The 144,179-nt window shown below is 42.0% G+C and overlaps 3 protein-coding genes across 7 annotated transcripts in view; 1 reads left to right on the forward strand and 2 right to left on the reverse strand.

The window, feature by feature from the left end:
* Window positions 1–5,360: 5,360 nt before the first annotated feature.
* Window positions 5,361–85,280, forward strand: EFR3A (EFR3 homolog A). Of its 5 annotated transcripts, XM_043483156.1 has the most exons (24): window positions 5,361–5,593; window positions 6,592–6,615; window positions 32,489–32,565; window positions 34,703–34,830; window positions 36,083–36,233; window positions 38,780–38,901; window positions 44,358–44,507; window positions 46,139–46,276; window positions 48,529–48,607; window positions 50,916–51,051; window positions 52,700–52,867; window positions 54,637–54,751; window positions 55,506–55,557; window positions 56,890–57,062; window positions 57,595–57,670; window positions 58,888–59,049; window positions 59,696–59,827; window positions 60,937–61,004; window positions 61,960–62,087; window positions 69,030–69,121; window positions 73,866–73,914; window positions 77,867–77,970; window positions 78,474–78,523; window positions 82,890–85,280. In XM_043483156.1, exons 1-24 carry the CDS (start codon window positions 5,584–5,586, stop codon window positions 82,993–82,995), a joined length of 2,490 nt encoding a protein of 829 aa, XP_043339091.1. In that variant the 5' UTR covers window positions 5,361–5,583; the 3' UTR covers window positions 82,996–85,280. The 5 variants fall into 5 exon arrangements, with proteins under 5 accessions (XP_043339091.1, XP_043339094.1, XP_043339092.1 ...); XM_043483159.1 differs by lacking the exon at window positions 6,592–6,615 and having other exon boundaries at window positions 32,489–32,635; XM_043483157.1 differs by lacking the exon at window positions 6,592–6,615.
* A 2,408-nt stretch (window positions 85,281–87,688) lies between these two features.
* Window positions 87,689–111,893, reverse strand: OC90 (otoconin 90). Its single transcript, XM_043484461.1, has 14 exons — window positions 111,848–111,893; window positions 110,001–110,066; window positions 108,444–108,500; window positions 105,897–106,071; window positions 103,391–103,503; window positions 101,130–101,258; window positions 100,937–100,978; window positions 99,094–99,144; window positions 96,926–96,973; window positions 96,107–96,160; window positions 93,355–93,471; window positions 92,599–92,770; window positions 90,814–90,920; window positions 87,689–88,177 (listed from the first exon to the last, which is right to left on the reverse strand). The coding sequence occupies exons 1-14, from the start codon at window positions 111,891–111,893 to the stop codon at window positions 87,903–87,905; spliced, it is 1,452 nt and encodes a 483-aa protein (XP_043340396.1). The 3' UTR covers window positions 87,689–87,902.
* A 12,984-nt stretch (window positions 111,894–124,877) lies between these two features.
* Window positions 124,878–144,179, reverse strand: part of HHLA1 (HERV-H LTR-associating 1) — a 24,246-nt gene continuing 4,944 nt past the window's right edge. The window contains exons 4-16 of the mRNA XM_043483819.1: window positions 143,359–143,439; window positions 142,778–142,861; window positions 142,318–142,401; window positions 138,991–139,074; window positions 138,727–138,783; window positions 138,529–138,621; window positions 135,379–135,642; window positions 133,264–133,509; window positions 132,049–132,117; window positions 131,643–131,717; window positions 128,388–128,544; window positions 126,102–126,184; window positions 124,878–124,921 (exon numbers count right to left, since the gene is read on the reverse strand). Of these exons, the coding sequence (XP_043339754.1) occupies window positions 124,878–124,921; window positions 126,102–126,184; window positions 128,388–128,544; window positions 131,643–131,717; window positions 132,049–132,117; window positions 133,264–133,509; window positions 135,379–135,642; window positions 138,529–138,621; window positions 138,727–138,783; window positions 138,991–139,074; window positions 142,318–142,401; window positions 142,778–142,861; window positions 143,359–143,439 (1,421 nt within the window). The remainder of the gene's footprint in view (window positions 124,922–126,101; window positions 126,185–128,387; window positions 128,545–131,642; window positions 131,718–132,048; window positions 132,118–133,263; window positions 133,510–135,378; window positions 135,643–138,528; window positions 138,622–138,726; window positions 138,784–138,990; window positions 139,075–142,317; window positions 142,402–142,777; window positions 142,862–143,358; window positions 143,440–144,179) is intronic.

Consider the following 144,179-nt stretch of genomic DNA (forward strand, 5'->3'; position numbering starts at 1 on the left):
GGACTGATTTCCTTTAGGATGGACTGGTTGGATCTCCTTGCAGTCCAAGGGATGCTCAAGAGTCTTCTCCAACACCACAGTTCAAAAGCATCAATTCTTTGGCGCTCAGCTTTCTTTCTTTTATATGCTAACTAATGCTAGCTAAATGCTAGCTAGTAATAGGGGTTATGGGGCAGATAACTAACCGACCTCAAATTTGCTGGCTTAAAATAAGGAGTTATTTAGCTCATGTCTCTCTGTGTTGACAATTTGGGGTGGTCTCAGCTAGGTTCTTATGCTGGTCTTGGCAAGGCTCACTTCTGACTCTTTGTGGAGTTGGAGGGTCAGTTGGGGCAGGCTGACTTACAGTGGGTTCATCTGGAATTGTTGGGATCACTGTGGCCTCTCTCCTCCAACGGAGCCCAGGCTCCATCACATTTTCTAAGTCTCTGCTTGCACAGTGTTTGTCTCGGTCACATTGGCCAAAGCAAGCTGCAAAGCCAGTCCAGAGTCAGGACTGGGGAAACAGAGTCCCAAAGCCAACTGCAAGAGTGTGCACACAGTCAGAGAAAGGAAGAAACTCAGGACTTTTCTCCAAGACACCTCAAAGAGCCTCTTCTAATACTTTTATTTATCTGTGTTTGCTTCTTGTCTTTATGTCCTTCATGTTTATTATCCTCCCCACTTCTTCCTCTCTGTCTTCCTCTTTCTCCCTCTCTTCTTCAAATATTTATTAAGCATCTAGTGTGTTTCATGTAGAGAGAATACACCAATATATACTGTCTAATTCGAGTTGTCTTATAAAGGATCTCATTGCCTACAGTGCCTCTATGTTTAAAAGAAGCTTTTTTTCTCTGTCTCCTTGTAGCAGCCCCACTCTAACACCCTGTGTTAAACGCTAAAGCTAGCTAGCATTTTAGTAAATAACAATGAGAGATAATGCTTTTCTCTAATTGTTTAAAATGATAGTGTTTCTAAGGAAGGGTTACCAGCTGTTTTGTCTGTTCTAATCAAGAACTCAACCTTATTATCTCAGGATTTTGCTCCCTATCCATTTGCAGTTCTCTTTATAAAGCACAGATGATGGTGACATTTGGCTCGAGGAGCGCGTGCCTCACACGCCGTCCTAGTTGGCGCAGAGAGGGGTTGTGAATGGCCTTCTGGATTAGAGGCTCATCCTTCATTTGTTCTCATGTGTTTTCCAACCTCTTTGGCAACGACGGAAGTGAGAAAATTACTCTGGCATTCAGGGTGCTGTGTTCTTAAAGGCATGAGCTTAAATGGCAACAGAAATAGCCTGATGACATGTGTGGCATGCATGGGTAGAGCCTCACTGTACTTCAAGTCTTTGCTTTCTTTTTTTCTTTTTGATGTGGACCATTTTAAAGTCTTTATTGAATTTGTTATAATACTGCTTCTATTTTGTTTTGGTCTTTGACCTCGAGGCATGTGGGGTCTTAGCTCCCTGACCAGAGACTGAGCCTGCACTCCCTTCATTGGAAGGTAAAGTCTTAACCACTGGACCATCAGGGAAGTCCCTCACCTCTTTCCTAAGAGAATGGATCTCCACCTTGGTTGCACATAAAAACATCTGGGGAGCTTTCAAATTAGGCCCACACCCAGGCTACGCTGCAGACCAAACTACATCAGAATCTGAGAAGTGGGATCTGGGTGTGGCTAGTTTTTAAAAGCTCCCCTGGTAATTCCAAAGTTGGGTCAAGGTTGAGAACTACTGCCTTGAGGGGACTCATAAAATGTTACAACACAGAAATCTCTCTTGATTTTGAAATTGAGGAAAATTACATCCAAAGAGGTCAAAAATCCTCAAAAGGCCAGGTAAAAGGGAAGGCAGGATTCAAACCCAGGTTTTCCAAGTCCAAAGTCTGTGTTTTGATGCCTCATAAGAACGGGAAAACCCTGAGTCACTATTAGGCAATAGTAGAAATAGAATGGAATGAAACAAAACAAGAAGGGTATATTCCTGATATAAATATTTAGTGATAAAGAAAACTAAGCAATGAGAGCATCAAATTGCATCATTATGACCTTTTGGGAACAAACTTTTGGGAGAAGTAAATAACTTAACATCTATTTCCTATAAACTGTAAATATGCTGGCAAATACCTTTGAATATGCAAGTGCATGCTAATTAAAAGTGAATCATCTCAGTGCCTGATTTAGAAATTGGAACAAATACTGGACTAAACCTAAAGCGGAACTATTTTGAGCAATTCGGGCTATAAGCAAATATTCTGATAGGATGTCGACAATGGTATTTTTAATACCATTTGGATGGATATTATTCTTTCTGGAAGAGCGATCTACGCAGAGGCTCATCTTTGTGTTGGCCCCACACAGTGTGTAAGAATCAGAGCTGGGAGGTGTGGGGACACAGAGATCGATAAATCCCAGTTCTTACCACTCCAAATTCGGCTTTAAGAGAGAAGCACTGGCACAGAGGGGATACAGAGGGTATTCACGAGAGGTTCAGGACAGGAAAACACCCTTAGCTCAAGTACTAAAGAAGGTGGTGGCAGAATCAGTCCTCTAGAAATTGAGGATGAGGGGAGGGGTGATACACAGGCAGAAGCCCACCCAGAAGATTTGATAGGGAAAGAAGGTCTGTTCAGTAACACTGTTACTGGAAGCCCACCTGTACTAACTTGGAAAACACTTCGGCAAACACTCAGGCATAACACTCAGGTTATGTGATCCGATATCCGTGATATCATTATTCCTGACTTTCAGCTGTCCCTTCCTTAGGATCTTTGGCTGCTGACTTTATTTCTGGCACTGATACAAAACCAAAAGACCAAGAGGGAGTTTTTTAAAAAACCAAAAAAACCAAACTCATTATGGGTCAAACGATTCAGGGCCTCTGGGATTTGTATCTTTTTTTGCACAATGTAAGCAGAGATGTCTGTCATTCAGCAGCGTATCCTCCTTTGCCTTCTGGGGCACTGTGCCCTCTGGATCTCCTCCATCTCTGTCATTCTGGCTCCACTCTCCCTCGGCAGGCTTTCTCTGACTCCTGCCTTCGGCTTCTGTCCCTGGGCCAAAGATTTCCAAATTTCTCTGAGATCCCTCTGCCTGCCTTCCACCTGGTATGTCAGCTGCCTTCAGATCTATTCGCTCGGATGTTTCTCTTGGACATCATCTCAAGCTTAATACGTAAAAGAGAAACTCACATCCTCTCTTCACACCCCCTCCCTAAAGCAGCTTTCCTTCCCAAGTTGTCTCCTGCTCTTCCAGCCCCATCCGTTTCCTTACTCCAACCTTTGAGTTACATAACTAACAGATGCCTCCCTTTTGCTCTCAAGTCAGCAGCCAGCAAATGCCAGGGAGTCTGCTTCTGCAGTAAGATTCAGCCCTTTCCTTTTCCACAGCCACCAATACTTCCTTCTGTATAAAAATTGAGGTCTCCCCTCCATGGTTCCTCTGCCATGCTGTCTGGTCCATAGAAAGCTGTTCCTGATCATGTAATGCTATTGTCCTTATAAAGAACCTAGATTCTTAAAGGACAAGTTCCATGTTTGCATGTAAAGTTGTTCATTAACTAGTTCTATTGTACTTGCTTCATTTTTATATCTGTTGAATAAATATGCATTTTATTTACATAGTTATTAAATTAAAATGCTTTAGATGCTTTCGAACTGAGGTGTTGAAAAAGACTCTTGAAAGTCCCTTGGACTGCAAGGAGATAATCCAGTCAATCCTAAAGGAAATCAATCCTGAATATTCATTGGAAGATTGATAGTGAAGCTGAAGCTCCAATACTTTGGCCACCTGATGTGACAAGTGAACTTACTGGAAAGGACCCTGATGCTGGGAAAGATTGAAGGCGGGAGGAGAAGGGGATGACAGAGGACGAGATGGTTGGATGGGATCACTGACTCAATGGACATGAGTTTGAGCAAGCTCCAGGAGATGGTGAAGGACAGAGAAGCCTGGGTGCTGCAGTCCATGGGGTTGCAAAGAGTTGGACAGGACTGAGCGACTGAACAACAACAAGCCCCCCTACTGCACGCCAGGCTGGAATACAGACATAGAAACCAAGTATGATTTTTGCCATTTTCTGAAATGTGTACAGTCCAGAGGTGGAATATAAGCATGTATAAAAGTTTAATTAGGATTCAGTGAATAAACTGCTACAGTAAAGGTGTCCTGGAAGTCTGGGCAAGGTATCTGGGAGCAGGAAAGATGTTACAGATGATAAAAATATGCAGCAAGACATTGAAAGAAAACCAAGTACTTGGTAACTTGGCCTTTACTGTTAGCAAGAAACAGTCTCCTACATACGGATTGTACACTCTCCTCTCATCCACTTCCCTGACTCACTTTAAATTGCCCTCTACCCTGCCCCAGTCTCTTTAAGAGCTGTCCAGGTCTTTGCTAATTCGATGTTTTTTGCTAATTCTGCTTTTTCACAAGTCCACCTCAAGACAAACTTCCCTCAAGCCCTGCCCGCTCTTAGCTTCACCTTCTTTCTCCTTTCCGTACTGCACAACATCATTTCTTAACCAGAATGTTGGCACTACCCTCAAAGACAAAGAATTTCAAAGTTAAATATGTACTTGAATCACTCTCATGTGTGATTCATCGGGTTTAGGTAGGAAGGCAGGAATTCGATTTTTAACAGATTCCCAGGTGATTCAGGCAGAAGAAACAATCCTGAGTCACTTTGAGAAACACCGTTTCAGACCGCTGTGGGCCTCCTATTTCTTTCTCCACATAGGCTGTCCGCAGCTTATGAGGACTAGCAAAGCCAAAGAAGGCTCTGGGCTCCAAGTACCAGCTCAGGCCGTTGACTATTAGATACATCAATTACCAGTGACATTCAGAGAGTCAGGAAAAATGACTCAGTCGAGTGGACAGAACCTCTGTCTCTGGAGGAAAGTAACTCCGGAGGCAAGAAATCTCTGTGAAAGTCATCCGAGGAGCAAGAGGAAATTATATTTTCTGTCCTCTCAAAACAGACGCAGCCATCGCCCCAGAGGACCTCCGGGCGTCTCAAATAAATCACGCTTCCAGAGAATAAAGGACGCACTGCAAGTTCAAGGGCTTAGAAGAGAAAAACCCTAAGGATACTAGATGCATTCATTCAAGGCCATCCTGCTTAGCCTCACAACCTCATAAACAGGTGCAACTGTTAAGAAAAAAAAACGATGCTAATGCACCTCGAGTAAGGGTTCGTGAAAACGAATGTGACACAAACCACTCCTTTTCAACAATAAAACGAAGTCCGAGGATGCCCAACGCGCTGCGCAGTCCTGCCGCGCGTCCCCAAGTCAGCCCAAGCCGCCCCTCCCACCTCCGAGTGCCACCGCCCTGCGGGGGGGGCGGGGCCGGGACGGCGGCGACGTGCTGACGTCAGGGCGTGGGGACGCCCCGGCGTCGTCCGGCGCGGGGAAGCGGCGGCGGGGCCCGCTGCTGCCCGTTCAGTCTGCGTGGTAGCGGAGGTCCGCGTCGGCTTCCTCGGCCTTTCGCCCTTCCCCTTGTCCCGGCCTCCGTGGCCCGGGCGGCTGGCCCGTCGTGATGTGGTCGGCGCGCCCGGCGCGGCCCCGCTGAAGCTCGGCGAGGCGGCGAGCGCGGCCCGGGGTCACCATGCCTACCCGTGAGTGGCCGTCCGAGGGCCGGGCCGAGCCGGGTCGGGCGGGGAGCGTTGGGCGCGCACTCCGAGTGTCGCTGGGCCGGGGAGTGCCCGCTACCGGCCGAGTTCGTTTCGTTTGGGCTTAGGGTTCCCCGGGAGTGGGCGGGCGGAGGTGGCGGCGGCGCGGGAGGCCGTTGCACGGAGCAGGAGACCGCGGTTCGAGCGCGGAGGGCGCCCGGCTCGGAAGCGGCAGAGCTGCCAGAAGCCAGCCTCACGGGACTTAAGCGCCCAGCTGTTCCTCCAGCAAAGCGCAGGGACTTCCTGCAAAGGCGGAGAAGAGCTCAGCCCCCATCGCCATGGCCTCCTCACTTCCTCAAGGACGGGCGTCGCCGGTGGGGACGCCCCGACCTGGCCCGGAGCGCTTCCCCGCGACGCCCCAGCCCCGGCAAGCCTGGGCTTTTCCTCTGAGACACGTCCCGGTGGTTGAAATAGGCGCGCTCCTTGGGGAACTTTGTCAGGCTCGGGTGCCCCGTGGTGTTGGACCATCGGGCTTAAGATCCACTGGGCAGCAGGTTGGAAAAGGAGGGTTTAAGGTCCCCTTCCCTAGACACGTTGAATAAGACTCCCGGAGCTGGGGCCCCGGAATCTCTGTGTCCTGCGTGTTAAACGGAGGGATTCTGAAGTTTGAAAATCGCTGGACAGTTGGAGGCATTTTGGGCAAACAGGGTGTATATACTACAACACTGCCAAAGACCAATTTTTCAACGACCCCAGAGACTCACCAAGTAGTGATTCTTTAAGCCCAGCGGCCTGGCTTAGGTATGTGCCGACTAGGGTAGTTACAGGTTTAGGACGCAGAGGAAAAGCATTGATGATGATTGATTTGAGAATTTTTTTCGGGTAGGGCTCTTGTGAGCAAGGTGTTTCATAGTGTGGAATCCTGAAACACTTGCCAGCATGTTTCCAGTTATCTCGTATTTCTTAGAATTCATAACGTTTCCTAATTGTCTTTATTTTTGTAGATACATGGAACACTGGATTTCCAGGTCAGCCTCAAATGCTTATTTTGTCCAGTGGTGGGTAAAGAGGTGTTATCTCCTGATACTAGAAAGGTTTATATATTGCTGTTGCAGATGTTTAAACAGTCTTGATGTAAAGATGACTAACAACTTCTCCTGTATGTGTGGGTAAGGTGGGTCTTGTTCTCTTTAACACAGATTTCCTAACCTTGATCTTCTTGGGTTTTGTATCCAGTATGTATGTCAACAGGCTTCCCTGGTGGCTCAGTGATAAAGAATTTGCCTGCCAGTGCAGGAGAGGTGGGTGCCAACCCTGGATGGGGATGATCCCCTGGAGGAGGAAATGGCAACCCACTCCGGTATTCTTGCTAGGATAATCGTGTGGACAGAGGAGCCTGGTGGGCTGCTGTCCATAGGGTCGCACAGAGTTGGACACGACTGAAGCGACTTAGCATGCATGCATGCATTGGGAAAGGAAATGGCAGCCTGCTCCAGTATTCTTGCTAGGATAATCCTGTGGACAGAGGAGCCTGGCAGGCTGCAGTCTATGGGGGGTTGAAGAGTTGGACACGGCTGAGCATGCACAAGTTCCTATGTCAGCAGTTTATATTTTAGTTTTATTCGTCTGGACTGGAGGAATATCCTCATCACTGTTATTGTCAGTTTATTGTTCCTTAAATTCATGTTCATGTTATTCAGTGAATTAGCACTATGCTAATCTACACTCCAGTATTCTTGCCTGGAAGATCCCATGGACAGAGGAGCCTGGTGAGCTGTAGTCCATGGGGTGGAAAGAGTGGGACATGACTGAACAACTCAACCACCACTATGAATCTACTTTCTTAGAAAGCAAAGGGTGGGGAGGGGACACCTTTCTTGAAAGTTAGGGCTTCAAGTGGAATTTATTGGTAAAGTGGCAGTTACTTTTTTTTATTATGTTTTGGGGTTACCTAGCCTCATAGAATGGACATAGGAAACGTTTGTTTGTTTCCTTAGTCGTGTGCTTTACAGTGCAGAACGACACAAGGATGAGCCACGGTGTACTTTGCATAGTTAAGAATACAATATTCATGACCTGATTGGAAGTAAGTGAACTACTTGAGTTGCCTGTCATTGTTAATATTTATTATGGTACGGTTTCTGTGATTGCTTCAAAGTATGATACTGATTGGTGGTACCCAAGTGAAGTCAGTTGTGTTTGTAATTGCCTTTGTCTCTCTCTCTGTGACCAGAACCACCAAAATCACTGGGGTAGTGCAGTGGACATTAGTACCTCTCAGAAATTCTGCATGTAGAATAAGTAATTTCTGCAAAATCATTATCTTGTTTAGGGATTTTTTTTAGGGAGGAACACCTACCCACCCCAATAAACGAAAGTTTTTCTTTTTGGTGTCAGGCAAGTTAAGAGGCTCATGTATATGCTCAGCTAGTTAATTCTTAAGGGTTTAGTGGGCTTCGCTGATGGATCAGAGGTTAAAGCGTCTGCCTCCAATGCGGGAGACCTGGGTTCGATCCCTGGGTCGGGAAGATCCCGTGGAGAAGGAAATGGCAACCCGCTCCAGTATTCTTGCCTGGAGAATCCCATGGACGGAGGAGCCTGGTAGGCTACAATCCACGGGGTCACAAAGAGTCGGACATGACTGAGCGACTTCACTCACTCAGTGAAATGTAATGCTTTTCTGTAAAATGAAAAGTGTTGGAGATGATCACTAGGGTCTTTTCAGACTCTATAATTCTGTCATAGAATTTTTCTATTCCTGCTATTTTGTTGCTTACTTGGCATGTTGATTCTCTCAGTCATTGAAACCGGAATTGGTGAGTAGAATCTAGTGGAGCATGGCACACCCATGAAGGCACAGTGACAGCCTGTCTCATGAATGTTAGCAGTCATGTCATTGCGGTTACTTAGATCCAAAAGGGTCTTTTTCAGAAAGCGGCTACCTGGAAGGATGTCTGACAGGAAGTGACTGCAGCACAGGAACAATTCTGTGGTCATGTCACTGTAGTGAGACAGTAGTGTGCAACAGTCACTAAGCACAGATTTCAGGACTATCTCACTAAGCGATCTTTTCAAACCTACAACCCTGTAATTTGTCATGTCATTTTTCTAAAGGCCTTTATTTCATCCTCCTCTGATCCAAGGACCATTAAGAAACATTTTGATTGTGAGGATTCTCCAAATTCTGAATCAGAGTTTGAGTGGAAGACATGTTAAAGCTTCTTAATTCCAGTCGTTTTATTTATTTTATTTTGTGTATTAGGAGACTGAGACTCAGTGAGTTTCAGTAACTTGCCTAGAGTCAGAGGTAGAGTAAAACCAGGACTTGAACACAGATCTGGGGGTTGGGTTGAGTTTCAGTAACTTGCCTAGAGTCAGAGGGAGAGTAAAACCAGAACTTGAACACAGATCTGGGGGTTGGGTTGAGGTTAGGGTTCCTATACATAATCACAATGAGCATAGATACTGTTTATTTTTCTGTAGCTAAGCTGATAATAGTTTATCTTTTCAAAAAATGTTCCCTGGAGTTACACTAAGGCAAAAATGGTCTTGGCCAAAATTTGCATCAGATATGTGAACTTATAAAAATATTTAACAGTTTTGTCTTTGCTTCTGTCTTGTCACCGGAATCTGAGGGAAGAATACTGGGGATCCCAGGGGTATGTTAGGTAGATTCGTGGTTATTTAAGTATAGACATAAAGTTTTTAGTAAACTACTTATATGAAAGGGACCCCTCAGCTGACAGATAACTTGTCTTGAAACAGTTCAATAAAATGTCCAATTGAATGTGCTCTTTTTTTATATATGAAAACCTGTTGTATATTGGCTAAGGGAAATTGCAGTCTTAATCATTCTTTGCTGTTAACTGTACTTTCAGTGATTATTTGTGGTTAATGTGTTCTTTTCTCATTTAGATTGGCTTTGATATTTGGCTGCATATGTTAGGCTGTGGTAATGTGGTCCATCAATGTTTGGTTTTTTTCTATTGATGAGGTTAATTATATTTGACTTATTTTTCAATCCGTTCTTATGAAATAACTGCAGAATATAGATGAATTGTGACGTGAGGGATGAATGCCGTTTGAAGTGTTTTTGTTTAGAAACGTAAGCAGACTTGACCTGCCCCTGGAGTGTGGGCATTCTGTCTGTTCCTTCTGTCTCCCTCCCTGCCCCTCACCCCCTCCTCTCTCTCCCACCCAGCACCTGGATATCCTGCCGGAGTTACAGCTGAAGCGTTCTCTCTCTCACAGCAACCTCTGGCCTGACACTGTGCGGCTTACTACCAGAAGTCATCTGTCCCCACTCCTGGGGACGTGGGGCTGCGCTGAAAATGAAATAGATGGTGGGAGATGAGACTGGACAGGGAGGAAGGAGCCAGAATTTGCAAGATTTAATATGCTGTGCAACTAACGTGACTAAAATTGTCTTCCAGCTGTCACACTCACAGGTAGTGGCTGTTTTGTAGGCATGTTAGCAGTTTCCATCTTACTGGCTACTTTACAAAAACTTAAAATTTGCTCTTAGTAATAGAAGTTATTTATGGAGTGTTGATTGTATACCAGACAGTATACTTTGTGCTTTACAGGAATGATCTTATTTAACTGTCTCCCACATTGAGGAAGGTCCTATGTGACCAGTTACAGAAACTAAGAGATTGGTTCAGGGAAGTCAAGTAACAGCCTGATGGCAGTAGTGTGGAGCTGGGCTTGGAGCCGGATGCCTGTGACTTTGCAGCGCTCTGCTCCAGCGCAGCAGGGGTGGAACCTGCCGTCAGAGCCTGTCAGTTTCTTTTAACATGGTCTCCTCTGCTTAGCACTCTGCCTGATCACGTCACAGGTACCTGGTCGGTATTGACTAAAAGAAGGAATTTGAACTGGAGTCAGAGAAGTGCTTCTTTAGATATAATAACTTGAAATAACTTTTTTCCCTATAAAAACTGTTCTGAAAGGTTTTATAGCTTATGATTAGATTCTTAGCAGACCTGTCTGAAATATTTGCCAGGCCTGAGACAAAGAGTACCAGTGGAGGCCTGCAGACATAACCTAAGTTGGGGTTTCTCAGTTTCTGCTCTGTTGACGCCTTGGGCTGGATCATACTTTGTGGGGCAGTCTCGGTCTGTCCTTGCACTGTGGTTTGTGTAGCCGTGTCTCTGGCCTCTCCCCACTAAAAGCTAGTTGTAGTCCCGCTGTCCTGAAGGGTGACAGCCAGAAATGTCCTCACACACTGCCACGTGTCCCCCAGTGTACAGGGGCTCTGTCCCCGGGTTGAAAACCTCCGGTCTAAATACTGAGTGTCACTGACGACGCTGTGCCCGCAGCCTGGCCTGCTTTCCCATCCAGGGCCCTGCAGCCTGCTCCCCAGAGGTGACCTCAGGCTGCAGGCCCAGGCGGCCTACAGGCCCGATCCAGGCAGCTGTGACCTCTTGGGTTAGGGCAGGCTCTTTCCTGACCCTGAAGTGAGACTGGCATGTCACACTTTCTGGGGAGCCAGAGTGAGCAGATTCCCTCTGCCCCAGCCCACCCTGCCCCACCCCTCACGGTTCATCTCAGGAGTTTGGTCCAGTTCTGAGCCCCTCCCAAAGCTAACCCACCAGAGTAGGGGGCAGGTAGGAGGAGGAAGCCCAGCTTCCTGGGGAGACTTGATCTGCCTAGACTCCCACTTGGGGTGATTTGGAAGGGACAACTTGACAGAAAAACAGCTGCTGCCATCTCTCTGGTTTTTTAGGATGTGATTTTCAGTATAGTCTCTGTCCCCTCTGCTGCCCACATGTGCTTCTCTGAAAGAAAAGAATGCTCTGTCTTTTGGGAAGCAGAGGTCCTTGATCCCTGAGTCAAATGAAGGCACTAATTCTTAGGAGAAAGCACCTTTTACCTATTGTATAGCCCAACTTTGGTACGGAATGATCTGAATACTGGGTGGGTGTTGACAACTACATAAGTTCATGCTGTCTTTATGGGGGATGGAGAGATACAGGATAGAAGTATTATAAAAATCTGGCTAAAGATTTGAAGAAGGATTCAAAGTTAATATCAATTAGAAGAGATCAGTATTTGCAGTATTTACACAAATCAGAGAGCAAAATATCACCAGCCTTCCATGGTTAAGGCACACACCTATGCTTGTCAATGTCTGAGTAGAAATGATTGATCAAGGCTTGGGGAAAGACGATTCATTTTCACTTATAAAGAAATGCTAATTAAAAACTGAAATCATTTGGAGTTTATCACATTACCAAAGATAAAAGTTTAATCACTTCTTTGGCAATAATAGGCAAAGGTGGTGGTGAGGTACAATAGAAAAGGCAGAACTTTAAATTAGTACAACTCTTGAAAAGTAATTTGTCAGTATTTTATCAAGTGCTCTGATAATGCATTTACTCATTGACCCAGTAATTTCACTGTTGGGAATCTATCCTTAAGAAATGATGAAAAACGTAAACTGCACCAGGATTTCTGCACTGAGATGTCTATCACAGTAATATTGGTAAAATAGTAAAAACCCAGAAACTTTAATATTCAATAATAGGGAAGTGGTACAAATTGAATATAGAACATCCTTGCAAAAAAATTACCATACAGCCATTAAAAATGATACTTGTAGAAGCACTGGGTTTATAAATTGTTTTTATTTTGTGTAATTTATGTTTTCCAGATTTTCCACAGTTGGCATATAATCCACAACCAGAAAAAAGAATGCTTAAGATTTTTATAACTTTAGCATAATTTTTTCAAATTTTTCATAATTTTTTACAAAACCTAAATGAAACAAAATATTGCCATGAACTGGTTCTTCCTTTAGCCCATAGAAAAGAATTTGGGTAACTGATGAGATAGTGTCCATTGTGTGTGTATGTACATTTATGGCTTAGAAAATAGCATGTTTACTGTCTGATTGCTCTTGCTGTCAGGTGATAGCAAATGCTTGTCATGCTGTTTTATTCTGAAAGGAAGAAAAATTAATTTCTGATCTATTAGGTGGTGTTTTCAGTTGTGAAAACCTGAAAGGTTGAGATGAACCACTTTGTATGACTTCAGTTTATCAGCAATTTGTAGGTTTTTTTTTTTTTTTTTCCCCCTCTGAATGATGTGTGTTGTAGAATGAACACAGTCCTGGGGAAGTATCATCACAGAATGAATGTTGGCAATCCCTCCTATGATTAATATGTCAGATCTGTCAAAATTCTTTCGTCATTTCTATCTGCCAGGTTCACTCCACTCTTGAAATGAGCCTGTTCTCACATATTCTTGAAATTCAGCAGGAGCTACTGTCAGTACTAATACTCCTCTTTCTGTGTAGGCTGTCATATTCTCCCTTCTGCATATTATTAGACAGCATGATTCTAATTTCTATTAAAGAAGGAATCACTACTCAGGTGTTTTTCATTGTACCTCTGTATGAAGAGTTTGCTCTGTTCTAAAAATAAGCATTAAGTCTTTGCTCTGTAGTCTTCAGGAGGACTTTCATTCTCCCCAATGCTATTATTTTGGGTTTTTTTCTTAGTTGGTGAGTTACTCAGCTATATCTTTTTGTTTTCATTACCTGAGCTCCAGGGTATTTTTGCTGCACTAGTTTGCTGGCTAATTCTAAGTGTTCTTCACACCCCTGCTATTTAATTGGCTTTTTGAACAGCTGTCTTGGCTATTCCGCTACAAAGTTTTCTGTGCTGTGGTTGCACTGAACTTTAAATGGATCTCACTCCTGCCAGGCAGAGAAAATGAAATGTAAGCTGTTCAAGTTTGCCATAGTCAGTTCCTGGGGCCTTATAAACTTTGCAGCAGGTGCCGGCGTGGAAGCCAAAAGGAGTAGTCTGTTTATGACATCTGACATACATTGATTTATAAACTTAGTTATAATAAGTATTTTTATTAACTCTTTGATCCATTAAATGGGACAGGATAATTCCTCTCAGGGAGATTTAGATGCAGTTGAATTTATGTCATTGTGCTTTAGAGGTCGAAATGCCTTATGACCATGTGATTGGAATCAGAATCAGAATTGCTACTTGGATTGTCAGCCTTTATTGCACTTGATTCCAGAAGGGCATCTGCAGTGGAGGGTGCTCCAGGCACATGTGTAATAACTGAAATTTGGGGTCTGAGTCCCTGTGGATTTTTCCCATTCTCTTAGCTGGCTGCATTGCGTGAGCTTCAGGGGCCCACTTTCCTTTTCAGTTCACAGCCCGGAACAGAAACAGACTTAAAGGATCTGTTCCCTGCTACCTTTTCCCTTGGTTCTGTCCTGCTGCTTTGCGTGCTCTTCCGAGGATGGGAGTGCCTTTGGCAAACTGCCACAGGTTTGTCTTAGAGCACCGTCTTTTTGAAATGGAAGAACTCAGGTCCAGGAGTCTGGGGGAAGAAACATGGACGTCTGCCCCAGGTGGGTTCTGTCTGTATTCCCTTTACTACAGCGCCATCCCCGGCACAGGATTCCCGTGTTAGCTCCTGAGCGTTACGTGTTGCTCTTGATCTGTATTGGAGGCTGGCGCAGGGGAAGTTTGAGCTACCATAAGAGCTAGTCTCCCCAGTGTCTTCCATGGAAGCATAAGAGGGCCTGTTGTGTGGAGCGGGTGCAGAGGGAACTCAGCAGGTGGCCTCGCTACCTGACCCCACCTCAGCTGGACCAGCTCCATTTTTGTCTTGTTGGTGAAATTCTGCATTCTGTTTCAGGAGGTAAATAATACTGCTTACTTTTTTAAAAGTTTGGAATTTATGGTCTTAGATATTAGAATATGTCCTCTGACAAGAACGTGAGATATTTTAGAATCAAAAGCTTAGGAACCTAGAAGCAAAAACAGAGGCATTGAGTGATGATGTCTGACCCGCTTTTGCTCTCATGCACTCCAGGAGTGGAGCTGTCTCATCTCTCCTTGTAGTCACTTCAGTCATAGGCACTGTCAGTATACTCTTAAGAGTCACAAATGTTCTCTTTCAACCTTTCTTATTTTCCTGTTGGATTTCTCTTAGGGGTTGATTCATTCAGCAGATTATTGTAGTGCCTACATGTGCGAGGCTTGGGGAACACAGAGGTGAATAAAGCAGCCCCTAGCTGTAAAAAGTTGATCCAGTTTATAGAACCTTGTGTAAATGGCTCTGACACAAAGAAGGAAATGACAAGCTCCCTGAGAACAGTGCTGTGGAGTTCAGAGAGCCCGAAAGAAGGTGAGTGGCAGATGGCGTCCTTGTCCTGAGTCATTTCAGAGGAGTGTGGGTTTGGGGAAGACATTTGGGTTGAGTCACACAGTTGGAAACAACCAGCAGCCAGTTGGAGTAAGTCATTGGTGCTGGGGATGTGACAGCTTTGAGGCCATCTATATAATTGGTAATTTTGTCTTTTAAGTAACACCTGCTTATCAACACCTGATGTGTGTCGGTTACTGTGGGCACCAAGGACATAGCAGCACCTCTCTCTAGACACCAGGGCATCTTCCTGGACATTATCTCTGTCCTCGTGAAGCTCAGTCTGGTGGGGAAGACAAGTGCTGAGCGGACAGAGAGCTTTACAGGCACTGAATCCTGGTTTTCTTTGACACTGTACATGTAGTTTTTGGTATAGCCGGTGGCTCATGGTACACCTCCAGTGTATATTCATAGAGTGACTCAAATTACTGAAAGCAGCAGAGGTTGCTATGGGAACATGAGTGCGGTAGCAGGGAGAGCAGCTAGAGGTTATTAACGTACAGCGGACGGAGTGGGGGGTTTGAACTTGGGTCATAGGCTCACCTGGCAGTGCAGTGGTGAAGAAGCCGCCTGCCAGTGCAGGAGACGCAGGAGACACGGGTTCCATCCCTGGGTCAGGAAGGTCCCCTGGAGGAGGAAATGGCCACCCAGTCCAGTATTCTTGCCTGGAGAGTCCCAGGGACAGAGGAGCCTGGCGGGCTGTAGTCTGTGGTGTCGGAACGAGTAGGACGCACCTGAGCACACACACAGTAGGCTGAATTGCAGTATAAAATCTGAATATTGTTGAGAAAGTGCAATTCACAGGATTAGTTGGGTGAGGGGTGGAGGGAGGAGTCGGGATTGATGCCCACATTTCAGGCTTGGCCACTTGGGTGAAGTGCTCCGGTGTGATACGGGACTTTTTGGAGGACGAGCAGTTTGGGAGGATCGAGATGGAAGGTGAGTCCTTTTTAGGGTATGATAGGTGTGGTGCCGTACAGGACTTTCGGGGTACATTTGTAGAAATAACTGTGGATGAAATTACTAAAGGATAGGTTGTAAAGAGTAAAAACAAAATGCCATTGAACAAATACTTGCATGCAAGAACTGGGTAAAACTCAGGACAGTCCATCTGGTTGTAGAAGCATTGGAAACATTTCAGTGTAGCAAGAAAAAGAAGCTAGACCGCCTCTTACTGTTTGATCTGCTGCTTTGACAATGATAATTTATGGAATGTTAGGAAAAAAATCTTACTTTAAAGCTTTGGGCCTTAAAGATGATCCTATGTCTTAACCATGGTATGTACTACCTATCCTGTACTTATGCCATTCACTTGCCTTGTCACTGCTTCCTAGCTAGGGGAAGAAATTGTCAAATTATACTAGGCTGAGAGTATGTAAACTGTTCTGTAATTCCTGGGCAGACAAGCTAAATTGTGCAATTTAAGAGTAGAAATTAGGGAAGCCCCACATGTGTAACCTAAAAATTTCATCTCGATCTCTAATATCAGTAGCTTCTCATCCCATTCTGTTTTGTTCGAGTCTCACTGTCATGTGAATTTATGCAAGAGCTGAATTTGCTTGCGGCAGATACAATGCTCGTGTAAACTTGCTGAGGAACTGCTTTATTTCAAAGAAGAAAAAGAAGTGAGGGGGCATTTGGTTTGGAGACGAGCAGAGCGCCTCAGACAGCTCTTGAGTGTGGATCACCACCTTCTCCTCCACACAAATGGTGCTCCTCTTTGTTCCCTTCCCTGCCCATTGCTCTCTGCACATTTACTCAGCGTCTTGGAGTAAACAGCTCTGTTCTCTTTTCAGCAACAAAGAAATACTGCAGCTCTTTTTGTTGCCTACCCTGATAGGGAATACAGCAACTCACTGCTTAAGGGCTGAACAATTGTAAAAGCTTTGTATCCAGGGATTTCAAGAACATGAGGGAAGGGTGATTGTAATTAAATGTGGTTTGGCTGCTGCACTTTTGCTGGAACAATAGTTGATTCCACCAGTTCTTTATGTTTTTCCTTCTAAAATTGCACTGGATTCAACTTTGATAAAGAATGAGTATTTCCATCAAAGTGGGATGATTTTCTGTTGTTCCCTTTTAATTTTCAGGGGCTTCCCAGGTGGCTCAGCTGGTAAAGAATCTCCCTGCAATGTGGGAGACCTGGGTTTGATCCCTGGGTTGGGAGGATCCCCTGGAGAAGGGAAAGGCTACCCACTCCAGTATTCTGGCCTGGAGAATTCCATGGACTGTAGTGGCTTTCACTTTTAGTTTTCAAGAGTGAATAGTTTCTGTTTGTAGTTGCAGTAATAAAATGAATACTCCAAGTGTGTACAGATTTCCAGATTCTCCCTTTGTGTCTGATGCCACAGAAAGTTGCTGTATTTTTTATTTCTTCCATGCACTCATTGTTACAAGTCTTACCTTTGAACTCGAGGAAAATATGATAATAGATTGAAATCTTGGGTAGCATCAAATTTTGGTTTATGAGTCATTAAAAAAATTATTAGAAAAGATTAGATGGCCTTCTTAGAGTTTGGATTAACATAAATCAAAACATGTAACCATTGCATGTATAATAAAGTATAAGAATACCTAAGTTAAAGAAGTTTAGGCTTTTGATGTTGTGTTACCAAAGTCTCGCCTGGAGTAAATGCAAAATGTTTAGAGTCTCAGTGGTTTCTTTGGCAGTTTTGAGGAGACTCTGTCAAGCGCTGAACCTTGAAGGTTTAACTTAGTAGCTTAGTTTTTTGAAAATTAACTTTGTGCTTGGCTCAGCCCCGCCAGCAAATCCTGTTACGTTTTGCTGTCTTCAGACTTCAGATAGTGTGTATATTCTGTTCAGGTATATAACTAGAGTGCTCGCAGTTTTTTCCTTTACTGTTTAATCAAAAAAACTAATCATCTCAATTGGAATGAAAATCTTCAGCATATGGCATAGACACTGTGGGTGTTGTGAACTCTGTAAGAAGAATCAAGGCTGTTGGTATATTGAATGTATTTGTTCTAAAAATAATTTTGGAAGCTACAAACAGCACCTCGCCCTCCCGCTGCACGCAGCCAGATTTAACACTTCTGTTACTCTCTGACTAATGAGGAAATAAAAATATGTTAATATTTAAGCAGTTGAGGAATTTTAATGCTGTTTTGGATTTTGCCTGAAATAACTCATATCCTACTTTTGAAATATTCAGAGGATTTTTAATTAAAAATAACTCAAATGAATGTGGTCCACTGAGAAAGATCCTAGTCATTGCCTATGGTGGATTCTTTGTATTTGTAATGGTGACAAGCGAATATCTTTTTGATTTAGGATTTGAGGGTTTGTTTTCCTGGACTACAGTGCCTTATCTCAGTTAGGTGGAAATTGGATTTGGTGGTTTGTGTATGTGTGTTTAAGAGCTTAGCTAAAAATCTGCAGAAAGCCCTACCTTTATCTTTTTTTTTTTTTTTTTAATATCCAGGTTTTTGTTGTGGACAGTAGTATAGCAAATATTTATTAAGGTCACAGTAAGTATACTGATGGGAATAACTGACTTTTTAAAAAAGCTTTATTAAGATATATAATTTGCATACCATTAAATTTACCTATATTAAATATATGGTAAGACTTGATTTTTATGTGAAACAAAAATGATACAGATTACCCAAGCAGTGATTATGAATGTCAACTCCTGGATGCCCAACCTTTCTTTTCTCCCAGGTTTTGATTCAGTAGGACTCATAATTTGATAAATTGCACTGTGTTAGGAGACATGCTAAAATTAAAGATATTGAGTGGCAAGATTCTGAAATTCTAGTTCTTTTTAACCTCTTTATTTTAGGTCAGAAATTAAAGCTTACACATATATTTTAAGTTTAAAAGTCTGAACTCATCTAGTATCAGATTGCCATAATCCCAAAATGAATGCTTTAATCTGTCGAGGGGAGAATTAACTGGACTTTCCCCTCTGTATACCCACATTGTAATAAAGCAAAGGATTCCCACCTTATTTTTATAAAATAAAAATGGGCTGTAGCTTCAAAACTGGGACTTAGTTTACATATAGATTTGCTGCTGGAATTTTGTGAAAGTTTATATATAAATGTTTTTATTATTTTCTTTGGTAATTTTGGGAGTATTTTGTTGTCACAGTAGGTAAGAAAACTTTAAGACAGTGATTGGTTGTGATTTTGTAAAGTGATGAGGTTCTGTCTCCCTTTTTCCAGTGGCTGAGCTCCATATAGCTCTTGTTCACTCTCTGGCATGCTGGGAACTCACCAGTAACTTCTCGTGGGGGCAATCTAATAGCCTAATAAAAGTTTCTCATTCTTCCTTTCATGATGTTCTTGTACCCTTAGGGACATTTTAGAGCTCAGAGTAACCTATAATAGAAAAAGAAGATAATTTCTGGAAGTGGGAAAAATGAAAGTGAAAGTCGCTCAGTTATGTCCGACTCTTTGCAACCCCATGGACTAAACAGTTCATGGGATTCTCCAGGCCGTGATACTGGAGTGGGTAGCCGTTCCCTTCTCCAGGGGATCTTCCTGACCCAGGGATCAAACCCAGGTCTCCCACATTGCAGGCACATTCTGTCCCAGCTGAGCCACCAGGGAAGCCCATATGTGGGAATATGACATTTTGTAATAGGACAGGTTCTCAGGCAGGATGTCTCTTCTCCATTCTCTACTACCTGACTTGGTTTTTATACCCTTGGAGAGCTGTGGTGACAGTAGTGTCATCTTTGGGTAGCTGCATAATATAGTCAATATTAAACAGTGCATATTATTTAAAAAATTAAAGAGAAAGCCATCTCAGGAAGACAGTACAGTTTAGAAACTGTCAAGAGCACAGACTCTTAAGGGGGTCCACCACTTCTAGTTGTGTGACCTCGGACAGATTGCTTTATCTTTGTGATTTCCTATTTGTAACCTGTAAATGTTGATGCCTACCTCATACAGTTATAAGCATTAAGGAAGATAAAATTTGGAATGTAGTAGATGAATATTTGTTGAGTGTGTTCTGAAGGAATCAGACTGACAGATAGGGAGTAAATAAGAACAGCATATTCCTGAGCTGGCTTGGGTTGGGTCTTTGGGTTTTCTACTGCGTTTTGCACTGTATCCCTGCAGCCAGAATTTGTGCCCTAGGGAACATGCATTTTGTGTTTGATGTTCTATTAGTTGACCAGGACTGCTGATTACAGTGGTAATTTTATTAAAATACCACAAACTGAGTGACTTTGAACAGAGAATTTATTAGCGTACAGTTCTGGAGGTCAGCAGTCTGAAATCAAGGTTGGTTCCTTCTGAGGGCTGTGAGGGAAGGTGTGTTCCAGGTCTCTTTACCTGGCTTGTGTTAATAGATGGCCAATTTCACGTGCATGTGGAACTCCCCCTGCATGCACGTCTGTCTAAAATTTCCCCTTTTATGAGGATACCAGGTATGTTGGATTAGGGCCTCCACTAATGACGTCATCCTAACTGAATTACCTCTTATTCTAAATAAGGTCCCATTCTGAGGCCCTGAGAGAACTTCAGCATATGAGTTTTGCAGGGGATACAGTGCAATTTGTAATAGCTATATAAGACTTGAAGGTGAAGTGATTTCTTTTACTTACAGTATTTTCATGTTTTAAAGCATGCTTATTTATTAAACTTTGATGTAAACTGATGGCATAGTCACTTTTTCTTCTACTGAAGCCAAATATTCATTTACTTAAAGAGAAGTATATCTAGTGCAAGAAGAAAATTGGTAGAAATGAATAAAAATTCTTTTCATGCTTCGGTTATCTGGTATGCTACCAAGTCTCTTGGAGAAGGAAAATGGCAACCCACTCCTATATTCTTGTGTAGGAAATCACGTGGACAGAGGAACCTGGCAGACTACGGTCCATGGGGTCGCAAGAGTTGGACACAACTTAGTGACTAAACCACCACCGCCACTAAATTCTCTGGAGCCTGACTTCACGTCATTTTAGCATTTGAACTGATTTCAGGAATGGTACATACCTAATATTTAAGCACATACAGAATTTACTGATCTACACATTCTGTGAAATTTTATTTGTTTTAGTTTCTCTAAGCTGCAATAACAAGATACCATAACCTGAATGGCTTAAGGCAGCAAAGTATTGTTACAGTTCCTGGCAGCTAGAAGTCTGAAATCAAGGTGTGGGCAGGGCCACGCTCCCCACAAGGTTCTAGGGAAGGAGCCTTGCTTGCCTCTTCCGGCACTAGTAGTGCTGGCAAGCCTTAGAGTGCCTTGGTTTGTAGCAGCAGAACTTGTCTTTCTTATCTTCATGTGGCCTTCTTCCTTTTGTCTCCCATATCTTTCTCTTTTGAGGGACCAGTCTCTGGATTAAGGGTCCACCCTAATCGAGGATGAGCTCCTTTTAATTTGATGCCATGTGCAAAAACTCTGTTTCCAAGTAAGGCCACCATCACAGGTACTGAGGCTAGGACTTCAGCACATCTTTTTGGGGGACACAATTCAACCTGCAGCATTTGTCTGTTGCTTTCAAAAATTAGCTTCATTTAATTTCTCTAATCTTCCAAGTATTCCTGACTAGCAAATGGACAACTTTGTTATCTTAAATTAATATACTTGAGCCTCATTATTCTGAACCCTCCGACTGTCTTGTCAGGCCACTGCGTTGGTTTTGCAGGTACAGAATTCTGCTCCACTGTCAACTCTGTCCTGTTTCTGTAGTTAGTTGCAAAGATGCCTTTCTTTCTTTCTTCTCATACTTTCTTGACCATCTCAGTGTTATGAGTTATGTTTGAAATTGTTGAACCTACTATTTTAGAATTTACAGTGGATTCCAAGTCCAGGAGCCTTTTGTAGTTGGAACATCTATTATCTTACTACTGAATGCATCTGATCTGTACTACTTTTTGTGAAGGTAGGATATTCTGTATAGATAGAATGGTATAAGCAAATGCGTGGAAATGAAGTTTGGGCCTTGATTTTAAGAACTGTAAATAGTCACAGTTTTTATTTGCGAAACAAGGCTGAAAAGGTAGAGATTGTATCCAGGTTCACCTCCAAGACTAGCCTGTCAATGAAGTATAAGTAAATTGGGGAGATGTTTATTTTGGTAAAGTAACTGATTTCACTTTTTAAATCTTTAAATAAATGTGTGTGTGTAGCTAAAATAAACTATTAGATTTATCGTATATATTTTGTAAAATAAGTAATTTGGGTTTTTGTAGGTATGCTCTGAAATGAACTATCTTATAATTGGCCTAATGTGGAAAAGTTTATTTCCATTATATTCTCAATATGTTTCTGACATACAATGAAATGTCTTGTAGTCATATTCTTGCTGTGTTAATTTTGCTTTATATGAGCTGCACAGCCTTTCAAAGGCATCTGGAAATGTCAGGTTTTTTTTTTTTTTTTTTTTTTAAACTTTCACAAATTGGAAATGTCACATTCAGACAGCTTCTGAGGAGAAATAAAAGGCTTTTACTGTGAGTCAAGGTTCGAACTTTAAACATTGATCTGGTTTTGGTTCATGGTGTTTTGTTGACCACAACTTCAGTAGACTTTCTTGTTACCTGCATGGCACGTTAATTTGGAAGGGAAGTATCAAAGCATATGTATCCTTGTTAAATAATAGTTTACATTGCTGGTCTTTTCTATACCTTCCACAATACCTTGTATAGTACTTTCCACATAATTAGTATTCATAAATATTTGTTTTGCAGTTGAGTTGGAATGTCATGTGCTTTTAGAATCAGAAGGAATCTTTGGTTACTTAGTGAAGTCGCTCAGTCGTGTCCAACTCTTTGCAACCCCATGGACTGTAGCCTGCCAGGCTCTTCCATCCATGGGATTTTCCAGGCAACAATGCTGAAGTGGGTTGCCATTTCCTTCTCCAGGGGATCTTCCTGACCCAGGGATCGAACCTGGATCTCCCACATTGCAGGCAGACTCTTTACCATCTGAGCCACCTAATCTAACCTCTAGTTTGAATCTGGACAGCAGCTGACAGATAATCCTATCTGAAAGCGCTCAGGGAGTTCTAAAGTATTTTGACTACTTCTGTCCAACTTCTGTCCTCTGAGGGCATCACAGACCAGTCCTTTTTTACATGATGTCCTTTAAATATTTGGGTAATGCCTGACACTTTGACATTTACTACCAGATACATTCTGTCTTAGACATTTTTTTAAACTAAAAGAATGAAGATTGTTAAGCATTATGAGTTGCATTTAGTAGCCTTCAAACATACCATATTACAATCTGTCTACAGTTAAGTCAAATCCAACAGCACTTCTTTTTTTTGCAGAATCCATGAAATAGGACAGAATTCCTTTTGGTTAACAGTTAGATACTTAGCTCTTGTAGACTGAGGATGTACTATACTCCACTTCTGACCACTGATACGTGATGAAGAGCATCCAGAGAATTATATAGAAGTGATTTGCTTTCAAAGGATATTAAATATGAAAGCAGCAAATAAAAATGATACAAATTTATACAAATACAGTGTGACAACTAGAATTTTTGAATTGTATCTTTCTCTGGAAAACACACATCTTGTATTTCTGGCACTTAACATATAGTAGAGGCTTTATAAATCTCTTTTGATTGGTTGACTAGACATGAAACAGTTACAGTGTTTTTTGAATGTCTATCTTGGAAGACTTCCTTAATGTGAAACTTCTGTTAAATTGTATCTATTACTAGAATAAAACCAGTGCTCAATTGATGATTTTTTAGAAGAAATCTTGCTTTTTTATCCTATTTTCAATACCACATGCCAAACGAAGTTTGGGTTTTCTTCAGTAATAGTTTTTTTCTTCCAATCTTTAGTAGAATTTTCATTTTGCCATTATTTCACTCTAATCAATTATTTTTATCCTTCATTATTTACTCAACATTGTAGAACATAGTCTAGTTACGTATTTCAGATAGAAGACTTGTATCTTACTAAAAACTAATTAAGATAGTAATGAAATGTATTACTAGGTCCTTTTAAGGGATATTTCATATTATCCATCATTTTATTTTTAAGAAGAACCTTTAATCTTTGTAAACTATGTGATTAGTCTCTATTTTTTCCCACATCAAATGTAGAGTCTGTAGAATAGTGTTTTTCATTCTGGATATTCTGAAACTGCCACTGCTTTGATTTATTTTTGGTTAAAATATTTAACACGTCTTGAAATTTTAGTTTATATTACTGTAAAATACGAAAATTTTCACTTTCATGTGTTTTTTAAAAATACTCTTAATTTCTTTTTCTGCTCTTCCTTAGTTCTTAGAGTATTTCTTTTTTTCCTGTTTTTTTGGAGTTCTTATTTATCTATGTAAATTGGTACTTTTATAGAAGGCATACAGTTTGGAAAACTCTCTTTTGTTTTCTCTATCACTATTCTTTTTATAGTTTTCTTCCTATCTCTTTAAATGTCTCCCTTTCACTTCCTTCTCTGCTAGTCATTCCTTAAATGCTTGCTTTCCCCAGAATTCTCTTAATTCCATCCTATGTTTCTTTGTTGACTTCAGCTAGTTAAACTAGTTGCTTTTGCTATCATTTATATGCTTTTGGCTCTTAAATTTTTCTTTCTGGTCTAAATCATTTGCCTACTACAAGATGTCTCACTTTTAGGTTTGTAACCTCAAATTTAACATGTGCAGAATAAAATTTATTCTCTTTCTGATACCCTCCTCCCACCGCCAAATTTATCTTCCTCTGTTCCTTATTGGACACCACCATCCAGTCACTTGTTCAGACTATCCTGTCTGTTACTTTTGACTCCTCTCTCTCTGTACCTTCTACTTTGAGTTGGTTTCCACGTCAGCTTCCTACAAGTTTGTCTAGCCATTTCTCTCATGCTGCAGAACTTTATGATTTGTTTGGAAATTAAAACTACACTCTTGTTCTTGTCATGTGGCTCTCCCCACCTGGAATGATCCTCCCTTTTTTGCTGAATTTTTGCTGCTTCCTTAAGACTTAGTTTAGTCATTACTTCTTGCAGGAAGGTTAGGGTTGCACTGCTGTTCTCCGATAGCAGTCTCTTCTGTCATGTCTGTTACCCCATCGAGTTACAGTTCTTTTTGTATATGATTATCTTGTCCTGTCAGACTGTGAGCTACTGAAAGCCAGGGAGAGAGAATTTATCTTTGACCATTACATAATTCTCTCTTCCCCCAAAGCATGTTAGTTGTGCAGAGTAATTGCCACCATAATTAGTCAAGAACATGGTGTGGATTCAAGAGGAAAGTTATTTCTCACATGCTTTTTTTTTTTTAATTACACGTGGAGAAAAGGTGATTCCTTTTGTAATTCTTAACAGTACTACTGGCATTATCACAGAGGACATTTAGTTAGTATTCTGTCTGTTAAACAAAAGGAAAATCACCTACTATTTCAGTTTCAGTTCTGCCTCATCTAGTTTCTTACCTCGGGAGACCAGGACACTGGAGTGCTGTGTGCTCCCGCCCGGGACCACCGCGGGTGCGCTGAAGGAAGGTCTGTGGCTCGCAGAGTCCAGTCATGCAGTCTGGTCCTGGAAGCAGACGTGAGCCCGGGTTGTGTCCTGATGGTGGAGACAGAGGTGTCAGGACTTTGCTTTCCTGCCTCAGCTCTAGTTTCTGTGTCACCCAGTGGATCCTTTCTTGTTTGCTTTGCCAACTAAACCAATGTCAGATGAAATGAGTAGAGCATTATATTTCCTTATTTTAATTTTTGTGGAGTTTTTTTCCCCCTGTATGATGATTCCAAAAGATTTTCAAATGCAGTCTTAACAGAATTACATTTTCTTAAAACCATATCTATTGTATATTTTATTTTTCAGGTTAACTCTGCTGAGTAATATTTTTTTTTCAGTTAAGTATGGTAGAATACAGTAAAATCTAGGTATAAATCTATAAATTGACTATTTGTAAGTAAACAGTACCTTTTTTTTTTCTTTAAAATTGTGATAGTGGGGAAAAATATGTTAAGTATAGACTGATCGATCACGAGTTGACTCAGAAGAAAAGCTGTTTTTTTTTTTTTCCTACAGACAGTATTTCAGAATAGTTTTGTGATAACAGACTTTTGTCTATGTTATGCCTTTTGCAGAGGCAAGTATTGCAATGCAGTGGAAAGACCATCTTTTAAAAAAGAATTGGAGCTTTAATTCCAGTTAATGCCTTTGTTGTCCTTTTCCATGAAGTTTATGTGCCTGGGAATAAAAAACAAGTAGTGAAATCGAGAATGAGAAGAAAGATGGTATAGAATTACTTACGGAAAGAGTCATGTAATAAAATACTCCTCTAATGGATTAGAAACCTTTTAAAAGGAACACTTTCCTGAAGATAAGAGTGTTTTGTCCCCATTTTTCTTTGACTCCTGTCTAATTATTCAGCAGACCTTTTCGATGCTTCCTTTGTGCCATCTCCTAGGTTCCTTCCTTTCTGAGCTCTGAGTCATTGGAACACACATTTGGGGTTTTCCATGTGCCGTCGCCCATAGGGAAACTTGCACTGTTCCATCTGCCTGTAATTGTCCTCGGTGTCTCCAGTTTCCTTATAGTTCTACTCGTTCTTCAGGGGGAGCCCTCAGCTCAGCTCCCGTGTCCTTCATAAAACCTTTCACGTGAGCTAGGAGTGCTTTCTCTCTTCTCTCAACTTCTGTGGCCCTGTAGCCATGTGGTCCATTTGACATTAGATTGCTCTTGTCCTCCAGTATTGTCCAAATCTTGTTTTCAATTTCAATTTTTATTTATTTTCTAATTGGAGGAAAATCGCTTTACAATATTGTGCTGGTTTCTGCCGTACAGCGACGTGAATCAGTCATAATTATATACGGGACCCCTCCCTCTTGAGCCTCTCTAAACTTCAACTTTTAAATCTTTGTCTCTTCAAGTAGTTAGTTACCTTTTGGACTCTATAGTTCTTACCACGATACCTTGTACCCAAGTTGAAGTGCAGGAGTAACACCCATATTACAGGCTTTATAAGTAGTGTATGTGTGTGTGAATGGTAAATGTAAATCTACATGTTAAGTGTTAGTTACTTGGGAGGGATGTGTGAGTATGACTGTATGTTACTAAAGTCTTTTAATGGTATGAAGTAAGTGTCTTGTTCTGACATTAACTGAATGAGTAGTTTTTAATTTCAACCTTGAAGAGAATATATGTGATGCAGAGTCTTTTGCGTTTTGGATACTACAGAGCTAGAGGTCTTGAAGTAATGAATTTTTAAAATCTTCTAATAGAAAAACATGCTCTCTCTTTTCAACTTGATTACTGATAGCTTCTGCCAGGTCTAAAAAGAAAACATGAATTGTTTAAAGTGATTCAGTTGACATTGTCAGCTATTCATTGGAGAAATTATATGATTCTGGCATTTATTTACTATTTTGTGATGGACAGTTTTCTTATCATTTTGATTTGTGTAGTACATATCAACAGATAACTAAATTTGTTTTATCAGTGAACCTTGGGTCCACATTCATTAAGTGAAGGAGCGTTTTTTGTGAATGTCTGTTATATTCCAGACATACAACAATGAACAAAATATATGGACTTTATATTGATGTGACTCATTCTGGTGGGAAAGACAAATGTGTGTATAACTAAGTACAATAATTTGTTTTAGGTGCAATGATAGAAATATCATAAGGACCAGAATCCAGTAATCATAGCTATTCCCATTTAAAAATATGAGATTTAGTAAGCCCTAAGTATACCAGCAAATTCCTAATGTATTACACATAAGAATTATAAACCAAGGTAATATAACTGCTGTCTAGAAGGTATAGATACTGTGATTTTTTTCCTTTAATAAAGCGCAAGACAAACCTAATACAGTTGGTTTCCACCAGAAGATCTAAGCGTTCTTCAACTTCAGTGACAGTGATAGTAACTTACTATTTTTGTTTTAGAGGGTAGCTTTATCCCAGGTATCCAGTGCTATGGTGATGTTTAATAATAAACACTAATTGTTTAATTATTAGTAATTTAGTAATGGAGACATTAATAATTCCAGTTAGATTTAAATTATCATTGGGTAATATGGTTAGTTGAAAGTATAGCTTATTTTAAAAGGAGTCTTAGTTATCTAAACCCCCAGACTTACAGAGCTGCATTAGGAAAGCGGATGTCATTACAAAACAGCAGTATTCAGTGCTGGACAACCACGTGGAATGTTGGCCCATGAAGCAGAATTCTCCCAGCACCCCAGAGTGCTCCTGCACCTGGTCCATGCTTCTGTCAGCTCAGCTGTGAGGCTTTCTTTTTTTTTTTTTTTTTTTCTGTGAGGCTTTCTGTGCAGTTGCTGAAGGCCTGTTGGCTCAGAATGGGTTAGAAATTATTCATAACACCTCACCATCAGAGGAGGAGGATTCTAGAGGCCAATATATCTCACACCTGTCCGCAGGGAGAACTAGGAGACTCTGATGAATTCACGTGTCTTGGGTGTCTCTAAAGAAGAAGTGGTTAATTTAGGAGTATGCAAATTTTACTAAAATAAATGTGTGGGTGTAGTGCTTTTAAAGTGGCTTCTACATTCCAGGCATTTTTTGTTGTTGTTGTTAGTACTCCTAACCCTGAGAGATTGGTAGAAGGACTTTTCTGTTCCCTGACTAAGGCTCAGAGAGCATTATTGAACAGATTGCCCCATGGGCCTGCCTGCACACCACTATAATACACAGCTTGGCACCCTTCTTGGTCATAATTTTTCCTTCCAGCTATGCCCCAATTCAATTTTTCCATAGTTCAGTTACCCACTTGAGATTTCCTATTTCTCCTACTGTATCGTAAGTCAGGTTCTGAATTCCGTATGCTACAGGAGGAGAATAGTGGATTACCTTCTCCTTTGTGTGTTAGAATTAAATTTAAAGGAAGTGATTGCTCACACTTGCCAGTTGCTTGAGCCTCTCTATGCTACGCTTAGCCCCCTTTTTTCCTTTGGAAAAGAGAAAGTTGGGACCAGTTGAGAAGTGAGGAGTTTGTTGGACGGGATCGGAAGCTAGGATGAGGAAGAATTAAAGGGAAAAAATAGAAAATAGGTTTATTTTCTTATTCGAACTGTATAAAAATCTATCTTTAGTAAACTAGCAGTGCAGTGTTTTAATCATATCTGTTTAAGCTGTTTGGCCTCGCTAGCAGAATTCGATACGGATATTATCAGGTTCTTGATAGCTTTATGTTTGATGTCAACAAGTAGATACTTTACAGTATACTAGTACCCTCCGCTAATTAATTACAAGTAAAGTGAACTAGGCACTTCCTGAACAGGAGGTAAAAGGATCTAAGAGCTGAAAGAGCGACTAGAAACTCGCCTCTTAGAACATGAAGGACTATGTTCAGGTACCTGCAGCTGAATTCGAAAAGCCTTATGAACTGACGTCGACGGGGGAGTCCCCCACACTTCTATGCCTGAGTAGGTCCAATGCTTTCATTTTGCTTGTTCTTGTGATGTTGATAAGCACAGTATTCTCTTATCTAAAATAGCCGATGGAGTTCTCTCTTTTGTGGTTACAATTACCACTCACTTCACCTTCAGCGTTATCATTTTCTAGAAACCCGAGTATATTGAAGCTTTTAAACCTCGTTTCAGCTGTCTCTCTTGATTGGTCGGTTTCCATGTACAGTAAGAGGTCAGGAAGTTGTTTTGTTTGGACTTCCTGGAGAAACGCGCGGTGGCCGTGTATTCCCTCCATGGCAGGGCACTCCTCATCTCAGACTCGTTCCTGCGGTCGTGTCCATTGGGCAAGGTTTGTGGAGAGCTCAAATGTTTCAAGGGGTTCAGAAAGCGTCCAGGCCTTGCGTTCTGCTGTTGTTGTTTAGCCGCTCAGTCGTGTCTGACTCTCTGTGACCCCATGGGCTGCAGGTTAGCGTGGCAGTCACCCTTGAAAGTCATCATGTCTGTTGGAGTCTCTGCTCCTCTGTGTGGACCAGCTGTGCCATACGGGATATGGGGCAAACGAGCCTCCCGTAGCTCCTTAGCCAAACAGAGCCACTCCTGGCCCTCTCAGAGTTGCTGTGGGAGCGCGTGGATAATGCGGCCAAGTGCTTGGTATAGTGCTACGCACAGCATGTCAGAAAAAAGCAGTCATCCCCTTGGACTCGGGTCTTGTTATTGAAAGCTTGTTGTGAACCACGTAGAGAATTTGTTGGATGTTTAGATGATTAATTCTCAGCAAAGGTTTTCACACTGTCGGGAATACTGTCTCAAGGACCCTCACGCATCTCGGTTACTCTGATTGTAGTTCTTATCTTATTTGTTTTTGTTTAGTCACTCAGTCTTGTCCGACTCTTTTGCAACCCCGTGGGCTATAATTTGCCAAGTTCCTCTGTCCTCCACTTACATATAGCATTAGTAATAGTAACTACCAATCTGTTGGATGCTTACCAAATGTTACACCCTTAATAAGAACTTCACGTATAATTTTATTTCATTTTCCCAATAAATATGAAGAAGGTGTTACTACACTGATGAGGAAACAGGTAAGATAAGAGAAAATAATGTGCCTGCCTCACTGGACAGTAAAAGATACTGGGTTCACCTCAGATCTGTCTGACTCCAGAGCTTCTGCCCTTAACCCCCTATTGGGCATTTTGTCGTTTTTCTCATCTGTCTCTTCCAGTAGACCCTATGCTTCTTCAAAGTGAGAACTGGGTATTATGTGTATTCCGAAGTCCACATTTTTTGGAAGCTTTTTTAAAACTAAAAGCAGTGTATAATATCAGAAAGTGTCAATGTAAATGAGACTTAATACCTTATTAAGAATTCTTAGCCTTTTGAACATTACATAATTTATCCTTCTAACAGGAAGGATATCCTTCTAACCCTAACAGGAAACTTGAAGCTTGGGGAGTTTTTCAGTTGCATTGCTAGTCTCTTTGCCATAATAGCAATTTGAATTTTCTATATTTGGCTTTGCATTAGTGTAGCAAAGTATTCCTCCTAATCTTCTTATCAGGTTATAAGCTTCTTTCATCATTGCAATACCCAGCTCAGTGCCCTGTGTAAGTTAATCACTTGATACATATTTGATTTTAATTTATTTCTGTGTATTAATATTCATCTGAAGTATTTTTGTATTAGGTATAATTGACACAGGAATGTGACTTTCGCTTACTTTGCTTTTACCCTTGCTCTTCTTTCTAATAATCAGGCCTGTGTTTTGCTTTTGGGCTTTAAAAATAGTTCAGGTATATTGGAGTTAGTCTGAAAAAAAAATCCCCTAATGGACTCTGGAATTTTTTTCTCCTTTTGACGTAGAAAACATCCTGAACAGTAGGCAGCATTTTATATTATCTACATGTGGTGCCTAAATATATGCTGTTGAATTATTCACTATTTTTATGACAGTTTATAAACTCAAGGGCAGAGATCTTGACTCTTATACTTTCCTGTGTCTGTGGCATCTGATGTGGTGTTCGGGAAGTAGTATGTGCAAATAAACATCTGTATGTTAATTGATTTGACCTCTGGTATCAGTGGTTCCGTGGAAAGAGCATGAGGTTTCAGAGTCAGGCGTTGGATACTCACCTAGACGTTGCTGCTGAGTAAATTACTTGGTCGGTTCTTCTACAGTTTCTTGTAAAGTGGTAGTGATAACAACATCTCACTAATTTGCTGGAAATTTTAAATAATGTATGTCCATTACTTTATAATCACCAAAATTGCTGTACATGTCTTAATTCTGTCTTGTTTTTATCAGCATAATGACTCCATTCTACTGCAAATCTGGACTCAGTCTTACATGTTTTGGCATGTTGGGCACTCACTTGACATGTTACTGCTGCCTGCATGAATTATGTATGCTTCATGAGCAAAATGAGACCCGGAGTTGTCTGTTGAATAACATTCCTCGATGAGATGGTAGACGTCTGCTTAGGTCTGAGCTCCCTTGGCTTCTGGCTGGTGTTCTCTCATGCCATCATTTGGTTTCTAAGCACATACACACGCACACTTAGCCACAGACACACATACCCCAGTTTCATAAATCATGGGAATGCTTGTATAGTGGCTCAAGACCAACATTCCCACTAAGTTATTAGTTTGTAGGACAAGAAAACGGATCCCTCCTCCTCCTCACAGTTCTTTCCAGTGAGATGATGTGCTTTCCCTCAAGGGCATGCGACCCCTTAAGTGAAAGAATTGGAGTGAACCTAGGTCTTCTCATCCAAATGCATGACGGAAAATGTACAGAGCAGTCTTTGAGCAGTTTTTGAAATTCCTGGACTTACCCTTGAGGTTGATTCTCTCTGTATTGCAGCTTCTTTATATAATTCATCATGTAGATAGAGGTGTTAACTGTTTTCACCAGCTATACTTCCTAGTGTAGCGAACTACCATTTTGAGACCATTGTAGCTGGAACTGAGTGGATTGGGCCAGGCAGAAGTGGGGTTTGGGGGGAGGTAAGTAGGGGATGATGCAGAGAATAGTAGAAGATGAGATCAGAAAGGAAATGAGGTGGGGGTACCAAGTACATATATACTTTATAGGGTGAATTTGGTAGTCATGCGTGCATGTATACACACCCACACCATGCTCCAGAGCAGTTTGGATCGAAACTCTGGAATAATTCATTAGCATGTTCATTTTGGCCTGGTGTCTTTGGGGAGGGGAGGAGAAATTTGACTTTTTCATTTCTTACTTAATAACTGAATTTGCATACCCATTTCTGTTTCTGGCTGTTTGAACTTTTCCTCTTTATTTTTAATAACCCATAAATACTCAGAACTTGAACTTTTAGATCAGTTTACAATATGATTAATTGCCGTACTTTGTGATTTTGTTCTTTTTTGAACAGGAGTGTGTTGCTGCTGTTCTGCTCTGCGTCCTCGCTACAAACGCCTGGTGGACAACATATTCCCTGAAGATCCAAAAGTAATTTGATCTACATCTACTGATCCTTCTCTTTGCTGACCCATCCTTCCCCCCTGCTGATCTCCCTAAGGTTTCCCTAATTTCATTTCTCTACTTTTACTCCCAAATCTCATCATGTACACTACTATTTTTATACTTCCCTTTTTTTTAACCTTTAAATGATCCATGCTTGCTTGCCTGGTTTTCAGATTCTTTTCTTAGATTAGGCATGTATTCAGAATGATGGATAGGTGATGTTCTTAAGTGTGTACAGTTCCTAGATTTATGAACTAGTCTCAGATTATTTACAAAATGCCAAGAACACAGCTGTGAATACAGACACAGTCTTCTGCTCCCACCAAGCTCATAGACAAGTAAATTGGCAACTGCAATATTAGTGAAAGAATGCTGTGATAGAGAAGTGAAGTACAGCGTACTGCTGGAGTAGGTGGGAATGATACCCGATTTGGACTTGGAAGAAGGAATACCTGAAGGAATGAAATCCAGGCTAAGAGCCAGAGAATAAATAGGGCTGGCCACACAGTTTTCAGAAGATAATTGAAAAGTAAAGGGAGAATATTCCAGGCAGCGTTTGTTCTCTTTTTACTTAAGTGCTTTTTAATTTTGTATAAAAATTACTTTTTTATGGAAGACTGCTGGCTTCAAAGCAGCTGTGTTTGATTGATTTTATTTAACACTGTCTTTCTAAGACTCCTTTAATCTAGTGTTAAATAGATAGGAACAAAAAAATGTTACACGGGTTTGAGTTCCAGAGGTTGCTTTATTTTAAACGGTGGCCAACTGTAGAAACTTTTCGGTTATCTTAACATTAATTTATGAGCTATATTTTGTTTTTAATTTAATCTGATTTAAGGAACTGTATAAAGGCTAATCTGTTTAACTGAGGCTAATCAGTTAAATATATTGGCTACCAGCTATCCTAGATAATTCATAACATATAAGTAACTCCGAGATACGGTACCTGGCTTAAGCTTTCCATCCATTGATATAAAGTGAAAGCGTACTAAATATTAAATCACAGTGCATAAATCAGAAAGTAAAATGTTAGGTAAAACAGGGGTAAAGTTTCTGCCTTTAAATCAGGAAGGTATCACTCACTCTGAGTTGGCAATCTCTGCGAAGATTCACAGAAGAAATGAACTTGGAAGGATATATACCATCTGGAGAAGCAGAGATTAGTTTCTTTGTACCTAAGAGAAAAGGCGTGATAAAGTAAGAGGTAACATTTGGGACAAGGGCCTTCAAGTGGAGGTTCTTGTAACCTAATCGTAGTATAGTGAGTGGTAATAGTGCACAATTCCTGAATTCCTGATTGGAAATTTCAAAAGTATCATTTAATAGACTGCATATTCAGATCATTTCTTTAAGGAATCTGAAACATGCAGCTAATGAAGATAAGGTGGAGGCAAGATTATGGAGGAATGTGTAACAGATAAGAAATCTGCTTATCTTACTGGCAGTGAGGGAGCTTTGAACACTTTTGATATGGGAGTGGTGGCAGGTCAATTGGAGAATGGCTACAGAAAGAATCTTTATTTGTGCCAAGCATTTAGAAAAAATCTACTTGAAGAGAAATCTGTAAAATAAGATGTAAGAAAAAGAAAAGATTTACATGAACCTTGCATATATATGGCAACCATAAACCCAGCTGACAACATTTCTTATCTTTAATTTGTTAAACAAAAATATCTCCTATGTCCAAAATGCACCCAGCAGAAGGTGCCCAGAGTGCAGATGTCTGCCTGCCATAGTCCCTGCCTTCAAAGGGTACTGTAATGAGGAGAGCAAATAACAACCTTTTCTGATAAGTACTACAGTATACTGTATAATTGAGCTGTGTTTTTGGTTTTTTTTTTTATTTTACTATATAAAGGAAGGTGTTAGAATAATCCGTTGCTTGTGAAGGTGTATGCTTTCCTAAATGGGGCAGTGCTTTAACTTTCTGAAAGCTCTACGTATCCAGAATGGTGATTAGCACTCAAGAGACTCTCTCAGGCAGGCTCAGGGTAAATATGGATTAATTTCCAATCCATAAAGGGGGGATGAGGAGCAAGCAGCACTTAGAAATACAAACACTAAGCATGGAAATACAGGCATAAGTAGAACCTATTTCTCTCATTGTTGTTTTTATTTTTAGGATGGTCTCGTTAAAGCCGATATGGAGAAATTGACATTTTATGCTGTATCTGCTCCAGAGAAACTGGATCGAATTGGTTCTTACCTGGCAGAAAGGTTGAGCAGGGATGTTGTCAGACATCGTACTGGGTAAGGAAACTAATGTAGTATCTTTGGAAAATTCTTCCTAGGCTAAATCATCCTATAAATTATTTTGCCATCTAGGCAGGCAAAGATAATGGATGGAGAATAAAGTGTTGTAATGTATGAGGATATGTATATACCAAATAGATGCTGTGGCTTTTATTACTTTCCTCGTGGTCAGGTTTAAGAATAAACTCATGTTAGTTAACAGAGTTGTTTGTTTAAGCATCCACTGATTTTTAAACTTCCCTAATGGGAATAGTAGAAATTGATTCCCTTAAAGGTTTGTCAGTGCAGTACTGTAATTTAAAAATCAGTTTCAAAATTGAAAACTTATCAAAAATTGTGTTAGCAAACTAATTTTTAGCACAGCTCCAGTTTTGCCTGTCAGAGGAATAATAAAAGAGAACTACGTTTAGGCTTAGATATTATAATAGGTTCAGAATATGTAAATTCTGAACAAGCGTGCTGATGTGAACTATGCTAGCTATACATTGACCTGTAAATAAAGGACTACCATCTTAATCCATTCTCTGTGCTTGAACAGTAATTACTTTGCAATTTGGTATATAAATACTTTTCCATATTATCATTTTGTGATCCTAGTTTCTTAGTGTATTCCATTTTCCACATGATATGCTGGCTTTCTCTACTTTTACACTGTTACCATTTAGAGCATTTGCTACAATTGTGAGTCTTGATACAAATAGTTCTTATGGTCATTTGTTCAAGCAAAGTTATCTAAATTCTGAATTTTAACTTTTAGTACAAGCTTTAAAATCTGATGAATTGGAAGGTAAAATTTATACCTTTCCTTATAATACTGCTGATACTGTTTTATATACTCATATTAACAAATACAAATAGATTGTGTTAGAAATTTAAGCTCATTTCTTATAATAACTGTTTTGGGTCAGATGCAGAGAAATATGGTTAAAAAGCTGGAAAATGGAGAATATTTGTGTTTATAAAAACATTCACAGGAAGTTAACATGGAAGCAGCTTTGGGAGAGGTTTTGCTGAGGAGAAGAGTTGGAGGAGTGCAGTCTGGTCTCTGCGTCCTCCCACCTGAAGGTCATTTTAGGACCCCAACATCCTTAGTGTTATGAGAAGATTAGGCTCTCACTCAGATGCTGCTAAATTAGCCTTTCTGTGTTCTATGCATTTAAATAAATTTATTCTAATTATTCCTGTGAGTGCGCTGAGGAGAATCTGGAGAGCTAGAGATGCTTTGATATTATTTTTCTCTTATGTTTAGGTATGTTTTAATTGCTATGGAGGCATTAGACCAACTTCTTATGGCCTGCCATTCTCAAAGCATCAAGCCATTTGTAGAAAGCTTTCTTCATATGGTAGCAAAACTGCTGGAATCAGGGGAACCAAAGCTTCAAGTTCTCGGAACAAATTCTGTAAGTAAACGATTCTAATTTTAAGAGTAATTAGCGTAACTTGGATTAAGTCTTCTTCGAGTGTCCTTATCTGGTAAAGGCAGATACTCTGGTCGGGGTATTTGGGCAACCAGTAGAGTTGTAGATTAGAACATTTTGTCTCAAAGTTTTATTGTTGTTCTGTGTGAAATCCAGGACATTAACGAATCATAAGAAGTGGTAGAAACTCAGCTGGCCATAAGTGGAAGGTGTCCGTGTCCCCTCACAACCTCCTCCTGCCCCTACCCCTGGCCTTCTAACACTGCTTCTAAACTGTTTCTGCTAACGACATTCATTTTCTTTTATCTGGAACTAGTTGATGAAACGTGTGTAGTTGGGGAAGGCATATCTAATGAAGAAAATAAAATACAGTGATAACCTTTCTCCTCATCTTTAGTTTCATTGTATTGCCTTCAGCCTCAGTCTCTCAGTTCCAGCTTCATCTCTGAGGAAGCTTTTAGGCATTCAACCAATCGGCATGTTCCCATCCAGATTCTTATCAACAAAAGAGTCATCTGTTACCTGCTGTTGCTTGCAGACAGCTGTTGGACGGTTAGGAACCGTGGGTGCTGACGGACAGCACGGCCTCTAGGGCTTGACCGCCTTGCTCTGAATCAGGCCCACAGCACTTCCTGGCTGTGTGTCTTGGGCAGGTTCCTTAGCTGCTCCCTGCCTCAGTTTCTCACCTGTGAAGCGAGGATGACACCAGTGCCAGTCTTACAGGGTTGTTGAGTGGCGTGAGCTAATGTAAAGTTCTTACAGCATGTAAGTGTATGGCCCTGTTATTTTTGTTGGTAGTAATACAGTATTCTCCTTTTTTTCACCAAGATTATGTAAATAAAATCCTCATTTGAAAACCTTTAATATGATTTTGTCCGTTAGTTTCAGAGGGAAAATATTGGATATTTCCAAATACAGTCAGGTGGTGTGACAGCCTCCATTTCAGTGAGTGTAGCTACTTAGGCTTCTCCTACTTCCTTTACAGTTAGGTGAGGAAAGTCTAGAATTTTTTTTAATTTATTGAAGTATAATTGGTTTACAACATTGTGTTAATTTCTGCTGCACAGCAGACTGACTCAGTTATATATACATGTATACTTTTTCATTTTCTCCTCTGTTACAGTAGGTCACAGCACACTGAATGTAGTTCCCCGTACCGCCGTACAGTAGGACCTGCTCATTCATCCATCCTGTATAATTAGGGGAAATGTGTTAATGGCTGTGGGGCAAAGGAGTTTTAGTGTAAATCTCCAGAAGTTTCTTTACTGAAAGTCAGCCATGCCATTAGAATTCCTTTAATGACTTATTTGAGAAAAAGACAAACATCTCCAGGTACCTACTTTTGATTTGAGTGAATTGTATTCAGTGAAATGCTATATTATCTTGACCAACATTATTTATGTAGTATTTCCTGGAAGTCTGATTTTAACTTCTTTGGGGTGCTAAGCCGTCAGACGTGACTGATTCAGTACTTTGTGTTTATCAGCCGTCTTTGTGCACTTTTTTGGTTGTGCTGGGTTTCTGTTGCTGCCTGGGGCTTCTCTGCTTGCTGAAGTGGGGACTTCTAGCTGCTCTGCGGGCTTCTCCTTGCTGTGGCTTCTCACTGCGGGGCACAGACTCTGGAGTGCGCAGGCTCAGTAGTTGGGTGCACGGACTTAGTTGCCCTGCCGCAAGTGGAATCTTCCCAGACCTGGGATGGAACCCAGGTGTGGTATTTGTGGCCTTTTTCTAGATCATCTAAGTCATATGAAATTATTTAAAACAGATAACTTGGCTCTGGCTGAATTAATTTAAAATACTTTTAGTATCATAATTTTATTTTTTCAAGTTTATGCGTACTTTAGTTTTGTTCCCAGGACATCTTTAGGTTATTTTAGAAGCAATAAGCCACCAAATAAATGAGAAAGCAAATAAGAAAAAAAGGATGCATATTAATGGATCATATGGTTGGGTTTGTGAATCATGTAGGATATTTAAATTTCCTAAACATATGCATATCTCTCTCTCTCTTTTTTTTAATCTTTTAAAAAGAGTAGAATAAATTTTACTGTCTGAGTCTTTTTCTTCTCTACTGTGTTGGTGATGTTTTCTTCATCTTAGTGCCCTTTTTCTTGTCCCGTCTCGTTTGTATAAATATTCATTCATGTGTTATACAACAGCTGTCAAGATTTCCTACCTATGATTTAAGAAATAGAACTCCCTGAAGGTTTGGGCCTGACTGCGGTTATCACGAAAACATTGCCAGCATCCGGGAAATGCAGAGGAGCGTCAGAGCAAGCACTCACTCACTCCAAAGAAACTACGTCAGAAAGTTATAGTTAACACTTACAATGCTGTATTCTTGATTTTGTGAAGTTTGTTATTAAAAAATTCCTTTCGTATATATGTGACATTTATGATATTTCATATTTCATTTGCTTTTTTATTTGGATATTTCTTGTCAATGTAACAAATAATGAATGAAAATAAATGTATTTTTTCTACACTTTGAAAAAGGTGATAATACACTTTATTGTTATTCTTTTTAGTTTGTCAAATTTGCAAATATTGAAGAAGACACACCATCGTATCATAGACGTTACGATTTTTTTGTATCTCGCTTCAGTGCCATGTGTCACTCCTATCATAGTGATCCAGAAACACGAACAGAGTATGTATTGTTTTATAATTTATAGTCATGGAGTAATTTATTCAATATTGTGTTTGTATCTTACATAATGATTACCAAAGAAGATGGGAAATGTATGCTTTATTCCTAAAATGCAGCTTCTCATTGCTGTTAGAGGAACTGACTGAAGAAGCAAAATTGAGAGTGGTTTCCTAACTGGATCAGAATAAAATGCAGTCTCCACTGTAGCCCAGAATGCCCCTTTAATGCTCCCCTCATCGATGTTAGATCCTGTCATCCTGTCATTTCTTCCCCCTTCCACGCTGATCCAGCGCGTAGGTCTCCTCGCTTGTGTGAGCACCTCAGGGGCAGTTCCCCCCGGGGCCTCTGGACTGAGTGGTCTCCTGGCTTAGAACCTGCCTTATGGCATCTTCCCTCACTTTGTTCAGATTTCTGCTCAGGTGTCATTTTACCATGAGAATCCTCCCTTGGCCACCTTTTATTTATTAAATATCAACGCCTGCATTCCACCCCCAGTCAAGCTTTATTTTCTTCTCATATCTCATTCCCTGGTGGCTCAGATGGTAAAGAATCTGCCTGCAGTGCAGGAGGCCTGGGTTCAATCCCTGGGCCAGGAAAATCCTCTGGAAAAGGAAATGGCTACCCACTCCAGTATTCTTTCCTGGAGAATTCCGTGGTCAGAGGAGCCCCACAGGCTATAGTCCATGGGGTCACAAAGAGTTGGACACAGCTGAGCGGCTGGCACTTTCTCTTTCACTTTTCATGGAATATGTTCATGGCTTTGTTTTATTATTAGAAATCCCTTTTTCTTTTAGCAGTACACTGTCAAATAAAATTAGAGGTCATGGCCAGTAGGAAATGCGACTGATAACTTTAAGATTTTCTTAAAATACTTGACTTGGCACATACTAACTTTGTAGTAAAGTTAGGCTTATCCCTTTGTGATTGCAGAAGAATCTCTCAGGACTTTAAGAGAACTGCATGAAACAGATCCAGCTTTGTACGAGAGGCAGAATTTGTCTTGTCTCCATGTTCACTTCCTCACCTGTTCAGTGCAATATTACTGCCACATCCCATTCTCCACCCGCTACTCCTGTAGGCGTGTGTTATTTCCCCATGGGCTTGTAAGGCAACATCACCCACTTCCCCCTCATCCTCCAGTCTCTAAACCTATTTTATAGCTTTTGGACACAGTCCTGGATAAGCTGAGTAAACTTCTAATGATGAATATTTCAGGTAGTAGCTAAGTGAAAGTGAAGTCGCTCAGTTGTGTCCGACTCTTTGCGACCCCATGGACTGTAGCCTACCAGGCTCCTCTGTCCATGGAATTTTCCAGGCAAGAATACTGGAGTGGGTTGCCATTTCCTTCCTCGGGATCTTCCCAACCCAGGGATCGAACCCGGGTCTCCTGCATTGTAGGCAGACGCCTTTACCATCTGAGCCACCAGGGAAGTCTAGTAGCTAAAAAGGAGGGTAAGTAATAGTCACATTTGGTCAGAATGAAGGTGTTTCAGGGAAGGTGGGCTACCAGCTTAGCTCTGCTTGCGAGCTTATTCCCCAGATTTTATATGCTGTTTTCTGGTTACCTTTCTTCTTATCCTTGAACCAATAGATTAGATTTTATTTTTTTTTTTTTTTTAGCCTTTAAAAAAATGTTTACTGGAGTATAATTGATTTATTACAATGCTGTGTTAGTTTCAGGTGTATAGCAAAGTGATTCATTTATATCTATGTATCTTCATCTATGTCTCCATTCTTTTTCAGGTTCTTTTTGCATATGCAATGTGCGACGTGTGTGCATGTTCAGTCTTTTTTTTTTTTTTTTTTATTAGTTGGAGGCTAATTACTTCACAACATTGCAGTGGGTTTTGTCATACATTGATATGAATCAGCCATAGATTTACACGTATTCCCCATCCCGATCCCCGCTTCCCACCTTCCTGTCCACCCGATTCCTCTGGGTCTTCCCAGTGCACCAGGCCCGAGCACTTGTCTCATGCATCCCACCTGGGCTGGTGATCTGTTTCACCATAGATAATATACATGCTGTTCTTTCGAAACAGCCCACCCTCACCTTCTCCCACAGAGTTCAAAAGTCTGTTCTGTATTTCTGTGTCTCTTTTTCCGTTTTGCATATAGGGTTATCGTTATCACCTTTCTAAATTCCATATATATGTGTTAGTATGCTGTAATGTTCTTTATCTTTCTGGCTTACTTCACTCTGTATAAGGGGCTCCAGTTTCATCCATCTCATTAGGACTGATTCAAATGAATTCTTTTTGACGGCTGAGTAATATTCCATGGTGTATATGTACCACAGCTTCCTTATCCATTCATCTGCTGATGGGCATCTAGGTTGCTTCCATGTCCTGGCTATTATAAACAGTGCTGCGATGAACATTGGGGTGCACGTGTCTCTTTCAGATCTGGTTTCCTCAGTGTGTATGCCCAGAAGTGGGATTGCTGGGTCATATGGCAGTTCTATTTCCAGTTTTTTAAGGAAATCTCCACACTGTTTTCCATAGTGGCTGTACTAGTTTGCATTCCCACCAACAGTGTAAGAGGGTTCCCTTTTCTCCACACCCTCTCCAGCATTTATTGCTTGTAAGACTTTTGGATAGCAGCCATCCTGACTGGCGTGTAATGGTACCTCATTGTGGTTTTGATTTGCATTTCTCTAATAATGAGTGATGTTGAGCATCTTTTCATGTGTTTGTTAGCCATCTGTATGTCTTCTTTGGAGAAATGTCTGTTTAGTTCTTTGGCCCATTTTTTGATTGGGTCATTTATTTTTCTGGAATTGAGCTGCAGGAGTTGCTTGTATATTTTTGAGATTAATCCTTTGTCTGTTTCTTCATTTGCTATTATTTTCTCCCAATCTGAGGGCTGTCTTTTCACCTTACTTATAGTTTCCTTTGTAGTGCAAAAGCTTTTAAGTTTCATTAGATCCCATTTGTTTAGTTTTGCTCTTATTTCCAATATTCTGGGAGGTGGGTCATAGAGATCTTGCTGTGATTTATGTCGGAGAGTGTTTTGCCTATGTTCTCCTCTAGGAGTTTTATAGTTTCTGGTCTTACATTTAGATCTTTAATCCATTTTGAGTTTATTTTTGTGTATGGTGTTAGAAAGTGTTCTAGTTTCATTCTTTTACAAGTGGTTGACCAGTTTTCCCAGCACCACTTGTTAAAGAGGTTGTCTTTTTTCCATTGTATATTCTTGCCTCCTTTGTCAAAGATAAGGTGTCCATAGGTTCGTGGATTTATCTCTGGGCTTTCTATTCTGTTCCATTGATCTATATTTCTGTCTTTGTGCCAGTACCATACTGTCTTGATGACTGTGGCTTTGTAGTAGAGTCTGAAGTCAGGCAGGTTGATTCCTCCAGTTTCATTCTTCTTTCTCAAGATTACTTTGGCTATTCGAGGTTTTTTGTATTTCCATACAAATTGTGAAATTCTTTGGTCTAGTTCTGTGAAAAATACCGTTGGTAGCTTGATAGGGATTGCATTTACATTTTATTTTTAAAGAAGAATGCGGAAAGAGCTGGAGGAACTTGAGGCCTATGAATTGAGAAGGGATGAGAGGGCAGCTTTCTCTCAAAATGTTACCTGTGTAAATACAGTAATGTGTATGTGTCAGGACACACAGACATGTAGTGTGTACATGGCTTGGATCATCCACACTCCATTTTGTTAGTTCACATTTGTCATTCCTCTAAAGGAACCAGCAGTGTTCCATCTAGGTGGACTCGGAGGGGAGAGGTTCTAGGGAGAAGCCACGAAGGGACCGTCTGAGGACACATTAAGGGTGTTCAGGACGGTAAAATCCTGTTCTCACTCAGCTGCTGAGACTTCTGGGCAAGAACTGGGAGAGAATCTGATCCTCATTAGTTTGAATTATTATCATCCTTTCAGAAAATTAATTCTCTTTTAAACTTTATTGAAGTATAGTTGATTTACAGTGTTGTATTAATTTCTGCAATATATCACAGTGATTTAGTTACACATATATAATTTTTCATATTCTTTTCTGTGATGGTTTATTACAGGTTATTGACTATAGTTCCCTGTGCTATATAGAAGGACCTTGTTTATTCATTCTGTGTATAATGGTTTGCATCTGCTAATCCCAGACTCACAATCCATTCTACCCCCATCCCTCTTGGCAGTCACAAATTCTGTTCTTTATACCTATGAGTTTGTTTCTGTTTCATAGATGAGTTCATTTATGTCATATTTTAGATTCCTCTTGTGAGTGATATATGGTATTTGTCTTTCTCTTTCTGACTTACTTAGTATGATAATCTCTAGGTCTAGCCATGTTGCTGCAAATACTGTTATTTCATTCTTCTTTATGGCTGAGTAACATTCCAGTGTTGGTGTGTGTGTGTGTGTGTGTGTGTGTTTTATATATGTGTATATGTATGTAATATATATCTATATATCTCACATCTTTTATCTGTTCATCTGTCAGTGAACACCTAAACAGCATTTAGATTGTTTCCATGTCTTGGCTATTGTACATACTGCTGCAGTGAACATCAGGGTACATGTATCTTTTCAAATTCTATTTTTCTCTAGATATATGCTCAGAAGTAGGGTTGCTGGATCATGTGGCAACCCTGTTTTTGGTGTTTTGAGGAGCCTCCATAGAGTTTTCCATAGCTGCCACACCAATTCACATTCCCACCAACAACATTAGGAGGCTTCTCTTTCCTTCACACCCTCTCCAACATTTGTTATTTGTGTACTTTTTAATGATGGCCATTCTGGCTGATGTGAGGTGGTATCTTGCAGTTTTGATTTGCATTTCTCTAATAATTAGTGATGATGAGCATCTTGTCATGTGCCTGTTGACCATTTGTATGTCTTCTTTGAAGGAGAGTCTATTTCGGTCTGCTCATCTTTTGATTGAGTTGTTTGTTTTTTCGTTATTGAGTTGTATAAGCTGTTAGTATGTTTTGGGAATTAAGCCCTTGTCAGTTACATCATTTGCAAATATTTCCTCCCAGTCTGTAGGTTGTCTTTTTGTTTTATTTATGGTTTCCTTTGCTGTGCAAAAGCTTACAAGTTTGATTAGTTCCCATTTGTTTATCTTTGTTTTTATTTCTTTTGCCTTGGGAGACCTGAGAAAACTTTGGTACGCTTTATGTGAGAGAATATAGGAGAATCTATTTCTTTTGATTAGGTTATTTTTATCGAAAACTGACACATAGACTAACCCTATATTTTACAGCCCTTTTTAACTTTAAATGCTGATTACAAAAAGATGATATTAAAAGTCAGTTTCTTTTGGAACTGCCATATCTGTCCATCTTAGATTTTTGAGATTTTAATTTCTTAGACTTATTGTGTATTATTTTTGTTTTATTGACTTGAGATAATAGTATTTATTTTAACATCCATTCCCTTAACTAAGCTAGCAAACTTATTTAAATAACTTTTTTCATGACTGAATTTTTTTTTTTTCTTTTTTTATAGAATCCGAATTGCTGGAATCAGAGGTATTCAAGGTGTGGTTCGTAAAACAGTAAATGATGAACTTCGGGCTACCATTTGGGAGCCTCAGCATATGGATAAAATTGTTCCATCCCTGCTGTTCAACATGCAAAAGATAGAAGAGGTTGACAGGTATTGAATAAAGATGGTAGGGTGGGGCTGTGTTATTTTGTATGGGTGTATGTGTGCTTGCTTGTTGGATAAGAATGTTTTCTCTTTAGTATTGTGTATATAGTAGTCTCCTAAACTTGAGTGAGTTTCAATATATGTCCTTTCCGAAAAAATTATCATCTTCAGTAGGCTGAGTAGACCACAGATTCTTACAAACTTCAGGCTTTATTTCTTTTAGAATAAATTATTACTTGCTGCTTATTATTAGACAATCTAGATTGCTATTTGAATTAGTCCTATTTAAACTGCAAGTGTAAGAAATAGAAATTATAAACCAAACTTCTATTATTTAGAGATCCAAGGTGCTTTTTCATAGGGAATTACTGCTACTAATAATAATAGCAGCTACTATTCACTCTATATGCTTTTTCAACATAAATACTAGACTGTTTATTTCTTGTTTATTCTTCTAAGATATTTTGGCATGGAATATTGTTTGGGGGCATATGCTGACCCCTCCACTCCCTGCACACCAATATCCTGTTGAACTTAGAATTCTGTACTTCATTCTCCTTTTTCAAATGCCACGAGCATGCTTTCCTGGCAGATTTCTGTTGCCTTACACAGAGGTACTATACAACCAAGTTTTAGAAGCAGTGTTTTCCAGTTCGGCTTATTTCCTGATCTCCCTTTTCTTGTAGTTTAAAGAGGGAAGGTCTGAATCAAATTTAAAAGATGTTTAACTCTGTAGTTCTAGAAGTTTAACTTTATTTTGTAGTTTTGATGATTATGTGTGCAGTGCCAAAATAAACATGGTCTAGAAGTGAAAAGATGAAATTGGTAACTCTGTAAGCACTTAATATGTTTATCGAAATTTATGGCAATTACAGAAAGTATTTACACTAGATTTCTTAGGTGTGACTGTCTGCAGCTTTAGAAACCTAAAGTGTGAAACGTGATATATTTTAACACCTTCTTTATTTTTCCTAGTCTTGGCATTGTAGCTGAGGTTAGTTTTTCTGAAGGTACCTAGCTGGTTGAGAACTGATTCCCCATGATTGTGGCTCTTGAGGTACAGGATTAAATTTAATTGGTTGACAGATTTTAAGAAGTTGTATTTTCTCATGGCTTTATCCCAGTGCCACAGATACGCTTTTTTTGGTTGTTATTGTACATGAAATAAAGTGTTAAAATATGAACAAGTAGTGTCCACTGAGGAGATTTACAGGTGTTGTAATTAGCTTTTATTTATACTGGGTCATAGTTTTCTGCTTGATTTTACTTTTGCTCTCTTACAGTTAATCTGGATGATCTTTGGGCACTTTTTTCTTACTGAGACTGTGCCCTAAATGTACAGAAGTTGTAGAAATTTTACAAAATTGCAACTGTTGAGTATTTTGTCTTTGGAAAATATATTCTGTTAGAAACAAACTAATACAATTGAATTTAGTTCTCCAGTCTTGAGAGATTATATGATCAGCTTCAGGGTGTTGAATTCATGAAGTAAAATTAAGCTCTAAAGTTACTTTGAGATAAAAAGAAAATGTCATGCTAGAAATTCCGAGAAGTCAAATCTCTTCTGTTTAATTGTTAGAACTGGTGTCAGAAGTCTTGCATTTGTTTGGTTGTCTTCATTTCTCTTTCTTTTCCAGTCGCATAGGCCCTCCTCCTTCTCCTTCAGCAGCAGACAAAGAAGAGAATCCCGCTGTGCTGGCTGAAAACTGCTTCAGAGAACTGCTGGGCCGGGCGAGCTTTGGGAATATGAATAACGCTGTGAGACCAGTTTTTGCGTAAGTCGGTGTGCTGTATGCATTCTGTTTGAGTTTATTTGAAATCCTCTTACCTGTATGAGAGAGTTATTCATGGAGCCAGTGGAGCCGGTGTGGGAAGAGTACGGGATTGAGTCAGACAATGTCCCTTTGAGCACTGGTTCAACCACCTCACCGCTTTGCCCCTTTAAGTAGGAAATGCAGTCATGTTCTTGGTATCATGTGCGTTGTTCCACTAGAATTTCTGCTAACACCTTGGAATGCATATATCCGTTAAAATATCAAAGCAGAGTGTCGAAGTATGATGTATCTTGTTTTATTAACTTCTGGTCAGTTCCTCATATTTGGCTTCTCTTTCTTTGCTTTCTTTTTTGTGTGACTGGGCTGCCTTAGATTACATTCTCTTTTCTGAGTAAATTTTATTGTATACCGAGTAACTAATCGCAGGAATATTAAATATCTTGTTGGTACTTATATGCTGCCCTCCAAGCAAAATACATTTGTAAGCTTTGAGTTTCTCCACATAGACGTGGAGGCTCTTGTCAAACCTCTAACTCAGTTGTCAGATATAGACCTATATAATATTCTGTGTAATTTCTGGATATTTTTGCTAGTCTTTCTTTTTAATCATTTGCCTTATTCTTTCCCCTTCCTTATTCCATCTTTATAGCATGTGTAAAGTAGCCTAAATGTAATATCCAGAAGTCTTTTTTTTAGGGAAAATATTTTGGTGCAAAGTTGATCTTTAGTTACAAGAATCTATAAACCACAAATTAAAAATCAGAGAGTTTTTATATTTTCAGAGACATTCCCCCTTATTGCTACCACCACCAAAAAATGATGTTTATTATTTAAAGATTTTCTGGGCTTATGAAGATGCTGCTAAAAGCTAATCAAATAATGTCAGATATAACTAAGGGCAGATTTATTTTTTAATGTCTAGACCTGCTGATTTAATATCAGAATTCTAGTTTTTATCTTGTGCTTGTGTTTGGTCATTCAGTTGTGTCCAACTCTTTGCGACCCCATGGACTGTAGCCCACCAGGCTCCTCTGTCCATGGGGATTCTCCAGGCAAGACTACTGGAGTGGGTTGCCATGCCCTTCTCCAAGTTTTTATCTTAATGCTGTTATTAACTAAGAGGTAGTCTGTAACGCCTTAAAAATCTAGAGAGCTGGTGTAGAAGAAAGAAGTTACCATGTTAACTATAAGAGATTGCTTGAGTAACTTGAAAGTGGGCTCTATTTTTCTCTATGTATAACTTAATGGACTTACATCCTGATCATGTGTTAGTTAATTAATCTAATTAAATGTTAAATTGTTAATTACATATTGGCTAGATAATTAGTTATTTAAATGTTAAATGCCCTCTGCAAATAAGATACCAGGCATTTAGGGGGAATATAGTCATGAATAAAAGTCCTTAAAAACTTGTCCTAGTCCCTTAAAAACTTGAGAGATCATTGACATTCATAGTGGCTTTTTACCTTGTGTGTTCTGTGACTTTGAATTTTGAGCTCATACTCATTGTCATTTTCTTTGGATATGAGGCTTGGATTAATGATGTGCAGTCCATAAAAGGCTTTATTTTGCTTCTGCTGAAGACATGGGTGCAGTGTTATCCAGGAACCACTTTGAACTACAACCTTAGGTTCTGTGTTTTTCAACCACACAGATACTTATGAATTCTGTCAAACTACTCTCTGGGTGCTGGGAAGGACTTTCCAGAGAGACTTTGATTTTTTATGGTTCCTCTCAGAGTCAAGGCCAACACAGACAAACTTCTACATGAAACATTTCTACACATTCACTGAAGGTGTCTTGGATTGATTTGATGGTCTTTGATTGATGCATATATTTCTGATCTGATAGCCATCTTTCTCAGGTGGACCCTCAGCTTTGTCTCCAGTTTTCTGTGTATCCCATTAAACCACTAGCTGTCAACTACTGTAAATCTGAAGATATACCTAAGATAGCTAGCTGCTGGCTTCAGTGTATACTTACTTCTTCAGATTCCACCTTCTTATGGAGTCTAGACTGAGGGACTTTTCTTTCGTGCCAGCTCATGTAGGTATTAAAAATCTTTTATTGTTGTTTTATGAAAAGATCTGCCAATGAAGGGAAATAAATATCATAGTTCTTGAAATGGAAACCTTGTTTCTCTTTTAGATAATATTCTTTTGATTGTTTAAGCTTTGCATATTGTTGAGAGTTCTAGAGGAGAAAGTATAATAAAAATAAGGAACTCTTAATTTTCTTACTGTTAATTACAGGCATTTGGATCATCACAAGCTATGGGATCCCAATGAGTTTGCAGTTCACTGCTTTAAAATTATAATGTATTCCATTCAGGTAAGGATTGGATATATTATATAAGTATATATAAGGATTATGTAAGTATATATATAAGGATTATATATTATATAAGTAATTTTGGTTCTCTGTCAGTAAGGATGTCCTCAGAGATAGAAGACACTATAGGAGATAAGACATGTTCTTAATTTAGTTCTTTGGCTCATTTATTTTTATTTATACTTATATTCTTATTTGCCAAGATGAGAAGATACCTAATAAAAAGAACTAAATGATTTTATGATGATAACCTTTATTGTGCATTTATTAAATACGTTATTGTGTACTTGTGTTTAACTGATAAACTATATTAGAATTGATTATTATAGCAGCATGTGACTGATACATTTATATTGTATTTGCTATGTGATAGTGCATGTATTAATGTATTAACTCCTCTGGTCTTGATAGAACCTTGATGAGGCACTGTCATTTACTGCAGAAGACAACCTTGGTTTTCTAAAATCTTGGGTAGACCCAGCTAGCTCTTAATTCAGTTGGAATTTTAGGCCTTTTTTTAAGCATCGTCTACATTTTTAATACCCTAAAAAGTCATCATTAATTTAAAGGAGATAAGGTTGTAAGAAGCAACACAGCTTTTAGTACCGGTCATAACAGGATTTGCAACCTCAATGGGCTGTTTCCCAGTTGCATAGAACTTAGGCAAATTATTTAGCCTCTCTGAGCTTTAGTTTCCTCATTTCTGAAAAGAAAATTTTAGTGCATGCACTGAATGCTTCATTTTTATACTAAAATAGAAGCTGACATTTATCAAGTGCTGGCTATGCCTCTGACTATGCTAATAACCTTACATGCTTTATTTCATTTGATCCTCCTTATTTTATGAAGTGAAAGTGAAGTGTGAAAGTATTAGTTGCTCAGTTGTGTCCGACTTTTTGCGACCACATGGACTGTATCCTGCCAGGCTCTTCTGTACATGGAATTTTGCAGGCAAGAATTCTGGATTGGGTTGCCATTTCCTTTTCCATGAAGTAGATGTTGTTATCCCCCTGTTATAAATCAGAAAACTGACCTTTAGAGAGATCAGGTACCTCACTCAGGGGCACACAGGTAGAAAGTCAGGATTTGAATTCTGTTCATCCTATTCTAAAACTTTTTGTCTAAATAAAATACTAATTATAGATTAGCATAATGTAGGTTTTCAATACTTGGTAGCTAGTATAAAGCTGGTTTATATGTGGAAGGATAATTTTTTTTTTAGTTTTCCCAGTTTATTGAAATATAATTGACATATAATGTTATATAAGTTTAAGGTGTACAATGTGATTGGTACATGTATGTGTTGCAAAATGATTCTGATAGTAAGTTTTCTCAAGATCCATCACTTCACATAGCTACACATTTTTTTTCTTCTGATGAGAACTTTTTAAGATCTTTTAATGTTAGTTTAGTAGGTGAGAAGTTGATCTGGCAATCTGTAGACATAATTAAGGCTCTTCCCCTACTCTTCATAGACTTGTATTTCTTTGTTTGCCCTCCTCATTCAGATTCAGTTACTAGATGAAATTATTTTTTGCAAGAAGTAAGTGCTAAAGTTGAATAAACTGAAGGAATCAATAAATATTTGTTGATTAAATGTTTAAGAAGTTATTCTGGTCCACAGCATTGCTTTAGAAGAAGCTTTAAGTGCACTATAAGTTTTATGAAGTCCATTCATTAAAAATTGTATGTTAGTACCCATCAGGATGGGAATTTCTATTTAATAAGGCTGTGCTAATACAATCAGGATAATGTTTATTATGAGAATAAAATTTTCTAATAAATCTCCTTCTCAGAGATGGCCAGTGTTAATATTTAGACATACCTAATTCTAGTTTTATATGCTTTTTTAAAAAAACAGATTAAATTTTATTTAACATAGTATTTTACAACTGGGCTTCCCTGGTGGCTCAGATGGTAAAGAATCCGCCTCCAGTGCGGGAGACCTGGGTTTGATCTCTGGGTTGGGAAGATCCCCTGGAGTAGGGCATGGCAACCCACTGCGGTATTCCTGCCTGGAGAATCCCCACAGACAGTCCATGGGATTGCAAAGAGTTGGACAGGACTGAGCAGGTTAGCACAGCACACATTTTACAACTTGCTTTTTTTCACTCAGTATATCATGAGTATTTCCCATTATCCTTGTTATTCTTAAAAAGAATGGTTTTTAATGGCTATATATTGTTCCATGACTTAAGTACCAGTCTCCTATAATTGGATGTTTTAAAGTCATGTGATTTATCATTCTTATGAATTCCAGGATGTATATAATTGTTCATATATTTTTACACCACTCTGTTTCTCTTAGGCTCAGTATTCTCACCATGTAATCCAGGAGATTCTCGGACACCTTGATGCTTGTAAAAAAGATTCGCCACGAGTTCGAGCAGGTATTATTCAGGTTCTATTAGAGGCTGTTGCCATTGCTGCTAAAGGTTCCATAGGTAAGTGCCAGCCAAAAAAAACAAACCATTAATCTGTTACAGAGTGTTTTTTCCAGCAGGTATCGCACTGTGTGGGACACTTTGAAAATATTTCTGACATTTCTGAATGTGCTATAATTTCTCTTGGAATTTTGGATTGCATGACTGTTGTCAGGCCCCTTTAATGTACAGTCAGACGTTTTCTCCAAATCAGCCCCTCCTTCCCTTCCTCTTTTCCAGTAAAGATTTTTGAGGCCAGTTATATGCTGAACATTTGGGAGGGCTACAGATAAACAAGAAACTTACAGTGTACTGAGTTAGACAACTCTCCCTGATGCCATAACATAAGGCAGAGTTTGATCAAGTATCATAAGAAAGCAAGGTCCAGAGAAGGGGGAAAATGGATTAGTAGGAGCAGAGTATTATGTAGCCCATTTGACTGGGACATGTGGTGGTGGTGTGGAGGAAGCTAGGGAGGTGGCTTCAGGTTCAAGTTGTGGCCAGATCATGGGTGTAATTCTTCAGTTGACTGACAACGCTTTGAAGATTTAGTATAATCTTCATCAGAGATAATGTTATATGATGCTGACCTTGATGGCAGCAGTAAAAGTGGGAATGTGCAGTCAGCAGGATTTGATTGACTGACTGACTGTGGGGGTAACACAGAGAAGGGACAGGTCAGACATCATGATTCTTCACTCGTGTGATTAGAAGGATGAAAGGGTCCCTCATAAAATTTCTGAAGTTAGGAAAATCTAGTTCTGTTTTCTTTGCTTCAGAATCAAAGTGGAACTATGTATTACCTACTGAAATATTGTAATGCTCTCTCAGTGTCAAATGAGAGTGGACATTTTGTATATGGACTTATCATTACTCATAATTTACCTCAAAGAGATGGAAACAGGTTATTTTTTGGAGAGTTACTTCATTTGATGTATTAATATGAAGTGAATCACAGATGATGCATTGATTGAGTCATCTCACTACTGATGTCTCTTACGTGTGAGGAACTGTGTGTTAGGTTCTGTACATTCAGAGAAAGGATTTACACAAGGCTGCCTGTCCTGGAGAAGGTTATAATCTAGAGTAGAAGGCAGAAGTAAAAAGCACTGATTAGACTGTACTGTGATGAATGCACTGACAGAAACACACAGTGTTCACAGAATTAAAAGCAGAGAGTAAATGTAGTTTATCCAAATTGGGGAAATTGGCTAGCTTCATTCTAATAATTGAGGCAAAATTCTTTCTTCTTCAGCCTTAAAAGATGCAAAATAAATTTCCTGTGCCACAGCGGACTGTATTATCATAATTCTGTGGATTCTGACCCAGCAGGTTGCCACAATATGCTTTCTTTTGAGTAGACAAGATTAAACAGATGGGAAGTTTTTGGTAACTTTTATAAGAATATGCATGTTTTGTGTGTTTGTACCAAAGATTCCAACAGCGAGTTGTTCCAAGATGCCCAGTACATGTTTACTGGAATAACCAGGAGACTTTCTTACTTACGGATTTCTCATTTACTTTTTCAATGAATGGTTGGTTCATAAATTATGAAGTATTGCCAGCTACTTAGCAAATATCTAGAAGTCTCTGTTGCGAAACATGAGTATTGGCTTTGAGTCTGTGATGCTACAAGAATGCACTCGCTCACACCGGGGCTCGTTTGCAGGACCCACAGTGCTGGAAGTCTTCAACACCCTGTTGAAGCATCTGCGTCTCAGTGTTGAATTTGAAGCAGATGATTTACAGGGAGGCTCTGTAGGCAGTGCCAGCTTAAACACAGGTCCCAGAGACAGCGATGAGAAGATTGTGCAGAACGCCATCATCCAAACAATAGGTGAGCACACTTCCCTTCTCAGATTGTTGTGGAGAACAGTGATTCAGAAAGCCCTCATGGAGGGTACTTGACTGTTACGCTGCATTAGTTAAAGGTGAATGATAGGTTAGACTTTTAAAAAAATTTTTGTGTTTGAAAACTAAGCAAACATGAGAATACAGCAAATTGCCATCAAGAATACTGTATGTACCTTTCACCTAGATTCATCTCTTAATATCTTATGCGTTTATTATATCATTTCCTTTCTCTCTGTCTGCCTCTCTCCCTCCCTTTCTGCATTTCTCTGGTGCGTGTGCATGTGTGTATATATCTGTATATCTACATATATGTGCATATATAAATCTATACATACAGAGAGATGCATGCTTGTGTCCATCTACCTTTCTTTCCTAACCACTGCATATTAAGTGCATATATATCATGGATCTTTACTACAGAGTATTTTTTCCAAAGAATAAAGATATTTTCTTACATACCCAGAATACAGTTATCAACATCAGTAAATTTAACTTGATATAGTACTTTAATCAAACTTGCATGTTTCAGTTTTGTCATTTGACCTGATAATGTCCTTTATAGCATGTTTTCCATTAGGTCCAGGATCCAGTCTAGGATCGTATATTGTGTTTAGTTGTGATGTTTCTTTGGTTCCTGTAGTTTGGAACATTTCTTTTATGACCCGGACATTTTGTAAGAGCATAGGTCCCCCTTGCTGCTGCTGGCAAGTCACTTCAGTCGTGTCTGACTCTTTGTGACTGTAGCCTGCCAGGCTCCTCTGTCCATGGGATTCTCCAGGCAAGAATATTGGAGTGGGCTGCCATTCCCCTGTCCAGGATAGGTCCCCCTTACCCCTCACTTAAAAAAAATATCCTTACATGGGTTTGTCTGATGTTTCCTCATGATTAGATTCAGCTTATGCATTTCTGGCTGAATACTATTTAAGTGATAATGTTCTTCTCAGATTATCACAAACACAGGTACACAGTGTATATCCGCTTTTTGCTGGTAATGTTAGTTTTGATCACTCAAAGTGTTGTTCTACTCTGCTGCACAGTTTCCATTTTCCCCCTCGTAAATAATAAGCAGTCTCTGAGAAGATACTTTTAAGACCATGCAGATCCTCTGCTCTCCCTACATCTAGCAAACATTCAAAAGACATTAGAGATCAGGATCTGGATACAGATACTTAGGGTTTAAAATCACATGCTTCCCTGCTACTCCACTCCACACACACACATGCACGTGTGCACAAAGGGTACAAGGATAAAGAGCGTGGTGTAATGTTGATTGTTCTCAATTAATGTCTTGATTTGGTCTCTGTCAACTTTCAAGTGGTCAGTCTGACTGTGGAGTATTATCCAGCGAGAAATCTGCAGCATAAAATTTACAAACCACTTTTGATACATTCATTCAGTCACAGCACCTTCTCGATACATTGTACAAATCGTTTTTTGCATTTCAGTTGCATTTTTACCTTTCTTGAAATAATAAAACATAACATGCTGTAAATGTTGCTTTTTTTTCCATCTTCAGTATTAAAATGGCTGTACAAAAATTCGACTTTGGTAAGTGTTTTTTCTTAATGCACTGCTGATATGACAGCTGTCACAATACAGTCTAACAAAATTGTTTCAAATGACGTTAAAGACAACTGAGCACTACTAGAGCCATCGTATTGAAAAAAACCAAAGGAACCTGTTGACCAACCTAATATTACGATTTTTTTATTGTATGGAAAAATAAGGTTTCCTATCTTGATATTTTTATAGGATTTTTTGGAAGTAACCTACCAGATTATCAGAGGTCAGAAATCATGATGTTCATTATGGGGAAAGTACCTGTTTTTGGAACATCTACACATACTTTGGATATCAGTCAATTAGGGTATGTTTTTGTGGTTGTCTTGTGTTCTCAAACTGAAAATTTGTCAAACTGTAAAGTTGAATACTCCAGGCCAGAATACCGGAGTGGGTAGCCGTTCCCTTCTCCAGGGAATCTTCCCAACCCAGGGATCAAACCCAGGTCTCCCACATTGCAGGCAAATTCTTTACCAGCTGCGCCTCCAGGGAAGCCCTAATTTGATTGTACAACATGCTGATGTTTTAGTTTGTAAGTCATTTAATAAGGAAATGATAGTCTTATTTAAGATATTTATTTGTTTCACCATTAGTAACCATTTTTTCATTTGTTAATTCTTTTTTGAAAGAATTATTTATATAAGAATTATTTAGGCACAGCCTTGCCTTCTTATTAATATATATTACATAGATATTGTGTTTGTCAACTATATTTGCATTAGATATATTCTCAAGTTTATAGTATCTCTTAATTATTCTGGATCTTTTGTTGTGATTTCATACAATTGTCTTTTCATGTTGTTACATGCATAGGTCTGTTTCCTTTGCGAATCAGTAGCTTTTTACTTTTTTTTGTTTGAATTTGATTTTTTTGCATATAACCCTGTAATTCATTTGAAGTTTACTTTATAAAATTAAAGTATAAAATGAGCCATGACTTTAGCTAGTATGAAAGCAAAATCTGTTTGGCTAATATGAATAGAGTTTTAAAATCAAAAATAATAATTTAAATAAGGTTAATTACTTTTAATGAGATAATGCCACTATTTTGTGTATTTTAGGGATTTGGGAACCAGGCGGATTCAAATAATGTTGTTGAGATCTTTGCTTATGGTAAGGAATTTAAGACAGATAAAGAACACCCTTAACCTTAAATTATTAAAGAGGTTAAAAGAATAGCTTCACATTATCAGCTTCTTTTTCTTATAAGATAATATTTATGGTAGGTTTTCTTTCTGTGGTTTATATACTATACTTGAATGTACTGGAATTTTGCTTTTACTGTTTATGCCTCACTTTCCCATCATCTTAATTTGGTTTTCATAATGATGAAAGATACAGAAGGCAGAAAGCATTACCATTTTATAGAAGATGATGCCTGGGTCCAGCTATCGCCAGATTTCTCAGTTCTTTCCTATATGTTTTTTGCTTTTTTATTTGTATATTGTTTAAGAGCTGTTTGCCTACTCTGATGATATAAACACATTTGTTTATATCTTTTTCCAAAAGGTTTATAGTTTGGCTTTCCACATCTAGAACTTTGATCTGAAGTTTTATCTATTTTTGTATGTGGTATAAAATATAGATAAATTTTTAGTTTTTTTAGGTAAGTAGTAATTGTCCCACCAATTTCTACTCACTTATAAAATCACCTTTATCCTATAATGAATGCCCAAATATAAATGGTAGATGTTCCCTATATGCTTGTAATCCTGAATATAAATAGAGATTACCCACCTGAAATTTCATTTGGTCCTAAGCTTTTTTTATTAAATAAATTCCCTGAGCAAATAACCTTGTCTCTAATCCTAATTGTACTACATACTCTACTGAATGAATGTCGGTGTATTATGGTTAAACTGTTTAATAGCATTTATGTGTAGGCTGATTAAAAGCTCCAACTTTAGATATAGGGATATACTCAGAAATGTCACATCAAATAATGAAAACAGCTTTCCAAAATGAAAATGCATTCCTATTAAACTGAACTGCTTAACTTAAAATAATTATTTGCCAGTTTAAAATTTTCAAATCTTACTTGTGTTATTTGTTACCTAATCTCCTTATATCCATTTAGTACTGACTTCCTGCCCCATATATTCTTAACCTCTCTGAGCCTCGGTTTTCTTTTACAAAATGGGGAAGCAGTAATAATTCCTAGCCTCACAGGAACATGGTAATGATGACGTTAGTACACATATACTGCTTAGAGTCATGCCTGGTATATGGTAAATGTGTGCTGATACTGATTTTATTAACTTTATGAATGATGTTTTTGTAAAATCCTCATCTCACAAATTTTCTTTTAATTTTTCCTTCAGACTTATATTTGTACTTCCTGTTTTCCCTAAGCTTATGATTCTTAGAAAACAACTTGAGAGTTTTACCAAAGAAGTAAGGACTCATGACAAAGGTTTTCTGTTTGTTTTTCCTCCCTGTAATCAGGTAACTTCTGGATACAAAGCAAAGACAATAGTTACTGCACTGCCAGGGTCTTTTCTGGATCCCTTACTATCACCGTCACTTATGGAAGACTATGAACTGAGACAGTTAGTCTTGGAAGTAATGCATAATCTCATGGATCGCCATGACAACAGGGCAAAGCTTCGAGGGATCAGGTATGTGCTGTTTGAAAATAGGCTTAATGATGAAATTTTCAGGTTTCTACGTTAATGATTTTAAGTACAGTATTTTTTTTTTTTACCCTTTTAAAGTATTTAATTCAATGGTTTTCAGTACATTCACAGTTACAGAACCATCACCATTACCATTGTGCAGTATTGTACTTTTTTTCATCTAGGATTTTTAGGTTTTATTAATCCAGAATTTTATTTAATTTGTTTAACAATTACTAATGTATTTTAAGTTAGTAAATGTTAAAGGTCTTTTAATGTACTTTCAGAGATCTCATCTACTATTAATCATTAGTTACATAGATTTTGTTTTGGTTTTGCCTCAAGGACTACTTTGTGTAGTGTTACTTAATTAAACTTGTTTATTCAGTAGAATCATTACATATAAGCTTATTTAAAATGCTCATTGAAATGAGTGGTAAATAGCTGAGATTTCTAAGTATAGCTATGATTTGTCATATAAGATATGATATAATAACTGTCATTCCTTAAAAAATGATGCATTGGTTCTCTCTAGAATAATACCAGATGTGGCTGACCTAAAAATAAAAAGAGAAAAAATTTGTAGACAAGACACAAGTTTCATGAAAAAGGTAAGATCATCTCTGAAAAACAGTGCATGACTTAAGTTATTGCCATTTGAATTCTCTGGTAGGTTTGTATTGATCTGTAACCTTAAAATGAAATGAAGGGGAATCTATTAGAAGAGCATACACAGTTCTGTATCTGTAGCCAGAAAACCCCCACTTACTAGCACTGAACCTCAGACCTGCACAGGCTTAACCAGTCAGGCATTGGCACAGCGGGACGGGCCCCTCTTACCTACATGGGTCCATGTGCATGTTAAATAGATTACAGAGCAAAATGCACAACCTTACAGACAGACTGGCTTCAGAAGACTGCTGTTGTGGCCTGTGACCCTGGCCACACACTACAATCACCTGGGGAGCTTTGTGCTTTTAAAAACACTGATGCTCACGCTTCCTCACTGATGAGTTAAATCCTATCTGGGGTGGGCAGTGGGGCCTAGTGGAGAGGAAGCGTGGTGGTCATTCAGTTTCCCAGTTGTAACTTACAGTTTTGTGTTGCAAACCAGTGTAACATGTTGAGTTAATTTCCACATGGTACTTTGAAATGGGAAAAACTCTTATTTCTGTTTGTTGTCACTTGACAATTGGACCTGTACTCTAGGATGCTTTAGACGACAGACTTTTCTGTTCTTGACGAACATGTTAGATCAGTTTGTTTTTAGAGGGAAACCTCTTACAGTCCCGGGGGTGTACCTGTGACCTCTCCTCGTGGGTGGGCTTTAGACGTGCCTGTGTCACTTCAGACCAAAGTGTGGCAGAGCCTGGAGATGCTCTTCCCTGGACTGCTCCTAACCCACCTCTCAGGAGGTTGTTCCCTCAGGCAAGAAAACCTGAGTTCATTTCTCCTCAGCCAGGTGTTGCTTATCATTGCCAAGGCTCCCATAATTCTGCCAATCGTTTCAGGTTTTCTCAAATCTGTGTATAATTTGCTTGTCTTTTCAGATTACTACTAAAGACATTTTCATTCTTTACACTGGAACTATTTCTGACTTGCTCTTTTTATTTAATTTTGTCTTCAACTCCAATGTTAGTGTGTAGTTATATATCGATATATTTATTGATGTTAATTATTGGAATACAATTTGACCCTCCAATTATTAGTTTAAATCTCTCCCATGTTATGTGATAAGATAGCTACTTTGTAAGAGGTTATACAGGCCTGTGAAATCTGCATTGCTACATTTTAAGCAAGACTTTTTCTGTATCATTTCCCTTTTCAGAATGGGCAGCAGCTATATCGGCACATATATTTGGGCTGTAAAGAGGAAGACAATGTTCAGAAAAACTATGAGCTGCTTTATACTTCTCTTGCTCTTATAACTATTGAATTGGCCAACGAAGAAGTAGTTATTGATCTCATTCGATTAGCCATTGCTTTACAGGTATGCTTTCATAACCTTTCATTGACAAAAACATTTTTTTATGAATTAGACACCATCTTTAAAGTATTATCATCTTTATTCATTTTTTAAGTGAACTGTCTAGTTTTAAATCTAAAGTACTCAAACCATGATCACATTCATTTATTCTTTTTACAAATGTTGAGTAAGTATTGACCATGTGCTAAATATTGTTCAAGGCCATAGGATTACCATGATGAAAAAGACAGCATGGGCCCTGCGCCCATCCTTTCAGTGGGGAGGATAGTTGTTAAGTAATAAAAATAACATAGATGGAGTTGTTTAATTAGAGTTTAAATATTATGTAATAATAGAACTGAGTGCAATGAGAACACATGCATTTATTTTTATATATCTGATATACATTTCACCAGTCCCTGAGTACCCCTGTCTTTAGGAAAGGCTTTCCTAAAGAAGACCTATTTGAATTGAGAGTTTTAAGTCTCTTATAAATGGGCATTTATTCTCCTTTTAGAATTTTTTTTTAAAAGAAAGCTTCTTCTAAGGTGACATTTTTGTTGTCATTCCAGCCTACCTGCAGTTTTTTTAGTATAATCATAGAAAAAACACTAATGGAGCATGAGACCTTGATCTATCAGTGTTTGTTTGTTTGTTTATTTAATTAAAGGACAGTGCAATTATCAATGAAGATAATTTGTCAATGTTCCATCGTTGTGGAATCATGGCGCTGGTTGCTGCATACCTCAACTTTGTAAGTCAGATGATAGCTGTTCCTGCGTTTTGCCAGCATGTTAGCAAGGTAATATATTTAGCTAAGTCCTTGCATTTGAACTGTACGAAAATGGCAGATTTTCTACCATTGATAATTATTTTTAATTTTGATGATTATGTATCAAATTATTACGATAATGTTATGTTCATATTTTCTTTGATGCCTGTTGTTGTATTAGAATTTTTCTGTGTTACGGTTTTCTTCTAGAATACTTCATGCAATTTCTTATACAATTGTTTTCCTTTTAAAACATTATGAATCTTAGTATCTCATATTTCCTTAATTATACTGTTTTTATTGTCGTTATGTTTTAAACTAGTCTCCTTGAGTTACATCTCAAAAGTTAAATAAATAATACATCTCTCAGAGATTTGTCCTATGTCATTTAACTGTATTTAGCTTTTTCAGCAGTAACTCATTAAATAGTTACTGCATGGTTTAGCATACATTTCAGAGCCCCTGACTTACCTGAAGAGAAAGTCCACTGTAATTTTTATTCTTTAAAGACATCTTTGAAGGAGAGCCTCATTTTTATGAAACTGGAAGCACATTTCTCAGTCCTTCCTAAAATTTAGGGGTTTTTTAGTGCTTTCTAAGAAATAAAACTCATTCATTCATTCAGCAAACGTTTGAGTGACTGTTTGACATCTGCTGTTAAAGATCCAAGTTCTGTGAAAGCAGGGTTCCCCTTTAGGTGGCTCCCAGGTGAGAGGGGGAGCTAGACCTCAGAAGAGCGCAGAGACCACAGACGTGGGTGGCAGAAGGCCCCGTGGAGCAGGGGCCCCGCGCGGGCCTGCTGTCTGTGGGGGCGGTCCCCACACAGGGTGTTTGAGAAAGTTCAGGTTCTGACTGCCTCTGTGCCAGGTTTGATCGGATGTGATGTAGCATCTTTTTTCACAGCTTGTATTATTTTATCACTGTGATTTTGTTACCTGCTGAGTTCATAAACGTGAAAACAAAACGAACTCTTCATTTGGGTTCTAAACTGTAGCTTAAATTCCAAAATAAAGTGATGATATTTCTTATAAATGTTTAGTTTTTGTTTCTGTGTTTTTAGTTTTCCAAATTTTTGTGGCAGCATCCTGAAGGGTAAGGCTTTTGATCTTTACTTTATTTTGTTTTTGGATATTTTTCAGGTTATTGAAATTCGAACTATGGAAGCCCCTTATTTTCTACCAGAGCATATTTTCAGAGATAAGTGCATGTATGTCAATGCTTTACATTTCAAGGAAGGGGCATTGACTTGAGAAACCAGTAAATGATTGCAAGGGAGTGAACTAGTGTTAGAATAATTTTCTGATGTTTTATAATTCTCATTGTTTTATGTTTCTGTCACTTAACTCATCTAACTTGTTTCTCTTGTTATAAAAGTTCTTGTGAATTATAAATGTGGACTCATACACGCATGGATTCAGTCTTTGATGAAAAAAATTTTAGCTTACCTTTTTTTAAACATGAAGATGCAACTCTTAAATGTAGCGTGTTCTGATATATAGGTGAATACTCCTTGAAGAGACCGTAATATCTTGTTCAAGACTTTGGATAATAGATAAGAATATTAATAAAACTATGGGAGGAAGAATGTTTTCCAAAAAACGATGGTTATACCCTGAATTTTTTTCTTGCTGTCCAAACAAAAAAATATATATATGAAAAATACTTCATTCAAACTTTTGGACTCTAAAGCAGTTTGATACTGAAAGCATCAGCATAGTGTAATACCAAGCAGTTTGAAAGGACAGTGAAGCTGTGTGTCTTGGGCGAGAGCTTCCTTTCTCTTAGTTGGCTAGTGTATTCTTGATTAATAGTCAGTGAGCTTCATTTTTATTTTCTTCTCACAGTAGATTTTTAATTAGCATCATAGTTAAAGCTGAATTTAGTCCTCTTCATCATTTAATGTGTGAATACCAGCAGGATAAGATAAGGCTGACCTCACCCTTGGGACGTTACTGGGAAAGAATAACAACAGAATGCTTCCTAACTGGGTCCACGCTCCATACGTTTTTAAAGAGCTCAAATTAGTCACCTAAAATATACTGATTTTCCTGTGACTAATTACAGTTTAAGTTGCATTTATATTTAGACCTTGATCTAGAATGTTTATATGTTAATTTATTTTAAATAATACTAAATGACTTTTGTTTTGATCAACTTGACAGGCTTCCAAAATCTTTAGAGAAGCATGACAAAAATCTGTACTTTTTGACCAACAAGATTGCAGAGTCACTAGGGGGCAGTGGCTATAGTGTTGAGAGGTTGTCAGTCCCATACGTACCGCAGGTGACAGGTAAGGGGGGTGATTAAAACTTCCTCTATCGAGTACGTTATCAGCAATTGTTCTGCGGGTTCAGTTAGCAATGAGAATTAATTCTGTTTGTGTACTTACTATATCACAGCTGTTTCAGATTTAAGAAAGCTTCTATTTTAAAATTTTGTTCTTGAAAACCTTTAGTAAAAGACATATACATGATTTTATCATGAGCAAATTGAATCTTCAAGTGATAACTATTATACTTTATGTATTATTATACTGAATAATATTATTCTTTAAACAGAGAAGCAAGGTAAGATCTTTGCTCTTTAAGCAATATTGTGTTTAACTTCAGGAAATTGGTAAAAATCATTTGGTTAGTAATTTGTGACTGTTGAGCTTAATGAATTAGGTAATTTTTGTCATTTGAAAGAGTACAGACTATTTGCTATGTAAAGAAACCTGCAAACTTTTTAAGTTAAGAATATGTTTTCCTCTGTGTATAATGTATCTTCTTCTGTTCTTTTCATTGCCTGAGATAATTGTTGTGTTTCAAAGCAAAACTGCATCATATCTTGCATTCACTTTTTACTTTGAAAACGAAAATCAAAGATTTTTATCTTAGGACACCTTCATTTTCTTTTGATGATTGTATAAATGTTAAATTTGTTAGAAAAACTACTTCTTCCTTCAGGGATGCATCTGTTCTATAAGAGAGCTGTTTGATTTCATTTAGGTAGTTTTCCGAATTAATCGCTAGAAGTAGCATGATCTTTGGAAATAACTTTTTTATAATATGGATCCAAAATATGTATATTTATTACAGATAGTTGTTCATAATAGTCTGAGATGTTAATGAAAGCTTTTGCATTTTCTTTTAAATTCCATAGTATAGAAAATTCTGTTCCTCAGGAATTCCTTGGGAAAATAAAAGTGCTAAAAATAAAACATTAGTAGAGCTTTGTAATTTAAAAGAATTTTTTAAATAGGTTTTTAAAATATTTCATTCTTATAATTTGGATTTAGCTCTCTTTCCTTCAGGCAAAAAACCTCATAAACCCAGGCACAAGTGCAAAGGTAAATCCAGTGTCAGCTGGCCTGCCCTTTCCCTCCCCCATCCCTCCCCTAGCTTAATACAACTGCCTTCTAGAAAATGAAGACAGTGGCCTGTGTATTTTATGTAGTTGTAAATTCAGTTATTGTTTTGCTCTACCTTCCCCATAGCTGTAGTTTACTTTCCATCCCTTGTTATTTCCTTCTACCCTGTTCCTTTAACTCTAAACAGTTCTTAATGAAAATTATGGTACATTTATTTTTTTTAACAAATGGTTTGTATTTCCCATTTCTTCCCACCCCTGAAAAGGATGTATTCTCTTTTTTAATGCCAGTCTATCACTGACTAGAAGAATTCTGAGCATTTCAGCATATACTTAGTTATGTAACTGCACAGAAATCCCTCAGTATGAATAAGGTTTTTCTGATTTATAAAGATTTTGGCAGTTTAGAACTAGTCGGTGGCATGTGTGTCCTGCCTTAATGCAGAGAGAGTCAGAAGACATAGTAAGATTTTGTGGCATAATCAATCAATCATTAAATTTTCCTTTTGCTGTATAACCATCAGATATTCATTTTTTTAAAAAATAAGGGATTTAAGATTTAAGGTATCTTTCTTCTTAAAAGAAAAAAGTTTAAATATTTAGGTTGTGTATCATGCATGTATATCCTTCATCATCAAAATAGTAGCTACCATTTATTATGTACTGAGTGTTTGCCAGTCACAGTGATACTCTGTATTCGTGTTCTCAGCTAATCTGAGAATGTAGTTTGGTGAGGAAAGTAGCATTAATTTTGTTTACAAATGAGGATAGTGAGGCTGAAATTAAATAATTTGATTAGGTAAGGCCACTAGAATTAACTGCCTTGCCTGTTCAGTTAGGTGCTTAATAAATTGATTTTGCCAACTGTGTGCTCAAAGATTGTTCAGTCATCCGTATTGATCCAGATTTATTTTTTCTTGTATTCCACAAACCTTTACTGAATGTCTCCTATATCAAATATTCTTCTGACATTCGGGGTAGAAAGATGTTAAGATTCAGTCCCTATCCTCAAGGATTAAAGTTTTGTGGAGAAGACAGACAGACAGTTGAAATATAATGGTAACTGGTTCTAAAGAAAGAAGAATGGTCTGCCTAAAGCTTACTGAACAGTTAATGACTGGCATAAAGTAAGTGATCAATAAATGTTAGCTAATTATTGCAAATCAGCCTAGAATTTGAGTTAATAGTGTATGTCTAGGTGTGTGTTATATGCTCCTCTATGAAGGGGTAATGAGTATTTAATGAGTTTTTACAGTGTGGCAGCCGCTGTGCAGACAAAAGCAAGAATAAGCAAGACAGGTAGAGGTTCTTGCTTTAACAAAGCATACAGTCTTTCCTAATGGGATTCCTCATCTGGACCAAGAAACACAGAAGATGATTTTGAATGACATTTTTCTCAGTTCTCCCGAGATGGCACATCAGCAGTTTTATTCTAGATGCATAGGAAAGAAGTTAATTCATTATACAGTTTGTCTAACAAGACAATTAACTAGATGATTGCAGTACGCCTTAAAGACTATCATCAGAGGAGATGATGATAGCACCTGGAAGAGTCTTCTGTCCAGGTTTTGTGAAACCAGGGGTGTTTTCCCCTAAGCTGAGCCTAAAGCAAGTTAGGCTAATGAGCCAAAGTAACAGCATGTGTGGAAGAATGGAGGCGAGCAAGAAGATGATTTTTCAAGGAACTGCTATAAAGTTAGTCTACTTTGGAGTGACTTGGAAGAGTAGGATTGGGAATTGTAAAACCGGATTAAATAGTTCGAACTGTTCTGAAAGCAACGGGGGTCATTAAATGATTTTAAATAGGGAATGGCTTGATAAGAATTGATAGAACCTAAAAAAAACAGTGTCACTATAAATAAACATGCGTTAGCTCTAGGTGGAATTTTGTGTTTTTCTATAAAACCAAAAAAGTCTATCTGTATAAGTACTATCAGTGTTAAAATGAAGTTTTGTATAGATAAGTTACCTCTGAGATTTCATTTTGCCAGTTAGCTTTTTAATTGAATCGGAGCAGCATTGTGGCCCTAATTATATTTCATGATTTATTAATACACAGTTAAGTAAGTTCTTCTGCCTTTTTTTATACAACCATAGGCAATTATATTGAGTAATTTGATGTAGTTCTGTGTTATACTTGTGTTCAGAGTATTGTGTATACTTGTGTTTCTTTATTCTTTAGCCGTCTGAATGCAGTTCCATACATTATACACCGACACTCCAGGTGGCAGCAGAATATCACTGAAGGAAGTTAGGCCTCACTGTCTCCAAGTATTGCTCTAAAACCCAGGTTGCAATTAAAAACAGAAAGAAGAAACAGTGATTACCATAGCAAACAGCAGATTATAGGAAGTGGAGAGGGAGGTGGGGTGGGAAAACGGAGGGGGCGTAGAAAGTAGCGTCTGAGACTGCCTAGGCCAGCCTGAGGAAGGGAAGCAAGGGTCTGCCCCGGGGGTGCACACACGAGGCTCTGAGACTCTGACAGGCAGTTCTCGAGCCGGCAGGACAGGGCCGTCCACAGCGGCTGCAGTGATGTTGCGTCTCAGCCGACCTTGAAGGGCAGGTCAGGAGCAGACGTGAACGGCCCATGAAAACAGGGGCATTATCTTCTGTAAGCTGTGTTGTGAAGAGCTTACTCATGTGTAGATGTGCACGATACTTAGTTGTGACTGGGCTTTTTCTATCACCTTCAAGCAGGTTACTCTATTGATGAAAAGAAAGAACTTTCTGAGAATAGAGTGTTAAGAGTTTCCCATTGAGTTTCATGTTCTTCCTTTGAACAATTCCTTTTCTGTCTTAAATCTCTGCCCCTATATGTCCCTCCCGTTCTGACTCATTTTTGCCACTCAGTGATCCCTCTCCTGCCTCTGTACTTCTCCTTTCCTTTTTATTTTTATCTTAAGCTTCAATTTGTCTCTTTTCTGCAACCCATCAGGTTTCATATATTAACCTAGAAATTCTTGTATGGGTTTTTTTGAGAAGCAGGCTGTTACTTATTCCTCATTTTGAGTTCTGGTAAAGCCTTGAAAGTTGAAAAGCAAGTCAGCAGTGATGACCATACTGTTTTGTAGCAGTTCCATTGATGTTGATTTTTATGTTTGGTGATTTATATTAGCATATGATCATGAGGAAAAATTAGAAAAAGTACAGTGTCTTGGTTACCTCAGTAATAATCATATGCAGGAGATAAGATATTTTCAACCTGAAAACTGTAGTGAAACTATATGTAGTAACTTGTCACAGATGGGTATGTATTCATTCTGTACCTCCAGCCTTTATACAGCGGAACCTGAGTAACAGCTAGATGATAGATGCAAAACACAGTCTGCCACTAAATTCTTGTACAGTTGCGGAGAAAAGGCACTGATTTACATGTTGGTAGTTCAAGGCCCAGTTAGTGACTTACCGGTGAGAATGATTGAATAGTGATAAGGAAAGATCAGTCATAACCGGTAGGAAATTTCTGTAGCTAGAAGAAAGACAAGTAAGTAAAAACAATTAAGTAATATTTACGATTTAAAGGATGCGATGCAGTGTGTAAGTAGAGCTTGAAAGGTAAGAGTCTTTATGGTGGAGGGGACATAAGAAAGGGCAGGTAACAGGTGTTTCCCGAAGGAGTTCCTGTTTGTAGAAAAGCATGTGAGGCAGATGCTCAGAGACTGGAGAATAGGCGCATCTGCCTTAATACATCAGGAACAGCCGATGTTCCTGTTTGTAGGATCTGACTGGAGAATGCAGATTGCCTTTTTACTTCCTCAGGCAGTGGGTAGAATTGCTTGGAGGAGTGATGTGGTTAGTGTTCAAGAAACTTATAATAAGATGGTGGCATACAGGGAAAATTCTCGAAAGGTCTATTATCAGGATGGGATGGGTCAGTGGTCCTCAACTGTGAGTGATTTTTCACACTCTAGGAACCATATGTCAACCCTAGAGACATTCTTAGTTATCGCCAGTGGGGCAGGCCTATTGGTGTCTAGCAGGCAGAAATTAGGGATGCTGCTAATATTCTGCAGTACACAGAATAGCTCCCACGGCAAGAATTATCTGGCCCAAAATGCCGGTAGTGCCAAGGTTAAGAACCCTGGCTAAGTTGTGCTGTGAGAAGAAACAGACACAGATTCTTAGTAATTTAAAACTGTAAAGACTTATTCGTTGCTCCAGCTAGCCGTGCATAACTTTACATCCTCCATGTTCTGGAGCCCAAGCTGATGGAATAGCCATAGTCTAGAACGTTGCTCACTCTTCATTGGCCAGAACTAGTTACAGAGTCCCTCCTAACCACCGAGAGGCCAGGAATTGCAATCCTTCTGTGTCCCAGAAAGCAAATTGCCATGTTTGATTAACAGCATTAATTTATTGCCATGGAAGGCTACCTTGGAGTAGAGGAGTAGTCAGTAAGAAAGAAACCAATGGTTTTCTTAGGCCGTGCCACACAGCTTTTGGGATCTTAGTTCCCCAACCAGGGAGCAAGCCCACGCCCAGAGCACAGAGTCTTAACCACTGGACCACCAGGAAAGTCCCAAGAAACCAGTTTCTTTATGTTTGCCCTCTTTTAGTTCATTCTTCACCCCTTCGGAAGAATAAAATCACAGTACAGTTGACCCTTGAACAACACTGGTTTGAACTGCATAGTTCCACTTAAAATGCAGATACTTTTCAATAAACATGTACCACGGTATTATGTGGTCTCCAGTTGGTTGAATCTGCAGGTGCAGAACCATGGATCTGGAGGGCCAGTTAAAGTTGTAATGCAGATTTTTGACTGCAGAGGAGTCTGCCCCGAACTCCCAGGTTGTTCACGAGGTGAAGTTGCTCAGTCGTGTCCTACTCTTTGCAACCCCATTGACTGACAGTAGCCTACCAGCCTCCTCCGTCCATGGCATTTTCTAGGCAGGAATACTGGAGTGGGTTGCCATTTCCTTTGGTCAACTGCATATACAAAGTGAAATTAGAAAGAGAGAGTGTTGCCAGATTATGACGTGACTGACTGTGCCGTTAGGCTAATTCTAGGCCTGAGCTCCCTGTTATTGGGAACCTTACAGGTGTGTCTGAATACTGATCTCCTTAGCTCTTCAGCTAGCTGGGTCTGGTCTTGGGCAGTCAGCTTACAGTGCAGGCAGCCTCTTCCATTGAGCTCCGTGTGCCTTACATGTACTATAATTTTGTGTATGCTTCGATGTGCAAAATCTTGGGAAGCTCAGCATTAGTCAGTAGGCTGGATTTGTTTTAAAATTGTAAGTTAGTCTGAAAAAGATTCATTTTAGAAGCAGCTCTACTGGCGGTATAAGAGGGAGTGCTGTTTTAGACCACTTCAGAAGCCATCCTCAAGTCTACATAAGACAAGATAAAAAATTCTGAAGGATGGCTCTCTTGAAAAATAAATGTGACAGTGTACAGATGAGGAAGGTTTTCTTAGAGACATTAAAATTGAGTTTAGAACATTTTTTTTAATTAATTGATATTTTAATTGAAGCATAATTGCTTTACAGAATTGTGTTGTTTTCTGTCAAACCTCAACATGATAGAACATATTGAATAGAATTGATTAATACAAAATTGGAAAATTTCGACTGGAAATGGAACTGGGGGTATGGAGGGCCAACTTTGAAGTTCTGTACTGATTTTTGGCTCTTCAGGTGTCAGCGCCCCTACCTCCATGTCATTCAGGGGTCAACTGCATGAAACTGAGTCCATCAATTTTATTTTTTAAATCTGTTAAAGTCTGAGAGCACACTGCTTTATATATTTAGTAAAAGCAAAAAAAGACAAACTCTCTTAATTTTCTGAAATTTTTTGAAATCTGAAATAACTGGAATTTATACATGGTACACCATTTCTAACTAGGAAATAATGGGGGAATTTTTTTTTTTTTTTATTGTAGATGAAGATCGACTTTCTAGAAGGAAGAGTATTGTGGACACCGTATCCATTCAGGTGGATATTTTACCCAACAGCATTCCTTCTGATGATGTGGTAAGTTGCTGAAAGTTTATGACCAAGTACTGTCTTGAGATAGACATCAGTCAATTTGAAAGAGCTTTTTGCCCCTCTGCACTTTTAGGAGCAAATACAACTCTGAATTATTCCTAAATAAGCAAAATTGTTAGTAGATGTTAATTTGATTTAGCTTTGAACTTGTAATTTACAATTTATTTTGCTGAATTCATTTCAGACACTTACAAAGATACATAAATTTAATATTAAGTGTTATGGTGTCACTCACATTGTAGTAAAAGAAACCATAGAACTAAGCTTTTTTAATAAGTAAGAACTTATATAAGGCCTTTTATTAAATAAATAGGCCCTCTAATCCTATTTATTTTAAAAGATTTATAAAACATAAGTTGTGAGAATAAATGGGATTATACACTCTCAAGTGAAGCCAAATACCCACTACTTTTAGAAAGTTTAAAAATTTCACCTATGAGAGAATTTTTTTAATCATTTTGGAAAGTAAATATAACATTTAATGTAGGTTAAACTGTATCAGTGACCTGTATACTCTTGAAGGAGTTATTTGAAATATCATAGATTTAATGTTCTCCTCCTGTTTCAATAGAGCACAAGAGTGTACCCTCCTGAGTTATAGGAAGAAAAAGCAGCCAGTATTCTCTAGGACTTATCCACACAAATCAGCAGAGAATTTTTTGATAGTCAAGTAAAAGTGCCGATGTGCCAGCATGTCAAGTCAGCCTCCTCCTTGTGGTTTATCCATTGTTTGCTTCCTAGGTATTTCATTATTTCTCTTGGTACAGTATAAATGATTAAAAGAATATCCATATAAGAAAAGGGGAAGGAAATTGTCTGACTTTGTGCTTTCTCAGCCTCCTCTCTCCCTCCTGCTTCCATTCCCTGTCAGTTAATTTGTCTGCAGGAATTAAAACTATTTGGTGGCCAGGGTACAGCCAATTAATTTATATCTTTCAAGCTTTTTAGCTCCCTCTTACGTAGAATTAATCAGTTTTATAAAGAAATTAACTTCAGAATATTGGAGTAGTTTGAATAAGCTGTTGGTGTTCATTTTGGAACTTGGGGCCTCAAGGTTGGTTTAAGTTTTCTTACCAGTTTAAGACTCAAGAAAAATCATCTTCCCTAAATTTCACCTCTCCAAAGACATTTTAATTTTTACACGTTATTAGCAAGGAAGATGCCTTGCTAAGTCTATCTTTAATGATTATGAATTTGCTGATAATACCTTTTGAGGGAAGAAATTCATCCAAAGCCTTAATTTATATGTGTCAAGAGTGCAGTCTGTTTTATTGACTGTAATTTTTCCCTTTGCCCTTTGTTAACCATCTTTATTTCTCCTAAAAATACATATTTAGCACTTGAAACTGTTGCAGAGAGTCAGTTTATTTTAGTAAAATGAATTGAAAAGACATTTGCATGAAGACTTAGTATAGGAGGAAGATTCTTGAGCATGAATTTTACATTAAAAGTTCATTAATACATATGTTAAATTACCAAAGATCCTTTTGTTTTATCTTTGCTCTAAGTATAAATCCTAAGTCAAATACACCTCACCCTGAGTATTTGAAAAATTAAGTATAGTTTTTAGTTGAGCACATTGGAGTTTCAAACTCATTTACCGTTGTGGTACCTAATTTTGTGTGTTAGGAATGGTGGTTCAGATACCAGAAGACAGAATAACGGTACCTTTTAGGCTAAAACCAAGTAATTTCATTGTGTGGACGGGAGAGATTTTCATCAGTTAGGTATTCTCCAGTTAATGGTGTAACAAAATATCAAGCTGAGAATACATATATTTGCTAACAGTGAATCAAATTAAAAACTGCTCATTTGAAAAATCATTATTTCATCAAAATTATGTGAAATTATATATACATAATCTCATATAGTCCTCAGATTATATTTGATACCTGCTTTTAGAGCTTGTAACTTTTTTATTGTTGTTGTTTAGATGGAGATCATAGCAAAACTGTTGTTTTTCCCTAGTTATGGCTCAGCTTATTATTGATCTATTAAAATAAACTGGTCCATTGCGGTATGTCAGTTGTAACATTTGCAGTTCAAGGTTTAACCCACTGTGAATCCTTAGTGAACTTCTCCTAAAAATTGCCCTATATATGTATAAAGATACCTAAATTAAATTAAAGAATTAAAGAAGATAAGTGACTAAAATAGAATAGAGGCATATCTGCTTCCTGAAATTAAACGATCAGCTTGACTAATAGAATAAGGCACCACAGGCAAGACTGTGATCTCTGGTGCTTGCTGAGCCCCATCAGCATGACTGATACACATAAAGAATATAAGTAAAACCTGAAACCATGACTCAGTTCTTCTCTCAAAAAGATAATAGTCAGTGCTTGATTATTTGGGGAAACGGATGGGAAGTTAGACATGTTAAATTTGGAGTACAAATTAAATTTTTTATACAATATTAAGTCACTGGTTGGCTGAGAAGGATTGTCACTTTTTCTAGGACAAATAGCAGATCTTTTATACATACATGCCTACTCCTGCCTTTCCCCCAAGTACAACTGAAGGAACCTCTGTGTGTGCTAACAGAACAAGAAGGCACTCATCAGTGAAAGTGACGTCACAGCCAGTCTGGTTGGGAAAGGCGTAGCAGATTTTACACAGGCTCAAGGGCATTGTACAGTCTAAGCGAGAGTTACAGGTCATACGTGAGGCCAAAGTCATAACGAGTAAAGGAATGTTGGAACTCCTCCAAGAGCCTACCTTTGTACCATTTCCCAATAACTGTAGCACAACCAGTGTTTTCTATAGATTTGGAACAGACTGTGGTTTGCTTGAGCACCAAGGCTTGTATTTAGCAGCTACTTTGTATGAAAAATATGAATCATTAAACATTAGTATAAAGAAATTCCTCTTTTTTAAAAAAAAAAAAAACGAAAATTCACAAAAGGCAAAAGTGGGAGACAGAATTGAAGCCAAGTTATGGAACATTTCATCCCCAGGCCGAGGGCTTCATGTGTACTCCGATAGGAAATGGCAACACGTTGAGAGTTGGGCAGTGTCGTTGTCAGAGCTGGGCTTTCGTAAAAAGAACCTCAAACGTGTGACTGAGCTACATTGGAAAGAGGAGACTGGAGGTGGAGAGGCCAGACAGGAGACACCTGTGGTGGTTTGCACTGAGGTTGAAGCGGGTCTGGGGTAGCCAGGCTGGAGACGAGGGAGAGGTCAGGGGAGGAGGAGGTGCCTTTCTTAGAGGCATGATGGAGAGGACCAGCAGGGGACTTCAAGGGACTCGGAGGAAGGAGGTAAAAACAGGACGGAGACTGAGTGACCTGAGATGTTTCCATGCTGAGGAATGCATCCTCATTCTCTAAAGTAAGGAAAACAAATAGAGAAGAGTTATTAGATCAAGTCCTTTAGCTTGTCACTTACCCATAATTGAACAGCTAACAGGTAAAAGTTCTGTGTAACAAGGATCCTGACCTTCTGGCTTCTCCTGTGTTCTTTCTCCGGTGCTCTAATTGTTTCTCAAAAGTCTAAAAGTCTTAACCAGTTGTAAGAACAACTTTGAAGTACTAGATTGCTTCTAGATACAAATAATTAACCAGCCAGAGCCTAATCTTGTATATCTGCTCCAAATATCTAGAACAAAGCAACTGAAGATTTCCAAGTTTAATCTGACTTCAACTAGAAATATGAGCCTTCAGTAGAAAAACTGAGGTAGTGAAACTTGCTGCTTGAATTCCAGCCAAAGCCTTTGTATTACAGAAAAGCTAAGGTGCAAAGCATGAAGTCTTCTGCTTTCATTAGTCTTTTTGCCTTAGACTTAGCAAAAGGAAGCTCATGAGCTAAAATTAGGGATGACCAGAGTCCAAGGCAAGTACTCATATATCATTTCTTAACTTTTATTGAGATACTATAGTAACTGGATATATTATTCCTCCTGAAAATGTGTTAGTGCTACAAAAAGTATTCCTGACTTTTTATATAGCACAAACATGGCTCAAAACAGGAGAGATTTGAAAACTTCAAGTTAAAAGGTGTTTTCTGGAGAATCAGACTTGATGGTTGACCTTAAAAGATCCAGAATATGATTATTTTAAGATGTTGGTTAACTGTACTCATTGAACACTTCCCAAAGTAGTGATTCTTGCTTTTAAACCATTCAGAGTTTCTGATTATTTCATTTTTGATTTGTAAACATATATGTGGTACCAAAATTATAGAGAGTATAGAATACTTAGTTCTCCTTTATTACACAGCTGAAGCTGCATTTATACATAACCTCTGCCTTGAATATTAGTTGGGTTGCCTTAAAGGGTGCTAGTTCTGCCAGCCCAGCATCAGCCTGTAACCTTGTTTGGGGAACCACTGTGGTGTGTGTGTGTTAGTCGCTCAGTCGTGTCCGACTCTTTGCGACCCCATGGACTGTAGCCCACCAGGCTCCTTTGTCCCTGGGATTCTCCAGGCAAGAATACTGGAGTGGGTTGCCATTTCCTTCTCCAAAAAGGCTGATGAAAGTGTGTGAAATCAATATGATAACCGTACTTAGCAGCACAGTCGCAATAAAGCATCACCACTATGGTAGCCTATTGTTAAAACCAAGGAAAACATGATGATTATTTGATACTGTGGAGTATAATCATGAATCCTTCCCAACACAAAGAAGAGAAAATATTTGTAAAAGGTCTTAGATGACTTGTAACTAGGTAAGGGTGTCATTTATATTGACCTTTCTTAACCCTTTATTTTACTTAAAATCACTTTTCTCTAGGTTAGTAACACTGAAGAAATCACCTTTGAAGCACTGAAGAAAGCAATTGGTAAGATTTTTGCTTGTTCAGTTCAGTTGCTCAGTCGTGTCCGACTCTTTGAGACCCCATGAATCTTAGCATGCCAGGCCTCCCTGTCCATCACCAACTCCGGAGTCTACTCAAACTCAAGTTCATCGAGTCGGTGATGCCATCCAGCCATCTCATCCTCTGTCGTCCCCTTCTCCTCCTGCCCCCAATCCCTCCCAGCATCAGGGTCTTTTCCAATAAGTCAACTCTTCGCATGAGGTGCCCAAAGTATTAGAGTTTCAGCTTCAGCATCAGTCCTGGGTGTGACCTTCCAATGAACACCCAGGACTGAACTCCTTTAGGATGGACTGGTTGGATCTCCTTGCAGTCCAAGGGACTCTCAAGAGTCTTCTCCACCGCCACAGTTCAAAAGCATCAATTTTTCGGCACTCAGCTTTCTTCACAGTCCAACTCTCACATCCATACATGACCACTGGAAAAACCATAGCCTTGACTAGACGGACCTTTGTTGGCAAAAGTAATGTCTCTGCTTTTTAATATGCTTCTAGGTTTGGTTGTAAACTTTCCTTCCAAGGAGTAAGCGTCTTTTAATTTCATGGCTGCAGTCACCATCTGCAATGATTTTGGAGCCCAAAAAAATAAAGGCTGACACTGTTTCCACTGTTTCCCCATCTATTTGACATGAAGTGATGGGACCAGATGCCATGATCTTAGTTTTCTGAATGTTGAGCTTTAAGCCAACATTTTCGCTCTCCTCTTTCAGACTTTCATGCAAGAGGCTCTTTAGTTCTTCTTCCCTTTCTTCCATAAGGGTGGTATCATCTGCATATCTGAGGTTATTGATATTTCTCCCGGCAATCTTGATTCCAGCTTGTGCTTCCTCCAGCCCAGCGTTTCTCATGATGTACTCTGCATATAAGTTAAATAAGCAGGGTGACAATATACAGCCTTGATGTACTCCTTTTTCTTTTTGGAACCAGTCTGTTGTTCCATTTCCAGTTCTAACTGTTGCTTCCTGACCTGCATATAGGCATATGTTGCTTGTTAACTTTCCTAGTATTTTACTAGCTTATCTTTATCTCAGTACTTGTTTAGATGCCAGAATTACCAGAGGCAACATGGCAAATGTATATACTGTTGATTTCTCTATAAATATAGTATCAGTTTATTAGCTTACATTCTTTAGGTTTTTGTGATTGTCCTGTCTTGTCCTGGATAATTATTTTCCTTTGTACAGACTGACGTTTCTAAAACTATGAAAGCACATCACTGTTTATTTGAATGTCACCCTTATTTGGTGGCCAGCATTCAGGCTGCATGAATTTGTGAGAAGCAGTCAGTGTATTTCCTTTTATAAGAAATGGGCAGATGAAAATTCTGAAAATTATGTAGAGTCGTTTTTAGTAGGCATATAGCAGTGTAATTAGAGGTGTGTTTCCAATGGGGTAGCAGAAAGGACCTGGCAGAAGTTGTCAGTAGGCATTATCACGTTAGTTCTTGCTATTTCATCAGTGAGAACACTGAGGCAGAGAAATTAACAACTCTCCTGAGACCACATAGCTAGTAAATACCAGAGCCAAATCTCATACCCATGTCTGGCTGACTCTGATCTTTACACTTATCTTTGCATAAAATAATACTCTTGATTTTTCTCCTTTCGCCTTTCTGGAAATAAATTTTATCTCATACACTTCGCCTCTTCTAAAATTTTTTTGAATGATTCCTTCAATTAAGTATTAATATAAATTCCTGGTGGCTAATGATGCTCTGATCTGAATTTATTTCTAATTGGTAAAGCAATAGAGTGTGGAAATTGACTTTCACTATAGAGAGTGGAAATTGGCTCTGATTTTAAGAAATATTAGAATAAGAACATCATTATCAAGGGACATGAAACACTCTGGTACCCATCATACATGAAATAAAATCTGACCTTTTTCAGCTTAATCTTTTAGAGGATTTTTTTTCTTATTGTATTATGATATCAGATTTGTCAAAATAAAATTGAATTTACTAAGCAATTTTGAACACCTATTATGTACGAGATACTTGGAGACATTTAAATATTGATAAGGCATGTTGAGGAATTTACAGTTTGGCAGTGTTGTCAGAGTATCTTTGGTCCCTTGGAGCCCTAGGGGAGACTCTTTCAAGAGATCCTCAAGTCTAAAAGTATTTTCTGCATAACAGTAGGACATAGTTTGCTTCTCTGCTACATGTACTAACATGAATGAAGGCAGTGGCCTCAGACTGGTCTGGTGGTCATCGCATTCTTTGATGCCACACACTCCCAGTTATTTAGAGGATCTGCAGAAATCAGTGGAGCAGTATTCCAGATGACCATTGCATGATGTTACAGAATCATGCATGAGTAGAACTCTATTCAAAGTGTAAAACAGACCAATAAATGTTAATATAACCAATTGTAAAAAGTTCATTAATAAAGCTTCAGATTCCATATTGCAACTAACTTTTAAGAAACTACCACTTGTCATATTTTATTGTAGAAGAAATAGCTACAATTCTGTAAAAAGGCTATTAAATTACTCTTTCCCAACATATCAGTACATGCTTGTGTGAGTTTAGTTTTTTCTTTATATACTTCAACCACAATAACATATTGCAATGCATTGAATATTTGCAAATAGAATACAGCTGACTTCTATTAAGTCAGACATTAAAGGGATTTGCAAAAATATAAAACAGTGCCATTCTCTTCACTAAATTTTCACTTTAGAAAATATGGTTATTTTTTCATTAAACGTTTATGTTAATGTATAGTGGTTTGAATTTTTGATGAATTTAATGAATATTTTTAAAGTCTCATGTTTATATTATAATACAGAAATTATCAAGTAATGTAACACATAAAGGAGTCTTGAAAGCAGAAAGTTTGAGAACTGCTGGACAGATTTGCCGCCTGCAGGCCAAATTTGGGTGGAAGCATTATTTTCAGAAATTGAATTTGAATAAAGACCAGAAATATATGCTCAGCTTGCCCAAGTCTGTTTTTCTTACTGCTTTTACTGAGCTAATTTAAAACATTTATGTCTCCTGCCTGACCTCTGGCACATTTAAGCTTGTGGCCCTGGGCCAGTGAACGCCTAAGATGTGATCATAATTCTGTATTACATTCACTCAGAAGAAGTACATAAATTCTACAACTTTGTTAGCCTGGCACAATTTCAGAGGGGGTGGGAAAAACTATTTCCTTTCTATATGCTACTTCCCATTTTTTAAACTAGCTAATTGTTACCTAGTTTGTGTACCTGAAGAGCAGCTTTGTTTTAAGAACCTTGAACAGAGTGTGTTTTGCCTTATGAAGTTGTTGACCCACTGGGTTGTTAAAGTAGACCATCAGTAACTAAACCATTAATTAGCCTTCTTTCAAATTGTTAAGCAAATAGACACGGTTATTATATCAGTAGTATCAAAAAGACAGACCACTTATTGTTCTATTATCTTTGACCAGACCACACATCATTTTAAGATAAAAACAGTCCCTTTTCAAATTGTGGAAGATAAATGGAAAAGACTAAACCAATATGGTTCCACTTGACCATATCTATATTTCAGTCATGCCATTCATTATCAGATTTAGCAGACTTTTTATTTGGTACCTCATATGTGCAAGGGCATGGTTATAAATAAAATAATCATCTTCAGGAAGGGCCTTGAAGTTGCTTGACTTGTAGCAAGTTGTGCTTCTGCTTTTTTTGGTAAGAGAGACAAAGATAGTCTATGAATAAAAGGGTTTTGTGCGGTGTAATTTTGAAGTCTTTTGTGTGTGCTCTCTGGCCTCAACTAAGACATTTCAGGGGGTGTTACACATTTTGCTTTTTTCCCTAAACAAGTAGTCCTGTAAATTATCCTTATTTTTTATGTATAGATCATTTGTTCTTAGGGTCGTTGGCAATGTTCTGTGAAATTCTGTATTCCTTTTAATGGTTTTTTTTTTTAAACATTTCTATAGATACCAGTGGAATGGAAGAACAGGAAAAGGAAAAGAGGCGTCTAGTGATAGAGAAATTCCAGAAAGCACCTTTTGAAGAAATAGCAGCACAGTGTGAATCCAAAGTAAGTGAACACATAGTGAAGGCGGTGGGGATGGAGTTTGATTTTTGTTGAAGCTTTTCGTGGTAATTGATGGGTAGATTCTAAGCTTTAGGCAAGTCAGTAGAATCCACAAGGTAGTGGATTGGCTAGGGACCAAAAACTGAAGATGTAGCTATGAAGCCTTAAATAAGTTCTTGTGTGGTACAAGCTGATTGAAATGACAGATCCCAAATTAAATGTTAATGATTTTTGTTGCTTTGAAATTTTTTTTGCAGTGGTTTTCAATGATTTTGCTGTAGCTATTTTGTTCTGTATGTGTATCAATTTATTTTTACCAGTGAGACTAGGAAAGGAGTGAAGAAAAACTTCACATTAAATTCCAGTGTCTGAGAGAAAGCCAAGACAGTAAGCATTCTGCACCATCAGCTTAACAGTTGCAGTCGCGCTGCGTCCTTGTGCTCTTACATATGGACCCTGCGAGAGTAGTGGGTCCATGGTTAACATTTGCTTTCTCTCCTTCGTAGGCAAATCTGCTTCATGATAGACTTGCTCAAATATTGGAACTCACCATACGGTAAGGGTTTTGGTACTACAAGATGAATAAAACAACAAACAGAAACTATTAGACCCCTATAAATTTCTAGCTTTTAAGTAATTCTGCTTTTCATTGAGAGTAAACCCAAGATCATATAGATATCTTTGCCTTAATAGTTTTTCTGTTTACTGGATAGTCTGATACCATTTCTTAACGTTTTTCTAGCTTTCCTTTTTAGATCACTTAATTGCTTTTAAAATGGTTCTATAAAGACAGGGCTCTCCTGTTGGTTCAGTCGGTAAAGACTCCGCCTGCAATGCAGGAGACCTCAATTCAGTCCCTGGATTGGAAAGATCCCCTAGAGAAGGAAATGGCAACCCACTCCAGTATTCTTGCCTGGAAAATCACATGGACAGAGGAGCCTGGCAGGCTACAGTCCATGGGTCGCAAAGAGTCAGACACGACTTAGCCACTAAACCACCTTATGGACATTTGAGTAATTGGAAGACTTATTCTAGTGATATGTTTAACAAGGTAGTTTCTCAGATTTAATCATTTTGACCTATAAAAACTACTGTTTTGTATGGTTCAACCTCATCGTTCTTCTGGGACCATAACAATTCTGCCTCTGCAGGTGGCTCACTTGAATGATCAAATGTCAGTTGAATTTTCCTAGGTTTGAGTCCTGTTACTAATTATAGTCGGCCCTCCATATCCATGGGTTCTGCATATTCAAATTCAACCAACAGTGGGGGGAAAAAATCCCAGAAAATTCCAAAAAGCAAAACTTGATTTTACTAAATGCTGACAACCACTTATGTAACATTTGCATGGTATTAGATATTATAAATAATCTAGATATGATGTAAACTATAAGGGAAGATGTGTTGTATAGGTCCCATGCCAATACTGCTCCATTTTATATAAGGGACTTGAGCACCAAGGTTTTGCTCTCTGTGGGTGGTCCTGAAACCAAAGCCCTGTGTACACCATTAAGCAATTGTATTTTATGCTCTGCAAACGTAAGGTATCTAACACTGGTTATTCTGTGTCTGTTGTTAAGTAGTGAAGCCCATGAGAGAGGGAGGGAAAAACTCCAGGTTCTGTCTGAGGAGTGAGTTTGCACCTGTTCTTAGGTTGACTCCGTGTGGAGACTGCTCTGTGTACACAGTGGCACAGTGAATGAGCCATGCATAGAAGCTACGCTTCTGAGATTTTTTCCCCTGCATGTTTCACATTTTCAGCTTGATTAAATTAGTTTTGCGTCAAACCTTGTAGCCTATAAATAGAATAAACGGGTAGATGCTCAGTTGACTTGCTTTTTTTCCCCCCAGCCTTTTTACTGCCTTCCTATACAAGGCACCTTTTCATCAGTAGAACATCTCATTCCAGGCACTTACCGCCACGCCACCCCCTGCTAAACTGAGAATCACTCCTGTAGAAAAGTTCAGAACAGAGACTCAGACTGAACTGTGCAGTGTGCTCCATACCTTAGACTCGGTGAAAATCGCTAGATGTGGGCACTTACACAGCCTACAAGTTTTCGTGCTTTTCTGTCTATAGGAAGGTGGGAGGGTCTGGGCTCATTGAAACTGCTCCTGGAATGTGCACCTTGGCCGTGGGGCCAGTGTCTAAAGAGCAGAATGCTTTGCATTTCTCCCCGTCCTGAATCCCCCTCAGGGCGCACAGCTGTGGGAAACAGCAGTGGCTGATGGCTTGACCTTGTAGAATGGGAATGGCAGGCAGCATTCCCTGTCTGCAAGGCTTTTGTTGCCTCTTAGTTGTCATAGTAAATATCTACCTGCTTTGTATCTGTTGTTTTTGCTAATCCTCACCACAGTCCTGAAAGTTAGGTAGATGCTGTGTTTTTTTATTTTCCAGGTAAAGACACTGAGGCTTAGAGAAGTAAAGTAACTTGCTGAAGTTTATCCAGCTAGTGAGTGGAAAAAATCGAAATTCAAATCTATAACTCATGTTCTTGACAAGAAATATTGCTAGAGACCTCTATGTTACATTTAATCCCACTATCATAACTCTGTGGATTTAGTATTTTAGAATAAGTATTATGACTAACTCTCTTTCATTGGTACTGCAACTAATAATTTGCATTTATTAAACCTTATTGCTACTAGTTATTTATTGAAAACTTGTGGTATTCTAGGCACTCTGCTGAGTGCATTCTTTTATGTAGTATTTACAGCACATTTAAAAAATATATAATGATTATTTTTACTTTACACATGTAGAAGCAGATTCAGGTAGATGTTCGGTAATTATCCAAGGTCACCTAGTTAGGAAGTAGCAGTCCTGCGTAGTTTACATGATGCAGAGAAATGAAGCAGGCTTCTTAGTGTATCTTCAGGTTTTCCGTTTCTATCTGATACGTTTCCTCCTGTTAATTTGCCTCACTCTAACTACCAGATAGGCTGCCCTGGTGGCTCAGTGGTAAAGAATCCACCTGCTAATGCAGGAGACACACGATTGACCCCTGGGTCGGGACGATCCCCTGGAGAAGGAAATGACAACCCACTCCAGTATTCTTGCCTGAGAAATCCCAGAGGAGCCTGGCGAGCTACAGTCCATGGGCTCACAAAGAGTCAGACACAACTTAGCACTAAACAACAACAACCAACTACCAGATAGAAAAGTGAGTTTGTGCTCGTGAGAAAAGAAACAGAATAAGCAATATTATACCTCAGTTTCCCGTGTTCCTTCATTCATTTTGACCTTAGTACAGTAAGGAAAAGAAATGACAAGAAATGCAAAGAAGCAGAAAAATACAGTAAGAATAAGCAGCCCCACAGATCAGTTATTGGAATGAGTAGATAATGATCTTAAAAGAACACACACATATCAAAGAATTTAAAGGAAAAAAATAATGTATATTTTAGGAGAGAACTGGAAACTCTGAAAAAGAACCAAATTGTAGTTCAAGAACTGGGTGATACAGTATCTGGAAGAAGAAAAAATGTCATTGGATGAACTTAATAGTATATTGGACATTATATAGAAGAGTCTGCATATATTGCTCATAGGAGTATAAAATGGTACAAACACTTCACAAAACTTACGAAGAAGTTTCAGTGTCTTATGAAGTTAAACATATACCTGCTTTTGATCCTGTAATCCCATTTCTCAATATTTCCCAGAGAAATTAAAATGTTAGAATGTTTTAGCAGCTTTTTTCTTAATTACGAGATATCCGTGAACAGGAGAATGGAGAGCTGGTAGACAAATAGTGGTGCCCTTGACACAGTGAGATATTGTTCAGCGGTAAAAAGGAACACATGGGGTAAACTTAAAAGTACACCAGGCAGAACAGGTCAGACAGAAAAGAATATAGCTTGAGTTGACCCTTTCTGTGGCTATATGGACCAAGTGTATGCAATTCAAGAATGCGGGACACCAGTCTTCAGCGATAGAGATCAGAACACAGTCAGTGTTGGAGATGTGTGAGCATGTGGAGTAAAGAGGAATAGATTGGAGACACCAGGGAACGTCTCTGAATGGTGAAAAGTGTCATCTTTATCTGTGGTAGAGATAAGAGTTAAGTAACAAATCGAGGAAAAGCGTTTGTATCATATGGCAAAAGATCAGTTTCCCAAATTGATAAGAGAAAAATGAATAGAAATACAGGCAGTAGACTCAAATAGACAATTCATTTTCAAAGAAACACAAAATGAATACTAAGTATGTCCCGTTAGTAGTAACCCAAAATGTGAAAATAAAAATAGAATGAATTCCCTTTTGCCTACCAGAGTGCCAAAGATGAGAACAAGAAAGAACGATTATACCCAATATTTATAGTGGTTTAAGAGAATGGTGCAGCCAGATGTTGAAAGTATGAATTGTGGGGATTCTGACAGTGTGTACCCGTCTCAAAATTGTGAATCTACTTTGATCCAGAAACTCTATGTGTAAGACTATAAACCAAGAAGGCAGGATAAAATTATGTATATGTAAGAATAGACCTGTCAGCCTTATTTATAATAATGAAAAATGGAAATGAATGTACTATCTCCCATGGAAATAAATTAATCATAATATATCTATATATTGAAGTACCATGCTGTGGTCATCAAAAAGGTTAATATATATATATATATTAATACTAAAAGATTTTTTACTACTGAAACAAAGCAAGCTTACATGAGTGGATATGATGTGATCCCATTGTTAAAATTACATATATTCAGAGGAGAAGGTCTAGTTCAGTCTTAGAAACAGCGTAGTTCCACTGTGATCTTTGCGCCACGCCCCCTTGCAGCTGGCCCGCACCTCTGTCACACTGGTCCCGGTGGTGACAGAGCCTTACCCTGCTGTTGGCAGGTGGTGATAGGGACGCTGTGTGGAGTGAACAGCTTTTCCACGGACCTGTTGACAGAGCCTCGTTCTTCTCTTACAGTCCTCCTCCCAGTCCGTCGGGAACGCTGACCATTACTTCTGGGCACGCCCAATACCAGTCTGTCCCAGTCTACGAGATGAAGTTTCCAGATCTGTGTGTGTACTGAGTGGCTCATGAAAGACCTCAGCAAAAAGCCTAAAAACTCAGGCCAAGCTGATGTTTCAGGGTTTACTTTACTGAAAATTATTATGGAATTTATCTTTAACCAAATGCTTGGCATACCAGGTTAGAAATTTTGTAGCTATTATGATTTAGAGTACTTCTGAAGATGGGTTTATGCCATGTTAATTTTTTATTTTTAGTACCTGTTGGCTTTTAAAATTGAACATATATTGGTCTCACATTAATTCATTGTTAAATAGTATATTTAAAGCCTTTCACAAACATACAGTTAAAAAGTTAAGCCTTCCAGAGTTGAAGATGTATGAAGTGTCTAGTGTATTTCTTAAACATCTAGGCAACTGCTTAAAATTAGAACTGCTTTTGTTTTTGTCTGCAAAAGCGAAAACATACAAATATATTAATCTTGGGGCTGTAAAACTGTCCTGTGGCTTTTTGTCCCCATGTTTTGGATGTTGTGATCGGCATCCTTCTGTTCGTTCACTTCAATAGTTTGTGACTGTCATTCCTCAACTTGTCTATGGTAATGACATTTGCTGAGTAATAGTCCTAGAATATGACCCCAAAATCTCCATACGTCTAAGTGTCTGGTTCTTGTAATACTGTGTTTTCTGCCAAAAGTTTGACCATTCTACTTGAGAGTCTTAGAACTTAACCTTGGAGTACCAAATTGTGCAATATTTTTTACATCATAAGATGTATTTAGTTTACAGACTATACTTTGAAATTATAGTAGTATTTTTGCTGTGGCTCCATTAATTAAATGAGCTATATATTTAGTATAGGAAAAAAAGACATTTAAAACAGCTACTAGTTCACCTGTGAAGAGTGTGTACATTTTAATTTCTCCTGAGAACACATTAATTTACATTTTTATATGGTGCATTGTTTTAAATCCTTACAGTCAAAAAAGTGCCCCAAATGGAGTTTTAGCTTGTAAGATTTGAACTGTAGCTTATATGCATTTCTGTTTAGGATTCATGATATTACATTTGAAAAGAGTGCCTATGGGTTTAGCCATTAAGTGTGCTAAAAGGTTGTCAGTTTAAGCTCGTGTTGATTTAATAAGCTACCAGGATTACATGTGCTGACAAACACACAGTGTTTTCTTAAAATTATGTACATTTTAGTGAATTCCATCACACAGCAAAAATGAACAACTTTCTTTGCAGCTCTTATACAATTATTTTAGGACATTTTTATAAAATAGTCTGTTTATAATTCTACCTTTTCAGGTTTTTGATTCCTTTTTACATCAAACAATATACATATCACAGATTATGACCCAAAAAACAATTGAATTTTAGCTTTAGCTTTTGTTTAAAAAATCACAGTGAAGAATGACTTTGTGTTTACGATTATTTGGGCACTTTCAGTAGAAACAAGATAGAACAAGTATACTCGAAATTTTTTTGAATATTTAAACCAAAGTACAGCATTCTTGAAACATCTTGCAAAAGATTCTAGTCTTTGAAACCTGTCAAGCATCCTTGGTGGTTTTTTCAATGTAGAGAAACAACATTGTTTTCCAAATAATAGTGCGGTCACCACTGGGCTTAAACGGCCCTATTGCAGCTATCACTGTAACTTTAGCTCCTGACCAGGTAAAAACGTTTCAGCATTTAATAGGCCAATTTTTATGTTTTTCTTTATTTTTCCTTTTTTTTTTTCTGTATTTTTAAAGAAAGATATTAACTCGATTGTGAAAAATCTAAGCAGGGGGACATACAAAAACAATCATCATCCACTTGGATGTCATTTTATAGATTAACACTGTGTGCTTTTGTATGAAAAATATATATAATTTAATAGTATAAGAAAAGAAGATATATATTCATTTGCACTCATGCAAAACAAACTTTGCTGGACAAAATTTCATGTTTCTCTGTGATTTAAAAATGCATGTATAGCATGTGAAGGAAAATCATTTCAGTTAATGTTTATCACATTTTTCTTGTGGTCTGTTTGTAAACAGTTGATTTGGGTTGGGGGGGGATTTTCTTGTTGTAGTTGTTTTTAAATCACAGTAGACTTCTGTATATGCTAGATTACTGAACTGCTCTCATTAACGATTCGTAAGAAATGTGGGTTCTTGTCCTTGGCTTGCTGTCCCTTCCAGGAGATTGCAGGAGATCATGCAAGTCATAGGTATGCGTGCTATTTTAGTATAGCCGGTTTGGGTACTGAACATTTAGGATGTATTGAAGTTCACTGTATTGCTATATTTTTGTAGATATTTAAAACTCAATAAAAACAGTTCATTGTTCTCTCTCTGCTGTATACTGTTGCTTATTTCATTCATTTTTTTCCTTGACATTGAATAGTTAACATTTAAATGTTCCTTCTAGACTTGTATTGTCTGCTTTATATATAGAGTCATTGGAATTGACCTGAATACACACACGCACGCACACACGTGCACACACACTCTTCCTTAATGGTTCTGAATTCATTTTCTTTAAGAATCTTAATTCTGTACTTTACCAGCAGTTAACTTCCTCACAGCATTTTTTCTTCTGCCTGTCTGAAAAGGGGACTAATTTGTTTTATTTGTGCCAATGTATATACTAAATGTAATTGAGTACAAATGTAAATTAATTGAGTTTTTTGTAATGTAAAAATTCACTGTGCAATTCATACGTAAGCAATAAAACAAAATCTAATAACTCCTGTATAATAGCCATTCTTATAATAGCTATCCCATTTATTAAACTTATCCACTGTTTGGATTCTATTAAGAATGAAGTGCTTTAGTAAAAAATCAAGTTGCCAGATGGAGTCCTCTTCACATACTGGGAAGAATCAGCTCCGTAGCTGCAGTCGTGAACAGACGTGGCTGAGATGAAGCTCTCAGCGTGTGCCCGGAGAGCACCGTCGCCACGTCTGCATCAGTCTTCGTGTCTATATTTCCAGCCCCACCCTCTGCTGTATAAACCCCACAAGCCTTTCTCTCAAAAAGCATAGCTCCTCTCTAGCACCCTCTGCCATCTGGCCTGCTTTCCTGCCCCCCGTGGAGCCGCGCACCACAGCCCGTGGGCTTCAGGGTCTTCCTGAGGGGTGTGGTGCAGCGGCAGGGAGCCCAGGCTCTGGGTTCAGATCCCACGCTGCCACTTCCTAGCCGAGCGGCCTTCGGGAAGTGGCTCAGCTTTGAGCTTTGAAGTTTGTAAAATGCAGCTCTTAGAGTTTTGCCCCTCAGAGGTTATCTGTCGAGGGGTAAGTGAATCACTAAGAAGAAGTTCATCATGTCACGCCAGCATGGCACAGAGTAGTCACTGAGTCTGTTTATCATGAATGATCCTTGCATTTGCTGTGCAGAGGGTCTTATTCACTATTCAGGGATAAACTGATCTGGAATAAAAAGGAACTATTTGTAGGAATCAAGCCCCGGAAAAGGCAATAGGGTAACTGAACCCAGAGCAGAGGAGAGTTGGAGGGATTGACCTTTGATATGGATAAGGAACCCTGTTTTTCATCGTAACAAGAAGGAAGACAAAGACCACCAATAATTCTGTAGCTTTGGTGGCAGGAAGATCAGGGCCTTCCCACTGGAAAACTTCAATTTTCTCAAGGGAGTATTAGGTGAGGCCCTTGTTAAGACAACTGGCCATATGCCTTGCATTCCTGCATATCTTGTGAACCAGGACACTAACCACCTTTATTCTGGACTACCTCTCTGAGGTTGTATACAGCATACAGACTTATAACACAGAGATGGCAGGCACCCATCTGGTGATCTCCCTGGAAGACAGGAAAGGATATCAGCTGTCGGCTTGGCACTGCGACCTTTTGATTTCCTAAGGTGTTCTACCCTGTTGACTCCAGGATAGTCCACACCGTGAGAGGCTGACAAGCATGAACTAACTCAAAAGGTTCTGCTTTCCCACCTGAGGAGCAGGCAGGGACCATGCACCATGTCACCGCAGGCCACACGATTTACAGGAATTGAGAACCAAGGATGCAATGTGAACTTAGAGTCTGAGTCCTTATCAAATACTGAGGGGGATTCTGGAGGCATTGCCTATTGCCTGGTACACGGTAAGATCTCAGGAACTGGCATGGGTGGGTGAATACATGATATAGTTTCAATTTATTGTAATTCCTATTACATTCATCTGTGTCCAAAAGGGCATTTATATCCCCCAAACTTCCAGTCACTGGGATCATCCCCTATTTTTTTTAAATCAATATTGCCAGACCCAAGACAGAGTTGTCAATGTTTCTTCATGGTGGCGGCTGTGGCCACTCAACATACCAGAAGGGCTGTCATGTCAGCCCTTGGCATACATCTTTGGTGGGCTACTGGTGACCCATGTCATCTCATAAGATTGGTTAAATACACTCCTTTATAGATATATATATATATATATATATATATATATATATATATTTTTTTTTTTTTTTTAATAGAAGGGAAAGTAGCTTTTGGTGATTAGGGAGTGGAGATACTCTCACCCTCCATTCCTCTGTCATCTCTTGCAATCTATTCATTTGTCAGTATCCACAACATTGCTTCAAAACAAAAAACAGGGAACTTCCCTGGCAGTCCAGTGGTTAAGAATATGCACTTGCATTGCAGGGGCTGCTTCAGTCCCCGGTCGGGAAACTAACCCTCCATGACACACGGCTCAGCCACGAGGATTAAAACAAAGAAACGTTGGTTGGAATATTTATTGCGCGTCCACAGTGCACTCCAGGAAGCATCGAACCACCCCTTGTCTGCCTTCTCCAAAGGCGCCCTGGCATGCGAACTGACAAACAGGTCACGATGCGTGTGTGCGGGGTCTCCCCGCACTGTGAGCCTCCGCTGAGGACGGGGAGGATGAGACCGGCCCAGAGGGGTTACGGGGGCAGGAGGGGCCCACACGGGGTGTGCTGCGCACGTCCTCTGGGCGTCTATCTGGGGCCGTACGGCGGCCTGGGCCCCGCGAGACCCAGCGGCTTCCCCAGGAACCTTCTGGTGAGGGGCGGGGCCTCCTCGCTGTCCTCCTCGGAGCTGGAGCCCGGGGCGGCAGCCGCGGGCCCGCCGCCCTCGCAGGTCGGCCGGTCGCCCCGGCACTCGCGTCTGCCTGCCGACTGCAGGCTGTGGTTGTAGAAGGCAGAGGCCATGCACCCGGCCGCTGACTGGTCACAGGCGCAGAGCAGCTTCGCACACAGGTTCCGCCCCACACCTGAGGGGCAAGGACAGAGGAGCAGCCTGAGACGCCGCGGGATGCTCGCCCCTTCGCCGGTCCTCCTCCCTCCGTCTCGAACCTCTTGGTCCTGCAGGCCCCGCTTCCTCTGCTGGGAATACTCGTATCTTCCTCCTGGCTGACTCATACTTGTCCATCACGAAACCACTCGGCCACCCCTCTGCTCCTCGCCCGGCTTAAAGGGGGTGTCTTTCCTGTAGGCGCCCATCGAATCCCACCCAGCGCTTCTTTCTATCACAGCAGAAATATATATTTATGTATATATTTTACAAGTTGTATTTTTATTTGCTCAGTCTAGTGACCCTACTTTATTTCTTGACTGTTTCAGCTGCCTGCAGTAAGGGTGGAGCACTGAGCATCTGCGTGATCCGAAATAATGAATGTGTTTGACGTTGCTCAGACATAGACAAGGATTCTACAAATGTTATCCTTGTCTTTGGTTTTCAAAGACATATTAGTCGCTTGGTCGTGTTCGACTCTTTGCGACCCCAGGGACAGTAGCCCACCCAGGCTTCTCTGTCCATGGGATTCTCCAGGCAAGAATACTGGAGTGGGTTGCCATTCACTTCTCCAGGGGATCTTCCCAACCCAGGTTTGGAACCCAGATCTCCTGCACTTAGGTGGATTCTTTACCGTCCGAGCCACCAGGGACACCCAAAGACTTCCTGGGGCTGTTGGGGCTGTATTGGTTCTGTTTAATTTTCTTTTTTGTCTCATACTACCATGAAGTACTCATCAACCAGATCAACCAGGCTTTTTCCACCACACTGACCCTCCAAATCTCCGACACCGGCGTTCCCATCAGCCCAGACTCGCCCATGGCATCTCCACAGCAGGGAGCAGAAGGGGGAGAAACAGGCGAGCAGAGAGGACAGAGGCGGCGGCCGGTTCCCCAGAGCCGCTCCACGGCCCTGCCCCTGCCCCTCGCGGAGGACCGCCGCGAGCGGCCCCAAGGCGTTCGGCTCTTAAGCCCGGCCCTCGCGTCCGCTCCAGGAGACCGCGCTCACAGCTCACAGAGGGTTGGAACCGGTTCTCTGAAGCCGCCAAGGACTTCAAGTGACACCACAGCGCTCCCGGGCTCACTGAGGCCAGAGGGATGAACTTAAGCTGAGCAGGTGGGACCCCGAGGCATGACGGCATCACCGAGAACAGTGGTCATCTCATCCCGTCCCTCACGGCTCTAACCCCACCCCTGCCCCTCACCGCCCACAGGACAAAGCGTGCAGCCCTCAGCCTTCAGCCTTAGGTGTCTGACCTGACCTGTCTCCCCAACCTCACGTTGCACCACCACAGTCCCATCACCTCCACTTCCTGCTCCTGAAATGCGGAACCACGTGTCGTTCCCAGACTCAGGAGTTCCCGAATGCCACTTGTCTCTCCTCCCCTCCCCTTTCTTTTTTAAAAACACACACCCAGTGTTATCAGGGAACCTGTTAACCTCCCTGCCCTTCCTTACTCCTGCCAAATTCCCCCATCCCGGCTGCCGCGCTCCGCGGGTTCAAAGCCCTTTCCCGCGCTCCTGGGCACTTGTACTACCTACTAGTGATACCAGGAAGACTACAGAGTCCCCTGCTTGTCTCTCTTCCCGCCTGTGAGTGATTCAAGGCAGGGACCCTGCCTGTTCACGGTGTTTCTTGTTCCTGGTGGCGGTTTTTCGGAGAAGCACATAGTTAGGTGAGTGAATGACTGACTCAACTGATTGAGTGACACGTAAAGCGCAGAGCTCCTGGGAGGTAAGAGGCACACGTGGTCCTCAAAGGCTGGGTGCCCAGGGAGGAAGGGGCACTCAGCCCGAGGCTTCCCCAGATAAAAAGTGAGGGTGACACACAGCCCCACGTGGCTCTCGAGAAATGCTATGGGGACCGCTTCCTTTTAAGCTGCAAAGCCTAAGGGAACTACACCCACTGATGTAGCGGTCAGATGTAGATGAAGTCAGTCCTACAGCAAGCCCGGCACAGTGAGGCTCCCGGGGGTCGGGCTATTTCCCAATGGCTCCCCCCCAACCCCAGACCCTGAATGGCCCCAGAGGTGCCTCTGGCTTCCACCACTGGGAGGAGTGGAGATGCAGGCCCACCCCTCCCTGAGGCCGGAGTCACTTCCCCTTCTCTGTGGGGTTCTTCAGGAGACTCCATTGGGAAGGGGTTCTGTTTGTAGGAAAAGGGACCCACTTGCACAGTGAAGACTCAGTTCTGGGTCCGAGGAATTACGGTTTCACAGTCCCAACCCCAGTTCTATCACCTCTTCCAATCTGTGTGATCCCGGACCTCAGTTGCCTCATCTGTAAAATGGGCAGGCCCGCGGGGCTACCTCAGAAGACTGGAGTGAGGATGAACTCCAGAACTCAGAAGGGCACGTGCGAAGCACTGAGTAAGTGTGGGTTGTGGCGTTAGTCCCCACCTGCTCTCACGGGCTCTGTGACTTTGGTCAGCTGACTTGGCCTCTTGAACTTGAGTCCCCTCCTCAGTGGAATAAGGGTACTAATATGTGCCTCAGAGTACATAATAAACCACATTAGAGGTGAACAAGTGCTTGTGAAAGCATCTGTCAGATAAGCTGTGGTCCTCATGCCGACCTGGATGAAAGAACAGCCCACTGTGCTGGCCCTCAGCACTTACACTTGGGGGTACCGTCCACGCACAGCACCGGCGGCTGAGGAGGCCTCTCGAGCAGACATCCCAGCTTTCTCACCTGCTCCAGGCAGCAGTGATGGGACAGACAGCACCTAACAGCAAGGAAAATCATTTCCTGTCAGAGCCCCAGCTGCCCCAGAACTCCCTCCAAGCGTAGTTCTCCCACACTCCCCATAGTAGTGAGAGTAGTCAGTGCCTCCTTTCCAGTGCACACAGGGCTGACTGATATACACACCAAGGGCCACCATGTACGGTTGTTCGGGTTGTGGACTGCACCAGGATGCCACATCTAAGGCAGTGTCCATCGCACTGGAAGCATCTTGTAATTGTAAAAAAAGTTTTTGGTATTTTTATCATGATTCTGTTGACCGAAAAGATGGGTGACTTGCATATTTACTACAGGAGTCTTCTAACAGAAAGAGTCTTGAGGAAAGGGTACCACTTTTAGTATATACAAGAGTACCACATGGGCTAGCAGTGACACACTCCCTCCAACCTTTTACACAACAGAACAGTTCATCCTACATCCATAGGGTACCCTCTATGTCCCCAGCCTTAAAAGAGAAGAGAGTAACTATCCTGAGCATAAAGACCTGCATCTAAGGAAGTGACCAGCAAAGAGCAAGATCTCAGGAAATAGATGGGGATGAATCATGGTCTTGCTTTTTAGACTCACCCATCTGGCCCTATAAAGCCTCACAATCTCCTTCAGTGTCCCCCCAGCCCAAGGAAACTTGTGATATAATTGTCAATCCTCCCTTGGCAACTCCACCATCAGAGGGTGTGGACAGTGTACACCATTTCACTGGAGCTCTAACTAACCGTGAAATGGGTGAGTCTTCAGGTGCAATCAATATTTAAACTTGACCAGTTCTACTCTCAGAATCTTCCTCTAACTCATCTCCAGGTTGAGCCCCCCATTGTTTCCTCTGTGTCCTAACCGCATGTGTTACAGTGGGTGGTGTTTTGTTGAATTGTCCATATCTCTCACTCTGCAAGCTCCAGAGGCAATTTGTTATGATCTGCTTTGCTGAAGTTTAGTCCTTTTTATGTCTCTACCACCTAGCACAGTGCCAGACACAGAGCAAAAGCACAACAAACATAGGCTGAATGCCTATATTAATGAATGAATAAATTAACGAATGCATGAGGTCAGTGGAAGTTCTTCCAAGAGCAGTAGGTACAACATTTGACAATTAAACTTAGAAGCTGTCAAGAAGCTCCTTTCAACGTGTCCTCTTGCAGAGCAAATCAACTGAAGACCCCAATTCTACACGCTGCTGTTGTTGCTGTTTAGTCCCTCAGTGGTGTCCGATTCTGTGACCCCACGGGCTGTAGCCCACCAGGCTCCTCTGTCCATGGAATTTTCCAGGCAAGAATACTGGAGTGGGTTGCCATCTCCTCCAGGGTATCTTCCTGACCCAGGAATCGAACCCACATCTCTTGCATTGGTAGGTGGATTCTTTACCACTGGCCACCTAGGAAACCCAATTCTACACTTTACTCATTGTTTAAATAAGCATGTTTGGGGTTTTCTGAGGTGTCTTTGCAGATCAACCCTTTTAGAGCAGCTGGGCAGTACTCGTGTTGGAACTCTAGACTCCCATATCAAAAGCTCTGAACCTGGCTCTGTCCCTTCATGGCTGAACGACCTCAGCAAGCCAGTCTTGGAGCCTCTGCTGCTCGTCAGGACAGAGGGGTTGTCATGGCAACAAGCCCCGCTGAGTGCGGTAATGCAACGCTGTGAGCCTGAAGCGATAACCGACGTACCTGTCCAGGGCGTCCCTCGGCTCGCCTTGTCCTTCCTGCCCACAGTAACAGCCATAGGATTCAAAGTCCTCGGGGCACCGGGATGTCAGACAGAAGAGCATCTCTCCAAGCTGTGGCCTCACCCGCGCGTGGTCCCCGCTTCCCGGATGCAGGAAGGTGAGCCTGTCACAGGCTGAGAAACAGGACTCTCATTTCTGTCTCTCTCTGCCCTCCTTCTCCCCTCCCTTCCTCCTCGCCCTGCAACTTGGGCTTAGCCAAGCAAAAGCCCACCTTGCAAACCCCATCGTCACGAGTTCAGAGGGGGAAGGACCACAAAGCCCAGAGGCCTGCAGCGCCTTGCCAGGGTCCTGCCCAGGAATGAGCCCAGTCCTCCTGTGTGTGTCCCGCCCGCTGTGGCTCCTTGCAGGTGCGGGGCCTTTGTTAAGGCGCCCGAGGAAGGAGAGCCAAGGAGGAGGACCATCAAAACCCAAGTTCATTCCTTCCAGCAAACCACGGTGCGGACGATGCCGAGCTCTTTCTTTCTGAGCCAGTTAAAAGCGACAAGAGCCCTCCGTCAGCGGTTCCTTCCCCGGTTCAGCCTCCAGCGCTGATGACTAAAGCCGCTCAAGCAGCGGGAGAGATGGCGCCCTCTAGTGGCACCGAGTGGGATGGTCGCAGTGCCTTACGGAGACCTAAGGGGCTTGATGAACCACCCCACTCATAAGAGGATCTTAAGACTGGGAGAAAACAGACCCCTCTCTGTCTGCTCCTGCTCACCTTTTCCAGATGTCTCCTCGGGACCGCTTTTGGTGGATGATACCGTCATCCCCAAAGATTTAATGCCAGCGGGGACGACGGTTACACCTTTCGCTGTGGCAACAATTTCTGCAGACCCTGAAAACACACGCCGTTATGGCCCTTATTCAAAAAGTGGTTCGAGGGAAGTTAAGGACTTTGGGAAGGCCATGTACACATATTTAAAATGAATAACCAACAAAAACCTATTAAATAGCACCTGGAACTCTGCTTAATGTTATGTGGCAGCCTGTCTGGGAAGGGGTTGGGGGGAGAATGAATAAGTGTATATGTACGGCTAAGTCCCTTCCCTGTTAGCCTGAAACTATATAACATTGTTAATTGGCTATGGTTCAGAGACTTGCAGATGGACATGTGCTCAAGGCCAAGTTCAGACAAAGCATCAGGAGAGTGTCCTCACACTGGGTCTGCAGACAGCCAGGGCAGAGCCTCAGGGATCCTCGGCTGCTGCGTGAGAATTTCCAGATTTTCCATGATGACGCTAAAACTGATGGGGCCCAAGCTAGAACCTGTGGATGACGTCTTGGGGGCGAGAAACAGCACAACTTCACAAGCCTATGTTGGTGTCACGTTTAATGTCAAGCGCCTGCCAGGTAAAGGCCCACCAAGGTGCTCACAAGTGAAGAGGAAAAAGAATGATGGAGACATTAAGCTGGTTCTCAGTACAAAATCACACAGGCAAGCCAGACTCTTCCCCGAACGCTTCAAAACCGCATTAGCCTCTCTTTGTGCTCAGAATTAAGTGCAAAGGCCCTTCCACTGCGGGCGAGGCTGCCAGCGATGTGGTCCTGCCCTCCTGGACCTCCCTTCATTTCTGTGTATCAGTCCCACCTGCCCCCTTGGCTGCAGGCAGGAGGGTCTCCAGCCCCAGGCCAGATCTCCAGCCCAGTCTGGTCCAGACCAGGGAGCATCAGGAGGCTCTGCCCCACTCGTCCACTGGCCCAGGCTCAGTTCCCAGAGCTCAGGGTACGGCCCGGACCTCTAACTTGCAGTCCTTCCCCAGACATGCCATATTGGTTTTCTTCATACATCTGGGCTCCTGTCTCTGCTTGCTCAACACTCTGGTCCTGATGGGTTAGAAGCAGCCCTTCAGGAACCTTGTCGTAACCTCAGCCTCCTAAAGTTAGCATCCTGTTCAGTTCTCCAGCCCCGCAAGTGGAAACCCATTAAATGCTGACTTTCTACCACACTCCAGAGAGCTGGAAACAAAGACTCTCCTTGACCATCAGTCAGGCCCCTCTGCGCCCACCCTTGACCTTAGCCCGTGAGCACTGCAAGCTCTCCACGCTCCCCACACTAAGAGACGTAAGCAAATTCTAGTGTTAGTCACTCAGTCATGTCCGACTCTTTGTGACCCCATGGACTGTAGCCCACCAGGCTCCTCTGTCCATGGGATTCTGCAGGAAAAGAATACTAGAGTGGGTAGCCATTCCCTTCTCTGGGGAATCTTCCCGACCCAGGGATCGAACCCCAGTTTCCTGCATTGCAGGCAGATTCTTTACCATCTGAGCCACCAGGGAAGCCCAAACAAACCCTAGCCTGGTTTCTAACACTGAAGGAAAGCCTTGTCCCTGGGATATCCCAGCTCTGGTCTTCCTTAAGGTCCTGTCCGAGAAAGCTCAAGGCAGTCAAGAGAATTCACTGCTTTGCATCCACACCCACCTTGCCAAACAGGTCTCAGAAAACAGCCCCTACCCTCTCTTTGGGATTTTCCACTTTTCTGGCTCTGCAGGAGCTCCTAAGGGTTTCCCCTCACGCCTCCCTCATCTGCCTTTAAAATGCCCGTCACCTCCGCACAAATCGGAGTTGAGCTCAGATTTTGCTGAAGTCCATGCCTGGACAAGCAGTCCCAGAGTGAGAGAGTCCAACCCAACTCAGGTATAAAAAAATACCACTTCTCATCTTAATCACAGGGAACAATGGAAAATAATGAGCTACCATTTTTCTTCTATTAAAAACTAGAGGTTTCTCGTTCTCTTTGTTTTTAAATAGTATCCACTGTTGGCCACTGGGATGTGCCTGTGAGTGAAAATTCAGTTTTTCTCCAGGGCAATATGGCAACATATTGAGAGCCCTGAAATGATTACACCATTTTACAGCAATTCAACTTCTAGGCACCTATCCTGACAAATTAATCATAAGTGCATAGGCATAGAGAGAGTGCATATCTATTATTTATAATAACACATGTTAGAAATAATTGGTTAAACAAGTTATAGGATTCCATACAAGGAACTGTTGTACAGCTTATAAAAACCATGTTACAGAAAAATATTTCATGTCAGGCGAATATCATCTCATTGTATGAAGTGATACAACTCAGACTGTGAAACCATGGCTGCCAAGTGATCTCAAATTAATTTTATTTATGTTACAGATGTGCTTACTGTGGGTTGGGTAGAGACGGGAAGAAATCATCTTCAAATATTAAAAGTAGCTATTTTTATAATGTGGAATGAAATAGACAACTAAGTATAGTTTTCTGTATTTTTTTTTCTAAATGCATCTTTTTAGCAGGTAGATTTCTGTATCTTCCTATTAATGGATCTTTTGATTTCATTTTGTCTATTTTTTTGTAAAGGGGGGCAGTTTTTGTAGAGGAGGGGATTTAAAAGTAAATTGGCTTCAATTTCTCTCATTTTGGGGAGCACAGTTGATAAATGCACAGGGGACAACATCATACACAAAGGCGGGAGAAGCTGAGCATGCCTACCTGGAGAAGGTGTGGTCCTAGAGTCTTCCATGCCTTCCTGGTCTCCACCTGGTTCTGTCCCCAAAGGAGAGATAGGGAGTGAGCATTAACTCCAGTCTGTCCCATCTTAGTCTCCAGAGGCAGCTCCCATCCCCTGGGCACAGGAGGCAATGTGCTCCTGCTCTGCCCCTGGTCACTTCCCAAGGGACAAATAAATAGATAAGTAAATATTTTTAAAAAATAGAGCCATGGTTGTTGATCACCACGAACAAAGTAAATAGGTTAATTCTCTTGATGACATCTTAGCCCATCTACTTTTAGATAAGAGTTTGTTCTCTGTGAAATCACAACTGTATAACAGAAAGAAGATGAATCTTACATCCTGACATCTGGGGTTAGAAACCAGTCCAGAAGTCACAGCTAGAATGACTTAGAGATTTTAATGTCTTGGTTTCCTATATAATCTGCAGAACAGGCATAATAACATTCACTCCAGACCCTGTCAAATAGTGGTCACCAGTGTGTGTGAGTGTGTGTGTGTGTGTGTGTGTGTGTGTGTGTGTGCGTGCTTGGTTGTGTCTGACTCTTTGCGACCCTATGGACTATCGCCCACCAGCCTCCCCTCTGTCCATGGAATTTTCCAGGCAAGAATACTGGAGTGGATTGCCAGTTCCTACTCCAGGGGAGCTTCCCAATCCAGGGATAGAAGCCATGTCTTCTGCACTGGCAGAGGGGTTCTTTACCACTTAGCCACCTGGGAAGTTGGTCACCAGAACTCAGCACAAATACTGAGATGGCATTTTCTACTGGGTGCCCTCCTCTGAAGTCCCCTCTGCTTACTTGTCCTGGAGACCGTGATCAGTTGGTCAGCTCTGGTCTCAGATGCCACTGTGAAAAGAAATCATCAAATCTCAATTACTAACCCAGCTCAGCACCTTAGCCGGGCAGAGAAGAGAAGACCCATGGCAATCTGATCAGGGACTCTGTCTGGGTGTTGTGGCTCCGTTATTTCTCAACTCAGTGGACAAGAGGCCAGTTAAGGGCCAGTCTTGTGTTTAGACAAAGAGACCAGCAAATGACACCCTGGGAGAAATAGCCATTATTTTCTCTGGTTGGAATGGCTTTGTCGGAAGTCAGCTTAAGAGGAAATGTAGGTCTAAAAGCAAGGATGGAGGAAGTGGCAGCTTCAAATCTCAACCCTTCCACCAACTCTGGGTTTCGACAGCTTCTCTCTCCATCTCAATATACAATCTGAATATGGAGATTATAGTAATTATTTCATAGAATTTTATGAGCATTAAATAAGATTACATAGTTTCAGACGCCCAGTATCCTGCTTCTGGTTTGACATTGTGTGCATTTTTTTTGTAGCCACATCAGAATCTTTGTAATAAGATGCTGGCCCAGAACCTTCCCATGCTCTGTCTCATTTAATTCTTCTGTCTCCCCTAAGAATAGGAATAGTCATCCCTTTCCAGGGATTGGTAAACTATGACCTGGCCCTCAGCTCATTTTTGTCAATAAAGTTTTATTGGCACCACAACCACACCCATCTAGTTACAGACTGTCTATGGCTGCTTTCCTGCAGCAACGGTACAGTTGAGTAGTTGTGAAAAATATCTTCTTGCCCCCAAGTCTAAAATATTTACTATCTGGCTCTTAACCGGAAAAAAAAAACCTGATTCCTGTGCAAAGTGAAACTTAGAGAGGTTAAACCATGCTTCCCAAGTCACACAGCTGAAAAATAGGAAAGTCAGGAATCAATCCCAAATCTGCCTGACAACAAAACATAATTTCACCCCATAATGGTGAGAACAGTTACAAACCTTCACAAACTGTCCCATCGGCACTCATGTGACTGATTTTTGAGCCCACATTCAGGCTTCCTCTTCAGAGGGCATTTGTGGGCACTGCTGAGGTCATGGGTGTGAGGGTGTTGAGTGTGTGTTGGGGTGCAAAGATGTAAGTGCATCCTCTCTCTTCCTCAACTTAGACTCCAGACTCCTTGATGAACCTTATTACTTTGAGTCTTTCCCAGGGTCATGCCACAAGGGAAATAAGGATTCTGGTTGAACAAATTGGAAAATGTATGAATTGGGGGTTATTCTGTGAGTGTCTGGTAGGGCCAGGAAACCCATAGCTTATGCTCAATTTTTTTATTTATTCTTTTTTTGGTCTGCTTTTGGCCATGCTGTGCAGTAATGCAAGACCTTAGTTCCTCAGCCAAGGATTAAACCTATGCACTGGGACCTTGGAGTCTTAAACACTGGGCAGCTGAGGAAGTCCCATTATCCTCAATTTAGAAGGGATGTGGCTGCTGCCAGTCACGCTGGACTTGGCGGCTGCTTGGGGGCAGGGCATATGGTGGAGCTTTGGTTTGGTATTGGGGCCCTTTCCTCTTTTCTCAGGACCAGGACTCCAAGGCACAGGCTATCTGGGAGCTGTTGGGGATGACATGACCTTGGACATGGAGGATGGCCACGGGATGAGCCCATGAGCCTCTGCTTCTAACCTTGCAGGAGCAGCAGCAGCAAAAGAGAACAAGACACAAACCTGTAGGCAGCGGGTGTGCGGTGGGGTCTCCCTGTGGTGAGGAGTTGCCAGATTTAGCAAATAAAAAGCCAGGAAGCCCAGTTATATTTGGGTTTCCCATGAACGATAAATACCTTTTTAGTAGAAGTAGGGCTCATGCAAATTCTGGGACACATTTATACGAATACAGCATTTGTTGTTCATCTGAAGTTCAAGGTCAGATGGTCGAGGGTGTGGGTCCTGGGTTTTAAGTGGTAATTCTCTTGAGAGGGGCTAGGAGTTGTGGGAGAAAGCTGAGCAAGTAGAAAAGAGATCTGTGGGTCCAAAGGAAGTAGGAGGGACTCTGGAATGTTCTGGAGGCGGTTCCACTGCAAGCCCAGGCAGGGGGGAGTTTTAGGTAGCCAATGTCAGTAAGTAGGCAGATGGCACCATCAAAACACGGGTATTTGGGTTCCCCATCTGTCCCCTGTGCTCACCTTCTCCCGAAATGGCCATCAGGCTGGAATCCGTGGGCTCCACAGGAACCACTGCAGAAAGAGAGACCCCGGGAACAACGTGTGATGAAAGCAGGTACCAAGGGTCCCCAAGGCCAGGCTGTGCAAGGGAGGAGCGAGGGGGCTGGTAAAGAGGTTCCTAGCGGGGCTGCTCGTCCCGCCTCTCACACCCCACCCCAGGACATGGGAGTGCCCAGCAGGGCCCCCGCTCAGGAGGCGCTCCAGTCAGTGCTGGTTCTCGTGGGGAAAGTGACACCGTCAGACACGGCTGTTGCAACCAAAGGGTTGCAGACCCTGAAGGCTTGTGGCCGTGGGCGGTGGTTCCCACCTGAGAAGACTGCTGTTCACACGGGAGGGCAGACAGAAAAGGGCGCTGGACTCAGAAGGTCGGTAGAGGTACCACATGCACACACAATCCCCCCACACACGTCCACACAAGCACACCTGCACATGCTCATACACAAATCCACACACATATAGGCACGGGCACACCCACATCCACGGCACACACAGTCACACCAGCTTCCTCTTTAGCAAACACGCCAGGACTAGTTCTGCAAAGAGACTGCAGCCCCAGGAAAAGAAGGATGCTTGGCCAAGGCGCACCTTGAACTTCCCATCCTCAGGCACCCACGAGGTTGGGACTGAGATGGGGGGCGGGGGGATTTGGTGGACAAGGAATGACGTGCATAAATTTAACTCTCACTTTTTTTTTTTCATAAGACACATGTGTTAGAGTTAGAACCTCCCTTGCTTGGTTCAGTAGACAGTTATGAAGAGCCCACCCTGTCCTGAAAAGTGACATAAAGAAAATAGCCTCCTCTTCAGGGAGTCCCCACCTGGGCCAGGTGGCTCCTTGGGCTGCAGGCTCTGGGGGTCAGAGGAGGGAGGCAGCCAGTCTGTCCCCAGGAGGCCTCAGCCACCAGGAGATCACCCAGCTGGAAGGGCCTTGCCCTATCTGAGCGCTGAACCGTGTCCTGCTCACAGCTATAGACAGAGATGAAGAACCTGGGGTCTTCATCCTAACTGGATTAAATTCACACCTGTCTACCTAGCAAGGGCCATTTGATGTTGGATATGGACTGAATCTATCAGAAGTAACGGTGTCTCTTGGAGAAGGAAATGGCAACCCACTCCAGTACTCTTGCCTGGAAAATCCCATGGACAGAGAAGCCTGGTGGGCTACAGTCCATGGAGTTGCAAAGAGTCGGACTCGACTGAGCAACTTCACTTCACACTTCAGTGGCGCCTCTGGCTGGAGGAGGTGGACATGCCTTCAGTGCCACGGGTCACTCCAGCTCCCCAACCTAACCCTGATCCATCCACTCCCATCTGTAACCAAGGCCCTGTGGTCCATGTGAGGCGAGCAGAAGTAACGCCATGGCAGGCAGCTTAGATTAGGAGTAGGCCTTCCTACTTCTGGGTGGTAAGATTATCAGGCCACCTGGATACAACCAATCAGCATTCGCTTAACACTGACCGCTGTTTGCCAATTAGGAAATTAGAATGGGGCGGAAACCCCCGGGAAAGTCCCGTGCGCGCGAAAGTTTTGACCAATGAAATTGCTTTGCAAACTTGTAACCAATCCGCTTAAACCAACTACCAATGGCATGTGCTCACCCTATAAATTTGTGTAACAGCTTGGGCTCGGGGCTCTCTGACCCGCACCACTGCATTGGATGCGGCAGAAGCCCTGGCTCGAGTCAGTAATAAACTTCCCTTTTTGCGAGTTGCATTGTCTTGGAAGCCTTCTCTCTTCCCGCTCGGGGATTCGGACATCGGGCATAACAGTCCAAGCAAGAGTGGCTTCCCGAAGAGGCCTTACCTCTGGGCAGCACTGTCAGCAGCTCCTCCTTGCTGGCTGTCTCTGAAAAGAAAGCACATTAGAGGAGTGGGTTTGGTGATGTCAGAAGGCGCTGGTCTGGGGCATCTGAAGAAACACAGCGATGATGGTCTCTGACCAGCTCCCACCCCAGATCACCATCCCCAGTGATGACGCCGGGCCTGGGGCTTCCTACCTGGGGGCTGAACCAGACAGAAGGACGTGTCCAGAAGGTTCAGGGAAGAGTTGATGCTGGACTGAGCCAAGCACTCTATGGCAGCCTTATCGCAGGTGCACAGCAGGTGCTCACAGGGGTCCCCGGACGCTATACACAGAGCAAGGACAGGGCAGGTCGGAAGAGCTCACTGGGAATCCCAAGGGGTGATGCAAATGCGCAGACTGACTCCTGACTTGCCCCCAAAGCCCTGCTTCTCTTGTGGTTCTCTTCATCTCATCCATGCCGGCTCCATCCCTTCCGCTGTGTGGTCCAGCCTGGGAGCCAAAGGCATTTTTCTCCCACACTCACACCCCATCCACCAGGCCACCCTACCGGCTCTGCTTTCAACCTATATGAATCTGATCATGCAGCCCTGGGCTTTCCTGGCGGCTCAGTGGTAAAGAATCCTCCTGCCAATGTAAGAGATGCAGGTTTGATTCCTGGGTGGGGAAGATCCACTGGAGAAGGGAATGGCAACCCACTCCACTATTCTTGCCTGAGGAATCCCATGGACAGAAGAGCCTGGTGGCCTGGTGGGTTACAGTCCACGGGTTGGAAAGAGTCAGATGCAACTGAGAAGCTAAACAACAGCAGCAATGCACCCCACCTTCTCTCCATCCCCCACCATCCTGCCTGGCTTACATCAGAGGCCTCGCTAGACCCCCCGCCTCCTCCCCTGTTGCCCAGCCTCTTCTCACCACTGTGGGGCCAGAACAGTCCTTTAAGACTCAGGTCAAACCACGCCTTTTTGTGTGTGTGTTCAGAATCCTCCATCAACGTCTTCACTCAAAGTAAAAACCACTACCTCCTGTTCCTTCTCAGACCTCACCTCCTTTCACTCCTCCTCGTCACCCCACTTCTGACCTACTGTCCCCCTTATTTCTGAAACACACCAGGCACCTGGAGCCCTGCATCCACCATGGGCCACTTCTTCCAACTGCTCTTCTCCTGAGAAGCCACCTGTGGCTTCCTCCTCCTCTCGGTCTTCCCAAGGAGGTTTCAGTTGACCTTCGTATTTAAATGGGATCTCCTTCCCCAGGCCTCTCTATGCGTTTCCTCTGAGGTTATTCTCCTTCCCAGATCTTAGCACTACCTAACATACCATACGATTTCTTTCTGACATTTTCAGTGTCTGACAGCCCAGAGGAGATTCCAGAAGGCCAGGTACCGTCAGCATGCAGGTGATCACCATGCACCGGTGCAGGTGCGCAGCGTGTAAGTGCTGAGTGAGCGAACAAATGAGCCACGTTTCCCTGGCCCACTGCGCTCCTCACCAATGATTTACACCCTTCCTGATGCTCCAAACGCCTGCCAGTTGACATTACCTGGATTGAGGGGCCAGTCAAACCTGGGTTCAAACTCTGGCTTTGCCACTTGGCAGCTATGTGACTTTGGGAGAGTTATTATTTAATTTCTCTGAGCCTTTCTCTCCTTGTCTGAACACTGGGGATGACGACCCTTGGCTAATAGAGTTGTTAGGACGACCAGAGTTGCTGCGTATACTAGCCACAACATGTAACAGGCACTCAAAAAGCCTGGCTCTAATACAGTACCCCATCTTGCCATGGTCCTCTTCCTTCTCTGCTTTGGCCTATTTTACTTCTTCTACCAGGATTGTTCAGAGACATGAAATAAAATTCCTGGAGTCACACAGCAGGTAAGGTGGAGAGCTGAGATTTGAACATACAAGTATCTGATTCTTATAAACAAGCACCCCAGCCTTATTCATCCATCATGGCATCGCCTCCACTTCCACCATCACTGTGTTCTCAACAGATGCCAGTCTCCATATTGGTTGACATTTAACGCTGCTTAAAAATTTTAAATGTAACACCATTCTACATTTAAGCATTACTTAATTTTTATAACAAATCTATGAAGCAGGTTCTGTCCTCCCCATTTTGAGGATCTGAGTTAAGTAGGTCAGGGTACTCCCTCCCCGAAATCACACAATGCATAAGTAGCAAACTATTTGCCCTTCCCAAGCTTCCAGGGTTGGTACAAGCATAGAGTTGTAAATCAAATAATCTGCTGAGCAACTGTGGTTTCAATTCAGAAAGCATGCAATGTGCCTCTACTCCAGGCAAGGTGCAGCTGCCCTAGATCTGGCGGGGCTGTAAGTACCCACAGCGATGCTGGCAATGGCGACAATGATGCTCGTGGGCCCTGGGAGCCCGGGCCTGGAGTCTCTGAACTGTCATTTCTCAGCCCAGTCTCCTGGGACACCTGGAGATGCTCACCACAGGAGATACTCTTGCTGACGCAGTTGACATCTGTGCTAAGTTTGGCAGGGTCTTGCAGACAGTCCATCTCAGCGGCCTCCTCGTAGCACCTGCGATGCTGGAAGCAGCAGCTGCGGCAGGAAGGGTCGGAAGGAGAGTGTGGGTTAGAACGCGGGCGGGCAGCACGCCATCATTCAGTGTCTCCGGATGGTTCCTGGCAGTGACCTGTTTCAGTCCTTAGTGCGTGCACACACACATCACGTTTGAATTTGAATTGTGTTACCTATGCAGCAGGTGCTATTATTGCTATCAGCATTTACATATGTGAAAACTTAGATACACGGAGCTCTGTAACTTGCCAAGGTCAAGGCTGATCACAGAGAGAGGCTGACACCAAACAACTAAGTCAGGTGGTTCTTGCAGTGCAGGCAGGAGGACAGTGGCGCCCACTGTAAAGAAGGAAAAATACAGGCAGCTGATGGCCTCGGGCAAGCTGCCGTTTCTGACACTACCTAACTCATAAAGGTCTGGTAAGGTCAATAGAATGTCAATACAGACCCTGCCATGCGTAAACACTCAATAAACTATAGCAATTATTTTTGGGATCTGGCAAGCAAGTTCAATGTGGAAATAATCTGTCTCCCAGAAGTCTGGAAATTCCCACCTCCATCAATTGCACTGTGTAAAGTCATTGAAATTGGGTGTGACACACCATTCTGCCAGTTTCGGCCATCAACACTTTGATCATTCACACAGTGATGAATTGCTGCTTTATTTTTTTGACTTCTAGGTCTGCTCAGTATTTTAATAACTAAAAGAAGTGGCAGGAGAGGACCTGAGAGAAAAACAGGTTCCCAGAAATGGCGCTGGCACCATGCCCCGAATGGAATCAGTTTCTCCCTTTCTGAATGTCAGTGAGCTGGCTTATGGTCCCAGGGATGAAAGATTACCCTCTGGTCCAGAAACAACTTATACCAAATGGGAATCCTTCCTTATCTTCTGGGAGTCTGTGTGGATGGAGGCACACACTCCATCACACTGGGTTTGGGCACAAATGTAGTACCAGTGGGGCTTCCCAGGGGGCACCAGTGGTAAAGGACCCACCTGCTAGTGGAGGAGACATCAGAGACATGTGTTTGATCCCTGGGTTGAGACGATCCCTTAGAGGAGGGCATGGCAACCCAAGCCAGTATTTTTGCCTGGAGAACCCCATGGACAGAGAAGCCTGGCAGGTTGCGGTCCAAAGGGTCACAAAGAGTCGGACACGACTGAAGTGACTTAGCATGCATGCCTAACACCAGTGAGGTGTGGACATGGTCCCAGAGTAAAGGTGAGACATGGGTTCTGTTTCCTACTTCCACACCGCTGCAGTTACTGTGGCTCCAGTTACTGCTGTAACGTAACTACTACTGGTAGCACTTCTACTACTACTTCTCTTACTACTTTTACTACTACTACTACTACTACTACTATTACTACTACTACTACTACTACTACTACTACTATTACTACTACTATTACTACTACTACTACTACTACTACTACTATTACTACTACTATTACTGACCCAATCCCTAAACCCTAATTGCGGTTTTACTAGTACTGCAGCTATTGCTACTACTATGATTATTACTACAGTCACTATAGCAACTGTCCTACTACCATTGTTACTACCACCAACACCAGCCCCATCACGGGTTTACCAGCACTGCTCCTGTTGCTCTCACTGCCATTACTATTAACACTGCTGTCGCTACTGTGACAAGCGTTCCTGCTGATATTGTTAACTATTACTGCCACCATCCTCACTCCTGATACAGCACTACTAATGCTGTTACTGTTCTTGTCAATCACTAACACCCTTGAAAAGAATAAGCCAGGCGGAATTCCATCACATTAACTTGTATTTGGTCGTGTCATCCTCAATAATAACTCTGTGAGGTAGGTGTTTTTATTACCTCCATTTAATAGATAAACAAACTGGAACACAAAGAAGTAAAATAACTTGCCCAAGGTCAGGTCCCTAAGGAACAGAGAATGGGAATTACTGGGTTATAGGTGATCTGCTTAAAACTCTAACGTGCGTGCAGCCTCAGTCACTCAGTCGTGTCCGACTCTTTGTGACCCCACAGACTGTAGCCCACAAGGCTCCTCTGTCCTTGGGGTTTTCAAGCAAGAATACTGGAGTGAGTTACCATTTCCTGCTCCAGGGCATCTTCCCAACCCAGGGATCAAACCCAAGCCTCCTGAGTCTCCTGCACTGCCGGCAGATTCTTCACCGCTGAGCCATCAGGGAAGCCCCCAAACTCTAACAGATACCACCACATTGTCCTAACGGACCCTCCTGCTACCAGTAGCTATTTGCTGTATCCCTGCTAATAATGAATGCTTCTAAGATTTTAAGTTGTATTGCACATGCCCATATACACCTGCACACAGAAGCACGGGCCAGGGAGCCTTCTGCACCTGTGTTCTGCCCAAGGCTCAGCCGGGCCTCCACGAGCTCACCTTTGGTCTTGCTCACCTGTCAGACTGGTCCACAGGCAGCCCTTCCATCTCAAACCTGCAGGCACAGCCGTAGTCTTCGAAGTCCCGGGGGCAGAGCCCAGCCACGCACCTCATACCATTCACGAACTGGAGCAGCGCCGGGAAGTTGGTGAAGACGGCCTGCAGCCAGGTGAAGTGGGAGCCCAGGCAGTCTGGGGGAGGGGAGCCGGGTGCACCGGGAGCCAGAGTTGAGGAGGGAGCCCCCTTCTCGGGGGGATAGTACCTCCTCACCTACTAAGCACCAACTGCATCCTCAGGACTTCTAGATAATTGAAGGGAGGCAGGTTTACAAGCTGCGGTCCCTGTTGGTTGCCCCCCACAGCCATTCCTCCTTCTGCCTTACCAACAAAACTGAAAAGTTCTCAAGGAAGGTGAGCCTCCTTCCAAAGTCCCTAGGGATGTTTAATAATTATTCTCAGCTCATCATGGTAATCTCATGATTCTATGATAAGGTTAGTCTAGGGCTGACCATGAAAACCAGGTATGACCCAAGAAACTTCAGGGGTAATCTGTTAGAAGCTTTGGAGAAATCTTCCTTTCCTAATAAACACAAAGACATAGAAGAGGGCCTTTCTGACCTACAATTTTCTTCTTCCTTGAATGTGGTGAGGATATGCTGGGCTGGAACTGCAGCAACCACTTTGCAACCATGAGGCCCCATATCTAAAGCTGAAAAACTATGTCCAAGGGAGCGGTGGGGCAAGATAAAATGAGCCTGCTGGGTCTCAGATGCCTGTGTTGAGCTACTGCATCACAGTAGCTCAAGTCCTTGGGCCTTCAGATGGCTTATGTGAGATCATTAAATGTCTTCATTATTTAAGTCTCTATTAGTTTCCTGAATGCATCCCAAATGATACAGTCCTGGCAATAAAGAACTATAAATCAGCCCGAGAGAAAAAAGGAGTATAGACACTAATAATCTGGGGTTACCTGTTATGTGCCAAAAACAGTTAGATGCTTTAAATAGTGCAATAGTTAAAATTGATAGAGAGTAATGCTATGAAAAGCTTTCATGGTCAATGATCCCATAAATGTCTTGTTCATTCGGATAGACAGATCCTATTCTGTCACATCCCTTTCACAGGTAAAAAAACAAAGGTCAGAGACATGCCTGAGCTATCCACAAGCGATGATGACTTGCCCTAAACAAAATGCTCTTGCAAATGCAACTAGCAAGCAAACAGCATCCAGCTTTATGACTCTACATCTCGTGCTCACCCTCTCTGCCTGGAGGATCATTAAATACTTAATGAGATGATCCTATAGCACCAATTTAAATGCACAGGGTGATCAAAAAGAGCTTCAGTTCAGTTCAGTTACTCAGTTGTGTCTGACTCTTTGCGACCCCATGGACTGCAGCACGCCAGGCCTCCCTGTCCATCACCAACTCCCGGAGCCTACTCAAACTCATGTCCATCGAGTCAGTGATGCCATCCAACCATCTCATCCATTGTCATCCCCTTCTCCTCCTGCCTTCAATCTTTCCCAGCTTCAGGGTCTTTTCTAATGAGTCAGTTTTTCGCATCAGGTGGCCAAAGTATTGGAGTTTCAGCTCCAGCATCAGTCCTTCCACTGAATATTCAGGGCTGATTTCCTTTAGGATGGTCTGGTTGGATCTCCTTGCAGTCCAAGGAACTCCCAAGAGTCTTCTCCAATACCACAGTTCAAAAGCATCAATTCTTTGGTCCTCAGCTTTCTTTTAAGGAGATCCAAAGTTGTGAGGATCACATCCACCTTGACTGTTCGCTAGTTTCTTCCTACCTCATTCAAACTTCCCTACTCATGTTTTGTTTCCACACAATCTAATCAGAAACATGATAAAAGGTTCTATGTTGATGGGAAAAGTCCATCTAGGGTTTATGTATGTGTGTTTATGGAAACATACATATTCATTCAAGACCTGCACTTAGTCATTTATATATTGTAAGTGCACTTTTAAACCTAGCATAGCCTAATAGGCAATGCAGAGCCACCTTGCTTGTGTCCATCATATTATAATCTTGTTTTGGGTACTTTTAGTTGTCAAGGCTAGAAGTCATCACAGCATCCACAGCATCATGCAATTGGTAGTCACGTAATAGATATATAACTGATCCATGGAATGTTTCTCAAACTTTATGTATATTTACTAGTTAAGAAGGAAACATAAAACTACTTCGGTGTAAGAGGACCAAGATCTGGACTCAGAGAAGACCTTGTCCCTTCTAGCTGTGCGGCTTTGGGCGATTCCCTTAACTCCTTTGCCTGGAAAAGAGGGATGCCATTCCCCTCCTGACCAGGCTGTGCTCAGTAAGAATGAAGGAAGGACAGTGAAACGACCTGGTCCCTCAGTGACTCACCCTACAATAAAAGGCACCACTATTCTCATCAGGGTCTGATCACATTGTTCAGAGCTTGCAGGGGAGGCCATGGGAGCTCAGAGGGCAGACCCCTGAGTCCTCTTAATTTTCTTAGATTCCACCCCCGCCCCGCCCCGCCATGCCCTAACAGCCAGGGGATAAAAGCAAGTTCAGATTTAACTCACCAAAAATTTCAGCCACACCTTCCACATTTTTAAACATCCCATTGAAGAAAGTCATACCTAAGTGGGAGGAAGAGATAATACATTAGAGCTGGGTTCTCCCCTTTCTTTCACTGTCCACCCCCTTCAGTAAGAGTGAGTAAAACTTCTCTAAGGATAGATTTGACCTTGGGCTAACTTTCTAGTAACACAGGTTACCATAAGCCTGATAAGATAAAAATTGAACTGTGTTGTTGTTCAATTGCTCAGTTGTGTCTGACTCTTTGTGACCCCATGGACGGCAGCATGCCAGGCTTCCCTGTCCTTCACCATCTCCTGGAGTTTCTCAAATTCATGTCCATTGAGTCAGTGATGCCATCCAACCACCTCATCCTCTGTTGTCCCCTTCTCCTGCCTCCAATCTTTCCCAGCGTCTGGGTCTTTTCCAATGACGGAAAAGACTTCCAATTCCAAGTCTGCCCTTCACAACAATGCTCAGTGGTGAAAAAGACCCCTGGATGGTGAGGTCTGTCTGGACTGGTAGAAACTATGGCTGAACTATAAACACTCAGCAGGAAGTCATCATTTTGGGTCTCCATCAATGTGACGACTTTTGGAATTGGGTAGCATCCCTTCTGGGCATTTTAGAAATTATACTTATGAGCTGGTTACTAGGTATATTGATGTCTATAGAGAATGCAGCGTCAAGGTTAAAGCAGGTCTGGGGCTGCTCCAGGTGAGCCACTTGTATCTGCGCTATTACTTAGGAGCTCCTGGACTGCTGTGTAGATTGATGCCAGGGCTTCTCCTGTTAAAGAAGAGTGGCTGGCATGGCCTGCTAGCACACTGTGCTTCCTGGCCTTGATCCTTCCAAAAACCAAGGGTGGCTTGTGAGTCTAAACGTCTACCTGAAGAAGACGTCCTCCTGGGCATTGCACATCCCAAGGGGGTTGTGCCATTTGGAGAGAGGCCACGAACATGTGTCTGGATGGGACTGGTCACTTAGCTTGCATGGGCTCATGCACAAATAATTTGGTTGACTACACTTACCTCTCTGAAAGGTCAGAAACGAACCCTTAGCTCAGGGTAAACCTCACCAGCTAATTCACTATGTATTCTATTCTTCAGCAATGCCTATATAAAAACCCACCTGAGAACTCTTTACAATCCAGCACCAGGAAAACGTTCCCTTCTCCAAGGAACAATTACAGATTCCCTTTTCTCATAACCTGAGCCCTGCAACGCATCACCATTTTTGTCCTGCCTTTCAATACAATTACAGTGTAACCCTGATTGATTAGCCCATTTACTTCCTTCTCCTGGTTTCCCCTTCCAGCTGACCCGTCTCTTTCGATAAGAGTTTTTAGTGCTTTGTCTCAAAGGAGAACCCGATAGTGGATCAGACGCCAGAATAAACTGTGAGGGAGACGCTTTGGAGTCTTACTCAAATCACTGTACCATCAAATGCCATAGCACTAAGCTACTCTAGGGTATATTCAGAAGGGATCAGTCTCTCTGCCAATATCCTAGACGGCTTGCTACCCAGCTAGGTCTCCTAAGAAAAGAGCAAAGGATCCTTACTGATGTTTTCTGAGAGTCCCAGAGGCAGCTTATTTGGAAGGTGTGGGGTGTCAAGAGGGTGGCCCCCTATAAACGAGGAGAAGAACAAGGTTAGTACAAACACAGGCACTGCCCACATGCTGGGTAGGGCTGGGAGGTGGCAGCCAGGATAGCAATGAGGATGCAGGTTAGTTGAATTCAACGCATATTTTTCTAGTAGCTGGAGTGACCAGGGTGGCCCAGTGTTTTATATTGGTTGGTCTTAAGGGAGTAGTCTTCTGGTTTGGGGTGGAGAGATTTTGAGACTTATCTTGAAGCTGTTGCTGCATATGAAGCATACAATTTTAACTTATATGGCATCTTTGCTTGTAGTTCCTTGAGATGAAGGATTGGTGGAAATAAAAACAGATACAGAAAAGACCCCAAACCCCAAGTAGTTTGTAATTGAGGACAGGGGTTTTCCCCAGACTATCAGCATCAATCTCACCTGGGATGCAAGCTCATAAAAAATTATGGTCCTTATGCCCTCACTCAGGTCTGATCCAGCAGTCTTACTCCAGAGTCAGGATCAGAAATAGATATTTTTAACAAGCCTCCCAGCTGGTTTGAACGTTGCTTGTCTAGAAGCTGCACTTTGATAAATGTTGCTTGGGGAGAAGATGATGATAGGGTGGAAGACATCTGTTGTTGTTCAGTCACTAAGTTGTGTCCAATTCCTTGTGACCTCATGGACTGCAGCACACCAGGCTCCTCTGTCCTTCACTATCTCCCGAGTTTGCTCAGATTTATGTCTATTGAGTTGATGATGCTATCCAGCCATCTTATCCTCTGTTGTCCCCTTCTCCTCCTGCCTTCAATCTTTCCCAGCATCAAGGTCTTTTCTAATGAGTCCACTCTTCGCATCAGGTGGCCAAAGTACCGGAGCTTCAGCATCAGCATCAGTCTTTCCAATGAATATTCAGGGTTGATTTCCTTTAGAATTGACAGGTTTGATCTCCTTGCTGTCCAAGGGACTCTCAAGAGTCTTCTCTAGCACCACAATTCAAAAGCACCAATTCTTCAGTGCTCAACCTTCTTTATGGTCCAACTCTCACATCTGTATGTGATTACTGGAAAAACCATAGCTTTAACTATATGGACCTTTGTTGGCAAAGTGATATCTCTGCTTTTTAATACACTGTCTAGGTTCTTCATAGCAAGGAGCTTACTTAGATGACATTAGGGTTTGAATGTACTCTTGAGAGTCCCTTGGACTGCAAGGAGATCAAACCAGTCAATCTAGTCTGAAGGGGCAAGGGAGCGACTGCGGGTCAAAGAGGCCATCACGCTCCAAGGGAATCAGCAAAGCAAAGGACGGTGGCTGTGAACTGCGGGGGAGATGCACTGTTGGGCAGAGAGGCCCTCGCTCACTGGCCCCCTTGCCCTTCACTTGGTGCCCACCTCAACACCCAGCCCCCATGTCCATACTCAAGATATGGATTAACCCTCAAGCTTATCAATGTTTGATTTCTATCACTCACTAGGCAAGGCAAGGGGATAGAAGTACACATAAGTAAATCAAATGGAATTTGACAAGATGGCCCAGTGTTCATGTGTGTGTGTTTGCTCAGTCCTGTCCCACCCTTTGCGACCCCGTGGACTGTAGCCCATCAGGTTTCTCGGCCCATGGGATTTTCCAGACCAGAATACCGGAATGAGTTGCCATTTCCTTCTCCAGGGGATATTTCCAATCCAGGGATCGAACACGAGTTCTTTCGCCTCTCTTGCATTGGCAGGGGCATTCTTTACCACTAGCGCCACCTGGGAAGCCCCAGTGTTCTTAGTAAATATATACGAAGCCAGAAGTACCGTCAAATACCATTACTCACCGCCACGTGGGGCCGTCAGCATTCCTAGGAGGAGAAGCACAATCATGGCGGCAGACCAAAGGGAAGGACTTTGGCAACAACTGGAGCAACGTCCTGGGGGGAGAAGTCAGCGGGACGCGGTGAGTTTGCTTTCAGAAAGCAGGACACTAGACCCCACAGGAGCCGTTTGTCCTAAAATGCAGCGTAGGAAAAGGAGAGAGGCCCGAAAGTGATTCTGTCCCAGCCTTGCAAGCGGCTTAACTAACAGTGACGAGACAGGCTGGGGCCTGGGACTCTTTCCTGCAATGCTGCAATGCTCACACCTGGACACACCTCTCCTCGAACAACAGAATATTAATACAAAGAAACCGTAAGAAACTAAAAATAACTGTGTGCATGCTCAGTTGGAGCAAATACTGGACCCAAAAGACACAAAGAGACCAAAAATACCAGCTGCCACTTTTGAAGAGCCTGGAGTAAAAACAGTGTGTCGGGAGCAAAAACAGGGTACTGGGCACGCCCACTACACACACACACACACACACACACACACACACACACACCACCTAAAGGGGTGGGCAAACCACCTAAGCCACCCCTTTGGCCCGACCCCTGGACATACGTCTACCCTCACCCCATGTAAGGAACAAACTCATTCACCCCTGCGGGAGCCAGCAAGCAAGGGAAACTGTTGTTTGTTTTTGCTCTCCCCTGCTACCACAAAGCCCCCAACAAAGCCTTGCCTGAACTTCTTGTTTAGCCTCTATTCAATTTCTCTTGACAGGGGAAGGCGAAGAGCCCTGGTCTGCAACAGTATGGCAGTAAAGGGATCACATTCCCTCTCTGAAGCTCAGTTTACCCATCTGTAAAATGGAAATGTCACCGTGCACTTGCTGAGGACATAGTTCTGCTCTCATTTATTTATTCGCTAAATTGGCGGTCATTAATTGTGTGTCAGGCACGTAGCAAGGATGCAGGAAAGCAAAGTGAAGAAAGCGCACCTTACCTGTGAGTGGTTCATGGACTTTGGGGGAAGGCAGCAAGTGAACAAGCACTATAGTTTGACTTTTGTAAACTGAGGTTTGAGGAACCCATGTTTTATGGTCCAGCAGCATTCTGAGCAGTATTCTTTTTTTTTTTTTTAATTTTTAATCCATTTTTAGGTTGAAGTATAGGTAGTTTACAATATTATTTTAGTTTTGGGTGTACAGCAAAATGATTCAGTGATTTATAATATATACATATATATTTTTTTTCAGATTCTTTTCCATTATAGGCTATTATAAGATACTGAGTATGGTTCCCTGTGCTATACAGTAGGTTGTTTATCTATTTTATATATAGCAGTGTGTGTCTGTTAATCCCAAACTCCTAATTTATCTCCTCCCACTAATCTCCTTTGGTAACCACAAGTTTGTTCTCTATATCTGTGGGTCTGTTTCGGCTTTGTAAATAAGTTCATTTATATAACCTTTTAAGATTCCACATATAAGTGATATCATGGGATATTTTTCAGCAGGCTGACTCTGAAGCTTCATACCAACATCACAGGATAAATCCGGCCACGGTGCCACTGCCCTTTAGCAAATGGTGCTTTTCCTGCAGCGGCTCCATCTTTCTTCCCTTCGGCTTCTGAGTCATTTAAATACTTCATGGCAAAAAGTATGGTTGGGCTCAGGAAACAGCCACATTTCAGCTGTAGCTGCCTGTGATCTGAGCAGTAAATGTTGAACTTCAGTAGTCACTCACTGCCTATTGACTCAAGTAGGTCAACTATTATTTAATAGAGAAGGAACAATTTAAAGGCCAGGGGGATTTAGGATGGTTTTAGCTCCCTGGGAATCTAACTCCCAAAGGATTGTCACTTATACATATTCTGCTTTAAAACATGTTTTTTATTTATTTAATTGGTGGCTAATTACTTTACAATATTGTGGTGGTTTTTGCCATACATTGACACGAATCAGCCACAGGTGAACATGTGTCCCCCACCCCAAACCCCCCTCCCACCTCCCTCCCACCCCACCCCTCTGGGTTGTCCCAGTGCTCTGGCTTTGAGTGCCCTGTTTCATGCATCGAGCTTGGACTGCTCATCTGTTTCACGTATGGTAATACACGTTTCAGTGCTAATCTCTCAAATCATCCCACCCTTGCCTCCTCCCACACAGTCCAAGCGTCTGTAGAACGTGTTTTTAGGACGAAGTTTGAATGATAATACAGAGTGATCGTGCCACCCCAGTGGCACACACAGGGCTGCTAAATACAGTTGTGCGTATTATGCACTGTGCCAAGGGGTTGTGTGTGCGATGGGATAAGGAGGGGGTGAAATGCAGCCAGCGCTCAACTCCCGAGCTTGCCTTCTGCAGAGCTGCATCAACCCGGAGGAAGGGGCACTTTCTGCAATTTATTCTCCCAGAGGCAAAGGCTGCCCCGTGTCCTGGTGGCCAGGCATAGGTACCTAGCGCCATGGTGGGTCACCCTACTTGTGGGCAGGCCTTGGTATTGGGGAAGGTGTCCCAAAGGAGAAGACATTTGTAGCCCAGAGGGTCTCTACTCTGTGAACTTGCTCCAGGACCCCCAGCACGGCCTCTGCTGGCTGTAAGATAAATGTTTGCTGAATGAATGTAGGAGAGGGTGAGAGTTCTTTGAGATTCACGCTGAACTGAAGCATTCTCTAACATTCTGCTTCTTATCTGTCAGACACAATTCTCTGCTTATAATCTTTTTTGACCAGTTAAGTTCTTACGGCAGGTTAACTTTCAAGGTTGGACAGATCCTCTGATTGCGCTGGCTTTTCCACTAGAAAGTGATATGCCCTGGGAACTCTGGGGGGTGGCAGCTAAAAGCATTTCTGGGACCCATAAAGTCACACCCACAGGACCGAGGCTGATGGTGTTGGTGTCACACTACCAGGCACTTACTGAGTCAGATTTTTGATTGTTACCATCACCCAGCGAGAGGATGCCAAAGATTTGAGCTCAGAAGAGGCGGTGGAATCATCTAGTCCAAACTTCCTTTTTATAGATGAGATCAGTGAGACTTAGAGACTGGCCGTTTATAGTAAGAATGCCCCACTTCCCAGATCCAGGGCTCATTATATTAACATAACTCAGGGGGTGTTGTGAGGATTGAGTGAGTGAGTTAATCCATGACCATGCATGACACTTACTAGTGCCTGATGGAGAGAAATGGCCCCAAATCATCAGTAATTACAATGATGGCGTCCAGCACCAGTAAAGGCTCAAGAAATAGCTATCACAATGAAGGTTCCGATTCCCTGTTAGAGTAGAAACCCCTGTTTGGTGAAATGCAGGAGGGGGTCCGCTTAGCACCGTGAATGTTGTTTTTCTTCTCCTGTGATGCTCATTTCAGGGAGATAGTCTCCTGAGTAGTCCTGACACTTAGAGAACAGGTGGAGGGTGATCTTTATTGGCACTGCAGCTGTGTTTATTGGGTTTTCAAGCATATATTTTATTAGACTGCAAATGAGCAGAAATGACCTTGTTACAGACATAACCATGACTCAGCTCTAAGGTTTTTTAAAGTAGGCTATGGTTGGGGCAACGGGGAGTTGGTATTTAATGGGACAGAGTTTCTGTTGGGGAAGATGAAAATTCTGGAGATGACGGAGGTAATGTTAGCACAACAATGTGAATGCATTTAAAAATGGTTAAAATGGTAAATTCTATATTACGTATATTTTACTACAATTAAAAACAAAGTTATAAACCCCAGCACATCATCCCTTTAAACGCTACCTTTCATCGACCAGGTCATTCTTTATGTTGGGTCTCCATCAACACAGAGCTGCAGAGGGCAAGCCTGGGAGTTGAGCCCTGGCTGCATTTCAGCCTCTACTTGCCCCTTGGGCACACACGACACCTTTGCACAGTGCACAACGCATGCAGCAGTATTTGGCCGCCCTGTGTGTGCCACTGGGGTAGCATGACCACTCTGTATTATCATTCAAACTCAGTCCTAAAAACATGACATGCAGAATGCATATAAGTCAACCATCCATCTCTCATTCCTTTGGAAGTCAGATTTCCAGAGAGCTAAAACATCCCAATGCTAGAACTTTCTAGGTGGGGAACCAAGGCTCAGAGAAGCCTGGGAACTTGCCAGGGCCGCCTTTGCCAAAAGGCACCCCTGCAGGGACAGTAGGGCCCCACCAGAGGCAAGAATCAAACTGAGGTCAGCCAATTTGACTTAAGTCTTTGGTCCAGGTATTTTCCCCTAAACTGCGATCCTGGTCATTAAATCCCAAGTAAGCAGCCTCGTCATTCTGTTTACTGTATAACTGTTGAACTTTTTGACAATACTAGCCTGGGAGGCCCCCAGAGTGGCAGCTACTAGCCAGAGTGCGGTGTGATACTGTAGCTGACGGCCCCTAATTGGCCGTGGTGTGCCCAGAGGTGAAAGCACGCTCTCAGCCCTGAGCACAGGGGAGGGGCTTGAAATGTGGGGTCAGCGGGGACACGCACATTAGGATCTGCGGGTGGGACGGCTCAGGGCCGCTGCAGAGATCCAGCATCCTCCGCCTGGAATCCAGCCTCCTTTGGCTGGCAGAGGCAGGTGCCCTTGGGGGTGGACTGAGTTCACCTGGAGGAGAACTGCCTTTTCTTAATTTGCCCAAGAAAGCCTCTGGGGCTGTCGGTGACCCCAGGGCAGTACTGTCTTGTGGGACTGTTGGTCTGCATGCACTGGAGGCCCGACTCACCAAAAGGTCCCCTGTAGAATGACGCCACCCATTCTGGGATGGTCTAAGAGCAAAGCTTTTCTAGCGGGACAGACCCGGGGTGGGGCTGCCTGGTCGGGGCTCCAGCTCTGCCTCTCCCTGCATGAGTGCCCTGAGCTGGACCCCGAAGCTGCCTAGTGCTCGTCTTCCTGGGCAGTTAAGATGCTCGTTCACCTTCCTCACGGCGTGGTTAGGACTGAAAGAAGTCACCCTTGTCAAGTAGGGACATACCTGGCCACAAACTGGGTGCTCAGTAAGGCTGGCCTGGGATTAATGCCTATTATATTTCCATATCAGCTGCCCTAGGGAGGGACATTGGCCCACACAGATTTGTTGGACTCTCACCGATGGTGTTGGAGAAGACTCTTGAGAGTCCCTTAGACTGCAAGGAGATCCAACCAGTCCATCCTAAAGGAAATCAGGCCTGAATATTCATTGGAAGGTCTGATGCTAAGCTGAAACTCCAATACTTTGGCCACCTGATGCGAAGAGCTGACTCATTTGAAAAGATCCTGATGCTGGGAAAGATTGAAGGTGGGAGGAGACAGGGATGACAGAGTATAAGATGGTTGGATGGCACCACCGACTCAGTGGACATGAGTCTGAGTAAACTCCAGGAGCTGATGATGGACAGGGAGGCCTGGCGTGCTGCAGTCCATGGGGTCGCAAAGAGTTGGACCCGACTGAGCAACTGAACTCTAACTGAACTGTAACTGTAACACCGATGTGTTGTGCTGAATTTTCCCCCCAGGTGAATTCACCAGATGTTGTTCTCTGGCATTGCATCTCTTTGTACAAGGGTTCAGGGTGCCTTGGAGTTGCTACCTACATCTTGGAGTAGCATCCAGGTCTCAGGTCTCAGACAGCCCTTGAGAGCATCTCCCTCCTCCCTCTCTTCCTTCATCCTTACCCTCCTCCCTCCCTACATCCTTCCCTCTCTTCTTCCATCCCTAACCCTCTTCCCCCATCCCTCCCTACCTCCCTCACCCCCCTCCACTACACCATCAGGAGAAGGGGCTGCCTACCGTGAAGGTCCCACTGGAAAGCCGTTGAATGAATGATGCCTGGCTTTGAACAGGATGGGGACTGAGTCCTTTATACGCCAGGGAAAGACCCTTCGTCATGTGACCCTCCTCCCCTTCCTCGCATCAAGAGGACAGCCTTTCATGAACCTGGCAGGTGGGCTACCTCTGTGGGGGAGGAGGAATTATAATGCTCTGGCTTGGAGCAGGTGAAGGCTTCATATTAAGGGGCCCACCCCGAGCCTCACAGGAGACCCAGGCTCTAATTAGAGAACAATGGCTCCCCTGTTCCATGCCCCCCAGCTCACCTCAAAGGCTTGGAGGCCCAGAGATTATGTCTTGGGGTCATCAGGAGAGCTCCGATGAAACTCACAGGGGCCCTCCTTCAGGAGAAGGGCTGGCTTTGTCTGCTCTAGTTAATTTCCCAGTGAGTGGATCTCTGCGGTGATTCTTCTTATATGTTTCTGGCCTCGGGCCTGGGAATTTGATACCTTTAGGGGTTTTCTGAGCAAGCGGTGGGGTAGGGCAAGATGAGACTTTGTAATCAGACATCCTAGGTTCCCTGCCCTCTCTGCTTACTCATTCAGAGTGGGTCATGGAGCTTGTTACTGCTCAGCCTTGGCTCTATATCCATGAGGAGTAATCCTACCAGGACCATGAGGATGAGGTGAGCCAGGTACAGTGAGTGGATGGTAGCAGAGCCCATTACATCCGAGTTCCCCCTCTTTGCTTCATAGCCCTGTTGGGAATTGTTTCCTTTCCAGATTTAACAAGGAGCAATAACATTTACTGAGCACCTATTATATACCACAAGTATTTTTTACAGGATTTTGTCTTTTTCATCCCAATGGCCCTGGGATGCAGCAGTAGCTTCAGTTTACAGGTGAGATGAACAGTGAATGCTGAGGTTTGATGCATTAGTCTGAGTTCAGGTGTGATGAGACCATTCCTGGCGTCCAGGTGAGACTGGCTGTGAACCCTGTGAGCTGTTCTCTCCACCACTGCTTTCTGGAGAACCAGGGCCCTTCCAACAGTCAAATCCGGGAAGAACTGAGCCTTTACAAAACTCACTGAAGGGCTTCTTCACATAACCAGTTGTCCTTGTGCCTTGAAGCTTTTCCTTATAGATTGTTAATTATTGCTCAGTGCCTCATGTGCACAGAGGAAAAAAGCTACATGGTGCCCATCCTTTCTTACTAGCACAGAAGACACGCCTTCTTGAATAAGACAATGGGAGTCGATGGATCAATGTGGTGAAAATTCATCTTTTCAGCATCTCCAGAGCATAACCGCTGCTTAGGGCCAAGGCATAATGACAGTCAGCATAGATGTGTTGTTCTGGACATTTCTTAGTATTTGAGAAGCTCATTTTCTTCCCATAGCCAATAACAGGGTATCTCAATCTTAGCACTATGGATATTTTGGATCAAATGATTTTCTGTTGTGTGGGTGTTCTGTGCATCATACGGTGTCTTGCTTGCATCCCTGAACCTCTACCTATGAGATACCAGTAGCAGTCCCCCTCCCCAAGTTGTCACAAACAAAAATGTCTGTAGACACTGCCAAACAAATCTCCCTGGGGGGTCCAAATCACCCCTGATTAAGGTTCACTGACCTACAATTTCCCTGGATCCTTGGCCTTTCCCTTCTCTGTTGGTGGAAAAGAGTGAGAAGCAGTTTTCACAAGAACTCAGGCATAAGAGCGAAAAGGCTATTGTATGGGAGAAAGAAAGGCAATGCCAAAGGATGTTCAAACTACCGCACAACTGCACTCACCTCACAAGCTAGCCAAGTAATGCTCAAAATTCTCCAAGACAGACTTCAACAGTATGTGAACTGTGAACTTCCAGTTGTTCAAGCTGGATTTAGAAAAAGGAGAGGAAGCAGAGATCAAATTGCCAACATCCTTTGGATCATTGAAAAAGCAAGAGAGTTCCAAAAAAACATCTATTTTGCTTTATCAACTACACTAAAGCCTTTGACTGTGTGGATCACAACAAACCATGGAAAGTTCTTCAAGAGATGGGAATACTAGACCATCTGACCTGCCTGCCTGTTGAGAAATCTGTATGCAGGTCAGGAAGCAACAGAGTAGAACTGGACATGGAACAACAAACTGGTTCCAAATTGGGAAAAGAGTACGTCAAGGCTGTATATTGCCACTCTGCTTATATAACTTATATGCAGAAGACATCATGCGAAATGCCGGGCTGGATAAAGCACAAGCTGGAATTAAGATTGATGGGAGAAGTATCAATAACCTCAGATATGCAGATGACATCACCCTTATGGCAGAAAATGAAGAAGAACTAAAGAGCCTCTTGATGAAAGTGAAAGAGGAGAGTGAAGAAGTTGGCTTAAGACTCAACATTCAGAAAACTAAGATCATGGCATCTGGTCCCATCACTTCATGGGAAATAGATGGGGAAACAGTGGTTGACTTTCTTTTTCTGGGCTCCAAAATCACTGCAGATGGTGATTGCAGCCATGAAATTAAAGATGCTTGCTCCTTGGAAGAAAAGCTATGACCAACCGAGACAGCATATTAAAAGGCAGAGACATTACTTTGCCAACAAAGATCCGTCTACTCAAAGCTATGCTTTTTCCAGTAGTCATGTATGGATGTGAGAGTTGGGCTATAAAGAAAGCTGAGTACCGAAGAACTGATGCTTTTGAACTTTGGTGTTGGAGAAGACTGTTGAGAGTCCCTTGGACTGCAAAGGAGATCCAACCGGTCCATCCTAAAGGAAATCAGTTCCGAATATTCAATGGAAGGACTGATGTTGAAGCTGAAACTCCAATACTTTGGCCACCTGATGTGAAGAACTGACTCATTTGAAAAGACCCTGACGCTGGGAAAGATTCAAGGCCCGAGGAAAAGAGGAAGACAGACGATGAGATGGTTGGATGGCATCACCAACTCGATGGACAAAAGTTTGAGCAAGCTCTGGGAGTTGGTGAAGGGCAGGGAAACCTGATGTGCTGCAGTTCATGGGATTGCAAAGAGTCGGACACGACTAAGAGACTGAACTGAAGTGAATGGGAGCTTAAAGATTAATATAGAACCCAATTTCCTCACTCACATGAGCCCCCAGTAGAGGGCACCTGTTCAGAAATGCGTGGACTAAGCCACGTGCACACACACTCCTCTCCCCCTCTCCTTGTTGTTTTTGCTGTTTAATTGCTCAGTCCTGTCTGGCTCTGCAACATCATGGACTGTAGCCTGCCAGGCTCCTCTGTCCATGGGATTCTCCAGGCAAGAATACTGGGAGTGGGTTGCCTTTTCCTTCCCCAGGGCATCTTCCCAACCCAGGGACCAAGCCCCGTGTCTCTTGCATTGGCAAGCGGGTTCTTTACCACTGAACCTCCAGGGAAACTCATCCCCCTTCCTCCCCCTTTCTTTTTTTCTGTTGCTAGTCTTTCAGGCATGAATGGAATACATGGAAATGTACTTGTGCTTTGCCTTTTCACAGCTTCTCTTGGACATATTTTCTTTTCAGGAATGAAGGAAAATTCTTCCATTTTTGAACCATTTTTAAAATGTGAATTCTACATAATTGCATGCAACTTTATAAATATTTTTTAAAGATATCCTTTTGTAAATTTTTAATATTCTGCTAATTTGATTTTGAATTTTATATGTCGGGTATTCTGTTTTGGGATTTTTTAATATTTTATTATATTTCTTTAAAAGGGGAAAAATTATACATTTTTAGAATGTTTTTATGAGTAAATTTAATGTACTAAAAAAAAGAATCCTGGTTAGCAATATTCCTTGTGTAGCTTCACCATCTCCTTCAGTGACTGCTCCATCCCTTTATCTCATCAGTAAACCACTGGTTTCCCTGAGAGCTCAGTTGGTAAAGAACCCGCCTGCCATGCAGGAGCCCCTGGTTAGATTCCTGGGTTGGGAAGATCCGCTGGAGAAGGGATAGGCTACCCGTGCCAGTATTCTTGGGCTCCTCTTGTGGCTCAGCTGGTAAAGAATCCACCAGCAACGCGGGAGACCTAGGTTCCATCCTTGAGTTGGGAAGATCCCCTGGAGAAGGGAAAGGCTACCCACTCCAGTATTCTGGCCTGGGGAATTCCGTAGACTGTATAGTCCATGGGGTTGCAAAGAGCGGGACACAACTGAGCGACTTTTCACTTTCAAACCTCTGGTAGCTGCACATGCACAAGTCAGTCAGTATGGAAGTCCCACCCCCCTCGGGGCTCCCCCATTGCCCCAGGCACCCCCCACATCTGGGCTTATTCAGCCGGGGAGAGGCTGAACCTCCCCTTAACCTCCAGGAGACCATGGACTCTAGGTTCTGGTCAGTGTCCCTTGGGCCCCCTTTACTTCCTGCTGCGGCTGCTGTTGTGAGAAGGTGTGACCCTGGCTAACTAGTCCTCTGAGCTTTGTCCCTCTGCATGGGCCTCAGAGGTGCCCCACGCTTGGACATTTAAGAGTTGAGGTCAAGTGTGGTCACTAACCCTCAAGGTTGGGGTAAGGGGTTCCACACGGATTTTCCCCACAAGCAGATAGCCCAGGTGTGGGGACGAAGTCCTTCATTGCTCCATCCTCTTATTTTTTCTTTCAGTTCTTACATCATACTTTACTGACTCATGTACTATTTCACTGCAAAGTCTCTTTAGGGAAGAGGGGCGCACACTGGTGAAGGGGGTGGGTGGGCAGAGGACCCGCCCATGTCCCCTCAGGAGGCATCCTCCCAGCTCCTGGAAGAAGGTCCGGGAAACAGAGCCAGACAGTCCTCCGCAATGCCCCTCCCCTGAGAAGCCTGTCCCGCAGTTCTGTTTGTGGGCATGATACAGCCGAGGGTGTGAGGGGAGAAGGAACCGAGCCACTCGGATTCCCAGGCATCCTCACCCTCCTCTCCTGGGGGTTGTGCGGGAGGCAGAGGCAGGGTGGTGTCTGACATCCTGGCCCCTCCTGGCTCCTCCTGGCCCTCTGGTCCAGGTCCTTTCCCTGATGGTAAATAACTCTGTAGGGAACCTCAGGGATCCTTTCTTCTCAAAGGTCCCTAATTAAAATCAACTTGATCCATCAGAGAGGAGAGATCAGATTCACCCACAGAATAAGTGGTGCTGTGTTTGGTTGTTTTTTTAATTCCTATCCAGGCACATGTACCTTTGTTTTAGCACATTTACTGCATCTTCATCAGCTTTGCAAACAAAGGGCCCTTTTAGGCTCCAGAAGTCCTGACCAGGCCATTTCTGAGTTTGACATCTGAATGACTTTGAGGATCCCTCAAGTGTCCTGAGGATTAAAAATAAAACTTTCTGCGTCTGTCCAGACAGGAAAGCATCTGTCTGCTTTTATCCCTAAAGAACCTACTGTTCACTGGTCATGCAAGAGTACTCGAGGGTCTTCAGATGGGGGAGAACTGTCTCCACTTGGATGCTACATGAAAAGTGACTTCTCACTGAAGGGCGGGCATAGATCATAAAGAAGGGAGAACTGATGGTCAGCAGTATCCAGGGTGAACGGGTGAGCGAAGCTATCTCCACAGTGAGGAATGGAGGGGTCCAGGCAAGGCCACTGGAGAGAGCTTAGTAATGTTCTGCAGAAACACTTGGCATTTACTGGGATAATGGACATGGAAATTGTATACGGGGATCTGATCCAAAGAGAGAGATGATTCATTGTGTGAGTATGCAGTAGAGGGTTGATGCAAGAGGGCATTCAAACCAAGCATCTTCCAAAGAAAATCTGGTCCTTGAATAGACAATCTCTAAATCTTTGAAATATACCACCTGATAAGAGTATCTTTGTATATTTGTATCATTTCTTTTTAGATTCTGCATATAAAGGATGTCATACAATATTTCTCCTTCTCTATTTGACTTTCTTCACTCCATATGAATCTCTAGGTCCATCCATGTTGCCACAAATGACATTATCTCTTTCTTTTTAATGGCTGAGTAATATTCCAAATGGACTCACAGACCAAGAGAACAAATTCATGGTTACCAGGTGGGGAGATGGGGGGAATGGATAGTTAGGGAGTTTGGAATCGACATGTACACACTGCTATATTTAAAATGGATGACCAACAAGGACCTATTGTGTAGCACAGGGAATTCTGCTCTATGTTATGTGGCAGCCTGGATGGGAGAGAAGTTTGGGAGAGAGTGGACAATGTATATGTATGGTTGAGTCCCTTTATTGTCCACCTGAAACTATCTCAACATTGTCGATCGTCTATATCCCAAATACAAAATTAAAAAGATTTTAAAAAGAGTATCTTTTTATACCTGGGACTTTGGATCACGCCAGGTAGTCTGCGCTAACAAGGTGATTTATCGCGGGGGCGTTGGGTCATACAGTGTTAGCCTGACCCCTGGAGGAGCTGGTGCCTGAGCACCTAAGCTCAGTCATATGGGCTCCTCATGTCCCCACATGACTGTTACCCCAGTAAAAACCCTGGATTCCGTGGCTGGGGTGAGTTTCCTGGTTGACAAGATTCCATGCACGTTGCCATATGTCGTTGGTGGAAGAATCCAGTGCTGTGTGACTCCACTTGGAGAGGAGAGCCGGAAGCTTGTGCCTGGACTCCGCCCTCTGTACGTTTTCCCTTTGCTGACCTTAATCTCTTTTTGCTGTCATCAGTGGGAGAGGTGACTATAATAGCTTTTCTGACTTTTCTGAGTCCCATTAGTGTATCGTCAAGTCTGAGAGTGGCCTTGGGGATGCACAGAAGAGAAGTCAAAACAAGACATCCACAAAACAACTCTTTCCAGCTCCTCCTGAGGGAAGGTCCTCGTCACCACCCACTCAGGAGGTTTGGAGGATTATCTGGATTCATAGCACAGTGTCTGATTAAATTGTTCGGATAAACAGCACAGAGAAATCATATGTGACTCTCTCCAGAGGATGGGTTCAGTCTTCCTCATCTATGCTTGTGTCGTCTTCCTGAAGGCCCAAGTTTAAGTCACTCTGGGTACCGAGAGCCTCAGTGCCTGGGCTGGTTTGTTCATGCTGGCGTCACAGCCTGCATGCCATCCCCTCAGTCTCAGCCACCGTGGGAGCTCCTTGAGCACGGCTACTAGGGCGGGCGAGGAAGCCGGCATCACTTCCCTGGCTACGAGAGCACTAACACGTGCTCTTCTACCTTCAGTACGTGACACAGGAGAGAAAGAGATGCTGCTTCCAAAAAGACCCACATTCAATTAATTGATGATCTGGAGCTGGAGCCTGGGTGAATTCTGCAACTGCCGCCAACATGGGCCAGGGGCCTGGGTGAACAGAGGTCGCCCAGGGTGTTGTGAGGCCCTGTTGTTTTTTCAAGACTCAAACAGACTTGCAGATGTTCTCAAGGCACTTTTGTTTTAAGGCTGGAAAAAAAAAAAGAAGAGAGAGAAGGGAATGCTACAGAGAAATAAATTCTGGCTCAGGCTCCTCCTAGAGGGGTGCGGCAGTGCACTGGACAGGGTGTCGCTCAGAGTCAATGTCAGAGAATGAAGGAGCTCGTGCAAGGACTTCCCTGGTGGTCCGGTAGGCAAGACTCTGCTTTCCAGGCTTCCCTGGTGGCTCAGTGGTAAAGAATCCGCCTGGCAATGCAGGAGACACGGGTTCGATCCCTGGTCTGGGAGGATTCCATGTGCCACAGAGCAACTAAGCCCGTGAGCAGCAGCTATTGAGCCTGTGTTCTTAGAACCCAGAACCACAACTGCAGAAGCCCACATGCCCTGGAGCCCGAGATCCACAAGAGAAGCCACCGCAATGAGAAGCCTGCGCACCTAGAGAGTAGCCCTGTTCTCTGCAACTAGGGAAGAGCCCGCACAGCAATGAAGACCCCGCACAGCCAAATATAAATTAATTAATTAGTTACATAAATGCCACAAGGAAGGACTGGAGGACTGCATTGCTTTTTGTTTGACTGTTGTAATATAATGCACGGCCATATGACCACTCGGCTTGTATTTGAGTTACATTTCAAAGTTTTTCAGAGTTCAACTTGGTTCCATGATTTTTAGAAAGCCAGATTTCCTTGGCCAGACAGTTCAGGAAGATGGAACAATAAAATGGCCAAACTGTTGCTTTTGAGAACAAACTACATCAACAATTTTTGTCAGCAGGAGTGAAAATTAAAACGAAGATGTCTGGCCTCGGAGGATGCCAGAGGACAAGGACAGAGGTACCCTACCTCCCACTTGTAGCAGGTCAGGCTGCCTTCTTTTTCTTGAATTATGTGTACACACTTTGTTCTGCTCAGGTATTTGAGTGCTTACATGGTGATTATCTCCTGTTTCATTTGTCTTTGTCTTTAGAGCTTACAGGGAGACTCAGAGAGGGGAACAAGCTTGCCCAAGATCACACAGAAAGAAACAATGCTTTGCTGGGCTGACTCCTACTTTTTTTGTTTCCAAATTGTTAGGCAAAGGGAACTCAGAAATACTCTAGTCTTTTTGTCTAGGATTCATGATCGCTAGATGAGTTACACCTCGTCCTACTGATCCGTGCTTAGGCAGAGTTCTAGACATTTTTTGTAAAATAGTCTGGTTGTGTACTTACTGTGTGAATGGAACACCCTTTTCACCCTCTGACAGATGTATGTTGCATTCTTCAGAAACCAGGAATAGTAGTCAAGACAATACCTAAAGATTGAAATCACAGTTGAGAGTAATTATTATCCTTTGTGGCTATTAGAAGAGAACCATCTAAAAAAGAAAGTCATAATGGCTAATTATTCACAACAAAGAATTCTCTCTCTCCATCTTATAGGCTGTGGGAGGAAAGGTAGAGAATGAGTCTTCATAGGAAAAAGTTCAGACTTTAGAGTCAGAAAGACTTATTCTTAGTTCTACCATCAGGACTTGCCAGGACATGTGACTTCAGGCTGATTACTTAATTCTTGGAGCCTTAGTTTTTTCATATATAAACAAAAGACAATAATAGAATCTTCACTCATAGGGTATCCTGCGGATGACAGGAGATACTATTTGCAAAGTTCCCCAGCGGTGCCAGATTTATCCTAAGAGATCAATCAGTGGTGATATTCATCTATTTTTGTGTGAGGTGGTCAGAGTACAGGGCTGTTAGAGTTAACCATGCAGCCAATACCTAGCAAGAAAACATCCTGCTCTTGGCTGGTGACTGTGGAGATTGCTTCAAAGGGCTTCAGTGAAAAGGTCACACATATCATTAGGAAGAAGCGTTTTCTGTGCAAGTTGTATCACTGGCTCGATGCCGGACTCTGGGAATCCGCTTCCTCGTCAATCCTTCACCTGATATACAAGGAGGCTGGGCTGAACATTCTCTAATCGCTTCCATCTCTGTCATTCTGTGATTCTAGGACCTTCTGTGCTCCGCTAAGTCGCCGCAGTCATGTCTGACTCTTTGCATCCCTATGGACTGTAGCCCACCAGGCTCCTCTGTCCACGGGATTCTCCAGGCAAGAACACTGGAGTGGGATGTCATGCCCTCCTCCAGGGAATCTTCCTGACCCAGGGGTTGAACTCGCATCTCTTATGTCTCCTGAACTGGGATGGGGGGCTCTTTACCACTAGTGCCATCTGGGAAGCTTCTGGGGAGCAGCCTATTGCTCATGTAGAGCTTGGCAGTAAAGGTTTCCCAGGTTCTATCACCTTCAATTTACCTGGAGAAGGAAAATCCCTGGACAGAAGAGCCTGGTGAGCTATAGTCTATGGGGTGCAAAAGAGCCAGACACGACTTAGTGACTAAACAATAGACAAAATTATTCTCTTCTAATAAATCATACCAGGCTGAGGGCATTGGCTTAAAGCTCAACATTCAGAAAACTAAGATCATGGCATCTGGTCCCATCACTTCATGAGAAATAGATGGGGAAACAGTGGAAACAGTGGCTGACTTTATTTTTTAAGGCTCCAAAATCACTGCAGATAGTGATTGCAGACATGAAATTAAAAGACGCTTACTCCTTGGAAGGAAAGTTATGACCAACCTAAACAGCATATTAAAAACCAGAGACATTACTTTGTCAACAAAGGTCCGTCTACTCAAGGCTGTGGTTTTTCCAGTGGTCATGTATGGATGTGAGAGTTGGACTATAAAGAAAGCTGAGCACCAAAGAATTGATGTTTTTGAACTGTGGTGTTGGAGAAGACTCTTGAGAGTCCCTTGGACAGCAAGGAGATCCAACCAGTCCATCCTAATGGAAATCAGTTCTGAATATTCATTGGAAGGACTGATGTTGAAGCTGAAACTCCAATACTTTGGCCACCTGATGTGAAGGGCTGACTCATTTGAAAAGACCCTGATGCTGGGAAAGATTGAAGGTGGGAGGAGAAGGGGACGACAGAAGATGAGATGGTTGGATGGCATCACTGATGCAATGGACATGAGTTTGAGTAAACTCCAGGAGTTGGTGATGGACAGGGAGGCCTGGCGTGCTGTGGTTCATGGGGTTGCAGAGTCAGACATGACTGAGTGACTGAACTGAACTGAACTGAGGGCATTGGGGCTCAGGGCCACTCAAAGTCCTCTGTAATTATTCCAGCAGATGTAACACAATGCAACACAATTCCAGCAGATTTGTAACAGCAGATGCAGCAAGTCAACTTGACAACACTTGACTGCACTGTGGCATGGCCACCCCCCTTGGCTCTGGGGACCCAGAAATGAATGGGGTTCCATCCTGGCTCTCAAGGAGGTGACAATGCAGCAGAAGACCTACTGGGGAGGGCATTCCTCAAGGTACCTCTGTCACCTGTGTATTAGTTACTTAACACCTGGCCGCCTAGGAGCCTGCAGAGAAGCCGAGCAGAGTCAGAAGCCTGTAAATACTGGATGCAAAGAGTAGTGAGTGGCTCAGGTTACCTCCTGGCCTCCATCCCAGGCTCTCTCTTCTGGCTTGTGCAGAGGCATTGCTGGAAGAATCGGCACAGCTCCATCAGACAAGGGTTGAGCTTCTGCACTGTCAGTGCAAGGGGAGCAGCGGTCCTAGCCCCCTCCTTAGGGAGCGGCTCAGGACACCCTGGAAGATGCAATCCCAGACTAGTCACATCAACAAGCATTTAGCAAGCATCTTCCCTGCAATGCAGGAGACCCCAGTTCGATTCCTGGGTTGGAAAGATCCCCTGGAGAAGGGATAGGTTACCCACTCCAGTATTCTTGGGTTTCCCTGGTGGCTCAGCTGGTAAAGAATCTGCCTGCAATGTGGGAGGCCTGGGTTTGATCCCTGGATTGGGGAGATCCCCTGGAGAAGGGAAAGGCTACCCACTCCACTATTCTGGCCTGGAGAATTCCACGGACTACAGTCCACGGTGTCGCAAAGAGTCGGACATGACTGAGCAACTTTCACTTCATTTCACTTCCCTTTGTTAGGGACTGTGCTGGGTGAATATTGTCTTGCCCACGGTCTCAGGTAGCTCTGGACCAACAGGTAAACATGGCCTTGCTTCACCATGACTATCAAAGTTGCTGTGAGAGATCCTGGAGAGAGAGGAAGAAAGGTGAAGGACCAATTCCTGGAGGAAATCAGAGATGGTCTCTGATGGTCTCTGAAAATTCCTAGAGAAACTTTACATTCCTCTTTAGATGGATGGGATGATGGATAGCTAGAGCTAGATAGAGGTAGATAATATGGGTAGAGATGGGCTTTCTAGGTGGCTCAGTGGTAAAGAATCCACCTGCCAATTCAGGAGACATGGGCTCAATCCCTGGTTTGGAAAGATCACTTAGAGAATGAAATGGCAACCCACTCCGGTAACCTTGCCTGGGAAATCCCATGGACAGAGGAGCCTGGTGGGCTACAGTCCATGCAGTTGCAAAAGAGTCGGACATGACTTAGTGACTAAAGAACAACAATAGACACAGATATAAACCCAGAGTGTTATTGTTTAGTCACTAAGTCACGTCCGACTCTTTGCGACCCCATGGACTGTAGTCTGCCAGGCTCCTCTGTCCTTGGAATTCTCCAGGCAAGGATACTGGAGTGGGTTGCCATTTCCTTCTCCAGGGATAGATCCAGAGAGGTACAGCCAACATGTTTTCTAAAATTCAGTCCGACCACTGCCCCCATCTGCACCTCTCATGTGTTTCTTTAGAACCTGGAGAAAAAAGGGCTGTAATTTCCTACGGTAGCATAATCAAATCTTTGTGTCTGAAAGGCCCATTCACCATTCACTGCAGGTTTAGAGCAGGGCCAAGGCAGATCTTAGGTGATATGAAAAAGGAGACGATGCAGCGTCCAGCAATTTAATAATGCCGTGTTGACATGTGACTGGATGTTGCGGGAACATTCAGGAAACTAATCTTGAAAGGCATCCAGGAGTGAGAGGGACCTGAGAACTCAACCACCTTTGAAAGACTCACATTATATCCATTTCTATCTTCTGCAAACTGGCTCCAGAGAAACAGAGGAGAGAGCCAGACCTTCAAAAGTTGGGAAAATGCAGCTTAGACCACAGAAACCCCAAGTTCTGAACCTCTGTCAGGAGTCCTGAAAACCCACATGCAAGGTCAGAACAGGTTTTCCTCTTGAATTCCGTAAGAATGGAGTACACAACAACAAGGTCCTACTGTAGAGTACAGAAAACTGCCCGGTGTCGTGAGGCAGCCTGGGTGGGAGGGGAGTTTAGGGGAGAACGGACACGTGTGTATGTACGGCTGAGTCTTCACGGTTCACCTGAAACTGTGACAATATTGTTAATCTGCTATACTCCAAAGTTAAAAAAAAAAAAAAAGAACAAAGTGTACCTACAGGGGTGGCCTTTCAAACAGAACAGAAGTTAATGGCACTCAACAGCTGGGAGAAAGAAATTTTTCTTTTTTTTAAGGGCTTGACAGATGTAAGTTTTTATATATAAAATGGATAAACAATAAGGACCTACTATATAGCATAGACAACTGTATTTGATATCTTATGATAATCATAATGGAAAGGAATATTACAAAATATATATATTGCATATACGTATGTAACTGAACCACTTTGCCTTGTAGCAGTGATTAACATGACATTGCAAACCAACTATACTCCAATTAAAAATTTTAAAAGTTTTATTCTATGTGTATGCATTGCCTACATTTAAAAAAAAACATGTTTTAAAAGAAATAAAAATAAGATTAAAACATTAAAAATTAAAAAAAAGAAAATAGGGCTTGATGACACCAATATAAGTTTTTCTAGTTTGCATGGGCTGCAGAAGAACTTCTAAGGGTCATTTTGTTTTATTTTTTCAGATGAAAATCCTTGAGTTGTTTTATTTGATAATAATGATTGTCAATTTCTTTAAGTAACTGTAACTGTCTTTTTAAACAAATTATTTATTTACTTGGTTGCACCAGGCCTTAGTTTCAGCATGTGGGATCTAGTTCCCTGACCAAGGATCAAACACAAGCTACCTGCATTGGGAACAAGAAGTCTTAGCCACTGGACAACTAGGCAAGTCCCTCTTTTTTCTTTTTATTGTTAAAGTTATCCCAGTTCTTTCTTTCTTTCTTTTTAACTGAAGTATAATTGCCTTAATGGTTACATATTGTATGATCATAGTAATATAACTTTTTTTGGGGGGGGCAGCACCATGGAGCATGTGGGATCTTAGTTCCCTGACCAGGGATCGAACCCATACCCCTTGCATCCTTGCTTTGGAAAAGCATAGTCTTAACCAGTGGACTGTCAGGGAAGCCCCAGGGGTTGAAATTTGGAGTCATCCTTTTCTCCTTCCCCTCTTTCTGCTAACATTATGTTCAGTGTAAGAATGGCTTCCATTTGCAAAGCGTACAGCACTTTCTCAATGAGCGTTCATTCAATAAAAGTTGTTTGAATTAAGTTATATGGTGCTCTCCAGTTCCAAATCACTTCCACACACATTACCTTACTCAATACAAAACCCTGCAGAGGAAAGACATTTTTAGTGCCCACAATAATTATTATCACTCTTGTTTTACAGCAGAGGAAACTGAATTCTGGAATTTGAGTGCAGGGTGCCTCACCAGTAAATAGCAGAGCTAGGATTTAATCCCAGCAGTCTGAAGCTGAATTCATCAAACAAACCTCTTTTTATTACACTACACAACTTCATCCAAAACAAACAAAAGCTATAGGAGCGACAGGGCGCTGGTACGTACTTGAAAATTGGTGGGTTCCTGGGATCAAGGCTGACTCTTCTCCAGGTATAAAGGGCCACATGGCTGGGAGGTCACCTGCATAGGTGACAATGGCCTCACAAAGGTCAAAATGAAATGGTCTTGGGTTATACATACAACCAGAGAATCATGGCATCTTAAAGAACTCTCAAATCTATAGAGAAATTGTAGTCAAGAAAGAGGAAGTTATTTATGCAAGATTACAGGGTGATTTAATAGCACAGCACAGCAAGACTTAGTTCTCCTGCCTCTCTTCCTGCTAGAATCAGTAAAGTACAATAGCAAGCTTGCTCTGCCTGCAGACACCCCCATCGCCTCATGCCACTGCCCCTAAACTACGCTTCCCACCCAGGGTATAGCGTTTCTCTTTGCAAGGCCATGTTCTTACCTGCCTGTGGATATTTGGGGGCTGGAGCCTTGGTAGGACTTGGAGTCTGTGTGCCAGGGGTGATGGACCTGGGATGAGAGGAGACAGAGGTGAGCTTGAATGTCTTCCTAAGTTGTGTGAGCAGAAGTGGTGCCCTGCCACCCGCCCTGCCCTGCTCATCCCCGGCTGCCTATCAAGTCAGGTACCTGGTAGGAGGCTGAGGATGCAGAAATCAGTGAAGAAATAGAAATAGCACAGCAGTGAAGAATGCTACAATCCACTGAACACAGTAGCCTAGAAGAAGGGCCTCTGGCTACAGGGATCAGAGGAAATCATTTTAAAAACACACAAACCAGGCTTCCCTGGTGGCTCAGTGGTAAAGAACCTGCCTGCCAATGCAGGAGACATGAATTCAATCCCTGATCCTGGAAGATCCCACATGCCAAGAGCAACCAAGCCCATGAGCCAAAACTACTCATCCTGAGCTCTGGAGCCCGGGAGCTGCAACTACTGAGGCCTGAGCACACCCTAGAGCCTGTGCTCCACGAAAGAGAAGCCACTGCAATGAACCTGCTTACTGCATGCAACTAGAGAAAAGCCCAAGCAGCAGCAAGGATCCAGTACAGCCAAAGATAAATAAACAGAATTTTACAAAGCACAGAAACCACTTTTGTCTGGTTACAGGAGTAGAAATTATGGAAAATTCATGACACTGCAGTGATGAAAAATCAAAATCCTCTCTGCTTCCCAGATACAGTCAAGGTTAACGTGTTGTGGATTTCTTTTCAGACTTATTTTGGTATATTTTTTGTTTTCTGTGTATATTTATTACACACACACACATACACACATAAATACATAAACAAACACATAATTGGAATCAGACAACAAATTTTCAGAGCTCAGGCCATCCACATATTGTGACTACATTTTAATGTACATATCATTACATTTATATGTAATTAATAGAGGTAAGGGGCTTCCCTGGTGGCTCAGTGGTAAAGAATCCACCTGCCAATAAAGGAGATGCAGGTTTGATCCCTGGGTTGAGAAGATCCCCTGGAGAAAGAAATGGCAACCCACTCCAGTATTCTTGCCTGGGAAATCCCATGGACAGGTGGACAGAGGAGTTTGACAGAGACTAGCGAGCTATGGTCTATGGGGTCACAAAAGAGTCAGACATGACTCAGCAACTAAACAACAACAGTGGAGGTAGGAGTGAGCATTCTCTCTTACCTGAGGTTGGGCTGGTCTGGGATGGGGTGCCAACTGCGGCTGCTGTCCCGGTAGGAGGCTGGGAAAGGCTCCTTGTGTTCATAGTCTCCTCGGCCTTAGGAGATGTAGGCAAGGAGGGAGGGGTCTCCCAGGGAGGCCCTCCAGAAGTTTTCTCACTGGTGACCTGAGCCCAGGGCGTGGGTAGAGTGGAAGCCTGTGCCTGTCTGTGGGCCGTCACCCATGGAGTTCTGGCCACCTTCCTAGTAGCTGCACAATAATAGGGCATGTACATGCTTGATTGCCTTGATTCAGATGTAAAATTGACAAGACACTGACATATAATCAAAGGGTACATACAATGTGCACACATAATATAGATAATCCAGGGATTTCAGCTCTATCCTGAACTGGAATAAGGGGACCAAACTAAACGTAGTTTTCCTAACTACCAATTAAGAAAAAAATTCTCCAGATTCCTAGGCCACTAAACAGTCAGCTAGAGTGTGTGTTTGGGGGATGATGGACCCTGTGAAATTTAAGAAATACATTTCTAATTATGTAGCATAGTGGAACGGTTACAAGATTTAAGGTGAGGAGACCTGGAGATGTAAATTCTGCCCCCAACTCCTCTGTGCTGTGAACTTTGGGGCAAGTCACCAAACTCTTTTTAGCTTTACCATTAAAACGGAGGTGATGGTGATGATGACACCAGCCTGACAATATCACAGAAGAGTCATTAAGAGAAGTCTTTTCTTGCTGATCTTTTAAACAAAAATCGTCAGATGGTTTTCACTTGCTCATTCCCATGGTAGGAATCAAAAAAAATTTTTTTTCAAGTTTTTACAAAACTAAACTCCTGGGAGGATTTTAACACTATAAGTTAAGTTGGGAACAGTTGCCATTTTAAAAATGTTCAGATTTCTCACCCAGAACATGATATATCACTTTATTTAAACATCCTTTTATTACTCTTGTTAAAGGTTTAGGTAGTTTTTCTTACATAAGACTAAGCACTTTCCCTGTTAGGATGATAGCTAGGTATTTTATGATTTCCCTTGCCACCTGCAATCACATCTTTTTTCATGTTATACCAGAAAGTTTTCTTCTTTTGTATAACTGTCTAGGTGCAGATATATTACTACAAGCTTTTCTAGTTGGTGAAGCTGATTCCTTTTCCTCATTTTTGTTTCCCTGCCTGCCTGACTTTTATCAATTCTCATCCTTCTCAGGGGAGCCTCTCTCTGGGTTCTCTAGAATAATAGCCCTTTGTAAGCTGAATAACAACTAATCAGTTTGCTTGCCTATGCCTCTCTCCCAGGTCTGAGAGCTCAGGAAGGAAAGAGAACATTGATAGAGCTGTGGGGTTTTTTTTAACAGCTAGCCTGGGGTCTGATATTAAATACACGCATTGACAAGTAAATGAATGAATGAATTCCGGTGACTCTGGTCCATTGTTGGAGCTCATTGAGACATAACTGTCTTTTAACGAAAGAGTTATTTCAGTTGTATCTTATTCCAAATAAGATTAGCATGCCTTTTACATTTTTAGTGGTAATACCATTGATCAGTGTCCACAAACATGATAGGAAAGGAAGAAACTTCTCAGCAGGTCATTGGCAGCAGCTTTTTACACTGACATCAAGTCATTAACATATTCTTGGCATCATTATCCAGCCAGCTACACATTAACCTAACCCTGCCTGCCATAAAATATTGAGTTCATTTCATTTCATTAGTGTGTGAATTTCAGGAGAGATATTCCCAACTGCTTTGCTGAAATAAAAATACCTGATGTTACAATATAATACAATTATGTAAGATATTATTATTGGGGGATGCTTGCATGAAGTGCACCAGGAAGCTTCTGTACTATTTTTGCAACTGTGAATGTTGAACTATTTCAAAATAAAAATGTTATAAAAATAAACATTAGAAAGACATTATACCAGTGATATTTGTCACCTTTGCTTATATGTATTAGACCCAGACTGGTTCACATCTCTTATTTAAGGGATGCTGAAGAAAGGGGTTGGTGGAGAAGGGATAAAGGAAGCATTTCACTTATTTATCTGAGCCCAGAGGGAACTGGGGTGGGGGGGCAAACAAGACAGGAGAGGAAAGAGTGAGAAATCCTACCGGAGGCTGGGAGAGTGGGAGAGGCCGTGTCCAGGGTGGCCGTGGTTCTGGCCATGGCCTTGGTTGTGGCTCTGCTGCGAAGCTCAGGAAGCGTGTCTGTGTTCAAGGTCTGCTCTTCCTCTGAAGGAGGCGTTGTGTCTGTCCCAGAAGAGGTTCCCAGAGTGGAGACTCCAGGCCTCTGGGGTCCACGTAGGGGGCTTGTCCTAGGTAGTGTTTGCTGGCTTGTGGGTGTGAGCTGTGAAGTCAGGGCCGACGCCCTGGTAGCTGCACATTTAAGGAGACAGTCAATAGCAGCTTTACTATGCTGATATTTTGGACACAGAATTGTCGACACTGGAAGATCATTGGACGGCAAATATACAGCATACAGAGGTTCAAAATCACTCGGAACAGTACCTGACATCACCAAGAGGAGGGTTTCCCCTTGAATGAGCTGAAACTAAGCTGAAACATCAAGCTCTGAAAACACTGCAGGAAAAAGCCCCATGCAGAGAATGCCAAGCCGTCAGACCGAAAGCATCAGACGCGTGACGTGTCTCCTGAACAGAACCTGACTCCCGCAGTGTCCTCGCCCACCTCGCAGCCCTTTGCCCCTCCATGGCTCTGATCCCTGGAAGAGTGCTTAGGTTTGCTCAAGTGCCCTGGGGGTATGACTAGGGGCCAGAGGTGAAACCTGGGAACTAGGGGTTCTCAGGCAGAAACCACTTGAAAGCTAGGTTCCCGCAAAGACAGCATGTGCGTGCATGCCAGTTCAGTCGTGTCCGATTCTTTGTGACCCCATAGACTGTAGCCCCCCAGGTTCTTCTGTCCATGGGATTTTCCAGGCAAGAATACTGGAGTAGGTTGCCATACTCTCCTCCAGGGGATCTTCCCAACCCAGAGATCAAACCTGCATCTCCTGCATTGGCAGGTGGATTCTTCACTCACTGAGCCACCTGGGAAGCCCCCTACAAAGACAGCAGGAAGGCTTCATTCAGAGGAAGATCCCCCCAGTGCCCTTGGATGCTCCGTGAAGAGAAGGAGGAAGAGACTCAAGTGTTCACTAAGCCTACCTCGGGGGAAGGGTGGCTTAGGGCATGGGGCCCCATGTCAGACTAGGACAGGCTCCCAGTAGCCCATAAGGTCCAATCCTCTGGAGAGACAAAGGCTGGCCTGCAGACAGGTGGGTTTCACCCCTAGTTGCCTGTTTGACAGGTAACTATGTGTTGGGCACAAGCAGTGCAATTTCAGAAGGCAGCCCTGCAGCCTCGTTGCCTTACTTCTGGACTCAGCATCACCCCCACATGCACCAGAAGCCTGGTCCTTGCTCCCAGACGAAGGGACATGGGGCTGAGTGCCTGCCAATCAAACCATCACTCAGACAGGTGACTGCCGTCAAGCACATCAACCTTGGGTCAACATGTCCACACTTTCTCTCTTCCCAAGCAGCTGTTGTTTGGAAAATTTTACAGAAAGAGCACAAAAGGGGAGACTTAATTGAGACTGGGAGTGGAAAGTCATGGAAGGACTCTCTGAAGAAGTGAGATTGACTTAACCCTCAGATCTGTCCTCAGAATTGAAAGGAACCCACCAATGGCCCATTGCATCTCTTTATCAAGCACAAGTTGATAACTTCCATAGCTAAGAGATGCCCTTCAATAAGGGGCTTCCCAGGTTGCACTAGTGGTAAAGAACCCGCCTGCCAATGCAGGAGACATAAGAGGGGTGGGGTTTGATCCCTGAGTCAGGAAGAGCCGCTGGAGGAGGGCATGGCAACCCACTCAAGTATTCTTGCCTGGAGAATCCCAGAGACAGAGGAGCCTGGTGGGCTATAGTGCATGGGGTCATAAAAGAGTTGGACATGACAGAAGCGACTTAGCACACCCTCACACCCTACCTACAATAAATACCAATCAAGGCAGCCTTGTGAAGTGGAATTGGAGTTGATTGCAAACTTCATTTCACTCCAAGGAACACTGATGAAGAACCTACTGTGCACAAAGAACAGCTCGAGACATCAAGATGAAGGCAGACCGTGGAGCTAAAGGAGGCTCAGCCTCTGCCTTCAAGTGATTCCTTGAGGAGACACACAGATAAAGTCATCTGTGATTCAACCTGGAGTAACAGAGAGTCCAAAGGAGTGCTGTAGGATTACAGAGGGAAGAAGACTAATTTTGGTTAGGTTATTTTGTTGGAAAGAGGAGTCAGTAGCTGAGTTAGCCATTGACAGACAAATTGGATTCTGAAATATGGAAAATCAGGGAAGTTCCATTCTGGGATAACAGCAAAATCCCAAAAATGTGGAGACGTATGCCATCTGCAAGAAGAAGCAGGGGTTTCAATAGAGTTTTAGCAAGAGATTTATGTAAAGAGAGTAGATGAGTGTGGGCTTGATGATAGAGAAATGTATACTCCTTGCTAAGGACTTAGGACTCTCTGCTGCTGAACTAGGAGTTCTGAGCAGTAAAAAGATATAACCCGATCATATTGTCACTCTTTTGGGAATGGATAGACATTTCAGAGAAATAAGAGACTGGGTCAAAGGAGACTGGTTCAGAGGCTGCTGTAGTAAAGGTAGATGATGAGAACTTGAACTAAGACCATCACAGTAGTCGCAAATGGTCTTGGAAGATCAGCCACATTGCAGAAACTTTATTCTGCTAGAAATGACAGCTAAGTGTAGAAGAGAAAGCTTTAAGGTGACCCAAAATGCCACCTGGTGCCAGAGAAGATGCAGGAAGATGGGTAGGTGTGAGTATGGAGGGGCAGAAGATGGTTGGATGGCGTCTGGGTATTACAGATTGGCAATGTTTATAATAGGGTCACAAATTCAAATACCTACAAAAGTCAGGTCATTTATATGAGAAAAGAAGTGCAAGGCCACAGGGAGACGTGAGAGCGATGGAAAAGAGGAGAAGGGGTCTCTCCTAACAGGGGAGGGCTGGCAGCTCAACTCCATTTGCTTGTCGCCAGGGGTGAGAGGGCGGATCCAGGGTGCCAGCTCTTTGCAAAAAAAAAAAAAAAAATCTAGAAATCCAAAAAAATTTGAATGACAAAATCCTCTGGTTTTAACACTATACAGCTAAATGAAGTGAGGGTAGCGTTCAATCTTCAGCTTGCTAGCTGGGACCCTGGTCTGGAGATTCTATTGTAGGAGTTTAGAAGGGTTGCACTCACCCAGAACACCAGATATGTTGCTAGTAAATGTGTAATTGATAACAGGGGACTTTTCTGCCAGCTCCCAGAAGTCAGAAAGATTCCGTCCTGCAGAAACCACACCAACAGGGTCAAATCTTGGGCTTACCTGTTGGAGAGTTTGTGTGTAATTCTCAGCTCAGAGAGCTGGTCAAAGAATGACTGGTGGCTCACCTGACTTTCCTGTCATCACACAGATGAAGATGCAGTCGGATTCGTTCGTTTGACTCACTGCAAGACAGACCAGGACACAGCGGGACTTAGCAATGGGTCTCAAGCTGTTAAGTCTTGGTTGAAATGAAAATTAAGTTGGAAATTTCTAGCTCCAGTTGTTACAGGAAAATAAGGCTAACTCCTTATTGAGGGGCCCTGCTTTTTCATATTCCATGGTGAGTGCCAAATCTCAATATTTGCCAAGCATTTTCAAGATGAGCACACCTGACAGGATGGAAGTTGACTTAAAAATCTCTGTGAGGTAGCTGCTAGAATTTCCAATGATGTCCACCAGGAGGGCAGTGAAATCTGTAAGACAGATTGAGGGAGGTTACATTTCTGAAACTTGGTTTAAGTTTCAGAGCCGTGAGGGGAAAAGTAGATTGTATGTGGATTTTTCAAAGTAAATTTAACAAGTTTAATTTAGTTCAGTGTATTGAGGGAAACTAACAACCATTTTTAGTATTACCAGTTTCTTTTTAAGTCTTAATTTTAGGCAGGCAGAAAACCTTTGGATCTACCACTATAGTCTCGTTTCTTCTCCCATTTCCCTCCATGTCTGCACCACACCCCTGTTCCCCCTGCCCCCCACCACCCAAACCCTTCTCTGCCAGTACCAAAGAGCTGTGCAAGACCAGAGTATTGAGTAATAAAAAAATCAGTAATTTTTCTGATTTGTTTCCCTTACACCTCACTATTTCATCTCATTGATTTAGAACGCCAAACTCACTGGATAGGAAGCAGTTCTGCAGACATGGGGTGTAAATTTTAAGTAACTTCGGATTTTCAAAATGGTATCAAATCTAGTGGTGGATTATAAATGACAGACTACCAAAGGAGACAAGAACTCTACACAAAATAGAACAAGGAAGCTCTTCTGCCCTCCATGTTAAGAAGTCTGATGGGAGGAGCCTGAGACAATCTTCCCACATTTCAAGCTATGAAATCTTCTCTCTCTGAGTGCATTCTGAACAAGTCTTAACATGGCAGGAGCCACTGACCGATTAAAGTTCCTAATACACTTCCTACGCACACAGCTGCCTCCTCCTCTGCTGTCCATTTATCGTTTTCCAGGACCCAGCAAGGTTTTGCTTCTACAACAAGGAGTATTTATTCTAGGAGCCCCAAACAGTGAATTTTTAAAGAAACTTCTGAGGTCCCGTGGATAGTTTCCCATCATGCCTTGTATAAATGATTGTTTTCAGTAATAGGGTAATGAGCTGGGGTTGGAGGCAAGCTGAGTTGAAAATATAGAACCCAGAGCATTGAAAATATGGAGCTCAGAGAGGTATGAAAAGGTAATGTGACAACTGGTGAAATGTATATAGCATGTGAGGCCAACGGGAGGTGGGCACTACCCCATCTGAGCTGGAGTCTCGGTGCCATGTCGTTACCACACCCGCATGGGTTCACGGTTAGTCCTGGAGCGTGTTGTGGTGGTGCATCTACACAGTATGGACACTTGGCCCTGAAGAAGGTAGGCATCCTTCTTTATGTCTGTTTAGACCAGTCTGTCCCTAGTCACACTGGTAAATGTAAAAACTGAAGAGCGGAAGTATTTTATTTCTCATGCCATCTATTTTCTTTCTATTTCTCAAGTCTCCATTGTTATTAATTCATTCATCTAACAAACATTCATTGAGTGTCTACCATATGGCAGACATCACTGAGGCACTGGAGGACTGTGTAAGACCCCATCTCTGCCCATCAGGAGCTGAGATTAGTGGGAGAGACGGACTCATAAACAGACCAAGAAACTGCAATCCATAATTGCAGTCCACTATTAATATCACATACATCACATAACAAGAGTCCCTTGGAAAGCAAGGAGCTCAAACCAGTCAATCTTAAAGGAAATCGACCTGAGTACTCTTTGGAAGGACTGATGCTGAAAAGCTCTGATACTTTGGCCACCTGATGCAAACAGCTGACTCATTGGAAAAGCCCCTGATGCTGGCGAAGATTGAAGGCAGAAGGAGAAGAGGGCAATAGAGAATGAGAAGGTTGGTTGGCATCACCAATGGACATGAACTTGGGCAAATTCCAGGAGATGGTGAAAGACAGGGAAGCCCGGCATGCTACAGTCCGTTGGGTCATGAGAGTAAGACACCACTTGGTGACTGAACAACAACATTAATATCACATAGAAGCTATGAGCATGGCTTTGGAGCCCAGACACCAAGGATGGAGTTCAAGTTCTGTGCAAGCTTCAGAGAGATGAGGAAATTTCCCAAGGTCTTAGAGTATGTGGCAGGGCTTGAATTCGAGCTGAGGGCTGCCTTGTGCTAAAGCCCCAGTTCTGAAGATTTCTACCACTGCTCATACACATTGCTTACTCAATGTATTTGTTAACTCTCCCTTTAGAGCTGCTCCCAAGTCGGGTCCTCAGCTTGGAAGAAAATCAGTTATCACTGTCTTGAAGACATTCTTTGTTTTGGTGAAAATGTGCATTATCTAATTGATTAACAACACGTAGATGAATGATTTCAACTACTTTCATATATAATAGGAAGTAGAGGAAAGTTCCTTTCTGTCTATCTAATTGGTAATGACTTACGAACGTCTCAGTACTCAGTGTTGACCAGGGTGAGGAAAAGCTCACACTTTCAAACACTATTGGTAAGAGTGTAAACTTATGCAAGATTTCTAGAGGAATGTTTAGTGATGTGAACCATCACAAGTCCCCCTTCCTGTCAGACAACAATTCTATCTTGAAGACTTTATCCTATAGGGGTAATTGGACAAATAGTCCAAGTGATAGTACTCAGGTACTCATCACAGCACTGTTGAGAATGGCAAAAAAAAGGTTCACATCAGGAGGAGATAAATTAAATAAATTACAGTATATTTTTTCAATGAACATTATGAATTCATATGAAGGATAATGCATATTTATATTCATTGGAATGGAATGTTTTTTAAGACCTGCTGATTAGTTTAAATAAGATTATAAAACATCATAGAAAACATGGCAGATACATGAATATACTGTCTTTGAAAAAAAAAAAAATCAGACAATATCAGGTTCCCTTAATCAACACTCTTCTATTTCATACCCAGACTCTAATCTTCTTTTTGGAGGTAATCACCCACCCGGTGTTCAGATAGGCATATATTTTTTCATCAGTGCTATTTTACTCAAGTTATTTATTTTGCAAGTTCCTTCTTCTAATTGAAAATGTCATGAAAATATTTCCATACACAGACCAAATCTGGTCACATGTACATATTTATGTACTGTCTATGGCTGCTTTCCAAGATCTAATTACACAGCAGACTATTCCACCATTTTCCTGATGATGGGTGTTTAGATCATTCTCAGATTTTGCTCTTAAACAATGATACATTTGTTCTCGCCCCTCTGCACAGATAGAACTATTTCTTGGTAGAAAACCAAGAAAAGAAATTTCTGGGATAATGAATGTGCACGTATTTAAGCATAATAGATATCATTGCATTTTCTTATTTTAGTCTGAGGAGAAAAAAAAATTCTCCTTATCTAAAAGGGCACAAGCAAAATCAGTTGCAAGCCTCATGGTGAGTTGTACCAACCTGACAAATCGTTGGTTCGGTTGTTTAAGCAGTAGCAGTACCGCGTGGGGAAGTTGGCTGGATCCACAGTCTTCAGGTTGGAAACTGTGAAGAGACACGCAGTACACAGCAGCCCTGACCTGTAGCCTGGCCCTGTCTGTCCATCACTTACCACTCTCACCACCAGAGAGAGTTTGGGGAGGGCAGAAGGGAAGGATGAATCGGGACTTGGGATTGGCAGATGCAAACCGTTAATATGGAATGGATAAACAACAAGATCTTACTGTACAGCACAAGGAACTATATTCAATATCCTGTGATAAATCATAATTGGAAAAGAATATGAAAAAGAATGTATATATACACATATGCATATATCTCTGAATCATTTAGCTATATAGCAGAAATTAACACAACACTGTAAATCAATTATACTTCAATAAAATAAATTAAAAATAAAAGAAGAGCTGGCAGTACTTACTGTTATAAATGGCCACAGAAAACTTGTGGAAGGCAAATGAACTGTAGGAAGTGACACTCAACAAGGAGAAGAAGTTCTTGCTATCTGCGAAAGATACCGAGATAAAGAAAGAGCAAATGCCCACCAACAATATTGAACAGTAGTAGAAATTACTAAACCAATCATAGAGGTTAATAACACAATGAACAAATAAAAATAAAATGATAAACACGGAAAATAATAAAAATCAAAGCAAAGCAAACCTCCAAATGCAAAAATACATGTCCCTTGACTATATTTCTTGATGGATCTTTAAACTGGCAATTCTCTCACAGTATAGCTATGATTAGAGATGACTACACGGGTGCTGTGTTTGGAACTCATCTTGCTCTCAAAATGCTGGCAGGCCTCCTACTTCATTTGGATGGTTTCGATCTCATCATGAGTTAAGTAGGACACACATCCTCCACTCAGAACACAAGGGAGTTGAGATACGCAGAAACAGGGTGGGTCTTGCCCGGGTCATGGAGAGTCCAGAAGTGAAGCAGGAGCAAGACAAAAATGAACCTGGATTGTGCTTAAAAAAGAAAAAAAATGGTTACCTTTTAAAGCTCTATTCAGCATCCCATTCACCAGCTCTGTGAGGTTAAGTGCAGACAGATCGACTGACCTTGCAGGCAGTTCTGAAAGAGATTCAAAGATAATGTCACCAGCAGGCCTTTCTTGGCAACAGAAAAAGTTCCTCATTTCCAGCATTCAGGCAGATGCGCCTCCTGTTTGGACATGAACTCACACTCTGTGTTGGGCACAAGGATTTGAAAGGTAAAAGGCAGTTCCTGTCCTCAGGAGGTGACAGCTAATGACATACATAGTGACAAGCAAGAGTAGAAAGGAGAAGTTTGGGTGAAACACAAGGAACACTTATTTTAGGGAATAGTGTACCTCTGCAAGTGGAAAGAGTAGAGATTGGCAGGGGATGCTTGTATGTAATGTATCAGCTCCAGGAAATTCCAGGAGTTCTCAAAGTTCTATATAATACAAATAATGACATTGTCTAACAGAGAGGCTCAGATCCTGGCTGACCATTTGCCTCGCCAGAAAGACTTTGTTTTCAATTCCAGAATTCTGATGCTTGAATTCCGTCCTCAGAAATTCAGACTTAATAGTGTCCAGACATCAGTGGCTTCCCAGGTGGCGCTAGTGGTAAAGAATCTGCCTGCCAATACAGGAGACTAAGAAACCCGGGTTCGACCCCTAGGATGGGAAGATCCCCTGGAGAAGGCAAAGGCAACCCACTCCAGTATTCTTGCCAGGAGAGTCCCATTAACAGAGGAACCTGGCGGGCTACTGTCCATAGGGTTACAAAGAGTCAGACATGACTGAAAGCAACTTTGCACTGTACACAGCGTGGACATCAGTACCT

The sequence above is a fragment of the Cervus canadensis genome, chromosome 12, assembly GCF_019320065.1.
Source record: "Cervus canadensis isolate Bull #8, Minnesota chromosome 12, ASM1932006v1, whole genome shotgun sequence".
NCBI lineage: Eukaryota > Metazoa > Chordata > Mammalia > Artiodactyla > Cervidae > Cervus > Cervus canadensis.

Excerpts from the sequence above, each read along its gene's own strand:
- OC90 (XM_043484461.1), bottom strand. The coding sequence starts at position 111,893 with ATGATTGTGCTTCTCCTCCTAGGAATGCTGACGGCCCCACGTGGCG. Across the intron at positions 100,979-101,129 it reads CTGTCTGGTTCAGCCCCCAG|AGACAGCCAGCAAGGAGGAG; the intron begins GTAGGAAGCCCC and ends CTTTCTTTTCAG. Across the intron at positions 90,921-92,598 it reads CCGAGGGACGCCCTGGACAG|GTGCTGTCTGTCCCATCACT; the intron begins GTACGTCGGTTA and ends CCTTGCTGTTAG.
- EFR3A (XM_043483156.1), top strand. Across the intron at positions 34,831-36,082 it reads GTTGTCAGACATCGTACTGG|GTATGTTTTAATTGCTATGG; the intron begins GTAAGGAAACTA and ends TCTTATGTTTAG. Across the intron at positions 46,277-48,528 it reads GCTGTGAGACCAGTTTTTGC|GCATTTGGATCATCACAAGC; the intron begins GTAAGTCGGTGT and ends TGTTAATTACAG.